At 39.9% G+C, this 144,179-nt stretch overlaps 6 protein-coding genes across 11 annotated transcripts in view; 2 read left to right on the top strand and 4 right to left on the bottom strand.

Annotated features, from left to right (window-relative positions):
* Positions 1-5,996, top strand: part of AQP11 (aquaporin 11) — a 13,778-nt gene extending 7,782 nt beyond the window's left edge. Inside the window, exon 3 of the mRNA XM_026097962.2 lies at positions 4,574-5,996. Coding sequence (XP_025953747.2) covers positions 4,574-4,626 — 53 coding nt within the window. The 3' untranslated portion in view covers positions 4,627-5,996. The remainder of the gene's footprint in view (positions 1-4,573) is intronic.
* A 2,633-nt stretch (positions 5,997-8,629) lies between these two features.
* On the bottom strand, positions 8,630-20,773 carry CLNS1A (chloride nucleotide-sensitive channel 1A). 2 transcript variants are annotated; one of them, XM_026097937.2, is made up of 7 exons: positions 20,552-20,773; positions 18,107-18,243; positions 15,549-15,659; positions 14,151-14,261; positions 13,496-13,669; positions 11,877-11,958; positions 8,630-9,237 (listed from the first exon to the last, which is right to left on the bottom strand). In XM_026097937.2, exons 1-6 carry the CDS (start codon positions 20,668-20,670, stop codon positions 11,891-11,893), a joined length of 720 nt encoding a protein of 239 aa, XP_025953722.2. In that variant the 5' UTR covers positions 20,671-20,773; the 3' UTR covers positions 8,630-9,237; positions 11,877-11,890. The 2 variants fall into 2 exon arrangements, with proteins under 2 accessions (XP_025953722.2, XP_025953724.2); XM_026097939.2 differs by having other exon boundaries at positions 15,549-15,656.
* A 3,314-nt stretch (positions 20,774-24,087) lies between these two features.
* Positions 24,088-87,277, bottom strand: RSF1 (remodeling and spacing factor 1). Its single transcript, XM_026097955.2, has 16 exons — positions 86,947-87,277; positions 64,625-64,716; positions 60,476-60,568; positions 59,598-59,803; positions 57,487-57,641; positions 52,646-54,372; positions 50,743-50,940; positions 49,857-49,961; positions 48,102-48,181; positions 43,157-43,211; positions 41,837-41,946; positions 39,698-39,765; positions 38,358-38,565; positions 36,471-36,694; positions 33,842-34,033; positions 24,088-32,013 (listed from the first exon to the last, which is right to left on the bottom strand). The coding sequence occupies exons 1-16, from the start codon at positions 87,140-87,142 to the stop codon at positions 31,436-31,438; spliced, it is 4,287 nt and encodes a 1,428-aa protein (XP_025953740.2). The 5' UTR covers positions 87,143-87,277; the 3' UTR covers positions 24,088-31,435.
* Positions 87,278-87,487: 210 nt separating this feature from the next.
* Positions 87,488-97,879, top strand: AAMDC (adipogenesis associated Mth938 domain containing). 5 transcript variants are annotated; one of them, XM_064505201.1, is made up of 5 exons: positions 87,508-87,603; positions 88,099-88,163; positions 91,645-91,795; positions 93,827-93,922; positions 94,686-97,879. In XM_064505201.1, the coding sequence occupies exons 3-5, from the start codon at positions 91,664-91,666 to the stop codon at positions 94,824-94,826; spliced, it is 369 nt and encodes a 122-aa protein (XP_064361271.1). In that variant the 5' UTR covers positions 87,508-87,603; positions 88,099-88,163; positions 91,645-91,663; the 3' UTR covers positions 94,827-97,879. The 5 variants fall into 5 exon arrangements, with proteins under 5 accessions (XP_025953718.1, XP_064361271.1, XP_064361272.1 ...); XM_064505202.1 differs by lacking the exon at positions 87,508-87,603 and adding an exon at positions 87,636-87,941 and having other exon boundaries at positions 88,147-88,163; XM_026097932.2 differs by lacking the exon at positions 87,508-87,603 and adding an exon at positions 87,638-87,940.
* A 2,092-nt stretch (positions 97,880-99,971) lies between these two features.
* Positions 99,972-135,695, bottom strand: INTS4 (integrator complex subunit 4). The gene is made up of 23 exons (XM_026097941.2): positions 135,534-135,695; positions 135,000-135,194; positions 132,048-132,165; positions 131,043-131,149; positions 130,286-130,471; positions 128,310-128,360; positions 127,578-127,666; positions 127,189-127,309; positions 126,622-126,693; positions 125,399-125,573; positions 122,265-122,470; positions 119,579-119,721; positions 118,716-118,831; positions 116,521-116,654; positions 115,624-115,781; positions 112,583-112,676; positions 110,539-110,619; positions 108,294-108,424; positions 107,173-107,232; positions 105,082-105,241; positions 104,626-104,769; positions 103,798-103,918; positions 99,972-101,706 (listed from the first exon to the last, which is right to left on the bottom strand). The coding sequence occupies exons 1-23, from the start codon at positions 135,585-135,587 to the stop codon at positions 101,513-101,515; spliced, it is 2,910 nt and encodes a 969-aa protein (XP_025953726.2). The 5' UTR covers positions 135,588-135,695; the 3' UTR covers positions 99,972-101,512.
* A 684-nt stretch (positions 135,696-136,379) lies between these two features.
* On the bottom strand, positions 136,380-141,320 carry KCTD14 (potassium channel tetramerization domain containing 14). Its single transcript, XM_026097930.2, has 2 exons — positions 140,889-141,320; positions 136,380-138,209 (listed from the first exon to the last, which is right to left on the bottom strand). The coding sequence occupies exons 1-2, from the start codon at positions 140,946-140,948 to the stop codon at positions 137,538-137,540; spliced, it is 732 nt and encodes a 243-aa protein (XP_025953715.1). The 5' UTR covers positions 140,949-141,320; the 3' UTR covers positions 136,380-137,537.
* Positions 141,321-144,179: the final 2,859 nt, after the last annotated feature.

Below are 144,179 nucleotides of genomic sequence, written 5' to 3'. Positions count from 1 at the left end.
CTCGGTCTGTTCAGATGGAAATGCTTCATGTAATACTGTTGACTGTTTATAGTTACTCCTACTTATCTTAAGCCTTGTGTTTTGAGGACACACAAAAGGGACAGTCAACCAATCCTGAGTTCTTTAATGACTGTTAATCCTACTAGAAGATGCAACAGTAGTACAGGAAGCAAGGTGAGCTGTGAAACGCATATAGAAAACATCCCAGAGGGCTCCAGTTATAACTAATAACTTCTTTGCCTTCTCTGAGTGCATGTCTGTGCATGTTCCAGGTGTAGTGACTGTCAGTAAGTCAAAATGGAGGAAACTATTTTATTTAATCTAACTAAAATTAACTTTAATATAGTTTTCTTAAATTGCGCATCCAAACAGGATGCCTGAACAATTGAGTAAGCTTGCACTGTTCCATTTAGCAGCTAGTGAAATGCTTTAAGCAAGGTTGACGAGATCACCTGTGTCCTAATAGGACATGATATGATACTTCTCAGAATTCAAGTTTAGATTTCTGATATATTAACTTATTACCACCTGATATCCATTTGGAGATTATCTGGCTTGTAAATACCTGGGGTTTGATATTTGGCATAAAGAAATAGGAGGAATGCTGAAACACCTTGTTCTATGTATTTAGCAAGGTTCACTCAGAACTCTTTTGCAGAAGACCTTCAGGTGACTGAGGCTTTGGTAAGAAAAACAGCAGCTGTTGAGTCAGTTGGAAATGTGACTTGAATTCAGAATGTGGTTAGGGAGTAATGTTACATTTCTATGAAACATAAACAGTGGGTTTATCTTTAGTTAATATATAGAAAATACATACAGGATACCTTGAATGCTGTTTATAATTTACTAGGGAAATGGTTTCCAGACAAAGTAGTTGTAAACATGTAAATACTCAGGACACTTCACTTTCTGAGTGGTGTTACTACTGTAGCCAAACACTTTGTTACAGATGCTAGGTCTGTGGATCACCTGAAGGGCAGAATTGTTTATTGTAATATGAATATTTCATTACAAAACAAGGAATTTCATGAATGCATGTACCTCATCTTGTAAACCAAAGAGTAGTAAACAAATGTAAGGGATCTGAGGGGGAAATACAGAGAAGATACATTTGAAAATTGAATTGATGAATTCAGCAGTGCAGATCTACAAATCTAACACCAAGTGACATTTTTTCTAACACTTTTTGGAAATTAGAACATAATAGGAGTAAAGTTTTTTTTCTTCCAAAATTGGACCTAATGATGACGTATTTAGGAAATGGACCTATTATAGTAACAAGACTCTGATGAAAAGATCCTCTATAAAAAGAACCTCATAAAAGTAAATGATGAGGGAAGGGATATTTTAAATGCAGTTTTTAAAATTACTTTCAGAATTCATCTGCCAGTACAAATATTGTTTCAGGCTTCCTAGAAACAGAGTCATAATGAGACATTTAAGCATCCAGGACAAAATGTTAATTTGATGTCTCACTTCTCCCAGCATCAGCATCTTGGATGGTTAATTACGTTGTTCTTATTTTGAGAAATTCTTTTAGGAGACATTAGGTTTTTTGTGATTTGCTATAATATGCATATGCAGAAACAGGGACTAGCATACTACGAAACTCCATATTGCCTATGCAAAGTGTAATGTGGTCTCATTTATAGCCATATCAAATACCCATGAGGACACACAGACTGAGAACATTCTGCATATAATGGATGTCCTGATCTAGCCATGAAACAATGCTTAACCCTCTGTCTAAAACAATTTTCTTAGAAAAGGCAATGAGAACAAGAAGGAGATTGATAGTCACCTTCACAAGAGGAAAAAAATAGAAGTTTTCTTCTGGATAAGCAAATCTGCTGGTGTTTTATGGTCTTTCATGAAGATAATATTGGAACTGTAGTTAACGAACTCATTTTTCAAAATGGTTTTACTCAAGTTTCAGTGAAGGTGATTCTACAGTAGCATCAAAATGGCTAATTACCCTAGTAAATATAGATGTTAGCAAGTGTTTATGGCTTAGCACAGACAGGCCAAACTTCTGAGCTGAGAACATAGAAGCAGTAAGTACCAAAGAGATAATAACAAAGTTTCTATTTCAGTGTAACTTATTGTGAGTTTATGTGAAGGATCCCTGACAAAGGAATTCATGTCAATTGTCCAGGCAGTGAATGCACCAGGACCAATTACACCATTAATAATGATAGTGACTGAGCTAATACTTCTGCTTCACACCAAGGAGATGACAGCTATGGATAGAAGAGCTGGTGACAAAATGCTAGACATGAGGGCAATAAAACACAACTCTCTTTCCTAGACAAGTGCCAGCCTATCATCCTGCTAGGTTACTATCAGAGGAGAATCAATGCCTATTTCTGTAGATCAGTTTTACCAGAAAGACTGCTACTGTTCCTCAGAAGAAAACCATTTTTCACCATCAAAATAAAAAATAAATGCCACAAAAGTTACTCAGCGGTAGAAGTAAATAGAGGAGGTAGGTAAGAGAGAAGGCTACTTTCACCCTTCTGTTCAGAAGGGAAGGTGTTCAGAGGTTTTCATCAAGTTCAGTACGCTTATGCATGGAACTTGGGGAAGAAACAAGAACTGCAAGTCCATGTGCAGTGATGTGATCAGAATCAGGGAGACTTGGTGGGAAAGTATGCACACCTAGAGCATGTTCATAGGTAGGGAAAGGGGAGGAGGGGCTGTGCTCTGTGTTAAGAACTTCCTTGGCCATGGAGAACTGCAGTAACCAGTGTTGTGCCTGTTTAAGAGTCTCTGGATCTAGATCAGAGGGATGGTGTTATTGGGGATGTTTTGATGGGGGTCTGTTACAGGCCCTCTCACCAACCATAGGTAGCAAATGAGGTTTTCAACAAGCAACTAGCCAGTCTCCCGCCTCCAGACTGTGGTCCTCTTGGGCCTTTTCAGCTATGCAGACATCATTTGGGAGAGTAAAATATTGATGTGCCTGCAATCCAGGAAGTTCCTAGGACACTATCAGCAGCAAAGTCTAATGCAGATACTAGAAGGGCCACCCAGTGGTAATGCTGTACTTGACCTGCTCACAAACAGGGAAGAATTGGTGGTGAATACGGCTGTTTGGGTCGCTGTCCTCACAAGAGTTCAGGGTCCAGAAGAAGGCTGGGAAGGTAAACAACAGAGCTGTTTGGACTTTGGATTTAAGAGAACAAAATTCTGTTTACTTAGGGAATTGCGAGGCAGAATTCTCTGGGAAGCTGCCACAAAGGGGAAAGGTGTCCAGGAAAGCTGATTGATTATTTTTTTTAAGAAAGCTAATTGAGAGCTCAGCAACAATCTGGTGTGCAGTTAAACTGGGAATTTTGACAGGAGGCATTTCCCACTTGGCTAGACAAGGAGCTCCTCTGTGAACAAAGGAGAGCATGTAAGAAGTGGAAACAAGGACAGGCAGTAGAGTATAAAAGCGTTACTCAGATACTTAGGAACAAAATCAGGAAGGCCAAACCAAGCTGGAACTAAAACTAGGGACGTACAGGGTAGCAAGAAGGGGATCCTACAAATGTCCTAGTGGCAAAGAAAAAAAAAATGTTCAGAGAGAATTTGTTCCATTGATGCATGGGGGAGAAAACCTACTGATGGATGACATGGAAGAGGCTGAGAGGTACTCAATGTCTTTTTTGGCCTTGGTCTTCCCCCAAAAAGTTTGGTCCCAACCCTCTACATAAAACAGTAAGTTTGCGGAATGAGAAAGGCAGTCAGTAGTGAAGGAACAACAGGTTAGGAACTACACAGAGAAACTGGATGAACACAAATCCATTGGGTCAACTGGGTTTTACCTAAAAATGCTGAAGGAGTTGGCTGATGTGATTGCGAGACTATTGTCCATCATTTATAAAAAGTTATGACAGTTGGAAGAGCTCACTGACAACTGGAAGCACGCTAACATTGTGCCTGTCTCTTAACTTTATCAACATATTCTCCATTGTCAATATCAAGGACAATCTCTAGGCTTCATCAGCTTTCCCCAGCCCTTGTGTTATAAAACCTATAGTTAGAGGACATTTTTCAGCTTCAAAATAAATCCTAAACTGGAACTATCCTCAAAAAAACCCCACTGCCCTGTACCTGTTTGCAATACCTTATAACTGCAGTTATTAAAACAGACATTGCTAGTGAATTCAGGCTTATCCTAATTGCTGAGAAATCAAGGTTCAGTTGGTTGGTCTGTCATTTACATGCCCTGTCACAAAGGGAGGAGGCCATATATGGCAAGAGGAAGGTGCCCAGTGAATTCATATGGTCAAAGTTTTCCATCCTTGACTTATACACATCAGAAGCAAAACAAACATTCAGAGAACTAAATTATCAACACTTATGGACATTTGCAAGGTCTGTTGAAGCTTTGTTTGCAAGAAATTATGTTTGTGTTTGCAAAAAGTACTGACCGTCTCCAATCTTTTCTACAGCAAATTTCATTTTTCTGCAGTTCCTAGTGTATGTTAAACTCTCAAATATTTTAACATGTTTATTTGTAATACCAGTACTGTGTCCTTCTCAAATATATTTACATAAAGGTCTTTTTTGTATTTTGTCTTTTCAGGTACAATACTTGTCGCTTTTGTATGGGGTGAAATCCTTCCTCGGATATCTTGAGACCAAATTCTGAACTCCAGCAATACTACATTTAAAAAAAACACTTAATTACATTGCAGCCACCTGTGGAAAGGAAGCTTTCAGAAAACTGCTGACATTAATTTCTACATTACCTTCCAGTGTGTTTTTAGATTTTATGTTTTGAAGTGCATGACTTAAAACTTTGTATTGAAACTCTTATTTTGTAATACCATATTGGGATATTGAGAGTATTTGCCAACGTTTTCAGTTAAGCCATATGAATGTGAAGAAAAGGACTGTTAAATATTGAAACTTTGTCACTTTAGCCATAAGTGCCACTTGCTACAAATGCATATAAAATTAGAGAAGTACAGTCTTTTCAGGTTTGATTTTATTGGTTTCTTCCCATAGACAGCACCTGCAAAAAAGGAGCTGAAGATTTCATTCTTTTAGTGACTTCAACATATGGCACTTCTGAGAGGAAGAAAGGCTGCACTACTCACTAGAAGAATCTTCACAGCTCTATTCTAGAGGTACCCTACCAAAAAAAAAATTGTAGGACCAATATTGTTTTAATAATACTCATTACAGGTAAGTAAGTCCTCTCTTCCTTTTGGGAAGACTGCCCCATCCCGTCTCACTATAGTCAACTGAATGTTTATCTTAGCTGGGAAGAGTGTTAATAAAGTACTGATAAAATTCTACAGAAACCCAAGTCAAAGTGCATTCTATGGAACACAATCTTATGCTGACTACTGCTGCCTTTTCAGGAATAGATTAGAAAGTATATAGGGATGAACAATTCTGAACTTGATTTATCCTTGATTTTACACAGTAAGTCTTACCAGATATTTTTCTTGAACTAAATGAATTTACTGAAGTAAGAGAAAAGAGCTAAAAACATAGGAAAGCTGAATACCCACTCAAACTGGCATGAACATGGTCTTTATAGCCTTGGTTGAGGTGAAGAGCACGGCTAGCTACCAGTCCCCTGAAGTTCTGTTTGCAGCATGACTTTTCTTTTTCTGGCTCCTGTATGATTGTTATATAGGTGACATTATGCCAAAATAGAATTTTCAAATTTTAAGATTAAATTTAGTTTTTCACTTCATAGTTACTAGGTTTGAAAGGAGATACGGTTAACAAGTTCTATAAAAATCTCAGTAGTAGAGCCCTCTACTCATTACATAAGTCATCTCAGTACCAAACTAGTATTTTACAGCTTTGTTTACCTTGCAAACCATAATTTAAGAGGGGAGAGAACTGGACAAGGTTTTTTTGCACAGTAAAATACTGAATCAAATCTTAAAGCAGCTACTGTTCTTAGTTATCTTTTTTGAAAGAGTTTGAGAAGTAAATGATTTCATGTAATTTCTTGTTTGTTTCAATAAAATCTTTTCTTGGTTTAATTTTTTGACCTATGTTTAGAATACACTGCAAAATGAAATCAACTGTTTGGACATACTGTTCATGCAACAGTCTTAGTCCACAGTCCTGTATTCAGTCATTAAGAAAAAAAGCACCCCCCTCCCCAAACACACACACAAATTAGCCTGCTAATACACAAAAAGCTACTGCTGGATTTATCGTTAAGCAGCATTTTGGTACTATGGTGATTAGGCATACTATAAGAGGTCAGATGTGACTTCTGTATGTCTGTATTGTTTATTTTGGCATAGCATACAGTTTAAAAGAAACCTAAATCAGGTATAAAGCTGGGGGATTAACAAGTAGCTTCTGTATTTACAGCCACTTGAAGTAGAATTGTTAAGAACTAGACAAGCCTGAAATCAACTGAATTAAGGCAAAACAAAAGCAAAAAAGAAACAAGTGGTAAAAAGAATGAAAAAATAAAGCTATGTGAAGAATTGAATTTAACTACTGTATTGATAGTATAGATAATATTTTAAACTTAAAATACGTAAGTAAAGTTTGCTTATGAAAATTTTTGGCAGAAAACTTACAAGTGGTCTACACATAAAGTTTTAAAGATAAATCTTGTAAACTCCCAAAAGACACTAGTTCTCAACATTTCCTTCAGAGCTCATCCAGAGCTGTTTCTTCCCAACTGAAATTAATATTAATCTGTCGATTTAACAGGGAGCATCATAAAATAACTGCACTTGGAGCTCTGTATCAATACAAGACAAGATACTCTTTCTTGTGGAGCTTGCTATTGCTTGGACATAGTGTCAGTACTTCAGTTCTTCTGTAAGTTAACTCTGCCTGTCTGCCAGGATATCTAACAGTTGATTTTTAATATGAAAAACAATAGAAATGCCACATTTCAGGAACAAAGACTTATGCAAAAATCAAAACAGTCTGTTTTAAGCATGAATTGCTATTTCGAGTTTCATGAAATTTCTTTCCTGAACTACAGTACTGGTAGTGTTTTAGTACTGCTTAGCTATCCCAAATCTCACCATCTCAAGATTCTCTAAATGGCAGTTCAGAAGTTAAAGCTTCGCTCTGTACCCTCCCTTCTAACTCTCTATCCCTACCTTAAAAATATATATATATATATATATATGTATTTATATAAATATGTACACATATGAAACAATGAGAGCAGTAAAGCAGTAATGATGGGAAAATACAAGTAAAGCCTACATGGTACCTCCTTTTTAACTCAATCCCAGAAAGATTTAATGTAAGAGCCACATGGATGTTGGTTTAGGTCTTAGTCAAACATTTCTCTTCTCTGCAATTCCCAATAAACAGCTGTTCCGCTTCATTGCTTTAGCCCATTTAGCTCATTTCTGGGAGGCTCAGCAAGGAAACAAGTAAATAACAGAAAGGCCATTTACTGTGGTTAATTTTACAGAACTTTAATCTCCCTTCCAGCTCAAAGCAGAACACTAGTGAGACAGTAACTGGTATTTCTGCAGCTTCTGCCTATCTTGCATGCTTCTGTCACCAAAAGACTGAGTATACCGAGTTGTCTGTAACAGTCAGTAAATGCTATTGACTTTAAAGTTCTGCTAGTCCACACTGGTTCTACGAAATCATGACTGTTAGTTTTTTTTCCCCAGCCAACATTCGTTATCTACACTCCGGTAGTCTACAGCACTGAGTTGCTCACTGACAGAAGCTTAAAGTATTTAATTCATTCATTGTTGTAATATACTGCAAAGTATTACCATTTGCCCAACATTTTTATATAAAAGACTAGGAGTAACTGTAGAAAAGGGAAACCTGACCAAGTTTTTATTGTTGGTATAACAGAAATCTTCTGCCATCATCCCTGCTTTTCCAGTCTGCACACAGGCCATGCAACACAAGAATTTAATATTCATAATTCCCAAGTATTAGCTTACGTTCTTTTGCATATTGTTTACAGTAGACAGAGATGAGCTCTGAATTTCAGAGCTGACTAAAAGCTTCTTGTAGGATGTCTTGTTGCATAACATGCCAAATAAATTATTCAGCAATGTCAATAGTTCACAGTACTGTTAAATCATCACTTAATTTGACTGACACATTTCCAATGAATAGTAAAGAGCAGCTATAATTAATATATGCCACATACATCAAAACCAAGCCATATCCCAAAGTACTAGGCAGGACAGAACCACTCAATACTGTTCCAAGAGTGTAGGACTGTTAAAGAAAACTGTTCACATACCAGCATAATCATGTTGGAAAACTTTGACAAGTTGACTTCAGAGCCAATGATAGTGGAGGTTTAATATCAGACTTTCATTTGAATATTTGGGAAAATTTCAAATCTGCTATTGTTGCCCCACGGCAAAAACATCAGCAAGCACAGGAACATGAAACAAGCAAAAGGGAGGTCCAGTGGGACTAAGCTCTCTTAGCTTCCTACATTTGGGATATGTGACAGTAAGACTAATTCTGTCTTACAGAGGCACTGTGCAAATATTCTGCCTGTTTACTCTCACATCTGGTTAAATTTATATATAAAGAAAAGTCCAGCAAAGCCATTTTCATCAAAAAGAGCACCATAACTCAAAGAAGGTCTGTTCAGAGTTTCCAGCAGCCAGCAGCTTGCTGAAGTAAATGACTGAGAACTGCAACAGAGTTGGATTGAGAGATACAAAAATCTTAGTTTATTTAACAATGTTGTTAACATTTAATACAAAGACACAAAGCATTCTCATATTCAGGACTTTACAGATTTTATTCTGTCTTCTCTACCACCCTAACTCTGTTCCCAAAGAAGTGACAGGGAATAGCACTGAACAGGTAGTCAGTCAGTTGCTTGAGGGGCTTTAAATTTAACTTTGCTTGTAATCCTTGGCCAAGCTTATTTCCTTTTAGTGAAGCTTTGTAACATTCCTATTTCCATTCTGCTCCACTGACTCAATGAACAGGTACAAAAATATGGAAAATTCTAGGACAGTCTAGAATTCCGTTCTACTTTCAATTTTATTTCTGAAGTCCTAGAATTCCTAAAAAGGCTTCTTTGAAATGAGCCATGATTAGCCCCATTCAAGTGTTAGAGATGCAAGAGGTTTTATTGTGTTTTTTTTCTTTAATAAACCCATAGTGGTCACAAATGTCAAACCCTGTTTTAAACATCTATAAAAGCATTTATAGACCTAGATGTCTAAGCATAGGTCATTAAAAGAAAGGTTAACTCCCGATAGTCACTGCAACGTCTTATTCTGGAAGTGCCACAAGAAGAATCTGAAAGATACAAGACACCAGGTTTACATAACGGGCAATAAAACATAAGATTACTAATCTTCACAAAGTAGCAGCTACCTGCTCTTCACAGTCACACAGGACAGCGGTTTACTTTAAACTCACTAGGAAGTTAATTTTCAGAAGGGTTGAGCATCTTTGCTGTTCACAGCAGACTGGAATTTAGGTCAGCTAAGGACAGCGTGCATCTACAATCAACAGTTGTATGCCTGTGCCCTGGAAGACTCTATCACATCCCCCGCAACATGGACATATTGGTTAGTTCAAAACACAATTACTGGAACCGCGTGATGCAGTAGACAAAACACTGCTTATTACAAGACTAATAGAAATGTCACACATCAAATGTCAGCAAGTCTTCCAGGAGCTTCATCAAGCAACTGTCAGATTTCATTTGGGTAATGAGCAGTAACATGCAGTGTGAGTTGCTTGAGAGACAGAGCAGCACACTGCTCTCTAAAGGATCACCAACAAGATGTTCTTGCAAATTCTGTTTTTCTGCAGTTCAGAAAGTTAAAAGGACTGAGCTGCTCCTGAGAATACTGAGAAGATCACTGTATGCTCCCGCTCTGCCCTGCTCTTGGAATGTAGACCCAAGCTGCCTTTACATTCGTTTGCAGGATGATTAGCACAGACCTCAAAAAGCTGTCCTTCTCATACTGCATCTTCAATTGATTATCCTAGATTTTTGAATGTACTTAAATTATATCAATACAATGAGGCTGGTGGTTGATTGGAAAAGGCCTGTGCCACACACAGCTCTTGACCATGTCATTCTAAGCCCTGACACTGCGCATGCAGGTCACTCTATCCACCGTGACAGGGATCAGCTCCTTAGCTATGATCAGTAACAGCTTAGAATCGGGCAGCCTTATCTACTTGACTCTTACAGCATTAATTTCTCACAACCACCTGCTACACCATGTAAAGCATGGAATAAGGAGCAGGAAGAATTCCACTGACTACACAGAGCATACTGCCTGCTTTGCTAGAAAATCAATCAGCACCACTTCCACAAGCATTTTCAGATGCCTTAGAGTTCTGCTACCAGCCAGTAACTCTCCTTAATCCTTCTCATATTTAAGGGACAAGAAACATTCAAGTTTGAATTGACAACAGACAGATTTTTTTTTTTTTTAAGCACGAACATCTTGGAGACAGAGCTGTCAGAGCCAAGCTTTCTGTTCACTAACTGAAAGTCACCCCTTTAGAGCTAAAGAGTCTCCCTTACATTTTGAAGTGCATCATTTATCAAATAAGATAACTGTAAAGTGGTAGGACAACTAATAGCTTGACTTTATTGGAACAGCTCATGTCCACACCGCAGGGTCTTCCAACAGGAAGGGAAGGCCACTGAAAGTTCACAGCTGTAAAGAGTGACCGAAGAAAAGTCTGGAGTTCTCACACCAAAGAATACATACAGATCCAGGACCAATGACAGCTGTTCAGATCTATTAGCAAACGGATATTCAGAGACTTTCAGAAATGCAGGAGTATTGAGGTCAGCAACAAATAAAAATAAGCCATGGAGAAGGAGGAAAGCAGATAAGCACCACCACTCCCTAACAGCCCTTCTCGGTGACTGCAGCCTCTTTCTCAGCAACACTACAGTCTCTAATGAACTACTTCTGATCCACTTCCACTAATTTTCTTCAGCCTCTTTCCTATCTGTGTCTTTTCTTCCTCCGCCCCTTTCCTTTTTTTCCTCCCACAAGTCTTCTGCTGTCTTCCCCCAAACTTTTGCTCCAGCATTTATAGTGGGATGGTTCGGTGCTCACTCATTAAGGCAAGAGCTGGTATTCTCACTTCCAAGTGAGCCAGAACAGGGGCAGCATGCCACCGCTTGAGCGGTGCATGTAAACTGCTACCACTCACAGACGCTGCTCAAGCAGAGCTGAAATTAGAGCTCCGCTGGGCCTGTACGTCTCCCCAAAAGCAGTCCCGGAGTAAGCTGTTCTTCCTCTCCCACCCAGTACAGGGTAGGAAACATTGGCACGTCTTGTAATGCCACTGAGAGTGGAAAAGCAGTAAAGGCGATGGTAGGCAAGAGGGCACACTGGCATAACCGTGTAAACAGAAGTTCTCTGTAAGCTGTGCACTTTTAGCAACAACCCCATCCAAGAAGCTTGGTAGCTTTACCAGGAACCGTTCCTGCTCCACTTACAGTGAAAGAAGAGACGGACGTGCGATGCTGTGAAGTTTTCTGCCCCCTTGAAAGGTCTGAGAAATCTTGCACACTGAGGGCAAAATAATGGATACTAAGGACAGTAACTTCCCAGCAATGGCTCCAGTATTCATACATCAGCATCCAAGAACCTTTCTGAGATCAGATGATTCTTAATCCACTAAATCTACTAAATGGCCGATCTGTCTTCCAGACAAGCATGTACAGGCAGGTTACCCAAACAGGGTGACAGTTAAAGCTGATACCTAATTTTGAACAGCTACATGACAGTTCATGGAACAAAACAACTATCTTTTCCTTCTCTAAATCACCATTACCCTTATATCTCAAGATACTTCCTGTAGGCAGTCTGGGATCATTTACATTAAACAAATTAGAGAGAAGAAAGGCTCTGCAAGACTGAAAAGCATTGGTGTCTGAACACAGAAGAACTTACAGCAGCATACGTCCTCAGTGATCAACTTCTGCATCTTCAAATTGCCCTGCAACTGCTGGTGCTATGTCCACCTCCATCCCATCTGGAAAGGAAAAAAAACCAGCCAATGCTATAAAATACTGCAGCACTCACAAGCAGATGGGATTATCACACAAAAGACAGAGAGTGCCCTCTGTTGGTGAGAGATTATCAAAGCAGAAAATACCTTTGCTGAACTTCAGAAGTGCCCTAAGAAAACACTGATGCGCTCTGAAGTTGTGTTTTTGTTCCAGCTGTATTAATTGGTCACTTAAAGATGTTGCCTCTTCCTACAAACTTTGTCACACCCTATCCTATTAAAAGATTTAAATACCAGATTTAAAATACTTGTTTTGGTAATTTAAGATTTTGTGTAACTAATGACATGAGTCATTTTTATGGCCTTAGACTCAAATAGAAACAGATTGGATCCTGTTCTGAAACCACTCTCATTAATCATCAGGTTGAAAAAAAGAATGAATCTCCTCAGCTACAATGTCAAAAAATAACAGGAATTCTGAAACTGAGCAGCCCCTCTGGATATTAATAGGCTTAGCAAATCAGGAAGCAGGACCATAGGAAGTAAGATCAGAAAGGCTAATAAAATCACTGAAAATGACTCCAAGACATGTGATATACTTACTGTTCAATTTATTTTAAATTTTCAAAATTTGGGGGTTCAGAAACCAGACAAAAACTTTTAAATGAAGGACATTCCACAAATATGAGTATATCATCTAAAGACATCTTTATATTACATAATTTACAAAGTTGTAGAACAAAGAGAAACTAAACAAGTGACTAAAGCAATTAAAGATTTTAAAAGACCCATCCAAATGCATCAGTAATGGATTAATTTTATTATGACTATTCTAGGCAAGCTGATAGTTAGAAAACCACAAGAGCTATTTCATTTTCCATCACTAATCCTTTAAAAATGTGAGCCCATAGTAAAACATTGAGTTTTACATCATAAAAGGAAGCAGTATCACTGAACTACTTCTCTGTCCTTTTTCCAAGTAATGTATTGCTCGGGTGAAAACAGCATGCAAAAAGGACAAAATCTGAGAGATTTTTCCATCAAAAAGAAATCTTATTCCTTAAATACATGTTTAAACAACTAATAGTATTCAGAGACTAAGACCTTGAAAAAGCCCACTTTTAAAAAGAGTGGAATTGTTTGTATTTGTTCCAGTATATTTCCAAGATTCTGAACTCACACTGATTTTGAACAGAATTATTAGCCTATACTATAGGATACTTTAAAAGAAACACAACTGTTGCCTGTTTAGAGTGAGAAATTGCTTCCTAAGCCCAGTGTCGACATACCACCATTTAGGAAACTCTATCAGTAAAAATCAGCACTTCTTAACACAGTGGTCCTCAATCCATGACCTGCAGCAACATGCTGCCTATAGGACCACAGACATTTTTATATCCTCTAATTGTGAACAAAGATAAAACTGCCACTGACACATACAGCGTGGTATGGTATTACCCATAGCATGATGCTGGCTCAGTACCAGTACTTACAGACTAGCCAAACTGGAAAAAAACCACTGCTTTAATGTATTCTTTAGTGGGCGAAAAGCATATCTTACCTTCAAACTCCCTTACTGAGTCTTCTGTTCGCACTCCAGCCATGTTGTACTGACTGCTCACAGACTGGGCTAACATGCCTTCTAATCTCTCCAAAGTGGCCTGACCTTCTGCAGTTAAATGTGACAATCCTTCTTCGTAAGTGTAAAAGCTCGGGATGTCACCTTGTCCTAGTTCTGCAAAAGCAATTTTATGTTCATCAGGTATAAATTTAGGAGCCCGGATCGAGCAAGGGTGGGGAGAATATGACAAAAACTAGACAAATTGTGCCGAGATCAGCGCGCACACACAGCTACTGAGAAAGGTTATGCTTATGTCAACAACATAACACAGTAGTTGCATGAATTGACTGAGCCATAGCATGGGCACTGAACTCATAAAAACACATTCTCAGGAAACAAGAAAGATACTAATGCCTTGGGGCTTTTGAAAATGAGAACAATAGATTTTGCCACAGTTAAATTACAGGTTTTCTGCTTATTTCTGAGTTTTATACGGTGCTTTTTTGCTATAATGTTTAGGCAGTATCAGTAATAAACAAGGAACTTCTTAACATACATACGATACAGACAGAACCATTCTCATACAAAAACTATAAGAGAAGTTCCAGGTATCCCGGTGCTGACAGATATTTGAAAAGAAACAAACATTACTAACCATGCGCCTCAACATCATACTCCTCCCCTTCATAATCATTGTCTGAATCTTCATCTTCTGGATCTGGATGCAGAGCTTGGCACTCACACATTGCTGAAAACATGGCTTCCACTGTACAAACGCAACAGAATTATCTTCTCAGCAAGTGGCCAAAGATGATGCTGACAGTTAACCTGCAGTGCTCTAGTAGGCCAGCATGAACCGCAAGAGAAGGGAAGTGTTGTTTAAGGTGCATTATGTCTCAGCTGGGAGGCCAGTAACCCACAGCACTGCCCACTAGCTGAGACCAGAGGTGGACTCGCAGGAGCCACGTTTGTGCATCTGGGCTCCTATCTCAGCTGGAAAATGGCAGCTTAGCTAAGATGTTGTTAGGAGCAACTTTTGCCATATCTTAATGGTTTCTGCATGGGTCCAAAATCAAGAAGCCAGTGCTACTCTCATCTTAGGGCCAAGCACAGCTTTATGGTTAGGAAGCTTAAGAAAAGAGCTAATGATTTGTAACTGGCACACCCTGGTCACGCATGGATATGACCAGATACTGAGGATCTGCCTTGAAAACACATGGATGCTAGAAGTGACATTTCCTGAAATACACTAGGGCAGCCAGGAGTTGCAGACATGGAGAAAAAAAGCCTGCCTTGTTTCTCCATCAACACCTTATAACAAAAAAGCCAAGAAATCCGTGACTGAGATATCAGAGAGAACGAGAACGTTCCCTTACCAAAACCACCACAGAATTCTTATTTGATAACATCACCCAACAAGCCAACAGCCATGCTAAAATCGAATCAGGTTTCCTAGATCCAGCCTGGTGCTTTATCCTTTAAACAGTACCTTTTCGCTATTCCACTGATGATAAAAGGGAGACAGAGCTATCTATGGACAATCCAATCTGTGGTTATCCACTGGAGGATTCCTTGCAGCATCTAATACAGACGATTCCTAATACTTAGATCTAACAGTAAGCTCCGTAACAGTTTGGACATGACTGCTTTCCAGTGGTACAGCATCTGGACATTGGCACGTTCCTAATGAAATTATCACTGACTCAAATATCACTGAATTTGTCATTAAAAATGTTTACCATGTAAGTTCCCCAAAAATTTAGATAGATTACATTATCTATGTTATGTATTTATACTTAAAAATTTTATATATACAGCACTAGAATTTTCATGGAGTGGCTGCTCAACATGTTCCAGCTTAAACCAAGATAAAATTGTTTGCTTCATTTTTCGCAGACAGAAATCAAGTAATTAGCCAAGGACACTAAGGATCACATCATTTACATCTCTGTATCCGAGTGTCTTCCATATATAGCAAGCAACATTAACATTTCAGTCAAGCACTGAAGTTTTATTTGGGAAAAGATAAAATATGAGTTCCCTCTTCACTTACAGGCTGATTTGTCACTAGGTACAAATCTGAATTCTGCAATTGGTTCAATATCGTCGTCACTGTCCTCCTCCTCCTCCCCTTCAGCCATGGGTGCTTCTTTTGTGTCATCTTCTTTAAGAAATGGAAAGATTTAAAAGAAGCATGTTTATTTTGTCCAAAAAAAAAAAAAATCTAGTTTATCCTTTCAAATCAAAAACCTGCACATAACCTGTGAGAGTATTCTGTAATAGGACTTAAGTCCCATAAACACACATAAAACAGAAACGCCTTTATCGATAGCCCCCCTTTTAGGAACATTGTGCTATCTTGGAACACTGCAGCCCTCTAATCCTTTTTCCCAGTTTACATTTGAGGTTGAGAAAGGCCCAAACAAACCAGCTCGCACCCACACTGTGATCAGCACCCTTCCACACTGTGTGCAGCATGCACCCTCCCTGCCTGCACTTACAATGCACACAAAGCTTTGGGGATCTAGGTTACTATAACATTTGCTACTCACGCACATCAGAAAACTGCTGGATTCTTGTTAAAAACAGCTGTGCTTAAAACAGTGTATTTCATAACCATTATCAGTTACCTGCACGGCGATAAAACTAATTTCCTTTAATACGGGTAAATTTTATGGATTCTTGACACTGCTGTCATGAAACCAACTAACTCCCAGTTTGCCTTTCACAGAGGTCTGTGGCATTTATGGAAGATCTATACTCAATTTCTCATTTTCCTAGCCAGCGAGCAAGATGGTAGAAGTATAAAGTACACTCAGAGCCAAAGGCAGCTGTGGGCAGAAAAGTACGTCCTGACTTCTGTGAATTACATACTTGAATAACTAAGCAACAATGAGACATTTTATTTGCTGTAGACAGAAAAACATGAAGAAGATGGCAATGATTCATCATTTTGTGGCTGGGGACGCTGGGCTGACAGCTTCAAAAGCACATAATTGCTTTCCACAGAAAAACAGAAATACAGGAAGGCTATTCCACAGAGAGCGGCTTTTATCAGATACAAAACTGGCAACACCACCAAGGACATTAAAAAGCCAAGAAGCTGCCAGCCAGCTGCCTCCAAAAATAAAACGTCCAAGGAAGCGACCCAGTCCTTGCTCAACTGACATCAGCAGGCACAGCTTGCTATTGCTAAGTCCAGCTCTGTTTTCAATGAAGACAACCTCTGACTGCCTCTCTTCACAAAAAGAAGACAGATTAAAAAAGGGGGAGAGTAAGGCATACACACACATCTACACACACTAAGCATAACAAAAACTTTGAGAGGGAGAACAAGATGTACCCTACCCAACTAAGAAATCACTCCTGCAGCCACAGAAGTTATGAGCTCTGGATTTAATATTATTCAGCAGATAAAACACGCTATTTGCAGGCCAGGCATAGATTTGAAAACTAAATGTTCACGTTTCCCTAGCAGTAGAAGATTTACTGTAGTCAGAACTTATACCAAAAATTAGTCCACGAAGGATTTATAGGCAAGAGAGGGAAAAATCTGTCACACAGGAAATGTTCCATATTTCTAAACAGTAGTAACAAAATGAATTAAAAGCAGTAGAGAACAGCCTTCCTCAGACTAGACTCAACTTACTTCAGAATAGATGCAATTAAAGGAAAGCAAGGAAAAAGAACTAAGAGATGCATGTATGTGTTTTGGTATTATCTTTAATAACAGACTGTCTGGGAATATTAGTAATATATGACAGAGAAACAAATAATGGTAAGTGTTAATAGACCAAAAATGTCTCTGCCTCCCCAAATTCCTGTCAAAACTTTCAGTATATAACTATCTAAACAAAAATTAAATGCATGATTTTAACCTTTAACTACAATGACTAATAGGTATTAGGGAGAAAGGATATCTGTTAAGACTTAACTCATTACTCTTTAGTTGAGTTGGCAGAGCTTAGGACGCACTTACTTGAATTAAAAGGTCTACTAAAAGAAAAAATTTTGATACATCAAAACCAAAAAACCCTCAAGCAAACAATGAAATAAAAAGCTTTCTTTCTCTAGGTCATGAAGAAATAAGACTGATTAAAAGGTTAATTTTGGGGGAAATCTTTAAAGATTCATTACGCCTGGTAACATGAGCCACTGTCATATTTTTTTAAAATAAGCTGTAGGAGAAATTAGAAAGCTTCCAGGCTAATATGAAACAGCAGGCAAAAAATCCAAAAAAGGTAGCAATATTAACGGAAATCCAAAAAAGCAAGAATGATACGTAAGCATTGGAATCATAGGCAGGCAGGTGAACAAAATTGTTTAAAATAAGTACAGGAGAGCAGGGAACTGAAGTTGAGTGGCTCCAGCAGTACAAAATTGCATGCTGAGATGCAGAATGGTACAGAAGTGACTATAAGCTGGGCTAAAGCTATGTTTCTAAAGTAATCATCCTCCATGGAAATGAGAAAGAGAAAACACAAGATATTATTTAAATGAACCACATCATTTTCAAAAACACAACCTATTCCCTTATATAACTGATAGTTTGAAGAAGAAATCACAACCCTCAGGACTGCACAGAAACAGTAAGCAACATTTGAGGCATACCTTCAAATTTAGCATTCACCATGACGTAGAGATGTTCCCATGGGTAGGCATTCAGGTCCCTGGAGACAGCGTGTAAACTTATAGTGGGATAATCCAAGGAGAACCCAAGTCCAGAGTTATCCAGCCAAGACAGGCGACTAAAAAGGGGAAGAAAGAGACAAGTTAGAGACTAACAAAGGAACCAGAGGCACATGGCTTATACCTTTAAAAAAGCAAATCAACCCAAACAAAAAGAGTAATTCTTCACAAGGGGAGAAGGCACTTAACCCACTCTCTACTGAGAGTGATCCTGGAACTGCCTTAACAGCACCTTGCCACAGCACAGCTTATATTTAGAGGTAACAGAACCCTTTTCATATGGAACGTGAATCTGAGCACCCTAAACAAATGCCAGCTTTATTACATTTGCAGTAAAGACTGATTTTTTTCTCCCTACCTCTTTATTTTCTATGCCCTGTAGATACATATCACCTCAAAGACAACAGCAGAGGCTCCAGGGTGTAATTTATAACTCAAACTGTCAAATATTCTGTGTTTTTTCAAGATCAAGAGTACACTAGAGAAGGAAGATCACCATCACGATTTCTGCAGGGTTATAACTCTGATGCTAGTACAACCTCTACAAATGAGCTGTATGTGGGAAAAAAACTAGTTTGTGATCAGCAGAACAAAGCTGTGGTTTTATCTAATGCCCTATGTGCTATAACCTCCCATTCTCCATGTTTTCACTCTCATCCCTAACCACAACTCAAGACAGCACAAGTTGGGCCCAGCCCAGAGCTACGCAGCTGCCAGTGGGCTGCTACCTCCTACATATCAGAGAAATCGCGGTCTTTCAAGCAGCTGACAAATCAAAGAAATAGTTTTGGGTGGTCTGTGGCCAGTGAGGTCACATGTCGAACAGAAATACCGAGGGGCAGAAGTTGAGACCTCTGCCACTCTTGAGAGTCAATAGGTAGCTCAAAAGTCTTTGTCGGGCGACAAAAATCGGAGTGGTCACAGAAGAGTCCTCACCTCAAGAAACCAGGTTAAATACAAGAGCTGGCGAAGCAGGAGGGAGGAATTTCTTTCCTAACCTTTATCGGCCAGTTTTCAGCATTTACAGCTGTTAATGTAGAGTCAGTGCTCAGATCCAAAGCCTCACCGCGCTCCAGGGCGCCCAGTTCTCCCACAGGATGGGGCTCCTGCCTACGATAGCTCTTCCTGTCCGCTACCAGTAAGCAACTCTGGTAAAAGCTTTCTAACATGCTAGAAACATTCTGGGAGAAAGCTGGCAGGCTTGCGCGAGCCTCATACAATGACCTATTGAAAGAAAAATACGAGGAAACTCAATGTCATACATATTGGATGCATACGCTGTGCAAACACAAGCCCTTGTATCTGCAACCAAACAGCTAAACAAAACAGTAATTGAAATTCTGGTCAGTGTCCGCTACAAGAGGAATATGACAGTTGAGTACTAGTTCAGGTGGTTCTCTCACATAATATCACCAATTTTAAGGAAGTTTGAACATCTAAATGTTTTAAAAGGCAATACACTCATCAGTGCACATCTTAGACCACCTGGTTCTTCCAAAGACACTCTTCCATTGCAAAACAATATTATATTTAGAGTGCTTTTCCCCGATTAAAAAAAAGACATATTGCCTTAATCAACAAACTGTCCTCTATAACTGTACACTGCAAGGACAATTTAAAAGAAATTATAAGGAGCTTATATATAACGTCTGCTCTTCCAGAACGACCTAACCGGTTTCTGCCCAGTACGAACACACAACGTCCACGGGAATCACGCGACACGACAGGTCTCGCGGAACCGCAGAAACACCGCTGCCTCGTCCTTGCCGCTGCCTGAGCAGCAGAGGTGCCGCCTCCTTAACGCGCTGCCCGGCCGGACTCACGCTTTAAGACACCCCCACCCCCAGGGACAGGTGCCCCACGGGCCCCTCAGGGAGCCCCCCCCAGCTACCTCAGGGGAGACCCCCAACACAGAGGCCCCCCCGAAGGGCAGGACCTTAGAGCAGACACCCCACCCCCCAGTTCCCTCAGGGGAGACCCCCCCAATACAGAGACACCCCCCCCAACGGCAGGCCACTCCAGGCAGACCCCAAATCCCCCCCCCATAAGGAAGGATCGCTCCCCCTCCCGCATAACCCCCCCCAGGGAGACCCCTTTCCCCAAGTCCCTTTAGGGGAAACCCCACACACAGCCCCCCCCCCTCACGGAGACCCCTACACACAGAGGCCCCCCCCTAGGGCAGACCCCCATCCCCCCCATAAGGCAGACACCCCCCCAGGCCCCTCAGGGGAGACCCCCCGACGGGGGAGGCCCCTCACACAGTCCCCCCCCCCCGCCTTGCAGGGCCACCCCGAAGCGCAGGCGGCCTTGGGGGTGGGGGGGAAGCGAGGGCCGTTTTCCTCCGCCGGGCGGCGGCCTGCCCCGCACCTCTCGGCGATGTACAGCGTGCCGGCGCCCAGGCCGCGCCCCGCCAGCACCGCCTCCGTGTCGGGCTGCTGGTGGCGGACGCCCTCGGCCGGCGGCGGGAACCGCTTCATGAAGCTCATGGCACCGCGCGGCCCGGCCTAGGGCGCCGCCGCCGCCGCCGCCTCCTCGCCGCCCGCACGGCCCGCCGGAAGCGGAACACGCCGCTCCGCCCCCTCCGCGGGGCAGCGAGACGAGCGCACGCCAGCCGCTCTAGGCGCCGCTCTGTGGTAAGGGAGGCGGTGGGAGGGGGGGTCACGTGCTCGCGCCGCAGCCGCCATGTTGCAGCTGGCGCCGCCAAGCTGCGACAGGAAAAACAGGGGGGAAAAAATCAGTCATCGGCGCTTGTGGGCGCCGATAGTGATCTGCCCTTCTCTGCATGATAAGTGAGGGGAAAGAAAAAGGCACAGAAACAGCGATTGCGAACAGGTGATCCGGCATTTTGGGGTCATTCCATCACAGCGGCGCCTTTCTCCATAATGCAATCCTGCCTCCGCGCAGAAAAGCAAGGGGTTTCGCCCCAAAATACCCAGTTCCATGCGGCCTGGGCTGAGGCCCTGCCTGTCTTCAGCGCGCTGACCAGGGCTGTTTCCAGAGCGTCGATGTCCTGCAGATTTGGCGTTTCCACCATCTAGAAAACACCAGCATGGGCAAGCGCTGGAGCGACGACGGATGCGGGCGGGGGATGCGGCGAAGGCAGCGGCAGCCTGGGACGAGCCGTTAGCAGCACAGCGCTTGGGCCCGTAGACCTGTGCATGATGGGATAAAGCTAAGGGACAAAACAAATCCAGCAGCTTTTCGAAAACTGTTATTTGGTGCCATAAAGTGAACCTCAAGTGGGTGGTCAGCACCCAACTCCTGGACCCCAACACACAGAGAAGAAAAAGGGGCACAGGTACCTAGATTGTTTATCTTTTTTTAAAATGAAACTTAGTATGAGAAGTATTCTTTACTAATTTTTTAGTGTAAAATCCCTTTTCCCTGAGGTGGGACCAGGAGCCAGGCGCTGCTGAGGGATCTCTACCGTGAGTCACCACCAGTTGCCTGGGTGAAGTGGTGGCAGTCAAGGGTGGCAGGTAGGGATTACACCAGTACAGGGTTACTAAATAAACCACAGCATTCAGTCTGCACCGGTGAAACATGTCTCCTATCAGAGGACTCTCCTGATGACCATCAGTGAGGCAGCACTACTGCAGACTTCCCTCTGACCAGACAAACTTTTTGAGGTTGACCAGTGCTTACACATTAGCAGGGCAGCAACAGACTCGTGAAGAGCTACGCAGTTGCTAGCTTGCTGTCAGTGTTTTTGATCTTCTCTTTCAGCAGCTTAAATTCACTCCTAAGGAGTTGATTTACCTACCACTTGGCAAACTCAGTTTCTTATCAACAGGAGCAGATTATTAACAGAATTGTCTCCCGATTTTTCTTTCTCTGGACTTTCCTAATTATAGTCAGGTATCAAAGAGCTAAAGAAACACATTCTGGAACAAGAAAACGTTTGAAGGAGCAAGAGTAACAAGAACTTACATAGTTCTATTAGGCTGAGCTTTTTAAAATACTTTGTTCAGCCAATCCTATCCATTCTAATTAAGGAACAGTTATTATTCATGCAAATAACCACCTTGACAGAAAGCAACTTGCACAATGAAGTGGTATTCAAACGTTGTTAGGATAGCTCAAAACACTGACAGAGGCAATAAGAGATGAGGAAACTGAAGTTTCTCAGCCAACTTCAGGTTTGCCATGGCCAGACGATACAGAAATGCCCCTCCGATGGAAAAGAAATGCTGTGATTCATCCACGAATACAGGTCAGATTACAGCAACTGGTAGGATGAGGTGCAAATACATGAAAATGCCCATTCATCACACACAGAGGTTATAAAAACAACATTCCTGGCCCTGTCCAGCCCCTATGATCTGATATGGACAGCCCTCAGCACCTCTGTGTCTGACTGGAAATCGTGTGACAAATCCGTTAGATTATTTTAACCCAAAACTTCTGAATTATTAAAGCTGAATTAAGCTGCTGCAGTGGATCAATATAGAGTTCATTCTTCCTTCTGCACACAAATGCTATTTTTTCTCGTGTCACAGACCACTCTTCTAAAAGGAGAAAAGAGGAAGGATGGCTTAGGACCAAGATGGGAAGTTTCTTTTGAGGTCTGGAGCCTTAAGAGAGGAGAAGAAATCCATGTCTTCTTTTTTTACAAGCTATAGATACTTCATACCCAAATATCTATAACAGAAGTAAACACACAAACCTGTCCTTACCAAAATAAGCAGTGAAATAGCCAAAGTTGACTTTTTAATTCATTACCCCACCTTGGAGAGCAGAGCGAGCAGGCAGACATTTCCAGTCGCCCATAGATTCACAAAAGAAACAGGATGGAGCTCTTATTTGGAAGCTCATTTCATAAGCTTTAAAAAGCAAACCAGGATCCATCCCCAGCACTAGTGTCTGAACATTAGATGGTCATCTGAGACTTAGCCCAGGCTGCATTTTGAACCAATGGAGAGAAGCAGGTACCTTCAAAGGTTAATTAAGTGTCACCTCGAGACAGAACGTAGGTGCCATGTGAGGGTGCCTGTTTCTCTCCACTGGTGACACCACATTGCATGATGTGTGGTGGCCAGCTCAGACATGTAGTATGAGGTGACATGAATCACACCCATAGCTCTTTAAAAATGCAAGTGTAAAATTGTGGCATTGAGTTTGGAGCAAGAGGATGGACTTCACAGCAGTATCTCATCAACACAGGAATGCGCAGTAGTTTGACTTCAGTTCATATAACACTTGGCAGTGTCCATTGCCATAGTCAGATATCTGAACACTTACATTTTAGTGTTTCTCTGCAGGTTTGTATTTAGTGGCTTTTCAGCTCTCTGCCCAAATAAAGGAACCTCGGTCCTCTTTCATCAGTACCACGGGGAAACCTCACAGACGTGTGCTTGAAAAGCGTAGCTGGGTACACTCTTGGCTGCATGCTAAAAGTATGATTGATGCAAGCAAAACTGGTAACAGGGGGATTTTCTTCCTAGCAGTAAGAATTCACAGTTGTAGTTGGCAATTACGCAACTCCAGCAGCAAGTGAAATGGATCTTGTCACCTAAGTCAAGCACTGAACCCTGTTCACGCTACTGGTTTTCAAGTGACTGCAACATCACTATGCAATTCTACATAAAAATGATGCAGAAGATGAAACGTACAAAGAAAAATCATCACAAGTGCAAAAATTGGTCCTCCAGGTCTCCCGCATTGTCAGCTACAGCTGCTCAAAGAAAAAAACTCCATCAGTTGAACTGTCATAACAAAAATCGACACAAAACAGGAGTTATTCATTCCTGTGCCAGGCAGCATCACTTTGAAAGGCTGGAATGAAACGCAGCAGCCATTACTCAGTGCTTATTTTAAAGTCAAAAACAAATTCCTCCTGGAGGTGCATGGATGATGATCATCAAAAAGCAAACATTTCTTCAATACACATTATACTTTGTACATCAAGTTATTTCAATTTTTTTTATTATGACAATTTACATGTCATATTTATATGAAAGAAATGACAGTAGATATTATAACAAAAACATTATGAAAGAAAAGTTACACAATTAGGCCTACAAGCTATAAAATGGCTTCAGGCCCAGCTTATACACAAAGAGATCTGACCAGACTGTAGTGAGAGACAACGCTGAACAATTCATTAACAAAAATATTGGCACCAGCCTTAACATTTTTTTTTTTTACTTCATTTACAAGGAATACAGTATTTAAACAATTGTGTACTGCAAATCTAAAAACATTAGCTGTTATTAAACTGCAGTTAACCCTTTGAGCACTGAGGCCACCATGACTTCCATTTTAAAAAGTTTTAATGCATCATGTTTTACATGCATGTGATATTACTTGTGGGGAAAAAGAGACAGTGAAAGCACCACCCAATTTATGTGCAACAAGAATAACACTTCCAGTTTTTTCAACATATTTTCCCCCCTCCCACACACAGTGTGTGTCCCTCAGTCCTTTCCCTTTGATATCGCAGCAAGTCATGACTGAAAAGAGATTTAAAAATCAAGGTTCAGGACTCAAGAAATGCAAGGGTTAAACTCTACAAAGAGCTAAGCTTTCGGAACGTCACTGCCTTAACTCTCTAGAGAAAGAAAACAAAAATGAGGCCAACTGTGAACTAGACCATTTTTAAGGAACTCAGGGTTTCTTTGCAAACATAGAAACAGCACACAGGAGTAAGACAAAACTGTATTTCATGTAAGCAGATCTTAAATTTTAAGAGACCTATCTGGCAGTTTTGATCTACTTCTCACAGAATATTGGAGGATAACCATTCTGCTAGCAAGTGACCTGCTCTATCTTAATTGGGACAGTGAAAATACCTGCTGTTCACATCTACTATACAGGGTTTGTGCCTATTTGAGAACCATCATGCACACCAAGAACAGTGACATTAAACTTGAATCAGTCAAATACCATCTCATGGCTGCTACAGATCTATTCTTAAGGAGGACTGTGAAACACAGGTAGAAACTAGCAACCGCATTGACATTTAAAACAAAGTATTTTAATGTAAGTTAGGGGGAGGAGTACCATTTTAATGAATATAGCATAGGAATACGATACTGTACAATAATTTAGAGTCCATATAATGAGTATGAAATGGAAAACTAAACAAGGCATACAGCTTTATGATTTGATTTCCTTTTCTACCACTAACTTAAGTAGCAGATTAGTATCTAGTAAGGACCTTGTATTGCTCTAACAGACAAATGGTGCATCGGTAACTAGGCCTATTGTATGTTTTCGTAGAAGAATTTTATCCCCTTAAAGTCATTCAAGTCAAGTTCTGACAGACTAATCTAAGTATCACTAATCAGTTTAGCTGTGTGGATCATCGTAAGAGGAACGAACAACAAAGCAAACTGCGCGGACTCCAACAGACGTCCCCAAAGGCAAACTTTGTTATAATACTCTATGGACTGAACTTTCTCCACACCCATATTGCGCTGATGGGACATTACAAATCCCCTCAAGGAAAGAGAGCTCGGATAGATTTTCCTGCGGCTACAAAGATCGGGATGAGAAAAGTAGGGTATCAGGATGATTCTCTTAATTTAATACCTTCCATTTGAAATACAGTCTTTAAAGGGCAAGTCAGAAGTTCTTTTATAAGACCTGTCTTGCAAGTTGCATGGGTTTGCATACACATTTTTCCGTTCCACTTCCCTCCACCCATTCCCCATCTCCTGCTGTTATGTGAATTTAAACAGCAGGAGAAACCGACTCTGTCTGCACCTGGGGAACCAGTGAGACTGACTATACACAAAGTGCTGCAAAGTGCACAAAGTAAACCAACTGAAAGGGCCAAGCAACTCCTACCCTTCAGTTCTTGTTAGTAACCTTTGGGGTTATACGTAGCAATAGCAGATATATTTGCAGACACATGTGCCTTCGTTAAGCACGTGTCCTCTCTAACTGCTCTATTTTCCCCTCTCCTGCTTATCAAGCTCAGGTGTGGGGTACCAGCATTTACAAAATGATAGTCAAAAACCCAAGTTGTAGGACTTAACTTTCTTTTAATTGCAGTTATAACTGGAGCCTTTACACCACATATTCAATTATAAAAACTTATCTACTTTAGAGTGTTCTGTTCTTTCCCCCAGAAGCTGTACACAATCTTTTTAAGCGTCACGCTACGCAATATACATCTTTTGCAATATACAAAATAAGTTAAATTACTCTGAAGCTTTGGGACAATTCATTCCCAAGCACACTTGCTTTTGCTGCTTGGAATTATCTCAGTTAGTTATACCTAATCTAAAATAAGAGCTTGGTAAGTGATGTACGTTTTCAGAAGTGACCAGTAATCTTCAATACCTCAACTGTTGGGGGTCTAACTTCAGGAATAACTTTCAACTGGCAAATATTTCTGAAGTCAGAGCTCTCTACTACGTCTCCGATTGAGTATCCAACGCTAAGGCATCAAAAAATCAGTCATTTAGAATTTTTCTTACATCAATATATACTAGAAAAAAACCCAGTTGTTTCTGTTGAATTTTTTATTTTCTGTCTTCCAACATTTTAAGAGAAATATTACATACCCCGACTGTTATGGAAGGGGTGGGATAAAAGTAAGATTGCCAGGAAAAGCAGGCTTGATCCTGCAAATCATTATTTGAAACAATAGGCCTAAATGCTTCCACAGAAACTTTAAACATCTAAGGAATGGCAGAACTGTGCTCTTTCACATGAATTGCTGGAGTTTCCTCCACCCGAATACAATACAATTTGCTTCAGAAATTTATTGCTTGCTTGAAGATAGTTGTGGTTTGTTTTTTTTTTTTTTTTGTATTTTTTATATATATATATATTTAAGGATTTTATATACCCAGTGAACTGGAAGCATTCTTCAAATGTAAATAACAGATCTAGGGTGCACACTGCACATAATATCCGTAATACAAGCCTATGAATAGTAGTCACTGCACATGTACCAAAACCAATTTTCAAGGCTTAAACTACCATTTTGAAATAGGTGATATAAATATCTTGATTAGACCAGTTTTGGGAGCTAGCATGACTGCTATAATTTAACTTACTGTGTACAAAGTGAATTAAAAAAAGCAGGTGCCATGAAAATTACTTGCTTGTTTACTTTTCATAAAAGTTTGTGAAAATACGTAATTTGAAAAAATTATTTGAAAACTTTAGACCAGGCCTTCCTATTGAAGAGCACTGAAAACCAAGTTATAAGCGCCTGAAAACAGAGGTATATAATGGACACCCTGACAATGCACTATTAAAATTATTACACAGTTGCAGCATCTGGATACCAATATAGTTCAAATGATAAATATTAAGATAAAACAACTGTACCACTACCATACAATTTTTCTTTCGTGAACATACATATTTACCTTGAGGTTCTTTGAGTAAGGTCTCTCACAAAGAGTTCAGACATAGCAGTTAGGAAACAGAAGTGAACAGAAAACAAGTCAAACTAAGTCATCAGCTCCCACTATACAAAGAGTAACTGAGACGCTTTAATCCAAACATATCTTGAGGGTGACATACCTCATAAACAGTTTAGAAAACAGCATCTCTGTTTCTCTTAAGTGCTGTTAGAATAGAGCGTCTTTTCATTAAAAAAAAATGTAATTTAACATGTACAAACTCAAACTATCAGATGTTCAGAGTTGATTGTTCAGCACTGATCTTCCTACAAGACTTCAATACTAAGGGGATCTTTTTTTTGGTAGTTTGGTGGTGTTGTTTTCTGTTTGAAAATCACAAATATGCTCAGGTTTAGAAGACTCAATACCTAGAAGACAGCAACTGCAGTGAAATTTTGAGTTCTTAATTCTACCACCCATAAATGCACTAAAATGCTTAATGCACAACGTTTATTCATTACAGAGTGGACCGACTGTGCACTTTATGAGGCTGATATGCACGAGCTGACACACAAAAAAAGCCCATTCCCCCACTCCATTTATAGCTTCTTCCCCTCTCCAATACTAAAACTGCACTTTAAAATCATTTCACTTTCTTCCCAACCAATTGTACTCTGAAGAGTGTTCAGTTAAAAAAGAAAAAAAAAAACTTTTAGTGACAACCTGTATGGAATAAACAAGAGTTTGTTTAATAAATGCTTTATATGTTCAGCCAATAGCTGCTTTTTCTTTTACTGTTAAATTCATCACGTTAAAAAATCCCTGGCCAGTTTTATTCTGTTTCTCGTATGGTTTGAACATTTTCTTGTTAGTCTAAAGCGACACGTGAAGATCAGGACTGAAAGGTATTTCACTTCTGATCTCATGAGGAAAAGAGAAGAGCGCAACCTGCTAAAGACACCAAAATACCTGGAGGACATTTCCACTGTGGAATCACATATACATTGATAACAACAGCATGAACCCTGTATGGCACAGTCAGCTGGCCTCATGTCAGAAAACAGCATCTTTCCAAATGAGATATTGTACATTTTCCACCAAGCAGGAAGTCTTCAAAATGGGAGAAGATGCAAGTTTGAAAATGTAAGACTTTCTGGGAAATTTTTTGCAATTTTCGCTTGCATAAAATTCCCACCGATCTAAGCTGGAACTCTGGACCCGAGGGGATGAAGCCGTGCCAGGTATCCAATACGACTTCTCAAACACTGGAGAGTAAGTTTTTAAAAGTGACCTACAGAAAGTAAAACTTTGTAACAATCTTTCTTTCCACATTCAGAAAACCTGACACTCCTGTTGTAGGCTACAATGCTCCAATTCTGCCTTCTGATCTTTTCTGCTTTTACTTCACTCCCTAACTCAGTACTCAGTTGTTTTTCCTGGCTGGTATATTCAGTATTTTAACTCCTTTGCATTTTCCTACATTTACAATTACTTGTCCACTAAGTACTTATCATTTGGAGTTGACTCTACAAGCAAGAGCATTTGCTACGGCACTGATCAGACACTAAAAGGCTCCATCAGGCAGCAAAGAAGCTTATGGCACTGCCAAAACGAATGAGAAATCACTGGTTGTACAGTGTTGCTGCACGTGAACTCGACAGTTTGCACTGCAAATATTAAAAATGCTCAGCAATTATTAACATTGAAAAGTGGAAGCCATATGTTCTTGCTTGTTTTAAAACACAAGTATATTAGAAATGTAGAAGCACTACATTTATGCATCACCTAGGCAAAGAAAAACACTAGAGTAGCTTAAAATGCTACATATGCTTTTCAGAACACATTCTAAACTTCTGTGGCTTTTCACTACCCTGTTTAGTATCCGGTTATGAAAACTGTTAATAGTTAACATTGATAAGGTGGAAAAATAATCTGCAATGGAATTAAATTCTCATTTAGAGAGTGATTTCTCTCTTTTTTTTTAATCACCAACTTGCCTAGCATAGCAAATAATGAATGAGTTCTATCTTTTTGCAGCTCTGATGATTCTAGTTTTATAGCAGGATATATGGGCTGCTAGAATCCAGATAAGTAGGAGTTACGGAGTGGTTCTGACAGAACTCACGGAGAGAGAGGTGGGGAAACAAAAACAAGACTTTCAAGGCCAGAAGGTAGGTATTTTTGGATCTAGGTTTTCTACAGAGGTATTTAGTAAAGGCCTAATGCCAGTTTCATTACAAGAAAACAGAAGTGCTTAATGACTGACTAGTAAATACAGTATAATGGTAGGGAGTCAGGTGGGGCAGGAAAGGAGAACTCACTCCTTGGTGGCAGCAGCAGTTTTGGTGCATCCATTGCCGGCAACGGACATAAACACCAGTCAAAAAATCCAAATCTCAGAGCAAAAGGATTAATAGACGTGACCTTTTCGGATTTCAGTGTTTGGCAGGTTTGTTTTAGTTGTCTGTGTGCTACAACATATACAAATGCTACAGCCTGCATCTTAATTCAGAATAAAGAGAAAACTGAATGGTAACCAAAACAAATTTCAGCTTTGCTCTCTTATGTGCTTCACGTGGTTTTTTTCTTTTGTAGTCTCCATTTTTTGAACAAAAGCACATAACGCTTCATGCCCACTCAAAAGTTGATGAGATGTCTTGGAGTCATGCGTTTTCTCTCAGAAATACTGCCTTCTTGAAATCTGTTGGTCACATGACAATTACTAAAATGTATTTTAAGAAAGTTCTAATGGCCAAAGGCCAACACTACATTCAAAACCTGCTAATACATCCAGGCAGATAAGTAAAATCAAAACAAAAACACACACAAACTCCAAACAGAAAACCTCCAAAAGGAAAACTGTTCCATTTGTTTACTTCAATTTGAAGTAGATATTAAGGACATGAATGGACCAGTCACGGTTTATTTGAAAATCCCTCAAATCATTTGATGCGTTGTAATTCTGTGGTCAATGCAGTATGTACAAACATGTATCATTCAAAATACTCCAACAGATGGTTAAACGCACGTGGCCAGGCAGCTGCTGCAGGGTTCTGTTGTCTGTAAAAGCTTGCAGCACTTCACGATGCCATCCAATTTACAGACTAACTTCGCATCAACACGTCCTCCCACTAGACACTGTGTATTAAAGACCATCTGATGAACTATGCATGAGACAGCTTTATAAATTCATTGCTAGCATGTTTCAACTGTCAAAAAGTTCATTACAGTACACTTTACTGTACAAACACTTTAAAGGATGTTTATTAGGAAAGTCTGCAAGTCATAATGGATAGTAGAGTTCTTGTTTATGGTACCTTCTTGGCCTCTTTATTAACTGTGTTTACCTCCAGTATTAAAAATCAAACTGCTTCCATGAAGGTGATTACTAAAATGAGCTATGGTATGTTAACCTACAACTCACAAGATGCGACAGTACAGACATTAACTTTTAAACTGTCTGTTAAGTTGTAATCTAAGTTGTGAACATTTAAATATAATATATATCTCATATGAAAAAGCTAAAGCACAAGTGCTTCTGTACCCCCCACCCCATGAGCCAAACCCACCCCAGTTCCGGTTTGGGCCCTGACCGATTTGGAATGCTTTCTTAGGCCACCCATTTCCACAAATTTGTATGCACTCAGGAAATATAAAGTCAAAAATATACAAATCTCTTGTTGTTATAAGGTTTTTGTGAGTGAAATTACCCAGGACCATGGACTTGGAAGGAAAGGGGGGGGGGGGTAGAAGAGGGAATTTACAGCAATTCATCTTCAAAGTTCAAAACTGGTCACTTCACAGAAAGACTGCAGGACTGGTGAAATTCTTGCTTCTAAAAAGTGATACTGTAGTGGAGAATTTTCTAGGAAAAATAAAACAGCTTTTAATAACTGGCCCGCTGGTATGAGCTACCGTGGAATAAATTAGCACAAAAATGGAAGTCTTATAACTGTTCACTGTTACAGACGTAATCAACAAGGTCAGTCACTCTCAAAAGTTCATCTTCATCTTCCTCTGGCCCTACTGCTTCCTGCCCACTCCCTGTGCCGTTGGGTGCCAGGCTGGCAGTGGCTGTGCTGTCCTTAGGGGCTTGGGTCTTCTCACTTGGTTTGCCAATCAAGTTCTCAATGGTTTTACCTGGGCTCTGTCCATTGGTGGAAGGCAGGTCCACCAGGCTGTAGTCCAAAGGGCTCTCTACTTTCCCTACGTTGTCAAAGTCATCTTCATCATCGCTTTCTATCCGGTAGCAGGGCTTCTTGGTGTTGTCTTGAGGAGCCTGTGGGGCTGGCAGCTTATTTGCAGGAGCGGGGTTTTCTGCGTCATCATTAGCATTTTCGCAGTTATCTTCATCATCGGTTTCAATTCGATTCAGCCGTTTGCGGACAGGCCTCCCTTCGTCTTCTTCATCCTCTCCTTCTTCTCCTTCAGAGTATTCATCTGTACTTCGCCTATGTTTTCGAATCAGTCGCTTTGACTCCTTTGTGGATTCGTCGTCTTCAGAGTTCTTAGATGTGTAGCTTTCTGGAATAAGCAGCAGACTTAAAGCCATTAGCAAATCTGAGAGCAAGCAAAACATTTACACTTGTTCTTTCTAAAAGCCATTTCTTTCAAAACACACACTTCAGTCTCCTTCCTCAGTTCCCCAACCCTAGACAGGTATTCTACAACCATGTCAAAAAGCTTGCGTTCTTTTTACTTTTCAGAGAAACTGAACTAGCAAAGACCAAGAATTTGGCATTCTGTTTCCAATCTGAGGAATACCAGAGGCTTCAGAGGCAGGTGAATTTCCCCATATACAGGATGACGACATGCCAAGAATAACAGAGCTCTATCGCTAATCTCACAGCAGCTACTTTACACCATTCCAGGAACTCAGGGCCCAACTGATGGCCGTACTATCTTCAAAGAAAAGGAAAGAAAAGGAAAAAAAAGCCTTCATTCAAAGCACATGAACGCTGCCTAAATATCACCTGATGGTTGCTGTCCTTTAAGGGGAGGTGTCTCTCTTTCCTGCGAAGTGGAGTACCGTCTACACACTGACAGCCTTCACACCAACCCTTAATAGGGTAGGTGAGGAACGACAGACAGAAAATCAAATGGCCAACACCATTTGCACTCCTCTTGCTTTTTCCACTGGAAATGCATATGAATTGTATGTAAAAGATATTAATGTAGGTTCAAGTTGCTAGAGGCTCTGCCAGAATTCCAGTATTTTCACCATAATTATATTTCCAGTAACATTGTTACATACTTTGTATCACCTTAGAGCTGTGGGAAACTGCTGGAATGGTACTTAATGGTACTGATTTTAGTATGCAAAGAGCCAGTACCAAAAATGCCTAAGGAAATGGGACAAATTTCATGTAGAAAAGACACTGTTGGTCAGGCATTGTTTAAAGTTAGAAATGCAGGCAGCAAAGACCTCAGTCACTACGTAGCAGATTTTTAGCAGAGATAGTGTAAACATCCTACTTCTGAGAAGGGACTGTGAATTAAAGGGTAAGATCAAGTTTTCAAGATATTATAAGGCTGCATTACATACTTAGGTCTCTTCATCTAAGAGGATCCTTTAACATTCTGACAACTCAAACCACCACTTCCAAAACTTATCAACAAATCAGAGATACTCAGCTTGTCAAGAATGGCTGATTTTCTGAGGAAGCCGGCCATCCATTGCAGTAACGCTCTGTACCTCTGAAAGTCATTCCTAAGGTGTCTCATAAGCTGGGTGCCCAGAGTGCAAAGCACCCAAAGTCAGTGGTTGCTTTTGAAAAAGCTAATTTTACATCAAAATACAGCAGTCACACTCTGTCTATGACTGACATTACTCAGAGCAGGCTTACTCTGTGATACATAGCAACTATATACCTGTACTTAGCACAGCACCTTAAAACAGGAGATGGAATGAGTCTTAATAAATACAGAGGAACACAGGGTGGCAAAACTACCAGCAGAAATACAACAAGGGCGCCAGAATTAATATTCTTTTCTTTTACAAAAGAGAAAAGAGAAAGAACTATGGGACAAGGCCTTGTGACCTCTTAACAGCAAAGCGACAACATAATCCCATTAATTACAATTTTGGAATCTCAGACATAATCTTCCTCCCAGACATAGTAAATTCAGACTGGAAAGTCTGTATTAGGGATAACAAAGACTTTGAGAAGTAACTGTAACAGTGCATCATTAGGTATCAGTGGATTGTTTCAGAAGGAAAGTTTGTGAAAAACATTAAGGAACTCTAGAAAGAAGTTTCTCTCTGTGGATCTCTGAACTATACAAACATTTCTCTCTTTAGGCTAACGCTCAAATTTGCCAGCTCCTGCACATGGTGGACTGTTTATTTTACCTTCACTGTCTGAAGTGGAAAGCCTGCGTTTATGCACTCGTCTTAACTCCTTTCCATATCGGACACTTTTCTGCGAGCCATCGCTTTCTGAATCTTCCTTATAATTAACTTGTCTCTTCTGATTCCGTCTTGATCTTCTCCTCCTAGTTTCCAGGTAATCATCATCACTGTAATCTGTGTAATCAGCACTTTCTGCATAGAAGAAAACAGCCACGTGCATTATTCCATTAAAATGAAACTGCACAATTTAGGTAAGCTTTAGACCAGCACCAAAAAAAAAAAAACAAAAAAAACAAAAAAACCCCAAGCACTCTTTAAATACAGGAGAGTCTCAGCAATCATCTCAGTACCTTGACCTGTCCCAGGCTCATGCATCAGTTCCCTCATTTGCTGCCAGCTTAGAATTGCCTGCTTTTAAAATCTTCTCAAACCTCTCTTTCTCCCTCCAACTCCTCCAGAACAGGTTTCCTTTCTGTGTTATTGTTCTCTCACCTCCACTGGTGTCAAAGATGTCTCCTTTACAGTTCCTGCCAGCTGGAACAACCTCACTGAATCCAAGTTGATGACCTCCACATGTGACCACTTTCACTGGCAAGTACTTTCTTCCCATTATTTCAATTTAAATAAATTCTACTCTATTCAAACAGTTTTGACAATAGCTACATAAAAAAATACTGATTTTGAAACATTACATCATTAACAACAAAGTCAGCTTCACTGGTTCCTAAGTTTGCTCAAAGCAGAAACTTTATAGAAGAAACTTACCATCATTCACTGTTCTCCCTGCACCAGCCTAGAACAGCTAGTGTCTTTAAGAATTAAACTTACTTACATTTTCAATAGTTGAAAATAGCTACGAATCAACTTTAGCTGCTTTTTCATTGAGCTGTGCCAAAACAACTCTCCCAAGCTCACAGTACAACTTTACTAAACACGTCACATATTGTTCTTTTACGTTAACTGATTTACATGAATCACAGATCAAAGTGGCATCCTCTTTACCTCCTAAAATATTAAAGAAAGAATCATAGCAAGTCAATAAGAACAGCCACCTTCAGAAGGAAACTCCATCTTTGGAAACTGAAAACAAAGCCACTCACAGGATGTGTTCTTTCTTTAGCCCAAAATTAGGTTAGGCAGGGTCCTGAGGGACAATAGAAGGGGTGAAGAAAGAAACACAGAGTTAGGACTATAGCTTAGCTATATAAGGAATGATACTGGAGTCAGCTAGGCAAGGCTCTACAAACATCATTTTGCCATGAAAATAAGAAAAAAAATTGCGTTCAGTATTTCCTTTCTGCTTTTCTTCAAGCGGGATGTCTCTGATGGTATGGTATGGGGTTCTGGTTTTGTCACAGATACAGAAAACAAATGAAGCTGCTTTTATGCATTACAGAGTAGATGAGCAATCTCTTTAGACCTCTAGTTCTTAGTCTTCATTAATTACAGCTTACAACTAGTGTAGTGATACATTCAGGACAGGGAGACAGCAACTATTGTAAATGCATATACCTATCTTTATCTGTCCAAGCATTAACACTCCTTTTGGAAACCATTACTTCAGAGTAACCTATTCCAACATGTTTTTCATGTATATTCCAGAAAGACAGGTAAAAACACTTGAAAGGTAACACACCCTGGACAGCAAGTTAACACTCTACTGTACCTAGTACCTTAAATTCACAGCAAGTGCTTAGGATATTTGGCACTTTATAGGACTGGATCTCAAATGAAGGGAAAACACAGAGGATAGTCTTCATAAAAAGATGCGAATCATTAAAAGCTACATAAGGAAAAAAATCGCTTTTTCATAAGGAAAAAAATCCCTCTTTTTTAGTTCAAGCAGGTTCTAGTGCTCGTCTTTGGATATGTATTATTTTCATACTTTAAACCGTACAAACAGAAAACAAACGGGTTGAAGGACACGTAGAATAAAGTGAATTATAAGATGCTCCTATGATGCAAGAGTCTTTAGTTACTAAAGACCAAAAAAGATAACTCTGGGAGAGATTCAAGGTGTCAGTTATAAAGTTGCCTTCAAGCCTACCAGACAACACAGAATGCCATACAACAGTTCACTGCAGCTGAAGGAATTATTCTTCCATACAAAGTGAGGGAAAATGTTTCTTTCAGAAGAAGCTTTTTCAAAGGTATTCGGAAGGTCAAGTAGATATAAGTAGTATATTTTCACCTCCATCCTTACCCTTCCCTGAAATCACGTTCAAAACAGGAAGGCATGGGATACCTGAAACTGTCCACAAAGGTGCCCTTTTGAATCATAACACTGAGCATACATTTAAGTACATATTTACTTAAAATGCCAAGAACCTAGTACTCAGTACCAGTTTCCTTCATAATATTCACAGCAGAACACTCTGAGAAGAGAGAATTTTGAACACCACAATACCATATAAGGGAAACGAGTACCAAACAGTGTATTTTTCCCTTATTAGCCCCAATGACAAACAACTATTAATTTGCTTTACAGACAGGAAGCAAAGATGACCTACAACTCAACCAAAGCTACCAAACAAGTCACTGTTAAAGTCATGACAGGAAACCGAGAGTTTCACTCTTCCTCTCTCTAGTGCAGAGTATTTAATAAGTTTAGAAGACTTAATACACTCACCAGACTCTCTGCTTGAATTTTCCTCAGAATCTTCCTCTTCATCATCTTCAGAATATCTTTTCTTGACTGTTTTCCTTCGTAACCGCCTACTTTGCCTCATGGGCCTGGAGAGATGTCGCCGGGATATGCGGGCACAGAACTCCGAATCGCTGTCTTCATTTGATGGTGGGTCATCTTCACTTTCATCCAGATTTTCCTCTGATATAACAAACTCATCCTGTGATCTGTTCAAAGGGAAATCATACATGTAATATGATGACAGTATGTGCAAATAATATATGCAAAGCAGGCATTGGCTTTCACAATAATGCACAAATCTTGCCATAATATTGAGGCATAACAAATATCTGGAGAACAAGCTGCCATCACTGACATTAAATTTCAGTTGTATGCTTAGGAGGTACCTTTAGAGCACATGACATTACACAGCAGATCAGAACAGATCAGAACATGACATACACAGCAGATGAATGTAAATGCTACATCCCATTGAGGGTACAGGTTACATTTATATAGCAAAATTCTACAGTGTTCACATAGTGCACTTTAACATAACATCTGCAGAGCAGTAACTCAGGATGAGCATGACGTGTCAAGAAAAAACATGTTCTGGCTGACATGACTTCCCCTTCACCAGCCAAGCACTATTCTACACAATCTCTGAGAATTAGAATACTATGTCTCAATATACAGCTGCTGCTCTTATGATCAACATGTACCTCACAAACTTATGTTATCAGCTTATAAAACTCCCATTATTTCAAAAGCAAACCAGTGCTTTTTAAAACACAGCTGAGCACAGAAGGTACACAGTCACTTAGATCTGGCTGCCAGCTGAATGTGAATTCCAGTGTAAGATCCAGCAGGCATTTAGCAGAGAACTGAGTTGAAAATGCATGGATACACTTTAACAGATCAATGCACTATTAATTCTGTGAGATTTCTGCAAACTACATTTATTGATAGAAAATTTCCAGCTCATTTAGCTCAACTATTCAGGGTGCCACTTCAAAGTCCTCAGCATAGTCACATGTGAAAAATGAAGCTCAAGAGATTTTGCCTATTACAAGACATGTTCTGCAGGCTATCCATACACTTCGTAGATCAGCTCAGTGACTGGTGTAAGCTTTAACAGTTGATGGTAAAGAAACCAGAGCTCATGCTCCATTATATTTCTTTATTGTAGCATAAAGGAGGACTAAAATTATTACTACTTTTTTTAACATTAGGAATTCCCCAGACTGAAAGATGACAAATCCCAGGGAAAGAGTTTCCATTAGCCAGTGCAATGTTCATTCAGAGTTTAAAGCTTCACATGTCATGTATTTGTTTTCTGCAGTATAAACGGCCTCTTTGGGTGTTTTCTGAGACTTAGAAAGCAAAAGTCAAGAACTGATTTCACAACCTACATGTGAAGCTTTGTATACTCTAAAAGGAGAAATGTTACTTTTCCAATTTCTATATGGAAATCAGGCCTAACAAAAATCCCACAGAATTGCTGTAGTTTCAAAATGAAACAGTAAGCCTCATTTTAGCTATATGTTTGTTAGAGATTTCTGCTAGAATGTTACATTGGTTTGAGCACATTTGGCTCCTTCTCTAACATAACTGTGTATAGAATCCCACAGTATGGCCTCAAATACACCAGTAAAATTTCCAGAACAAGTTTTACCTAGAACAGAGGTTGGAAGATTTCAGTGCATAGATTTACAGTGCAGATTTCCCAGTATAATTGTGTTCCTCTAGGGTACAATGATGTTCCAGTACTGGACACATGCTCCTATGACAGTTTTAGGGGCACTGCAGAATTGCAGAAACCTGCAGCTGTCATTGACTCAAACCTGTAGCCACGAGTGACTTGTGGTGGAAGCTCAACTGCAGACCTACCCATCACTGATCTTGAATTCATCTTCACTCTCTTCTTCATCCAGATTACTATCGCTATCCAGATCATTTAGTCGCCGTCGTTTCTTGCGACGTGCTGCAGCAGCCCTTTGTGGTCGCTTATTTTCTTTCCTTTCTTCCTCTAGGATTGTGGAAATGTCTTTCCCACGGTGACCCGTGATATTAGACATGTCTTTGCCTCTGCCAATGCCTATATTCAGAGACAGAAAGGAGGAAAAAAAAAGTTAATTTTTTTTTATTCAACTTTATACATATCTTTCCTCCAGGCCTATAATTTCAGCCTCCTGTTAAGCATGAAGATTTTTTGTCATGCAAGACTTTGTCTGGAGTCTTGTTCCTAAAATGCACAGTTCACTTGGCAATACTGAGATCAATGTAAAAGATCGTAGGCAGGTGTCAGTATTCTGATACTGAACCCCAACCTGCATCATGCCCAAAGTTAGTACCTTTTGAGGGGTGCGAATATCAGAAAATACATCTTTGCTTCATAATGTTTAGTACCCTTCTTAGAAGACAAAGTGTTTTAAGTTGCTGTTTGATCAGTGAGCAGAGTTTCTGAAGAGACAATTTTACTGTTTTGAGATCTGATGATACGATTCTTGCATTAAGACACCTACAGCCATAACAAGTGATTTTTAGGCTGTCTGTATACATCCACCGAGTTTCTGAAAACAGGTGTCTTTATGGAGATGCCAAAAGCCACACAATTGAGGGATTAAAAGTTTCATGGGAATTTTCTCCATGCTGATTAAGGTGATGCAGAAGAAAAAAATCCCTCTAACATTTCTCAGATATTTTTGAAGATCTCTCTTTTCTTCCCATGTGTTGCCTTAGCAGACAACAAGGAACATGATTTCATTTTATTCAAAACTCAGAAGTGGTTACATATCTGAATTAACATTGTCAAGGAGGCTGGCTTTGTGGACCAAATTTTCCGAGGGTCCAATTGTGGACCAATTTGTGAACCTGATTTCTAGATGTGACAAATGTCAGTAGCAGCACCTGCCACTGCAATCTCAAATTCATAACTTAGGGAATGAATTTTAACATTTTTCTTGTAATGCTTATTCATTGCATTCATATATCAAAACATACGCAAGCTAAATTTAACTATGAAGATCAAATACTTTTTGGTGTCGTTAACCTGGAATGAGCATTACCAAGGGAAATTATTTAGTTTGGGTCTGAAAGTACAGTATTAAAAACTAACCTGTGCAGTTTAGAAGAGAGGATTACATTTGTTGCCTTTGGTATCAAAAAAAATTTGGTCTTAGTATTCTTATCACCATTGCAATGAAAAACAAATAATATCAGAAACATACCTCCTCCATCAGCCTCCTTGATATCATCTTCAATTGCCTCATCAATTGCCTCATCGAATTCATCAAACCTAAAAGTAACATGTCATTTACTACTTTGAAGAGAACCTTAATTAAATTATATTATGAAAACATAACTCAGAAGCTAAAATTGCTTTAAGAAATCAGACTGCACGGATAATGTGCTGGGTATGAGGTAAAATAGTAATTTTTTGAAAAGGTGTGTTTATTATTTCTACTTGTTAGTAGAATATTTATCACTGCCTGGCCATCTTACCATTGATTTATATAAAAAACCACTTAATTTTACAGAACATACTACTGAATTTAACACTATATAATTTGAAAACTCTTAGGAGGATTTCAGCAGCATTTCTGATGCAAAATATTTATTGGCCTATTTTTTCCATACCTTTTATTTAGATAACATATGCACTATTGATTTGCAAAACAGCCTTTTTGAAAAGCACCTATTAAAGTATAATTATTCAAACTGTTTATGTTTGCCTTGAAAATTTATTTCAGATGGTTCATTTCTTTTCTTTAAAGCTCTCAGTAATTACTCACTGATTACTCTCAGTAATTGTTATGGATTTGCAACATTCTAAGCTGAACAGATAAAATATACCCTACTGAAGAGCAGAACTTTTCAGTTTTTCATTATTAAATATAAATATGCTAATAATGTTACGTAACTAAATAGGAAAAACAAAAGCAAAATATTCAGATATGCTTCTCCTGCAGCAGCTTTTATAAAACTGTATAAATCTCTGCACACCAGGTAATTCACTGAAAAGGAAGAGCAGACAGAGGAGAAAGGATCCATCCCTTTTACACAGAAAGAACTTCTGTAGTTTGCTTCTTCAGTGATGAATTCAAAGGACTGTTACATGATTTAACAAATAGATACCTTGAGATACTGGATACAAAAAGTAGAAATGTTAACAACTGTGTAGGAAAGGCATTTTACTTAGATGCTTTTCTTCATTTCATTTGCTATTTTTTATATAAAAATGATTAGCAATTGGACAACAATCTCACTGAAGATTCGGCTTTTCATTCACTAAAGAAAGAAAGATTCCAGTTATGTTTATCTTGGTCCTCCACTGTAACCTCTACCAGGACAAGGAAAAAAAATAGGTCTAATAGTAGTCTGTATTCCACTAGTAACCACAAAACACTTTCTTCTTTAAAAAATAAGGTGATTTCTGGTCTCTCTATATACCCTAAGAACAACTGCATGTCAGCTTTCAGGCAGCTTTACAGTAAGGTAAGTAACTCTGAAATTATTCCATCAACAAGATTTGATCCAAATTACTCAAACACCATTTTCCATCCGCACCATTAACACATTTTCTTTGAAATATGAGAAATCACTTTATGCTTTCAAACCACTGCTAACAAATATTCTGAAATCAAGCATGAGCTGACAACTGCTTGTCCGTTACGTGTAAAGGAACATAACTTCTGCTGCTGCTGCTTTATTCAGTGACGCAGAGTTCTGCTAACTTGTTCATCAGTGGACTAAAGAGATGACTGAGATGATAAAAAGGGATGACGCATCTGCAGAGAACCAGCATGCTATGCAATGCAGATTTATCTCCAAGGGGAATAAGACTTTTAGCATTTATTTTCCCCCACTGAAGGAAAGCATGCAAATTCTCATTGACACTAGGAGGACTTCACTGTGCACATATGAATTTGAACTGACACACCGACAGCGTACACACATAAGATATTCACTAACTCAAAGTTATGTGTATCATGCAGTCTAAGAGAAATTCTGTCATTTTGTATCATAAGATTTGAGTTTCAAAAGCAGCATTTCATTAAATATTATTTCCAAAAAAATAATTACTGCCTTTGCACAATGTGTGTTCCACTGAAGTAATGCCAGATACCCTACAGGCAAGAATGTTTTCTCATGGTCAGATGCTCCCTGACCTGTCATGAACATAATAACAAATCTATATAATCTTGCCTTTGACATAATGTTCCTTAAAGAAATATTTAATTTCCAAAACCAGAAATGACATTTTCTTTAGTATGACTTTTGCTATTAATTTAAAAAGTTATTAAAAATCAACAATTAAGCAAGGTCAGATTGAGTTTCCTGAGCAGCTATTTAAACAAGCTGCCTACCTATAACTTATGCACTTCCGAGTTCTGGTAGACCTCCTTTCGAGCAGCTTTGATTTTGGCTTTTTGGAATCTTTCTTCTTTTCTTCCTGACCTTCTGGTATTTCTGGCTCCTACTCACATAAGAAAGAAATGTCAGAGAGCTTTATCTCCTCTCCCTCCAGATTTATCAGGACTGAATTCATACTAACCCGTGTTCATATGAAATAGATAGCTTGTATGTCCAACATAGCACATATCAAGTTCCAGTATAATGACTCATTACAGTGCATAGTTCACACAAACACTTGCATCTTTTACCATTTTTGTTATCAGAGAGAGAAAGTTTGCTTTACTACAGAAAGTTAGAGTGGAAAGTCTATCTTTAAAACAAAAACAACAAATTTCATTTTAAACTTTCCTGCAAGAACAGATTTTGGATCTGTTCGTCTTGGATGAAGGCATCTGGCTAAGGCTAAGAAAATCACTTTAGAATGTATTTAAGTAGCGAGAAAAAGACATTTGCTGCAAGAGTAAAAATTTTTTTCTCCTCTTCTGTAAAAAAGAAACCACACAAAAACATCTGTTAATAACACACTCTAGATGTTACAGTTCTTCACCAAATCTAGCTCTAATACAAACAAACATTTATTAGAGGCTAAGGTAAAAATAGGTTTCTATCATGCTCTGACGATTTGCTCAAACACAGATGACTATGCAGTAGGCACCTAAGGTAGGTGAACTGAATCCCACTCTTACAATCTACAGCACGGCAGAGCGCTCTGCTCAAAACCAAGCGTAAGCACTGGAGGGATGATGGTTCTGAGATCCTTCAAACGACGGAGGACTCTGCGTGGCACCAGTTGGTGCTCGCATACAAGCTGAAGCCCCCTTGGTTTCCACAGTAAATTCATGCTCAGTCTAAAGTGAAGGCCCTGGAATCATTTCTGATCTGCATATATGTTTTTCTTTCTGAAGTGTACTTCTGATGACTCTAACACACCATGGAGAAACTCCTTCCTTGAGGAGTCTAGAAATTAATCTTCTGAAAGTTACATATGCTAAACAAACACAATTAGCATTAATACTGTAATAATAAGAAAGAAATCCAGCCAACAATGAAATAATAATTTAAAAAATTAACCAGAAAATCATCTAAGCAAACGATTATACCAGAATCCTTATTAGGTGAAATTTTGTACAAACAATGTTGATAGATCTCCCCTCTTAAAAACAATGCCAAAATCTTACATTAACATCCTTCTTGATAATCTAACATGCAAATACTACAACTAAAAGGTTTAAGAAATGAAAGAATAATACAATATAGACATACTAACTTACTTGAGGTGGAATGATGTTCTCAATACTGATACCCACATACACCAGTCGTTCTTTTCTTTAGGAGAGAAAAAAGAAAGTAAGCTTACAGAAAGACTGCAGAGATATAAAATAAGGCTGTAATCAGCACTGTTTAAGGCTCTTACTACAGTTAGACAGAGGCATTTCAAGAGGATGCTACAAATGCAAAGTTGCTTTAGTTGGAATTATAAGCTAAATCTCATAGGGTTACATTTTCCTACACATATGATGTAAGTGATTTTGCCAAGAGTTCTGACAAACAACGATGTTTGATTGAGTATTTGACATGGAAATGATTAAACTTGGGTTTAAAAAGCAATTTAAAAATATTAATGCTGTGAGAGAGATTATGCTATCAAATCCATAGATAAAATCCAAAGATAAAATAGGAATTGAAAATCATATTGAACTGGAAAAATTATCACAAAAAAGGACGTAATTCAAAAAGGCCAAATGCAAGATTCTAGGCTTAGGCAGGAACAATCAACTCCAGAAACACCAAGTTGGAAATAACTGGTGACATCATTTTCTGGAAAAAGAGAACATCTGAACAAAGAACAATAAAGTCAAGCTGTTGCAGAGACAACTTTATCATTACCCAGGGATGTACGAACAGGAGAATAGCCAATGGGACCACTGAAGGAAGCCTTCCCTGGTAGTCAGCACTAGTCATACCTAGCTGGAGTACTTGGTGCCATCTAGGCATACTTCAAGAAAGTCATGAACCAGCTGAAGAGTTCAGAGAAAGCCACCAGGCCTGACTGAACAGGAATGCAGCAGACATGCCCCATTGAAAAAGGCTGAAAAAACAGGGCTGACTGGTCTAGAGAAGACCAAAGACAGCAATGATAAAAGTATTCAAATAAAGGAAAGACCATTGTAAAGGAGTAGTAAAACTACCCACTGTGGGCAAGGAGGGCAACAAAATTAAATCAAAGTAAGTAAAATCCAGTTTAGACAATAGTGGCAAGCCTAATATGCCTCAATACCAGCATCCAGTGTCATCTGGATTGCCCTTGATTGCAATTCTGCCTCTGTGCTGCTCCAGGACAAAAGTCTTCTGCAGGTCTTGTCACATCTGTCAGGCCTAAGTGGAGATGTCTCAGATATCCTAGCACCTCTCAAATACACTAGGTGCTGATCTAGGCTACTGAAGTGAGCCTTCAGCAAAACAGTCTAGCAGTAAGAATAGCCATATGGACAAGACTAAGGTTGGGAACTGATGCTGTCATCAGTGTAGGTCCCTGCAAACCTTTTCTATGAAAGTAAGAGATCATTTAATTAAATGAAGATATCAAAGAAAGTTGGCAACATTTACCGGGCTCCGCAAGGACTTTATAAGTAAGCCACATCTCTAAAGAGGCTTTTTTGAACAACGGTGTTTTAGAACAAACATGCTGACGAACAAGCCTGTATGGGGGCAAGGTATGAACTTCCATGATCCAGTAAAGCATCAGTACAGTTGAAATGAAATCATGCAAGATCCAGTGAGAACCTCTTCTGGTTTTTGAGCTAAAGATTCTCAGTAGTTAAACAGCTGACCAGAACCGGACTTCTGAAGTTACCGTGAGTAATCGTACGAGCACGTATCCAAGGACACGAGTCGCAGCTGGATGCGCTAGGTACACAAATCATCTAGACCTGTACACAAAATACCTGAAGTGCATATTAATTTTAGATATGTCTAGCTCTTGTGCATTATTTTATGGAAATAGTTACAGGCACCAACCACCACCTAAAAGTGTGGTTTCTACTATTTTCCTATATTTATAAAAAAGGAAAACTTGAAGTAGACTTATGATCAGCTTTCTGAACTACACGTTTATCAAAATAACCTTCTAAAGAGCTGTCTATTGAAACAAAACGGCATATTTTTTCCTTAAATAACATAAATAAGGTTTCTAAAGTAACACTGACAGACAGTAAAAATGGATTTTAAGTTGTTTTACAGCCAAACAAGACCATGAGCTGTGACAATTCTGTAGCATTATGTCTAAACTGAAATTTTTGGCTTTGTATTAAAGTGCTGTTTTTGTCTCCTAAAGTCAGCTCTTCAAACTGACAGATCAAAAGAAAGCATCTCTGTCCTCCAGAGAGCTACCAGATTGGTTGGATGAGGGAAGAATTTTGTCATATACTCTGCAGAGTCATTACGCTCTTCAAAATTAATTGAAATATCTTAATGCAAGGAATGCAACTGCTAAAATCAGAACAGAACAAGTCAAAGTGTAAACATCTTAGCATTCAGCAGGTTTCCTGGATTGACAGTCTTCTCCATTTCTTACTTCTTACAATGCAAAACATCAAGTGACAGGAGAGATGAGAAAACTTCAATTGTTTTTAAACATGATCAGTGAGGCTTTCAAGTTCTGCTTTACTTCTGCCTGACTTTGGAATACACACTATTTAAGAAATTAGCAAATAAAACAAATCAATCCTACTAAAGTCTTAAAACCAGATGCAAAGATGAAATACCAAATGCATTTCTTATTAGAGCATAACACGCAAGCTCAAAATTTTAACCAAGAGGTCTCAAACTGCAAGATGCAGATAAGCACTGACTAGTTATAAACTCTTCCTAGAAGAGCCCAGAAAACATTTTCTTTCATGTACGTAGTTGCAATATTCGCTATAGGGAAGCAATGAAAGAGTGAATGAAAGTAAGTACTCCACTTGATTTGGCCTGGGAGAAATGGAGAAGTAGTCCCAAGAGGGATTTTCTATCAAGAAGTCTGAGAGTCTCTAACATGAATTAAAAAAGGCATCCATAAAAGCTTTAGCATCCATTCCTTCTAGCTGGTGACAGGACATGATTATAGAAGTTAGTATGCAAGTGAGAAACCTGAAATTCTGCAAGATGTTGCAGTAACATCTTAAATTCATGAACAGCAGAAGCAAAATAAAGGTATGATTTTGCAATACTCAGATCTATATTTTTATCAGAGTCATAACAACTACCATGAAATCGGAAGTTTTCATTAAAGAACATTTGTGACATGACACTTCGGGGATGCCTAAAAATAGAGCTGAACAGCTGCATCAATTTCAGTCTGAACTTTGAAAGATATCAGTTAAATGCTAGAGAATAATCAAAAGCAAGAGCTCAGTAGTATCACTGGTTCAAAAGCATGATAATAACACTGGTTCAAAGAATCAGTTAAGCATGCTCCTGGTAAGATACTTGGTTTTTTTCCTCTTTGCCAAAAAGACGGGCAATCCCCAGAGGTACTGCGATTTTACAGAAACATTACATGAATATATTTCTATGCCCCAAATAACTTATTTTAATTTATACACTGAGCTGTAATAAGAACAACTTTATATTCTTTTCTAATATTATAATTCTTGCTTTCTTCAGTCTTTTTACCTTATAATTTACTAAAATATACCATTATTAGGTTGAAAGAGAGTTCAACATTCAATTATTGTAAAAAAAATTCATGATACAAATCAAGCTCTTTTCTCTCTTTTTAAAGACTTAAAAAAAAAAAAGCAGTCTTATGAGGTACAATACAAAACATCAGGTTAATTTGGTATAAGAATCAGATTGCAAAAGTGTTGTTAAAACATCTGTTTCAAACACTGAAAACAGCTATGATATGAATTGTATGCTCTTCTGCAATGATTAGCAAACCGTATATTTACGCAATACTACTGACTTCAAAAAAGCAGGACAGACTGGAAAAAATAGCATTTCTTGCAATGTTTGCCACCAGAGTATTTACCAAAATAGGTCCAAAAACATTGTTCACTAGTAATGAGACTTCCCAGCACGAAACAGAGCAGCCGGTTCCTCTGTGTCCCATACTTCTGCACAGATTGAGGCCGTGTGTAAACTGAGCTCCCTCATGAAATAGCTAGTTGTTTCACTCCCAAAGCTACAAATTCACTGGAATTGGCAGGCCAAGAATAGTTTTGCCACAGTGTGATCTAGATCCACTTTGAGCAGAATTACATGACATAATGTCAGAAACAGTTGGCACCTGATCCATCCTACCACTTCCACTGCTGCTACAGTAACGAAGAGGAGATTTTAAAGGAAGCTGCAAACAGATGTGGCTTGTGCTTCGCTTCAGAATCACAATATTCCATCATTCCTTCACCGATATTACTGCATGTGCTATAAACATACACCTGCTGTATTCTCAACTGCTTTTTCTAAAATGGTTTCACCTGGTATCGCGTTCTGAATTTTGCCTTTAAGATACAATCATGAAAAGCTTAATAACGCACATAGATGTTATATTTTGCAAAGAACTCAATACACATCCTAAAAGCTGCAAATCAAGCAGACTGTGTTTCATGACCCTCGTTTTCAGGTCTGAAAACTGCAGAAAGGAGTTCCAAATGATAAGAAAGTTGTCTGTAAACACACCAGACTGGTTTACATTGAGCCCTTGATAATGGCAAGAGAGGACACACAATTTCTTTGCAAGCTGCAGTTCAGCTGACCCACTGCACTACTGCAATTGCGTAATCTTGTAAAGCAGACAAAGTTTAACAGAATCTAAAGCAACAAGATTTATAAACCTTATTAATCTAGTCAACCTTTGCAACAAAGTCAGGACTTACAGCGTGCTTACTGTAGGAAGTTTACACACATCTGACAGAGCATTGCTAATGCACGCAGCTGAACCAGTGCTGAAAACCATTTAATTACAGGTACAGGAAAGCCAAAATTGTGTTCAGGCTCCATGACAAAAGCTTAATACAAATGCATTTCCTTATCTTTTGCAATTACTGGACTCTTTCTCCTCTCTTGTAAGCTCCACCATCATCGCACCAACAGTAACCTCTCTAATAAGTGGGAAATCGAAGCCGTTTTTACCAATTCCCAGTCTCACCGATACTTTCCTCCCCAGTCCTCAGTTCTTTTAACGCTTGTTCAGGTGTTGCCACCCCTGCAAACACAGCCAAGCAGTAGTACCTGCGTTCTGCACGCTCCTTCTTTTTTAAGACAACATCCAGATCTTGTAATTGTTCTTCTAGTTTCTCACAGAGCAATTTCTAAGGGAATAAACAAAATATTAGTTTCTCTCATAACCAACTATTTTCATTTAATATTCAGGCACTTTATTCACTATTTTTATACTTATCACACTAATGTCTGGAAAATGAATCCCTTGTTACACTGGAGGAGCCTCTTTTAGTAGTATGGCTTACAACAAAGACTGTCTTCCTAAAAAGTGTGCATGAACTGCTATAGAAATATATCTTCCCAGTAACTAGCATCTACTGTAGGAAGCAATGTGCCTAAAGCAAACATTAAAGATGTTTAGAATAAACGTACTTCTAAATTAGTACCAAATTTTCATTACATTTACAAATTACCCTCAGAGAAACCTGGGGATTTCACAGACATAGATACTACACATACACAAAGTTAAGCGTGTACACACACAGTGACATTTGTGTTTGGCACTTACCTTAACCTTTAAAAAGCACATGAAAAGGCACATGTGCACCACAGTAAAAAGCAGAAAGGCACTTCAGCATCATTTTCCTACCATTTTCCTTCAAATCTTATTACACCAATTAATACTCAAGGGGCCATATGTAAAAACACTTTTTTACACACCAATCACCTGCCTTTTTATGTGTTTCTGCCTCCCTCCTCATACTATCCCCAAGGATTTTTTTCGTACTTTTAGAAATTTAGTAATCTTTAGTATGATAAATAACAAGTAGCACTAAAGCAAAGAGATGCTCTAACTGTAAATTGCAATACCAAATTATGTATGGAAAACATCCTTAAGCATTCAAGACCATGACTACTTAAATAAAATGCTTCTCAGAAGACAACTAAAAATTGAAGCATGATATGGCTGTATTGTGCAATGTCTCATCTGGCTAGTTTTCTGCAGGGTAGGAGCCCTTTTGGCAAAGAATGTTTCTAAAAACAAGGATGGGGTTTGAGATCAGACAGTTTATTCTGAAAATGTGCCTACATGGTTCCCCCATTAATTTAACAAGAACAGCATCAAACACACTCTGACTCATCCTTCCAAGCATCCACATTGCAAAACTTGCTATTTCAGTAGATGTATTTTAAATGAAACTGGACATACACACTACCTGTTTTTTTCCTGCAGCAGCTTCTAACCTTAAAAGAAGTGCTCATATTTGTCTATTATTTGACAGGGATAACAATGATTTTCTCAGCAGAGTCTAACTATACCACGAGATTCATCAGAAACAGCAGCTTTCCCTAACCAGGTTTTGAGCAAATGTCTGAAGAACAACTGAAACTTCAAAAACATCTGCTTGCTTTGGCCACTGATCCATCCCTCACTGCCTACTGCTTCTCCCTCCAGGATGACAATGTGATTTCTCCTTAGGGAAAAATTAAGATATTATATTTTTAATACAACTTGCTTGAAGTAATTTAACAAAAGATGGAAGAAAGCAAGTTGTGCTGGAGATTTTCATCTACACACCAGCAACATGCAGCCATTTATCACTTAGAGTAGAAAGGAAGGAAAAGGAATACTCCCTTATAAAACTCAGTTTTACTAAAGGCCAAGGGGGAAGATCGGCATCCCTACAATCCATCATGCAGTACTATTTAACAAGGGGAAAAAAATAAATAAATGAAGGAAATAACTTGTTAATCTCCCAACAAATCTCCATAACCACAAGCAAAGCTAAAAAGGAGAAAACTGAAGTCAAATAGGAACCATACATGCTGGCAAGGTGGGCAGAACCATTCTCCATCAGGGATTATCATCAAAGGGGGGCGAAGGCAGGCTGTATGGTATCCACTGTCACACGAGTCGCACAACAAAATCTGCAGAAACAAAATGAAACATGAGTATCTTTTGGCATGTATTACGTGTAATGAGTTCCAGAACTGGTTTCCCAGCCAGCACAGAAGCACTTCAATAAATACCCTGGACTGTGCCAAAACCAAGAAATCCTGTATCACTCATCTCTAGATGTTCCTGGAGCCGGGAGGTATTTTTCATGGGGAAGTTAAAGTTGAAAACTGACACATAAATTCCAGATTTCCTCTTATGATGTGTTCCTAGGCACGTAGCAGTACTGGACTGCTTAGATTGTGCCCATACTGTGGAACTAGGTAATGCTTTCTACATCTTGAACCAAACCACATCTGGACAAAATGTGATACGAATGGTTTTGCCTGTGCACTCATGTCCCCATGAAGGAAAGCTGGCCATATGGGCCAGGAGGGAACCACAGCATTCTTTAGCAGCTTCCCCAGTCTGGATTATTCAATGACAGGACTGTAGAGATAAACCTACAGACTCCTAGGCGTATACAGAACTGGGAAACTACTAAATTCACACGTGGGCAAAACTCTAGATACCCCTTTCCATTAAAAATGAGTAACAAAGTGGACATGAGCTTTGTGAATAGCCAGTGAAGTATGTAGTCCTCTACTACACAAGTTTAACTATGGCCTTGTAATAAATATCATGTAAAACCTAAATGGTATTCTCCTACACACAAAACTCCAACCCCCTAAAAGAATGATGTACCTTCAGATATGCTTCTATTCCACCCTTTACTGCCAAAACAGTCAGTAGAGGCTTTCCCCCCAAACCTACCAGCTCAGGGTGATTGGGAAGGCCACACTTCTTGCATGGCTCATCATCATCGGCAGGTGCAGCTTCTTCTTCCTCCTCCTCTTCTTCCTCCTCTTCCTCATCTGAGTTTTTTTCACTCTCTGACTCCTCACTTTCTTCATTACTTGAGTATTTCCACCTGCCACGTGTTCGAGTACCCGTCCACCGAACTTTGCTTCTCTGTGAGACATGCCATTTCAAAGATAAAACACAGAAAAACCTTACATTGCATCCTCCCAAGTCTTTAAAATACCTAACTTTCTCTATAGTGAAGTGATTCATTTCAATCAGCCCAGCTGCAAATTTACAGCAACACAGCACAGCAAAATGGGCACAATTTTTTGAAACTAAATCAGTGTACCTTGTAAGTGAATAACTTATGTTCAGGTCTTCTTTCACATTTATAATTTTAAGTTATTTTTCTTAAAACTGACTCAGCTGATATTTCTTTTTGCTAATCAAAGGGATATATTATAGCCATCTTATTTAAACAATTATATGTCTTACCATGCATTTATTTGGATTTTCCACCCTTTCGTTTTACAAAACAGAAGATGACATCTCTTACTCACTAGATGATGGTGGTACATTTTACTAGTGGTTTGCTTAAAATATATTTTGTGTGAAAAACAGAATTCAATTAAAATTCCAAAAAATACTTTGCATTAGTTAAAACTACTTGCTGCATCTGGGACATTTTAAATTTAAAACAATATACTAAACAAGAGAAACTTTTTCTGGAATTAATTGATCTGTTTCTCATAGACATCATTCTTTCATAAATATTTTTTTTCTGCAGAGATTGAAAAAGGAAAATAACTTTTCTAGCTTTTTCAACTCACTTTTTTTTTTAAAAAAAACAACTTTGACTGAAATGCCCATTGACCTGAACTAGCTGAAAAAAAATAAAAAGAAGAAAATGTTCTATTTTTCCTGCAGGAAGGACACATACCAAAGGAATGTTTGTCAAATCAGTACATTTTTGTTTCAGGTGCTTAACATTAATTTCCAGCTCTTTAGTGATTTGACTTTTTACTAAACTTTAGCAGCAAATGCACTTCAGTTACTTGAGTGTGTTAAATTAAGTTTAGGCTTCATAATATAATATCAAACACATTTTCAGAACACAGTTTCGTAAAAGAAAACAAATATAAAATATCCAATTAAAGACTTAAAGATTTTTTTCCAACCTGCTGAAATGACAGAAGTGACTTGTTTCAAACATCTTCCATACACTTAAAAATACCAACTCTTTATTCTGTTTTTCCTTTCTGCTCCATACTCAGAACAATATGAAGGACAGATGAATAAAAGGGGTTTATAATTACACAGATTTAAAAGCATGCTATACACATACACATTTGATTTCCTTTATCTCATAAACTCAGTATTATTTTTACCTGGAATACTTTTAAGATCTGTGCCCCATAAGCAAAAGTTTATTGGGGAGAAAGAAAAAAGAAAGAAAAAAAAAAAAAAAAAAAAAAAAAGACATCCTCATCCAAAGTAAAACATATATCCCATGTATGTGAAAAGCTATTTACATCAAAAATCCACCACAAAGATAACTTTATTACTCTTCACTGTTTTCTGGGTCCTTTTTGCATATTATCTTCCTCAGACTGACCAACCAGACACCAGTTTGATTTGGTCAAGTAAGCTTAAAACTAAGTTAAATGAAAGATTTTATAAACTGGTAAATCAACAGATATTAGCACTTTCTTAGGGTGAGGTTTTAGACTAATCCACAAATTGGATCGCAAAAGCTACTTTCTTGAAAAAGTTGACCGCATGAACATTATCCTCAATATTCTTAGGCAAGCATATTTTCTCCTTACAGATAAACTGTCTTAATCTGTAATCCCAGGTAGTAAAACAGTATTACCTTAACTTTAGAATTTGACTCCTTCTCCTGTTTTTTTGCATCATCTTTTCGTTCTTGTTTTTGTGCTGCTGCAGGTTTCTCCTCCTCCTCTTCAGCTCGCTTTTTGTCTGGTTTCTGATCCCGAGTCTCCACAACTTTTGGAGTAGGCTTAGATATTCTCGGAGATCGCCTTAACGTGCGACCGACACCGAGCTCTTCCGGTGGCGTTTCTGCCTTTCTCTTCCTACTGGAGATCCTAATTGTTAACTTAATTCCTTCTTTCTGTCTTTCAGAAGTTATTTCTTTATTATCTGTTGCACAACTTTCTTCTTCAGAAACTAGCTTATATTTAAATTTGCTTTTAGGTACTGGAGATTCCTTTTTACTCTCCGAGGAGTCCTCTAGATTAGAAGCATGGGCATCGTCTAATCTATCTGGTTCTGTCTTAGCAACCTCAGACTCTTCCTCTTGTTTTTCAGGGTCTGATTTTTCTTCTACTCTGCTTTCTTCAGGGATTATACTTTTAGTATCAGAGTGCTCCTCTTCTAAAATGGAACTCTCTAATGTAACAGGAGAAGTAGATGAAGGGGGTGTCTCTGCAGCTTCTGGAGAAGCAGGTTTCTCCTCAGACTCACCTTTACTTTTCAAACTCTCCTCATCAGCTAGTGCAAGCTTGGGCAGTTCCTTAGGAGTAGATGCATTTGGGGACTTTTCTAAATGTTCATTGGGCGGCGATCGCCTCTCCTTTTTGATTTTCACTGCTAGTTTCTCTTCAGTTTTTTTGGCACAGTCTTCAGAGTTTGAAGACTCTTCCACTACCATTTCAGTAGTTATGTTGTCGAGGGACTCTTTTTCCACAGGACTAGATTCCTCTTTTAAAGGCACTTTCTGATTAGAAACCTCAGAGACCACAGTCCCTACCTCTTTGACCACAGTTACTGAATTTTTCTCTACCTCACATGCTTTCATAATTTTACTAACAGAGTTTAAGGAGTCTGACACCTTCTCCCCACTTTTACCATTTTTCTCCTTTAATGAGCTGCTGTCTTCTTTTGTGGTAGGAGAGTGTTCTGATTTATTATTTTGTATGACACTTGGGGTTATTTTTTCACTGCTAACCTCTCCATTTACTAGCACTTTCCCATCAGGACATAAAGCAGTAATTGTAGGGACTCTCTTAAAAGTTTCTTCTTCTGGTTTCCCCTCTTCCTTCAAGACATCCTTTGTTGGAGTTACACATTTGCATAGGGAACCCTTTACTGGGCTGTCATAGTCATCTGTCAGCTTGATCTCTCGCTTTTTAAGTGGTATTTTTGCCTGCTGATCATTTTTAAGTTTTTCACTTTCTTCCACAGATTTCTCCACAATTTCTTGGGGAGTTTTGACATTAACGCAAAAGTCTAATCTCTCCGGCTCATGAACTGCTATTTTGTCAGTACAACTTTTTACTTCTTTTAAGTCTTTTGGTTCTACTTTGTTTTCTTTCACCTCTACTTTAACAGGTTTGACATTTTCTTTAAAGGAGTCACTTTCTTCTTTGACTGTTTGCTTTTCCTCATTGTATTCTGAAGGTTTCTCTAATTTTACTATTACTGGCAATTTTATAATTTCTTTTTCTTCCACTCTCTCAATTTTCACCATGTTTTCCATATTTTCGTCATCTTTGACCACAGGAAGAGGAAGGTTCTCCAATTCTTTTGACTGTTCCTCCACCACCTCTTTTTCTTCTTTAATTTTTAATTGATTTTCTGTTGACAGAGAAACACAGCTATGAAACAACCAGAGTACTTAAAGGATAAGAGATCCTCAATCTAGACAAATGTATATCAAAACCCCCCGAACTCATCAACTTTTCCCCCCACCCCAAATGAATCTTCTGCCATGGGATTATTAAGAGTTAGGCCTGTATAATGACATTATTAGACAGGTAGGCTGTCAATTTTTAAGCTATAAATCAAAATCAGTTTAATTATATACTGAGATAAACCTAAATTTCACAGCAGCTATCGGAAGAATTCCAGATTCATCATTTTTTATGCAGACACCTCAACAACATCTTCAGCTGTATCACAATACTTTCAGGGAACAGATACGTAAAACCTAAGCAGAGAATGCATGAAACACCAACTTAAAAAAGAAGTCTCACTTGAATTTCTGAATTATTTCACTAGCCAGAATATGTTATAAGATCCCACGTACTTCAAGTGACATACCACACACGAATCAATCTCCTCTTTGTTGACATTGTTATTTCAGGAAATATCTAACTATTTTATTTTAGGAATTCAGAGAAAGCTGAATATATTCAACATTATGTTTTATGACAACATTCACCCAGATTCTCCGTTTCTGGGAAACGGCTGCATCTCCTGTGTACTATCAAAATGCAAATCATATACAATATTCTACATTCACTTCATTTGCAGTTTCAAAAACAAGCATAGTAAATAGCAGCATGTACCAGAAAAACTTGCAGAATCTGAAGTATTAGATGATGCCTAGTTTGCTTAGTCAATTTTAGATCATTAAGGCTTAAGGTACAGTTCTAGCACTCAGGAAAAAAAAATTTATTACTATGTACCTCAGCCTATTATTTATCATTACTGCAGCCTCTTAATATCCTCAGATTTTTTTTTAATCTCTTTTTTTGAGTAAGCTAAAGATAAAACTCATGACCAAAAAAACCCCAAATATAATAGCATTACATATATCATAAAAGCATCTGGCAGAAGTTACAACTGTGCCACAACTCCAAACAAAAGGATGGGTTTTTTCCTCTACGAAACCCCTCGCCCTCCACACCACTGTAATTCTTTTCCAAGATAAGAGCTTCCCAAAGTGGTGAGAAATTATAGAGGGGAAAGTACCTGACAGCTAATTTAATTACATTTAAAGAAAACAAGCATACTGGAAAAGAAAGATAGTGTGGTGAGGAAGAATTCATGCATTTTAGAACACTTTCAAACACAAAGCTTGTACCCAAACCTCTAACATCAAGGATCATCAAAACTCTGGAATTCTTCTACACTAAAATGCAACAGTTGTTCTAAGATCTACCTTTTTAAACTTCCTAAACAGCTCATAAAGCGTTTCACGTATACGAAGTCACTCAGTTGATGCACAAGTTGTTGTAACACTATTTGAGTCAAGCAGGCTAGTAAAAAAACCTAAGCATTGGTTTAGTTTACATTATTTTTTATGGACTAATTTAATGCTATTTTGGAAGGGGCCAAAGCAAATGGATGTCAGTTCTTCCAGTATGTTTTCACAGCACCTTTGAAGACCTTCATTTTCCCAGAATTTCTGAGCACAATCCTTGGACTAGGAGGAAAAAATACTAAAGCTTCTCAACTCAAATGGTCTAAACAGTGCTCTGTAAATACAATGATTGCATTTCAATCGCTGCACAGAAATTATTTACTATGCACATTGGACTAGCGTCTAGGACTGAGTTTTGCATCAATACACAGCCTAATGTAAGTAGTGACTCAAGTCATGGCTTGATGGCTGAGCGTGCTGTAGGATTTGGGGACTTATCACGCAGGAGACAGTCATTAAAATGTTTTCAAATGGCTCCTCTTGAACCAATTCAAGTAAAACAGTATTTGAAGTGAAGATCTAAACTAGGTGATTCATTAAGCTGTCCTGACCAATTTTTAGTGAGACAAAGGTAAGATCACTACTTAGAATTGACTCTGCGGTATCTGCAACCATGCAGACTATGTTGTCACCTGTTTACAGTATCAGATACTGTAAATGTCTTGGACTGACAGATGATGCTACTGATGTTTGTTGCCATTTACTGTAATTTCTACAGTTAGTCTTTCAGCGCTTCCACAACAACTCAAGTTATTTAGCTAAATGCTTTATTCATTTATTCTGTTCTACACTGTTTGCTGTTAAGAGTAAAACAGCAAGTCTTCCTCTAAGACTCAGAACCAAGACAGGCTCTGCCTAAATCCATATATCCAATTAACTTAAACAGATCTGAAGAAACTCAAACTAACACACTGGAAACCTTAAATCTTGTTTTTGACTGAGAAAAGTCTTTTTGTGTTTCAACAAAATGTTAGTACTGGGTAGTATCTGGAGTAAAATTACTAAGGGTAACAAGCTTTTAGCTTTTCCTAACCTAACAAGAAAAAGCAGATTCTTTAACATGAACTATTTCAGGCTAACTGATATTTAGTAAAACAAATGCACAAACTAACAGGATATCAAATATGTGCAATGACATGATAATAAGGAAGGAAAAAAGGTTCTTTGCTGTGAAGAACAATAAAGTGGAGGCAGCTAAGATCCACCTCATGTCTAAAATATTTTAAATTGTCTTAACTTAAGCTCATGTCTTCTTAAAAAATCGTATTGATTGTGAAACATCTGAGGGAACAACCTATATTTTTTCATTCAAACTCAAAAAACAAAAATAAACAACACACCCAATACTGTACTGATATCAATCATGGCATTGCACAAACAGATTTTTTTTGGTTTTGAAATTTTAATATTGCTAGAACAGGGCAACAATTGGGCAACAGTTCAATGTGCCACAGAAAATGTACAATAGCAAGTATTTACAGTATTATACAAGATGTACAGCAAAAATAAAATTACTAAGAAAACAATTTATACACACAAGTCTCTTTTTATAAATAAACTATTGAGCCTAAATATGCACTAAAAAGTTCATTAATATTAGCTATTTAGCATTTCAAAGTATTCAACATTTACTTGATTTACTTTGAACAGAAACATGTACTTAAAAAAAAGTCCTATTCTAACACAGTCACTTTTAGGAAGCCGAGAATTCTGACACTGCCACAGAACAACATTTAAAATTTGAAAAAAAGAAGCTAGAAAACCTTGTGGAGATGCTTCTTCACCCTTTTTGGTATCTTCGTCTTCAATGCTTGGGCTTTCACGCGATGAATTCTCCTGCTGATTGTTGTTTTTCAGCAGGGCAGGATCTATTTGTGCTTTCAAGAGCTCAAGGGTCTCAGCGAGCTCATTTCGGTTTCTGGATGACAGAAGAAAAAACATATTGTCTGATAAGCCACTTACTCACTCACCCCAAAGGGATTCATTAGAAATAAACAAACACCATCTGCTTAAATGGATGCTGCCCTAAAAACCATGCCTACAAGAGTAGTGAAATGCCTGTCCTATCAAAGTGGCTGCAATTTGTACTACTTTCCAATATATCCTTACTAAAATAAAATTACCTTTCTGAGGGACCTTAACCATGCTAACTCTCAAGTCCTGTTGGTCAGGATCCAAGCTGCTACTGTTTATTATTCTTTTATTTGTTACTCTGTTACCAGTCCTCACTGGTTTTACCTTGCTGTTTCATGTTTCTCTCAATGGAAGACCTTGTAGTTTATTGCCCATGCACCAAAAGGGCAATGCTATCATTTAAGTGAAATTTTCAAAAGTAATTAAATCAAATACCTTTAGACATAGCCATCCTAAACGTATTTAGTAAACAATACAAAGATGTCTAGAAAAATCCAGCTACTTGAGTTATGATAGTGAGAAAAAGCTCATGCCTCTCTATACATGAGTCTCAGTACACTGAACTGCTTATTTAAACTGAACATCTAATTAGAAAAAACAGAGCCTTAATGCACTATTTGAGATCTGATTAACAGATTCATTATTTTCTTAACAGACTAGTAGAATAAGGCTCTCATGTTACTCTTTTTCAAAAGTCAATATTCAGCAAGGTGTTTTGTCCAAGTCCACAGAAAATGGGAGCCTGGAAGTGTAACTACTCCGACATGCAGATTCTCGTGGTTTTAAAACCACATCAAGTTTTAGAATCCGTTACTGTGTTTTTCTGCTGTGAACGCAGAGCATCAGAACTTTCTCAGCAGAAGCCCGATCCCCTCTACTTTTGGCATTGCACTCTGGCATCTGTAACACGAGTGAGACAAGATACACAGTTCAGCTCTTGGTTGACTTGGTTAGATGCATTTACTTTATTCACCCACAACAGCTGTCTAAATTTCCCCAGTGGTAATGCTTATCATTTTTTAACCCACTGATAGTGGTTTCAGCCACTTTGTATGACATCCCTGGTTATTAAAGTTATAGATATATAAATAAGCTGCAGACAAAAACTAAAATTTACAAACAGAGAAACTAAAAAAATAGAGACATTATCTGACTTTTTTCTAGATCCATTTCTACATCTCTATTTACTTTTTATTCAGAGTTGATACTGATGAGTCCAGTTTAAAATGCACTTGGAACTAATTTTAAATAGAGATAAACCAAAAATGGATCATCTGGTAGATGTGAAACAGATTTCAAACTGATTATTTTCCATTAAGAAAGATTCCATATATACTTTGCATAGATAGTAAAGTGAAAAACAAGATATGCAGAGCAAGAATGACAAAGAACATAACTCTGAGGCTAAAATATCATTGAAAGACTATCGGACCAAACTGCAGCAGGCAACTGAGACACAAGGGCACTGTCACGTACCTATGTCAGTCTGCATCAACATCATGCACCCCATGTTCAGGAATCTATGAGCTGATTTCTATTCTGGCAGGTTTTTAGTACCTGCCTACATGGACTGTAAACAATTTTGCAGTTTCATGAGGTTAAAACTGCAATGTAATTCTCATAAGAACAAACTGTCCACTGATGATTGTCAAGTAACATGGACCAACTGTCCTCAAGAGATTCTTCTGTTGATAATCTTTCCATATACACATTGTAGCTTGACAGAGCAGAAAACAAATTATACACTGGCTATTACCCACAAGTCAGTGAGCTATTTATTCCCGTAATTAAAACCATCCATGTTCTTTCACTAACACATACACCTGAACACAGAAGACAACATCATCAGGAATCCTACTCTGTGAAAAACGAAGACTGACTTAAATAAGCTTCCGAACGCCAGTCATGAATAGTCATCTTAAAACAAATAAAAACTACAAACTAAGAAAAAAAGGAATACCTAACAATGCACTTCCAGGTGGATCCATCCTGATCATCCTGTTCTTCTATGTACATCCTGACATTATGCTCTTGATCCAGCTGATACCAATACATTAGGCCATCCTTGTCTCGACCAATGGGCTGAAGACGCATTGCATCAGCATCCTCCTCATTAATAATATTCTTAAACTTTAGATTGTCATCAAACTGACATTCACAGAGATACTGAAAAAATCAGAAAGTTGGAAGACTGTCAAAACATCAAAGTCTAAACAGAATTAATAACATCAGCTCATTTCCTTTTTAGTGTAACTTGAAACTTCTTTTTAAACCTCTCTTTAGGGATCTGCAAGTTCACTACGGCTACTCTTATTTTCAGGTTATGTTGTTTTTAAATCAGAGATAACCTTTAGATTTTTATTACTGGCCAGTTTAGAAAGGCTTTATTATTATTATTATTACTTATTTTTACATAACACAAGTGATCTCATTCTACAATAAAATACATATAGAATACATATTAAGTTGAAACCAACCCTGCCAGGTTTCTCAAGAATCAGAAAGATAAAGTCCCATCTTTGCCTCTGGACTTCAGATGAGCACATTTAATTGCAAGCTAATAAACATTTTAATAAGTGTGCTCCACAGACAAATAGCTACTGACATAAAATAATAACGACAAAGATAATTTTGTATGAAGTCTTATATTCACTTTGGGCCTATCCTGCTAGAATGAATATCATGCCTGTTACAAGATCAACTCCACATTTAGTGTACCCGGCTATGGGTTCAATCAAGCTAAATCTGCAAGATTTTTAAGTGAATGAGAAAGCTAATCTGCAAGATATTTAAGTGAGGGAGAAAAAGTCATTTAAAAACTATTTGATGAAAGTATACCTTCAGAATTCCCAATTTGCATTCAACACTCATTTCTAGGTATCCTTTTTTTTCCATCTCCCAAGCCCATGTGCTGTTGAATTCTTGGCATATCTGTCACAAACAAAATATTAAGAGAACTAGGGTTAGTGGATAAAAATAACTTTAAAGGTTTATATATTAATAGAAGCTTACTGCAATAATGATTTTACATGATCTCTTAGAGTATTGCAAGTCCAAAAGCCTCATACAAAAATAAAAAGTAAAACCAGGAAAGGTCAGTGAGCGCTGGCAAATCTCCACTGACACATGGAAGAGTATCATCAAGGCCCTGATCACCACCACCTTCTCTAGACCTCTTAAATGAGGTAGCACAACCCTGAACTGGGGAGTTATGAGACCAACTTCTGTTCTTCTCTTCCTGTGTAAAATCTTCCATTTTTCTGTTTCTGAGTGGTCTATTTAGAATACAAATACCCTTGAGCAGACATGATTTCTTACTACATGTCTTTGCAGCACTTATCATATAAGCTGCCAGGCTTTCTTGGGGCCTCTAAGCCCTACAACCACACTGCAAATAAATGGAACTCAGTCACTCCACGCTGTAAATTACTATTCTTCAGAAAATGCTAAACATCTTGGTCCCCAGACATTTGATAAATATTTTAAAATATTGTGAGAATAGCCAACTTAAGTTTACTAGAAGTAAATAAATAAACCGCCACCAATGTGGGGGAAAAAAAATAAAACAGAAAGCAAAAAGAGCATCAATAGAGAACAGACAGAATCAGTGAGAACTCCAATAAATAACAGTGTAGAAATAATTTCCTCTCCTCCCTGCACAAGTCCGACATGCTTAAGACAACTCTCATGAACAGTCATAAGCAAAAACACAACGGCTGCTTATCAAGTCAAGACACACTAGTGGGCTCTCCAAAGGGTGAGGCTATTCTAGTGGAAATATCCACTAAAAGGAGGCAAAAGTTAGTCACAAATACATCTCGAGTTGAGAGTATTTTGAATTGCCACTGTTAATTCACAACTGTCCAAATTAGCACGCAAGGTACTGCTGCATTTCAGTCTGCAAGGAACCCAAATCCTGCTGAATGTACTCAGTGAATCATAGCAATGCAGCCTCCCCACTACTGGGCTCCTGTTAAATAAAAGATAGTCTCTAAGCCTGTAAATCACATCTAAAAGCAGATTTCCCTGGAAACAGCACGAGAAATAACCCTATATTTCACCTACCAGAAGTTCAGATCAGCTGATTTGTATCATAAAACTCTGTGGGCTACATCCAAGAGGTGGCCCCATCTCTGCTCTCTCACCATCGCTATGCTGCCCCTTGTACTGACACCAGCTTTTAAGTGACCCAAGGGTAAGCTAGTTAAGGGAGCTAAAATATGAGAAAACTATTTCTTTTTCCTTTGGGAAGTTAGTGTTTCTGCTGGCTTTTGTCCCTACACTGGCTCACTCTGGGGTCAGATGAGCATCACTGCTAGGACAAGGTAAAGGTTCAGGACTGCACACAAAAGGGAAACTCTGGACCACACTTTTTGGCCTCAGCCTGCAATTGGGTTGGCTCAGCCCCACCAGAAATCATACTTTAAACTACTACCTAGGGAGTAGGTAGACTTCTCCGACACAAAGCCAAAACTCACAGTAAGGGAGACACCTGTTCATCACTAACAAAACCAGGTTATTCTGCTTTCTCTCCTTCCTCACTTTCAACATTACAAACATTATCCCTGGGAAACTGTATATCAAAACCCTTGGTAAGGGCCTGTGCCATTCACTGCTCATTACTTATTAAGTATGAAAGCAATAATGAGAAGTTGCATACGCTCTGGAAACGTATGATTGTCAAAGCAACAACTCAGAGACATAAGAGCTGTTGAAACATCTGCTCAAACTGAAATGACTACATTTTGACAACTAAAAACCAGATGATTATGCTTTTTCCTGACAACTATTGTCACAGCCCTAAAATAAAGATCTTATTTCAGCAGAGCCTGAATCAAGGTTAGTCTCTACCCTCACAGAAGGGACATTTTAAACCACTCGAAAACCTGCTGCTTGAAGGAACAGCTGGTTTCTGCACACTCAAGAGTGGTCAGTACCTTCCCACCCTGTAAAAAGATATCATCCGTATCTCTCTAAAATATTTCTAAAGCAGCTATGATGGCATCAGATGCTATTATCACGCTCCAAATGTTCCCTGTAAACAAGGAAAACAGGAAGGTGAAAGACACAGCAGAGGAGTCTGCTCGGGTGGGACTACGGACACCTTAATTCTAACAGTCGGGGCAGAAAAGACAGCGTGCTCAGAAAGTGCCCCCTTCAGAGGTGAAGGATCCAGCTGGACCAGTGCAGAGAAGTCTTATCTGTACAAAAATGCAAAATACGATTGACAAAAGTCAAGTGAAGCATTTTGTCAGGAGATGGTGCAGCCTGAATGAATTCAACTACATGTTTCTCAAGAATGGCTAAGCTGGACAGTTCCTTTTAGTTCACATTTACAGAACAAACCATTGGGTTTTTTGGTTTTGGGGTTTTTTTTTTTTTTTTTTTTAATCGCAGTCATACTTGACCACGTGGACTCTGCACAGAGGAGGAAAGTCAGGTTCCAGAGCCCTATAAGCCATCTCCTTCCCCAAAAGGCTGGTGCATACGCTACTGAACCAGCTCCAACAGTTCATCAGGAGAACAGGGAAAGGAAAGAACTCAACCGCCATGCTAGCTTCCTATCACAAAATATATTAATCTGCCAAAATACCAGCCACAGCTTAGCGACAGCATTTTATGCCTGCCCTTTATAAGCATGGCAGTCAGATAAAACATAAGGTTCAGAAAGCTGGCATGTAACAAAACATATTAGCAAGACATATATATTTATGTGCATGTGTGTGTATATATACACTTTTAGGAGTGTATATGTTTGAATGTCCTCCTGTTAAAAAACATTTCCTCTCCCAAATAGGAAAAGAAAATGGTCACATCTAGAATGTGTCACTCAAACTTTAGCAACAGCAATGCACCAGTGGTTTCCAATAGAGGAAAAACAGGTCAACGCTGCCTTTCAGAGTATGTCCAATAATACTACCGACATCTATTAAGAATACTCTCAAAGGTTCCACAACTTCTCAGTTCTCCCTGTGTTTTGTGGCATTTCCCAATACTCTTTGTTGTTTTTCTAAACAACTTAGATCCCTCTGAAATGGGGACAACATTAGCATACCTCTCTAATTAATTATATTCAGACTCCTTTGTTCTCAAAGATTCCTTTGAACTACTGGCTAGAATAAGTTTCCAGGTAGCTTTGGAGGCTGGTAAATGAAGTAGAATTTATTACTGCTTATTTAGTCTTAATGGGGGTGGGTGGGAGGGTTTCCTTATCATTTTCCTGTCCTTTCAATGCCTGCCGAAGGAAGATTTTCCAGACTGCTCCCTCATGAACTTGTTTCCTCCCTCTGCTTTCTGCTTATCACACATCTGCTTCAACAGGGTATCTAAGTTCACTAGCCAGAGTTGGGATTTCTCATCTTGCTGCAAAGGCTTTGGGGTATATTAAGGAATTTAGCACAATTCAATAACCAGTCAGAATCAAAATACCAATATAAAATTATCTCTGCCAGTAAAGCAATGGGATGCTGCATTTTTACATTTTAAGTAATTGCATATTCATCTTAGTTGTACAGTTCTGAGCATGCCAATATAAATCACTGCAATACTTTCATTTATCATTAACACACCAGAAGAGAATTCCTGTATGGTTAGTCCCTGTAGGAATACTAACCAAATCATATTCAAACAATCGATACACAAATGCACAGTTACTATGTAAATCTCTCCGCTCAATTTAGCTTGTTAGCGAGCTAACAAATCTGCTTTTATGTTTAAAGCTTTAAGTCCCCCCCAAAGTATGTTACTACTGAGAATGAAGGTACATGCTCTTTTACATGCAGAAGATACTGCCTGCTTCCAGAGATTTTTGTACAAGGCTAGGTAGACTAAAAGTTAAGCCGGGCTCTTATGCAACCAAAGTCTGGGCATGCACATCAACGCTGGCCACAACACAGCCCAAGGCTCGCTACAGTTCATACCAGGCATTGCTGACACAACAGCTCATCACAACCAGATTCCAGCATTGCAGAATAATATGTATTGTACCTTGATCAAATATTTTTCCCATCTGTCTGCTGTGACAGACTTCCCAATCTTTCTCATCAGTTTCAAGTGAAGCTCCACCAATTCTTTTGGAACTGCAGTATTGAGAGGGAGAGAGAAAAAAAGAAAAAAGAAGTTATAAAGACCATTGTAAACACACTCCAATGCTAAAGACCGGTAACTTTGAAATGCTGTAACAAATAGAGAAATTTTAATAAAATATAACAACTTAATATCAGCACAAGAACAATTCCATAACTAGAAGCAAAGGAAAATCAGATTAGTTACATGGGTCTTCTAGTTTAGATTTACAACCTTGCCCATCCTGTACCCTCCCTTAAATTCAAGCAAGTACACCTCAGTAATAAATACATAAAAATCCCAGCAGCATGAAAATAACAACTGCACAGGAACGATGTCACTTAGACCCCTATAGAAAAAACACTTAGTTTAGTGAGAGCAGCACACCTTCAGCTGTCTCTGAAAATCCAAAAGGCATCCTGTGTACCATGCCTGGAATATCTCCAAATCCAAGCTATTTTTGGCTGCATGCATACTATGAGTGCAATGTTCTAGAAACTTTGTCCTCCTGAATACAATTTTATCCATTTTTTTTCTCCTTTATAATGGAGGGACAGATTTGAAGGGCGAGCGAGGGAGGCTCAAACTCCCGCTGAGTGCAACCGCATCAGCACACCACGGAGTTGATGTTTTCCAGCCAAATTATATTTGCAGCTTATTACACGCCCCTCAGTTACAACTTCATCTCATCTTATCTCACATCTGTGATTTATAAATCAATCTGGCACCACCAAGTGGCAAACCTGTGCAACATCAAATCTGTACGCGGTGGAGCATTCCGACTTTTAAAACATGTAACTGGAAATTATTACTGCAGCCACCCGAGCCCAGCGAAGTGAGCCTTCTGCATTATTTTCTCCGTAGCTCAGTTAAATCCTTCACACTTGTAATTTGTTGTGGAAAACTCAAAGAAATGAATTTTTTAAAAAAATATTTTTATTTATGTACTGTTTGTACAAAATTTTATTTTCAAAGCATTTTCATTACTCTATGTGCAAACACTTAAATAAAATCAAAGAACCAAAAATTTTATGATTTTTTTTTTTGCTGTTCTGGTAGTATTACTTCACATATGATAAACAGCTGGGACACCAAAAAACTTTTTTCTAAATTAGTCATTACAGAGATACTATTTCTTCTGCTCTATACAAGATTTGAGTTTTGGTGTGATTTTCTTTTCTCTTTCTTTTTTTTTTTTTTTTTTGAATATTTAATTTGATTTCACCTAACTTGAGAGGTGTCTTTCAGTCAAATGCCCTTATATTCACGTGAACATAATGTGTTTTTAAAATCTGTTTGGTGAAGAAAACATTAGTTTTGTTTCATAAGCAGATTATCACTGCTGTTTTGCGGCCAGCAATCTAATACACAAACACAGTCCTGTGTTAAACACACGAAGTACCAGCCTGGTACCCCAAAACAGATCTACTTTAAATGTAGATAATTCTCAAGCAACTCAAAATCATCCTGTCTGTTTGCCTTTTTTCCCTATTTTTATTCTTTACCATTCTTTTTGCATATTGAAGAAACCTAAGACATCTCCTCCTTGGTATTCTTCAAAGTTAGCGCATGTCACAAATTTAAATCACCAGGTATCTTAAAAGGAACAAGACCACAAGTCTTAATCCTGCTAGGTGCTGAGCACTTGCAACGAATGAAATTAAGCACAAAGCACTTTACACACATGAACAATTCCATTAAAGTCAATTCACAATTAAACTTCAGCTTGTGTTTGTGTTATGTGGAACCGAGCCAGAGTATTCAGAAACTTAATGGATCAAAGCTTTTGTTCTGCGTTTTTTTTTTAATCAGATCACATTTTGTATGGGTGCATATTCACAGGAATTCTATTTTAAAGAAGCATGGATGATTTGTTTAGAAGAATCAAATTCACAGTCGCTCTGAAAAATCCTTGTCAGAGCGTTAATCTTGGAAGAGATGGAGAACGTTAACAATCCAAGAACTGGAAAGTCAACTTTGCACATCCTTGGTCAACATTTAGCCTGATTTCTATTAGTACCTACTGAAATCTCCCCCCTCCTCTCTTTTTTTGGGTCAATTCCAACATTTCAGGTCTTGCAGTTCTAGCAGCTTGAAGATGTACTGATGCAGTGACTTTTACAAAGAAGCTTCACAAAATACTTCAAAACCCCTCTCCATTTATTTACTACCTTCTCAAGATGTTTTTCATGTACCATAACTATTAATGACCAGGTATCTAGGCTAGCTTGTCATTTCTCTACAAAGTGCTTCAAGGAATTGCACGACACTGGATTGCAGACCATCTTCGTTGTTCTAGGGAATGAGATGGGAGTTGTTACAGAAAAGAAAACCAAAGACCACTTTGCAGGCAGAAGATACAGAGTGCGTGAAGTGCAGGCTGACCAACTAGGGTGCCTAAATAAGAGCAGGAACAGAAGCCTGTGAAACTGAGACAATAAATTTTGAGCCAAAATAACTGTAAATAATGTATGCATCACACAAAACAGTATACACCTGACTTACAGAAAAATATCAGCTTAGGGAGGAGATGGTAGGAAGGCTAAAGAGTGGTGGGAAACCCATCCTTTCCTCAAACATTCATCTGGCAAGGAGTGGAAGTGCACTAGTAAACTAAGCTACATTTCAGTAATCCAAATTCAATGCACTATTGAGACAACTTTTAATTAACTTACTTTTGTCTACAATGTAGAGAGAATTCTTGACAAAAGTTTGTTGAAGAGAGAAACCAATAAGGATCATTTTTGCAACGTTTCTATAACCCTACTTACATAGCATAAGACACAATCAGTATTTTTTTTTAATTACAACAATAAAATATCATCTCCTCTGCACTATTCAAGTGGGATCTGCAACACACATTTCAGAGGCTCATACAATAAACTAATAATATAATAATTTTGCTTATTCTTAAGTTTTGCATGATGGAAGGAACAAAAAATAGTCTTGCTTACATAATATTGCACTGGACGTGGTCCCAGGCAACCTGCTCTAGTGGACCCTGCTTAAGCAGGGGGGTTGAACCAGGTGAACTTGAGAGGTCCCTTCCAACCCCAGCGATTCTGTGATTTTGTGATAATAGCCATTCTTCGCAAGGCTTTGGCCAAAAGAGTGTGACAAAACATATACCAAACAACTAATCTGAATGACATCTCAAAACTTTCATATTACTTTCAAGAGAAAACAAAGCCTTATAGTAGCTCTCTAAAATCATGGGACACAGCTCAACAGAATACACTTAAGGGGCACTGAAAACCCTGGGCTCTGTGCACAGGGCTAATAAGAATGGGAAAACAGTTATTTTAGAAGAAGAAATCCCTGTTTTAAGGAATAATTAAACCATGGTGCTATTGCTAGGTATTCAAGAAATATAGAATATCCATAGGAAGAAGCCATGAGTCACAGAGGAGTCACTGCACATATAGTTATGGGGCTTTTGGTGGAGTTTGGCCAATTTTGTTGCCCTGCGTATCCCTGGAGGGCAAATGCTTTGACTACTGTATTGTATCTACTCTGGCATTTCAGGGAATATTCCATACATCAGTGGCACATTTCTAATAGCTTTGAGAAGGATAGAAAATTGGAATGGAAGAGAAAAAGTAGGAACATATGGAAACCCCATCTTCTGGTTAGAAAAGCTGTAACTTCAACCACCTGCACAACTGTGGATCAAAGACCTGGTTGCAGGTACCCATTAACATGTTCCCATATAACCACAATTTCATCTCTACTTATCTTCCCAGCAAAACTTAACACACTTGTAGCTGAGCACACTCCTAAACAGAACCTAAAGAAATAGAGGAGGAAAACAGAAAATGCAGATGATGCACAAAGGTCTGGAGGGAAGACGGGGGGAGTTTGTTGTCATGGAGCAGTTTCAGAGAAGATCGGGAGCACTGGACGTGGAGGGGATGATCAGAATCACGGCGTACACAGAGCATCTGGGATTGGAAGAGGAGTGCAAAGACTGTATCGCCTTTCCCCCCCTCCAAGGAGGAAGGGAAAAACACACTAAACCCCTGGCATTGTGGCAACTAGGGGGAAGGGAATGAGAAGCAACATTCTGGGATGCAAAGACTGCTGGCAGCTTTCATGCTTCATGAGCACAAACAGGTCTTCCCAGTTTCACTAGTAAAACCTTTTTCCACGCTAACTTGTTTTGGCAAGCGAAAAACAAAGCGACTCATTAAGATATACAGAGCAAATATTTTTGTTAACCAGTTGCCCTTTTTGTCCTTCTCCCTTGATGAAAATTACATCTTCATACCGTGACTTCGCTGTCCAAAAAAACCACGCTACACAGGCAGAGAGCTGAAATCATTGGGATCATTAATAAACTCCCTCAGACTCCTGTCTGTAGTCCTAAGAACAGGTTGAGACAGCAAAAGCCTTCTTTCTAGATTAATTTTAACCAAAGATCAGCTGCTGATTTAGCTCATTAAAAGTCAAGTGGAACATTTGGAAAGAGGAAGGGGACAGAACCGCTTTCAGTGGTGGCACTGGTTTATGCCAACATAAATATTCCTCTCTAGGAACTACATCACTCATTTATCACCTCAACTTTTGGGAGGAGGAAAATGGGGGATCCCTATAATTGAGATGAGATAGATAGATAGATAGATAGATAAATTCCCTATAACTGGAGGGTACGTTAGACACCAAACCTCCAGTATGAACCAGACAAGAATTTATAGTGAACTTCTGAAAAATACCTGAAGTGCTAAAAAACCCACCCATATACATGCAACATCATTTCCAAACACAAAAAAAGCAGCAGTTCCTGTTTCAAAGAACAATTTAAATATCACATCATCTAGCTGAGTCACTTTGTTATCATCCTACCCCCAAGTCATATGGCCATAAAAAAAAGACTGTGCAGGAAATGGGGAAAAAAAAAATGTAACGACTCTGCTTCCCAAGTGAACATAAAAGAGCAATCAGACGAGCTGTGATTAAACTGAAGAACCAAACAGAAAGAACAAGTCACCAAGTTACATTTTTAAATCCTGTTCCTAGAAAGATCTTGGCAGGCATAAAAAGCAAACCACGCTCGCATTTAAATGGCATTGTTATCCTAGCAGAGTCCTTTGAAATCTTGATGTTCTGTGGCTGGATCATTTTCATATAAATATTTAGGCACCTTTATATCTTTTATCTTTGCAAATACCTATTACAAAACACTCAACTTGCCTAGACTATTCAGAACACTTTCCATTCTAACATTATTATTCAATAAAGACTTATATTTTCATCCTGTTGACTCCCCCTTCCATTCACGTGCTGAGACCCCAGGACAGCACCTCTTTCACTGCCACTTGCAGACAAATTGCAACCCAGGTGAGTAGTGCTTTGAACTGGGATTGAAAAGTTCTACCTTTTCCCCCTAATTCTGTTATTAACAGAATTAATCACCAGCCTACGAGATCTTGCTATCAGAGTTGCATCTGACTTCACTCCATCAGTCCTAGCTGCAGCCAGTATGTAGCCTTAAAACTCAACTCTATGTTTAGCTATGAGATTTCTTCAAATATTTACAATCTATGACCCACTTGTCTAATTTGTTATTAAGCACACTTCCTTCCCATCTATTTTTACTCTGTCTTCTCCCACTGCCCACAAATCAACCTTCTGATGATGTTTGTGTCCGCTGATGCCCACACTACTGTCAATCACGTTCTCACCATACCTAAAGCTGATAGCAAGAAATCCATATGTGTTGTCATCAGCATAACTCTGTAAGCTGGAGCTCCAGAAAAAGACTCAGCATTCACCAAATCATAGCTGGAACTACCACCAGAGACCATACCAGTCTAAACAAAATCCCTACACAGAAGTTCAGCTGTCTTTCAGTAGCCCTTTAGCAGCTAAAAGATGGTCTGATTTTTCACAAGTCCCCTTTGCTTCATTCTCTGGCTATTAAGTTCCTAGCAACTTTTTAAGCTCATATATTAAAGCTTCAGTAGAAATGATAAGAAAAAGCAAGACTGATATATAAATAAATTTAAGATTTAGGAAGGAAAGCATGTTGTACCGTTCAAGGAACAAACTGGAGAAAAAGAAAAATGACACTGAGAACAATGTAGGAAAAAAATAGCATATGATCTATTTTAGAAATTGGAAATAACCCAGGAGAGGAAAGATAGCAAATAAAAGCCCAGTCTACAATTTCAAAAAATGTACTGAATACAAAGTGGGCACAAGTCCACAAACTGTAGATATATGAATGGCCAGTGAGAAAAATAGGTCCGTGGCAACAACGTGCAAACAAGTACATTGCACTGAAAGGCAGGTACCAAAAGTAATTATTAAAAATTGTAACAAATTGCCATTGTTCACCCTTAGGTCACTTTCAGTAACCATATGACGCATTTCAGCTATTTAAAGTCAAGACCACTTGACTTGCTGATACTTCATGTACACGCAACCACTTGACTCACTGAAACTACTGGGACCACAGCCTATAAAAGAGACGACAGGGCAGCACAGGTATTTTTCATTCTAGACAACTCCAGGATTCTCTTGCTTGTTGAGGCATTTCAGTCTCCAACATAACAGTAATAATCCAAAACTATTCGCCTATGACACAAAATCCTCATGTCCCTGTTTAGAACTGAATTACGTCATTGTAGTTCCCAGCTAAGCAGCAACTGTGATAGTGGTGAGAAGAAGACCATGTCCATGCAAACTAGCTATGTAAGAGCTGCTCATGCTACCTTTTTGCTCAAGTCTAAAATTAGCAAACTAAGGCTAGCTAAGTAAAATGAGAATTTACATCCCAGACCTCCTTCTGGACTAAGGCACCTGCTGGCCTGTAAAGTAGTGGAAGACTCACTCACATTTGTCAAGAAGGACGTAGGAGAAAGAAGTTGAGATGGCAACGTTTACTGTTTGATCTAAGTAGTTGCACAATTATTCGAGATGTGGTAAAACTGAATTCAGTGCCCTCCTTCAGTCTTGGGAAGTTCAAAATTACACCTCCCTCTCCTATGAGGGTGACCCAGCTTCAAGGCAAACAGCTAGGCAGAGAAGGAATTACGCTTCATGAAGCTATGCTACTGCACAGAAAGAAATGCGAGGTTCAGGGGGGCAGAGAGAGGACAAGAAAAGAGAATGTGACTTTCCCCTAGAGAAGGAGCCTGAGTTTTTAGTCCCTCCTCCTAGATCCCAAATTTCTTAGATGTTTTGCCATTAAAATCTAGGAAAGGGGAGCAGCATAGCAGTAGGATTCATCTGAACAAATGTTAGTATTAGCTTCTGAGCTTGTTCTCTATAATCCATCTACAGCCCATGGAGAGAAACAAGCACTTCTAGGGAAGAGCCTGCTCATACTAAAGTAGACATCTAAAATCGGTCAGATGAACCGCACTCAATACATTTGGTGAGATTAATCCTGTTGCAGAGCGTCTTGCAAGTTTTTGTGACGAAAACCAACGTATATTAGGTCTTGGGGTGCAGGAGCGTTACCAGGTACTGGGTGGTGTGTGTCTCATGCTTAAATGCAGTCACCTAAACTCCTATGTCCCACTTTAGACACAGAACTACAATTGTAAATCTGGCCTTAATTCTTAAAATTTATCAGTGCACAAACATCTCTGGCAGACAAAAAACAATTCTCCAAGCATGGCAACGTTTAACTTTGAGAGAAAGCGTATGTATCTTATTTTATTAAACTAAATTATAGTATCCTCAGTGCAGTGAAATAAAGGGAAATCAAGATTCAACATATGAACACAGAATTGCATAAATCAGTAGTTAAAAAGGCTTAGAGCCCTCTTTATTCATGCAACAAATATAAGAAGCTTCCCTTAATGTGTTCTATTAGACGGTAAGTTGGATGTGAGCTCTTTTATAGTTCATTACTTGAAACAAGGACAAATATAAAGGCATTTTTTTCTTACTCTGTTTAGTTATTAGAAATACCATTCTGGTGTCAATTTTGTAAGAGGTCTTAGGTACTGACTGGCAGCTTTATCTGTCATTAATGGAAGACGACGGATGTTGATTACACTACAAAATCATTTTATCCCACTTCTCTCTGATTTGAATAAATAGATGATATTAGGAAATTCAGAGCAGGCTGAATAAAAAACACTTCTCTAAAACTTACCTAATTTTATCTTCCATTTATATAATAACTTTATAGAACAATATTAACAGGTGAATTGTTTCTTGGCAATTTCTATGCAACTGTCAACTACTGCACCCAGATTTTCTTGAAAAGCTAGTCCTCCAGACTTCCAATACAAAAATTATTTTTAGTTTTAAAATCAGTTAGTCCATTACTGTTCCCTAAAAAGAAGTACAAAAAAATACCCATGCTATAAAGATTTACATTTTATATTTTGCAAAAGATTCAATAGTAACTTACTCATACAGAAAAATCAAGTACTACTGAGTAAGCATCAAATACTTTACAATCAGTGGCTTTATGTCTATTATGATACGAGATTATTATTATTATTAAGAAGATCCACGTAAGCAAACTTTGAAGATGAAGGCAACGCAAGTCATTCTACAATTCAGAACATATTTGACTGTCAGCTGGAAGTAATGGCATGTTTGTTCTGCTCTAAGGTTATGTCAGTTCATTAACTTATCAGCATGGATAATGGCAGTTCAAGTATAAACTTTAAAATATTAAGAACTACTAGAGATTCAGAAAAAAGATGTATAGTATTTCAGAGATTCAGGCAAATTAGTCATAAAAGCAACATCTGTAGCAGTTTATGAATACTTCTGTGAAAGGAGGCAGTCATGCAATTGGAAAGTAATTCTACAGACAAATTCATGACCACAATCCTAAAATTTCACAAATTAATCCCATTAACACAGAATTTGAGGCTTTTTTTAAATGGCTTTACAAAGAGTAGCAACTTTTTCTCCATTGCTTAAGAAATCCAGGGAGCAAGTGAGAACAGAAATTTAAGAAACAAAACTATCCAAGACGATTTATTGACTATGTGCTATTAGTAAATAAGAAAATCTTTGTGTAGTTTTTGATTGACTTTCTTAAAAAGCAAACTACTTGCACCATTATGTGAACTGATATTTGAACAGCAATACAAAGTGAGAACTCACAGAAGTTTCATGCCTTGAAATATGTGGCTCTGAAGTAAAAACTTCTATAGCAGACTCCTGTTTTGACCTGTTAACACTGCTAAAATATCTACTCCAGTTAATGTAATTCTTTAATTGCAAAAAACGGTTATAACTTTGGAGCTATTGCAGCTTTACATGGGTAGCCAAGACTATTAGCTTTGGGCACGATATTATATACTGTCTGTTTAGGAAGACCCAAAGCCACAGACTAGTTTGCCAGATTTGAAGCGCCGACAACGCTGTTACCCTCTCCGTTCCCCAGGCTCAGTTGCTGCCAACCTCCTTTCACACAACATAATATGAGCAAGAAAGGAGGATGGTAAGAGCCTGAAGGAATACTGAATTTCTAGCTACCATGTGCATATTGCCAGTACTCAAGACTAGTGCTGGAGATGCAACCCGCCAACACAAACAAGCATGGGTAGATGCTATCAGAAATGGAGAACAGCAGGACTGCTTGTGTTGCAGAGAGAAGAAAAATGCCACAACATAACATATACCAGAACCATTCCCTTGAACCTCCTTCCCAAAAAATACAAAGTATCTTAAAAATCTTTTGGCATCAGCAGATCCTTCCCTAGTTGTAGGGTCAGCATTGGGAACATAAAAATAAACCCAATACTTTGATTTGGGCAGTGACCACCATCTGCTGTGCACCACAGTGCACTTAGGAAATTAGCTACCCCCAGATTATCTTTAAATCCTCTGTTTAAGTTAGAGACTGGTTTAATTGGGAAGCAAGAAACTTCGTGCTGCTGTTTTGTTTTTATGTTTACTACAACTCAATATTTGTTATCTAGATCTTGTTGAGCTCTGGCCTCAGGAATACTTTGCAGCAATCAATTGTAATTATGCATCACGTGAAAAACGCATTTGAATTACTTATAAATTTCATTTCATACCATTTTCTGGTTTTTATAACAGAAGAAGAACACACCTCTAAGAGCCTTGTTTTGTATAATTTTAAAACTCTTCTCTGAAGTTAGTAGTATACATCTTTTCAAACCTTCTTCGTGTGGACACTTTCATACAATCCTAGTCTACTGATCTATCTGCAGTATCTTTCATATTTTTTCAGCCACAGCTGAGCACCAAAAATCAAGATGAAAGCAAACAAGCAACCTACAAATCTCCCAAATTTTACATGTGATTCTCAGCCCATCCTTCGTACTACTTAGGATTTTGTTGGCCTTTTAAATTCCAGCTCCATGTTGACTGGCGCTCTTTCCTCTGACTTACCACATTGGTACCTAGAATCTCTTCTGAGTTAACAGCTGATTTTAAATATTGTGGGATGTATAAATCATAGACATTTTCCCCTCTAATGCATACTTATTTATAAATCTCAGTTTTATTCACAGTGTTGTTACCCTTTCACAATACTTTTATCTACAGCAGTGTTTTCTGCTAGTGTAGGTCATCTACTTTTCAACCCCAAAACTTAAAAAAAACAACCTTTCCTGTTTTTCTTTTTTGGCAAATAAAGACTAAATGCCCATGCCACGTAAAAATTGAGGCATTCTGCTTTCCTTAAACTGACAAAAATTCTCTTATTTCTAGTCTGTTCCCTGTCCTAATCGGTTTGAGGTTTATGACGATGCTTTGCCTCTCACCTCATGACCACTGAGGACGCTGACTCACGTTCAGTGGTTGACCTACCTAGAAGGGTTGAGAGTCACAGTTCCTCGATGTTCCTCTAGCGCTCTGCCAGGGAGGGTTACTGCTCAGAGCAGGGGTGGATGAACAGAAAGCAAATCCACTCCTCAACCTGCAATCCACAGCACAAACGCAGACCACCAGCAATTTCAGTTTGCATTAATAAGTTGTGCTGTAAACTACAATGGCTAAAAACATGATCTATATCTCACCTGATTCCTCCCGCCACAAAAGAATAGCATTAAAGAAAGGGCTAGGGATGATAATTACTGCTTTGGTTATACCAGATAAAGTTGTTGTGGATCATAATCAACCCCTTCATCAGTGACCTCTTTGAAAGATTTTTTGCATATATAAATAAGCATTCGGGTCTAGCACGATCCACACGTCTATACTTTAAAAGAATTCAAAGAAAATAGGATATTTTCCTTTGGAGAATAAGTATCTCAAGTAACTATCAGAATTATGAAAGTACAATTTCATAAAGTGTATTAAATACAGATGTAAAAACTACTTGCTTTTAATTCCCCAGATCTTTATTAGACTCTTTAAAATGTACTAGTCACTCTTTTTTTCCTACTTCTGCACTCTGGTATGAGTTTGTGTATTTTTACTAGCTGTATTTCTAAACTCCCTCAGAACTCTGAATGAGCATCGGAGCCTGACAATTAAGAATGCTTTCAAATTATTAGCATGTTCCACTTCAGTTTAATCGTATTTCATCTTTATTGCCAGAAAGAGAGCATAACTAGAATGAAGATATCACAAACTAGCCTAGTAGCGACACCTTATGCAAAGTTAAGTCCTCAGCAGCGTCGTTCCTTTAATTATTGTATATAAAGCCAGTGATCTTAGGCACCCGTGGCTTCCAGATTTTACTTTTTGTATAAAGAATCCTCTTTGCCCATTTGCTCTCTAAATCCACCTCAGACTTCTTAGTTTCCTTCTTTCTATTGCCAGCTATAATTATGCCTACTCCTGGACTGCACCCGGGGTAAGATTTCTGCATTTTGAACAGCTTCTGCTTGGCACAAAAACTTGGACATTTAGGCCTTACATAGCCCTCTGCCATCCTATTCCCGTTTGTCAGGCATTCTGAGGCCATTACCAGCTTTGTAAGCAGCATCTATGCCAAAGTCAGCATTTTTATTCTTTGACTTGTGACTAGTCCTTTTTGTCTCCCTTCTTATAAAGGTCACCTCTTCCAAAAGTTGTATCAATTTTTCTTACCGTGTATTTCCCACTGCTACCCTTTTTAACCTCCTACCTATTACACACAATACTGCTTGTTACAGGATACTTAAATTCTCATTTCAAGGGATAGTTTTGCCACTTATTGGAAGCATCTTTTGCAAAGCAATTGCCACCTTATGCCAGCTAAAGCCAGTTCCTTTTCAACAACTACATCCACGCAATATGCCTTTTTTTCAAATAAATGCACAGCATTCCAGGCAGACATTCAGAAGTGCAACATGCTGCCACGCAATTCCCTACCTTAGATGCTTTCCTGCAGTACATTGTTGATAAACACCAGATTAAACACAGTATCACAAGCTCTGGGGTCAAACAAAAATTTCCACACTTCTTCTATCATCCACTAATTAATCTGTCTTTTATGGACCATCACAGCTTGCTCTCAGGGGCGAACCGCTATAACCCTGATAGTTGTTCATACTAAAAGGCAATGAACACGCACTGGCACTTGTGCTACTAGATAGCTGTGGATGACTTGGGAAACAGCCAGGGCAGCACCAGAGGGACAAACAGAGAGGAGGAAATCAAGTGATTACTTACACACAAGCTTTGTTTAAACAGCTTTGCTTGGCATACTGCTACTTCAGGACTTTGCCAACTAAAACTGGCTGTTCGGATTGGAAAAAGGTATAGTTTAAGACACCCAAGAAGCAGCACAACTTCCAGATGATAACTACTATTTTCCTGGAGGGTGGGAAGGATTTGCAAGGCACTGGGGGCGTGGGGAGAAACTTGACTTGCTTACCTGTTCTTCAAACATCAATTGAGCCTGCGAGTTCAAAGGTAAGCAGCACTTTTCTCCAAGGTACTACAAGATTTAACCAACCATAATGAAAAGAAATGTAATACTAAAGGAGAGCTGCTGAAATACTGGTATATTTAAAAAACAGGCCTTGCCCTGCTTTGGGAAATTGTTTGTTCTCCCCTGACCACTACAGGCATCAACAGGGTCACAATTTCTACTGCAGCTCTGAGAAACCTTCCACCCCTTTAGCCTTAAGAGTTTCATTTAGTTCTTGGGGAAGAGAAATAACTGTCAGAGTTATGCAGAACGGGGGCAAACTGCATATATGAGAGACATATGAATTCTACAGGCTACTGAGAAATACTTGCTGATGCCAAAGCATTTGCCATCTTTGTAAAACAAGTGAGGTAAAGAAGAGTTCACTGATTTATTTTTGCAGGGAGCGGAAAAGAGAAAGTGGAGTGAAAGAGGGTGGAAAGAACAGCGTTATGAACAGAGAGAGACCTTGCTAAATCTCACAACCAGGATGAACTATGGTCTTTGCACAAGGCTAGGAGGAAAAAAAGATAAACACGCCTTTGTACAAGTTTTATTAGTAATTCCATACAATGCTTTTAACATTTGGAAACGAGTTGTACACAGAAGATTTTATTGACCTCCACAGCCAAAACTGTCGGTAGGTTATTCCACCCCGCCTTCTGGGCCCGAGCAGGGAGGCATTAGCAGCGCCGACAGCGCGCGGGAAGGTGCTGCTCACTGCTGCTCCCGCCGTGGGCAGCCTGGCAGCTTCCCGGCCACAGGATGGATGATCGCTGCAGTCCTGGTGCACGGGCTGTCTGGATCAAGGGATACTGCTGGACTGCACTGAAGCTCACTCCCAGCCACGGTTTCTCCCAAAGGAGCACAGCAAAAAACAAGCGCTGCAGTAGATATCATGGAGGACACGCTCGTTCTGTTTTCCAGACTGCGGCAGATCTGCTTGAAGTGTGAATATATCCATTTACTCTGAGTGCCATGAACTTGGAGGAAAGAAGCGGTTCTGTTACTTGGGTGTAGTATGGCCCAGGGAGAGATGGTGAAGTCAAAATGGCTACTGCAGAAATCCAGTAATTTCTACAAACTGCCAGACAACTGGCTTTGAGGTAGCAGTGCACACAGCCACAACATGCTTCAGCAAAACTACACAGTCATCCTCTTCCCATCGTCTGCACCTTCTTGCCAGCTCACTCCTTCTGTAGCCCCTGTCCCCTCCTCTCCTTCCTTCACACCATGCAGGGGAAGTCTTCCTCGCCTCCTTGTCTTCTGTCTCCAGCAGGGTATTACCAACTCCCTACATAGGTTCTCTTTCTCCAAAGACCTGCCAGGCATTCACTGACCAAGAAATGTGGTCTACCAGCTACTGAAGAGCAGAAAAACATGACAAATAGTTGTCCTTTTTTAATCTTCGTATCAACAATACTACTAACTTTCTGGGAGTTCCCATGGGATTCTCAGTTTAGTAGAGATCACAAAAAAGCTAATCCAAATGTCAGCGTAGCAATGGGCTCAGAAATATAAATACCAGGCAGGAGGCAATAATAATTGCACATGTCTATCTGCTCACTGTTCTTACATCAGACAATATTCACCTGAAGTAATCCCAAATATGAGAGAGAGTTCCAGTCAAAGAAGCAGTAGAAGAAATGGGAAGCCCCTGAACTGCAAACTGCTGGACGCAGGGAAAATATTCTGAGAAATTCTGCTTTTGTAGGCACCTAAACTTGGCCAGCGTCAAGGACAAAATACAGCACTGATGGATTGTTGATTTGATCCAGGACTGTTCTTCTGTTACCGTCAAAACACGTGCCCTGCAGCTATTTGCCTGGAGCCACCCACAACTGGGGGACAAACAGCATCTAACTATTGAGCATACAACATGTACCAAAACACAGTACTCCCTGCCTTAAATTCTATATTCCTGAAGATCAGGATGAAGTTAATTGCAGCTGAGATTCCTGTAGCAACTCAGATATTTAGTAATACTCAGTATTTTCAGACTGGGAAGAATCTTACTGAAGCTTAAGTTTTCCAGTGCGGATGCTATTTTGAGCATGCCAAAAAGGATGAGGCAACAAGCTGGACAAAACATAACTCCTAACTTGCATGTAACGGTGTCATGACACAACTCACTCTGTTTTATATAAAATTCTCTCTTACAGATATACCATAGTGGAAGAAGCCCCATGTGCTGTACTAAGAACCACCTTACACCGGCAGGAATAAGCTCCACCTGCATTCCTCAATCTCTTGCACATCTGTCCTGAAATAAGCCTTACAATTCAGTGCCTTGCAAGTAATATCAGCTTTCCAGAAGTTTTTCCTCCTGTTCTGGCACCTGTTAGAAACCTGGATGGTACTGAAGATATCCCAACAAAGTGAGCTGGAATTCGACACAGTCTCCCCTATCAAAAATTTACTGCCATTCCTCATTGCAGTCATACAGTCAAGCAGAACCTGCATAATCCCTAATAAGGCTGAGTTTCAGGGTTCTTTTTTTTGTTTGTTTTGCTTTTGGGAGGATGGGGGGGTGAGGGGTGAGTATATTCTGCCAGAGCTTATCTGTGACAGGAGAAGTGCATCCCGAGCCCCCTTTCTTCCATTTGGCACAGCATTTTGTGATCTGTTTCACTTGGGCAGCAGTACTGGAAAGACAAACTAGAACTGCTCATCTCCCCAGAAGACAGGGAAACCCATGACTTACATATAAGATCATAAGACGACGCAGAGTCTAGTTAGTACCAGGGATGGCGTTCAGTAAGAACCTGCAAAGAACTGAAATTACTAAGAGACCTGATTGAATGCTGTCTGTCCCTGGTTTACATATCGCTATCCAGGCTTAAACACTGGAGCACAGGCAGGTCAACTGACATGCCAACACAACATACGGAATAACACGAAGACTCAACATGGAGGGACCGACAAAATCAGAACAGTTAAAACAGGGATACACATCCATACTCTATGAGATAATTAATCCCAAGATAAATTTATTTCATTTCTTAAATGAGTAACAGAACAGTGTATATGAATTAGGCATGTTGATCCTAAGTCTAATTAATAATTGAAGTGTAGACAAGAGGAGTTTATTCTCCATTAGAGAACTGCTTGCCATAAGGTCCTGCCAAGAATGATTACTCCTGCTACTTACCTCCTCAGAATTTAACCCTGTTAGGCTGTCTGACCATTTTATAAGCAGTAGGAGTCCACCTTCAACAAACTGGTAAACTTGATGGCTAGAAACATGGAGTTACATAAGTTTAAGCAAGCTAGAGATGTAGAACTTCCATCATGTTTAAAAACAAAGTAATAAGAAGAGAAGTGACACACCATATTCAGAAGTCTACTACACATTTGTCTGCAATTACACAAATCTCAACTTTAAAGTATAAATATCTGCATTCTCCAGTATTTTTATTGCTGTCTTTAAGTTAAAAATACTGTATTTTACTGACAGGTTGATTCAGAGCTTTGACAAAGATATTCTGAAATTTGGTTGCGTCGCTAAGTACAACAGGACAGCAAGAATCTACTTATAGTCTGCCTATATTCAAATAAGTTCTCTCTGCATTTAGGTAATAATCTAACTGATTTAGCATGAAAATTTCTTACTCGTACAGGAAAGGCTGTGAAATGATATAAGCACCGAGACCTGCGAAGTGGACAGAAAGCGCTACCTCTGACTAGCTGATATGGCTTTACGGCAAAAGTAAGTTTACAACAGAGATACATTCATACATTTAATACTTGCTTGATGAAGAAGATTCAATATTATATAATATGTGAATAAACTCCGCCCATCCAGCATTATAAACTCTATTGACATACAATGTTGGTATTTATTCATTTATATGAGGACAGTATATGAATCTATCTTTATGCCTCAAAACCCATTAACAATGTATCTCAACCGCAGTAGTAATTATTAAATGCTAGTCAAAACGGTGTGTTTGACAGTATTTTCATAACACATTTATTTCCTACTTTTAGTATTAACCAACTTACTGTCAACATTGCAGATTGTAATGCATCATGACTTTTGCTTAAAAATTGCATTGAACCTAGTAACTTCTGATTGCCAGTATACAAAAACACTCAAACATTCAACGCTAGAAAAATCTCATCCAACTGAAAACTCCGCTTTACTATCCTCTTCATTAAAAACATACCTAAGGTCAAGTTTGAAAGTCTGTCAAACTCCTTGTCATTAGACCTTGTTGTCTTTTCGTTGCTGCATTAAACAGCTACGGAGCTTCAGTACGTTTCTCCCTTGTGACTATCCAACATCTGCTAGAGTCAACCTTAGCAGTTAATTTCTACACGGAGAATGCCAAGAAGCCTTAAGTTTAGTGCTGTAAAGCTTTCCAGGGTTACTGACATGACAATAAAAACCTGACAGATAACCCCTGAAACAAATGACTTCAGCATCCAAATTCCTTTGAAAAGGGAAAAGATGTTAAGCATGTAGAAGATTCAGAAAAAGAAAGCAGCTTACTAACTAACAAGCTGCTTGTGAAGCATGGTAGCTCCAAAGAATAGGGTTTTTTTCTTTTTAAGTTCTATAATGTAGAAAAAAAAAATAAAGAAAAAGCTACAAATGGATTGCACAGGTGTTCCACAATCTACCTGCCTCTAACCTCAGTTCTCATTAAAGACAGAAAGGGGCAAGGTGAAGAGATTTACAAAAATGGGCCTCCTATGAAGCATCTGCACCTAATCACACATTTCTTTACACCACTTAAAACTGAGCCAACAGGCTACGAGTGCTTTTATTATCAAACTCCAAACAAAACACATCCCTGCAGTAATTAAGAGACAAACTTCAAGGCTGGGTCAATCTGTCAAGATGACTGTCAAGAGTCAGAGGAGATAGGGAGGTTCAAGCTCTGGTGAGAATACAGCAGAATCCCTCAGATCTACACACTTCCCATCCTCACGGGCACTTTTAGCGCAAGCATTACTTGGAGGGGGGAAGATGCAAGGTCACTACTTTGCCAAAAGAACAGGCAAAGCGTGCATATGTATTACCATTTCAATCAAAGACAAATCTAACCCCTTACTGCGACGAAAAGCCTGCAGAATTGATGAACTGACACAGTCTGACATACTTCAGAACACGCCATTCACCTCGGAGAGAAGTTCTCCCATTCACATGCTGGGGAACCTGGCAAACCAGCAAGTGTTTAGTGTAGTCATGTGTAAAATTAGATCTCTGTTGTGCAAGCTAACGTTCTACTAATATTTTCATTGACAAGAGACCAAGTGCTTAATTAACATTTATACCGATTCTCGAGCTATTTACAAACACAAAGGAGGTGGCAATTTGATATCTTGGTTCCTTAAACACAGCCCTAAATATAGATCTAGCTTTTGCTCCCCTCCATCACATACATTTAAACATTTAAATGCGCAACTGTTTTTCTGTTACAAGTAAAGTCTTAATAAAATAATCCAGCACATGTCTGTCAGAACAAGGAGAACAAGTGTGATGATTTGTTCCAATTTGCACAGTTTTGCCACTGGAAGGAAGCAGATGCAATAGAGATAAGGTACTGCAGCACACTGTAGGATGAGCTGTACTCTTACCTTAGTTTTGCATCTAAAAGTACAGTAATACCAGGGTTAATGATGTTTTTTAATGATTTCTCCAAGCCCTTATTATAAGTCCCAGTTAAAATCATATATTGGGTTGCTTTTTAATAAATCCTAAGAGAAACAATTTACATTTTGAGGCACATCAGCTAACAAATTTTAAGAACTACTAACAATACTGCAACCTAAATAGACTCTCAACTTTCCTCTTTTCAAAAGTAGTTTAAGACTGCCGGAGTTGCAGTCCAAGTCACCATATTTTGCACAAAGCAAGGATAACCCTTCTTAGAGGCAAGATTATTATTCATAGCAATAAAGAAAATTATTCACCAGATGATGATGGGTCTCATTACTTTGTTTAAATAGTTGCAGCTTTCGAATGAGCCACCAGCAGGAAAAGTTAAGCTATTTTATTGCACAGTCTTCCTAAAAAGCAGACTATTTCTATGGCTACCAGTTTATCCCACTATTCTCTGTGAGGCCATTCAATAATGACTGGTGAAATCAACACCGCACACTCACGGTTTGCTATTCAACCACATTATCCACCAAATATCAAAGCGCTCCTTGCAGATTGGTCTGCCAGCATTAAAGCAAGACCATACACCTCTGTACCTGCAGTTAAAACATCTAACCCAATATTAAAACAGACTGATAACGATATAAAAAGTCAAACTATTAAGGAAAACTATTAATACTTGAATACCGTTTACTATCTCTCTTGAAATTCTCAAGCAGCAGCAGTAATATGGTGAAGCATAACTGCTGTCTGAGCATTAATGAAACCTAAAAACCCTCTAAGAAATATTTGATAGCTTCCCAGCTGTCAATGACTGTTCGGCATCCATTCAGCATCCCCTTCTGCAAGGGAAAGTTATTATACCTTGCTTCCTTAAGAATGAACAAGCTCTTTGTTCTGATTATTAACAGGAAAAATAAAACTGTTATACAACTACTGAACAACATTTAAACTTGAGCCACAGTTCTCTTTGAGGTGCCTAGTGTAATGGAAATTAAGTTTTGCTGATATCCTCCAAAAGTAATTTTTCAAACAAGAAACTATAGGCCAAGTTTAAAAGAAAATTTATGAAGCCACTGACCATCAAAACTGTATTGATGCTAATCAACATAAATCCCAAATTATTGATTTCCTTCCTTGATTGCAAAATGAACCTGGAGAGAAGTTCTAAAGAGACATCTGACAGTTTCGAATTAAAACTTGGTTCGGATTCTAATAAGTTCATAAAAAAAAAAACTTCAAAATTTTGTAGCAGTGCGCTTAGATTTTGTTATATATCACTGTTAATGCAACTCCAAATGTCAAGGAGTGCTAGTATCCAAAGCAAAACTGACACGTACATAACAAACCCAAACCTCTTTTGCTATCCAAGTAAAACTACAGACAGTTGGCAAACAGAAGTTTAGAAAAAAAGAATTACTTCAGTTTTCGCTCAACCTGTTTAACAAATATACAGATTATATCCTTAAAAAAAAAAAATCAGGGGACTAATTTAAATAATTTCATACAGAGAAATCAAGTCATTACAATAGTTTTTCCAAAAGCACAAAATACACTAGATGATGAGAGCTAACAGCACCCCAAAGCAAGCTCAAAGAGTAGGTTTTACCAAGCATAAAAAAGAAAAATAAATACACCACTATCACACAAATCACAAGGCTTCAAGAATCACCTAAATCTTAGTTTTTCACCTCCACACATTCTTTTCTAAGAGACAAGGAAATGCAAGGGAATACACTTTCTAATTGTAACAAATACATGCAACACCTCAAGCAGGTTAGAGATTGTGCTTTCAGAAGCTAGAAATTTGGGGCCTGTTCTAAAGCAATGAGCAGAACCTGGTTCCCCTCCCTCGCCCTTCATAATAAGGCAAAAAATACAGAGAAGTTTTTTTAAAAAATAAGAAGCATTACAGCAATCCGTAACACAAACTCCATAATGCAAGTCAATTGAAAGCTTTTTAGAAAGAGCTGCGCAGCATGGTTCTATTGATAACTTTAATTGCATGACTGGGAGATTATCAAAAGATTGGAAGATTTTTAAACAAATGCACAAGTTTCACATACTTAAAACACAGGTCACTATCTTGCCTTTTAACTTTAATTTATTCTGCAATTCACCCGGAAAAATTTCTCTTACATACTCATTTACATTCAGAGACGCACACTCAGCATTAGTTTTCTTTACAGACGTTATTTTAAAAGGAGTATTTTCATTAAAAACTCAAATCCTTTAAGAGTACATTTGTGGCTTTTATTCATAAGTTTTGTGACAGTTTAACAAAACACTGCCTTTTCTAACGAGCCCTTTACATAACATAAGAGGTAGAGGAGTCCTGCAGAGTTGAAAATACACACATATATTCAAGAAAGTTAATGCTGTTTTTAGAAGTCAACAGATCTCAGACAGTCCCTTTTGCATTAATTAGACACTAAACAACGTAACAAGACAGTAAGTTTAATTAATCTTATGTCATTGTATTTTAGCAGCAGCTTAGTGTGAACTCTGAGATAGGATGTTTGCACTTTGCAGAAAGCAACTTCCTTTATAAGAGGAAGGGCCTACATCCCGATTTATCAAGAGCTCCACGCACAGGATAGGTTTGATAGGGGAAGGGGGTATTTGCGCACGTATTTAGGGGAAAGCAAGGGCTGCTGGACCAAAAGCAGCCCAGAGCTGGGATTCTCCAGCAGCAGGAAGTTTCTATGGGGCCTGACGAGCATGCGCCGTGAGCTCCGCGGTCTCCCTATGTGGCAAGAGTGCAGAGGCAACAACCAAACCAATAATAGAGACAGAGACCAAGAGCAACAAGCACCTTCCCCTCTGTATCCCTACAGCCGCCTCCACACAGCCCTCCCCCAGGCCGCTCTCTTGCCCAGGCCCTCCCACATCCATGGCACAGAGCAGAAATGAGAGAGTCTGGCAACCAAATCGTCGCTGCTCCTGAAGCGAGAGGAGAGGAGAAGCAGCTCGAAAGAAAACAGTGGAGTGGACATAACCCATCCCTCGGCCTCACAGGGCCCTCTCGCAGCTCAGGTGGTGGTGGGGAAGGAGCAGGCAATGAGCTTATCTCCCCCCCCACCCCAACTACCAGAGGGGGTGGAGAGGAGAGGGATGGAGGCTACACACAATGGATGTCTGTGTTTGTGGGGAGGAGATTTCCTACAATAGCAGCAGTGGGGAGGGCGCAGGCTTTCCCTTTCTCTGCTCCCCAAACCTCACCCCACATACACAGAGAGGGGGGGAAATGAAAGAGGATCAGGACAGTGCCCCCCCCCTCCTGGTTTGAGGAGGGGAGCAGAGAGGGACACACACACATGTGGGGGGTGGAGGAGGGGGGACAGCAGAGCACCCCCCCAAGCCGGGGGAGGGGTGGCAGTGGAGAAGACTCGCTGCCAGGGTGAGCCCGAACAAAAAACAGCCCTTTAAGCTCATCTTTCTGCAGAAACCCCACCCGTGCACGGGGTGCGACCCCGGGGGGGTCACAGCGACGCTGGGGGGGGACATGTGAGAGGAGGGGGTGACCCCCCCTTACCCGGGGGGGGAAGGCACCTCCCCGGCCCTTCCCCCCCAACAAGAGCTGCTCCCCCCAAAAACAAGGGTGGGTTTGGGGGGCCGGGGGGGAGGGAGGACACGGCGGGGGGCTCCCCTCCCCCGCCGGAGCTGCACTCCGGGAATCCCAGGCCCCTCCTCTCCCTCGGCGCGCTCCACCCCCCGGGGGCTGGGAGGAGGCGGGGGGGGGAAGAGCCCCGGCCCCCCCCCGCTCCCCCCGCGGCCCCCCCCGCCGCCGGGAGGGGGGGGGAGGGAGATGGCGGGGGGGAGAAAGGTATCCGGGCCGCTCACCCTGGTCTCCGGGCTCCTGCGGCGGCTGCAGGACGCGCTCCAGCTCGGGGAAGGGCAGCTCGGGTAGGTCCAGCAAGGCCCCGTAGCGCTCGAGGAAGGAGCAGACGACGGCGAAGTTGGGCCACGAGCCCGGGCAACACGGGCCGGAGGGAGGAGGGGGAGGCGGAGATGGAGCCGGAGGAGCCGCCGCCGCCATCTTGGACCTGAGGATGGAGAAGGAGCTGGGGAGGGGGGAGGAGAGGGAGAGAGGGAGGGGGGCGCTGGCGAGCCGCGCTCGGAGACCCGGGGCCGCGGCACCACTATCCCACAATGCACCGGCGAGAGGGCGGGGGGAGGGAGGCGGCAGCTAGAGCGGCGCGAGCCGACTCCGCCGCGTCTCCTGTGACACGGGAATGAAAACAAGGCGGGGAGCGGGGGGGCCGGCGGAGGGGCGGGGCGCTCCGTGACGGGGGCGGGCCGAACGCCGGCGCGGCCAATCAGAGCGGCGGCGAGGGGTGCCGACCGCCGGCTCTGTGTGACTTCCCCGCGGCGGGGGCGGGGCCGGGGGCGGGGCCGACAGGTAGCGCTGGCCAATTAGGGCGCAGCGGGCCCGCGCTCCCCTCTCGCGGGGAGCGGCAGAGGTTGCGCCCGGCGGGGCAGGGGTCGCGCGGGCTGGCGGTGAGTGGGGGCGCGCGGGGGCAGGCGCGTAACGGTCGTAACGGATCACCTCAGGGAGAGGGCGAGGAGGCGCCCGCCGCGGACAGGCCGCGGGCCGAAAAGGGGAGTGAGGCTCTTCTCCCGGCCCGTGCGACGGGCCCCGAGCGGGACGGTGCCACTCCGGGAAGCGGAGGGGAGGCGGCCTCGGCGAGGCGAGCGCTGGGCCTGCCGCGGCGCTGCCGCCTGGGGCGCTCCGTTGCGCTACCTGCCTCGCTGGAGAGCAAGCGGCGGGGACGAGGCCGTCGCTCAACTGCGTATTTCAGTCGGATTTCAAGAACTCGCTTGTGCCGTCCTCCTCGTAAATTCAGGCTCCTACCTTCCCCTGCCTCGCTCCTCTGTGTTCACTGCTGTTCCCCCTCCTCCCTGCCCTGCTTCACGCGGATCTTTGTCCTTTACTCCCGTCCTCCTTCCCTCCGTCTCGTTTTCTCACTGCTTTTCTGCACCTTCCTCCCTTAGGAGAGGAACACCCTCTGTCACCTCACCCAGTAACTTGCCTTCCCTAAGCTACGCAGCAAAATTGGGTTAGTGAGTTTCTGAAAAATATCTTTCTGGTTTTTACAACTTAGATTCATCCCCTCCCTACCCCATTCATTTGAACCTACTCCGTCCTCATTATGTTTTTACTGCCAGTTTTAAAATCACTTGAATTTGTTTTTCTAACTTATGTATCTTTCTAAAATTACATTGAATGCCAGGAAGTTGCATGCTATCACTTATTCACCCTGCTCACAGTCAGTTTTGGAGAATGATATCCTTTCGATATGTTATAGGAATTGCGCTGCCAGAACTTTGTATGCTGATTTATTCTTTGGATAGTGTTGATTTTATGAAACATTCTTTCTTTCTATGCTATCTTAATACCATTTTCTGTGATGTGTTACTCCCATTCCTCTTTTGTTATTCAAGTTGCTGCTGATGGACACTACTCTGAAGCAAGGTTAACTTCATGGAAGTTAGACACGCTGGAAAGCTTAAAATCCACCCTGTTGCCTACCTATGCTTAAATGTCAAGTTTCATTGGCTTAATTTTCAGCCTTCTGCTATCTTTTGTTCTGCCATCTTTAGCCACTACTTCATTTCTTTCTTTCAGTATAGTGTCTTCCTATAAATTTTGTGTTGCTTCCTTGTAGGCTGTCCAGTTTCTTGTATTCCCATTGTTTTTAAGCTATCATAGCTTTGCTTATAGATTCCTCAGCCATTTCTCCTCATCATCACTTTGTGTTTGAACTACTGCAGTTCACAGAAATTGCCAGTTTAGATCATGTTTGTGAGTCTTATAGTTCACTGTCTCTTTTGATCTTGACTGATACTGTACCTTTCAGCAAATGCAACAGTGAAGAATTAAAGAATAACTCATTTGTTGGAGAAATATTTTTCTAATCCTTGCTGGTTAGTGATTGGACCATGCCCTGCATCAGGAATGTCCAAAGTCTCCTTTAAAAAGTTAATTCTTATTCACTTCCATTTAAGATATCCTCATTAATTCCAATAACCAGTTGACCTTACTGATATTCTCTGGCAGTATTATAGGATTATTATTATTATTTTTTTTTTTAGATTATAAACATTTATTGGCTTTGAATTTTGTCTCTTAGTTTCAGCTAATTCCTTATTTTGATGTGGTTGGAAAAAGATATTATGGAGTCCCTAGCTTACATTTGCTGTCCTTTTTGTAATTTGTTCTTCTCTTTTGATTGCATAGTCCCAAACTTTTAATACTGTTTTGACTAGGAAATCCTAATAATAGTAATAATTCATAATAATAATAATTCCTAATTATTTTATTGTTCATTCCCTTCTATCTAACCTCCAGTTCTTCTAACTCCAGAATTCTGCTGTCTCCTCACAAGACTAGAGCAGGCAAAAATTATTTTCTTTCTTTGGAGCCAACTTCTGGGCAGTTGGTTCTGCCTTTGCTCTTTGGTTGACAGGTAATCTCCATTCTGTTGGGACTAGTGCTAGTTCTTCTACTGCAATCTCACTTCAGCAGACCTCTTCAGGGAAAAAAAGCACTTAGGAACATTCGTATGAACCCAGTGCATTGTGGATCTGTAGTGAAGGAATCCAGAACATACGAATCTGGACAAATTGCACTCACTCGCGGCTGCTTGGCAGGGCATGCACATCACGGACTTCAGAAAGGGGCAAGCAAGAAAGTTGCCCCTTTATTCTGTGGAAGTAGAAGTTCTGGCAGTCTCATTCCTTTGCTGCATCCAAAGGAATTCTGTTTTTACTTCATGCAACATTTGAAGCAGGATACTGACATTCATTCCTTGCAATCAGAGAAGAACATATCCTATCTGGCCATACGTCAGGCCAGAACGTTCCTGTAAGGCAGGAAGGGAGGTTACAGTTCTTCTAGGAGGATTGGAAGCCTGTTTATCCAAAGGTTGCTCTTTTGAGAGGGCTCTTTCTTTAATCAGTAACACCAGGGTCCCTGAGATTGATTTTCCTGGTGAATTTGAACAATTCAAAACAAAAACAAAAAAAGAGAGAGAATCTAGATATTTGGAAGGATCTACCACTAAGGTTTGTTGGAACAGCAATGAACCAGCCTTTTTTTTTTCTGTGTTGATTTCAGACCATCCTTTTTTTTTCTCTGCCCTTCTCCTGAACTGGAAGGGCAGAGAGGCCATTACCCTGGAAAACTGTCAATTGACTGTCATGCTAGTCTAAATCATTTCTAAAGTATCAGTGTGTGACTAATATGTTGCAGTCTAGTGCCAGCATCATACCAGAGATCAGATTGCAATGATTTGAAGTACTGTAAAGAGCACAGGTATTTTCATGGTACTGTCAAGTAGGCATTGTCTCTTTCCACTGATGCACAGCTATGATTGTGATAGCAGATCTAAAAATGACTGTGCCTAATACCAAAAAGCAGGGTTAGTCTATATGCAGCACTAATAAGGCCTCAGCTGGAGCACTTTCTCTAGTTTTAGGCAAAAGACATCAAAGAAAGATGCAGCCAGTTGTTGGCTTTCAGGGAGAAACAGAGGAAATAAGCAGAGATTCAGAAAACATGACTGATAGAAAGGCTGAAGAGAACTGAAGTTTATCTAATCTAAAAGAAAGAAAAAAAGACTAAGAATGGATATGATAAGTGTTCAGGTAAATGAAAGATGGTGGAAACAATGAAGATTAAGCTGTTGTCATTGTCTGCAATAGAAAGAATTAAAAATAATGTTTTTAAAGTGAAACAATGAAGATTAAGCGTAGACTTTAGAAAAGACATTATTTGGGTGCATATCTGTTCCAAGAAATTACCTAGGGAGACTTGATGTCTACAGGGAATGACTAGTTATAGTTGATTCTGCCTCGGGAAAGAAGGCCTGACCCTCTTAGGTCTCTAGTCTTGTCTGCTATGGCAGTATGGCAATGCTGTTGTTTTGTTGATGCCTTTTCTGTTCAATGTTGCCTTTATCGAGAAACGCTTACAAATGAAAAATCCATTAGAGTCCTTTTTCGGCACGTAGCTATCTTCTTGTTTTCACCTCAGTCTTTCTTGAGCTTTGAATTAAAGCTAGCAAAGCAATAATGTGTTTGGGATTTTTTTTAACCTCATTCACCATCTCAAATTAATGAACGTGTATCTACATACTGAAATGGTTTAGATAGCCATATAACCAGTGTATGTCTCAGATATTTTAGGAATATGTTCTCATCATTATGGTTCATCACATTTATGGAAAAGATTAAAAGCCAGATATGGAAAGATATTTGGGGACCTGATTCCTGCTGACTGCTTTAAAAATTGGGCACCTGATGTTTCTACAGATATAGCAAGTAAAGTGATTAGTCCAAGATCCTACACAAAATCTTGAGGAGGACTGTTAATTAAACAAATCTGCTGATCCTCAATTCAATTCTGTTGTCACAAAATCATGTAGATAATGTCTGTAATAGCTTTTCCTTCCAAGCTCCTTGGGACGATAACTTTTTTTTTTTAATTATGTGCTACGTATGTTAGCCTGATGTTATATATTAAATATCCTTTTCCAGACCTTGATTCAACTCTGTGATGTCTTCCCCTGAAATTGCTTCCCTTTCATGGGGTCAGATGAAAGTGAAAGGCTGTTCTACAACATATAAGGACTGCAAAGTATGGCCGGGAGGAAGCCGAACCTGGGATTGGCGAGAAACCGGGACTAATGTAAGTTTGCAGTTTACTTTTCACCTTCCATTTTAAATGGGACTGTGAGAATGGTCCATAGAACGGTTATTACGGTTCCAACCAGATATTCAGCAGGCTGCCTGTTGCTTCTTTCCAACCATTAGACTTTTCCTGGGAAGAAATGGAGAATATCTGTCTAAGAAGTAAATGTGCAAAGAGATCAGAGGGCTGCAGACACACTACTTCGTATGGGTGACAGGGAGTAGCAGCTATTGCCACCGGTCCTCACAGACAGCTGCACAGGTTGGACCACTATCATATGTACCTTAGAGCCCTCAAACAGCATTCCCTGTTTGATTAAGAAAGCAATTGTAATAAGATGCTGGTAGCAACCTTTTTCAGACTGAAGATGTGCCTACAGGAAGAAAAGTTGTCTTGAGGGGGATAGGAATGAATTGATGGGAAGTCAGAAGAATTCCACAGTGACTGAGCATGCATACGGGTTAGGTTCCATCACTGTCCTTGAGGGGTGAAGTCCCTCATACTTACTACAGACAAAGAACATGGAGGCAGTGTCATAGACATTGGTTTCTTCATGGAAAGCTCACAGTCTGGCTAAGCACACAGTGTCTTGTCTATATAGCCATACTCTAAGTGCTTGTCCCCACGGTTTTTGTATTCGGTAAACTTTATGTGTACATGCTGTCATAACTGTGTAAAACTACTTATTGATGTTCCAGATTTAGAAGCATCTCTGTTGGTACTAGGAAATGCATGTTGATAATTCTTCACATAATCAGGCTTGCAGTTGGATAGCTGTATTGATTAAAAAATATGTACAGTTTATAAGCAAAGGTTGAAGTGAAAAAGGCCTACATACTCATCAGGTCTTAGAATTTGCAGCTGTATCCACACAGGCCCTTCCAGAGCTCTGTTGAATTCATTTTGACACAACTGAAGGGCAGAACCTTGGGTTTTAGAACTTCATATATAATTTTCTGGTGAAATTTTTAAGCTGTCAGAGTGCAATTTATATGTGTCTATAGTGCAGAGAGAAAGATAGTGCTTTCATGCAAAGATATCTATACTTCGCAAAGAGAAAGATAGTTGTATATGTAACCTTTTTAACAGTATCTTGTTATATGTAAGAATAGCCTAATTATGAAAAGTGGAACTCTTTGGCAGTCTGAAGGAGGGGGTGCTTTTTTCATTTATTTGACAAGAGAAGCTCAAATTTTAACAATATTGTTCTCTGGGTTTATATGCCCATACGCCTAGAGAAGCAGAACAGATATAATAGTGGAAGAAAGGCAGGTTTTCTGGCGTCCTTTTTACATCATCAAGAAGCAAACACCATCTATTTAGGTTTTCCATTATATAGGCCACTTTTAAAGCTCCTGCTTTAGGTCAGTTTTATCCCTCTTACACCCAATTGTTAAGTTGATGTTTTGACCTTAATTAATCCAAGGAATGTAGTATTTTCTGAAAGAGCAAGAAGGATAAGGAATCCAGATTTATGAGCATCTCCATAAAAATAACTTTCTTTAGAAGTCCATAATTACCTACCTAAAGCAAAAAACTTAGTCTCAGTCCACTTAAAGAATGTACAAATCCTGTAAGAGAGACGGAGGGGGGGAAAGATAGTTTATAGACTTTAACACAAAAAAGAAAAAAAACGGTTGCAAACTGAAGAGGGGCCAAACTTTAGCCAAAAGTTGTACAATATCTTACTTCTAGCCATATTGAGATACACAAAAAGTGAAGTGGGGGGAGGGGAGAGTTAGTTTAACATAATAATATTTTATGTAAACATTAGTGTATTTATGGGTTCAATTGATTAACTATCATTCTTCATCTGCATATAACCATATATACCTTTTGAAATTACCAATATTGTGTGTGTGTTGTGGGTGTGTGCGCACACACCCGCACAGGAAAGAGGGTTGTTTTACATTTTGGTTTAGCTAATTTATTCTGTTAAGCTATATACTGTTTCAAAACATAAAGCTGAATCTTTCCTGGTTTATGCTGTCAGTACCAAGACTAATATTTTCTCCTCCTGACACTTAGCATTCTCCAGGAGTGCAGCCAGCTGACCTTGAAGAAGTTGTCAAGAAGGGCGTTAAAACTGTAGTGATTGGTCGTGGCATGAGTGAGGCTTTGCAGGTAGTTTTTTGTTCTCTGATAAACATAAACTGGAACTGTTGTCTTTTTGTTGTCTGGTATATGGAGGGGGGTGGGAAGAGATCAACTGGGATGCTCTTCTAAGACAGAAAAAAATTCAGAATGCTGAAATAGCATATCCGAGCTCCTGCCAGCAGTGACTGCCTTTGTGAAAGTAACCTCATTTGAGCTCCTCATGTGTTAGTATCAATGGTGAACAATAAACAGGTTTATATTCTGCTACAGGAGCAAAATTTAAAGGAGGAGAAATTTTTACAATGCCATTAACACTCCTTCCCCCAAATAGATTATTAACTAGCTCTCTAGCCTCTTGTAAATACTTTTGTTAATGAGGCATTTTTGTTACTAATGTTGGCAGTGTCATTTCAGCAGATAAACTAGCTGCAGAAAGCTCAGAAGTGGTGATCTTCCCTTCATAGGAAGCAATTCTGTACCTTTTGGTGATCTGAATAACACCTTATTTATATTCAATATTTGTTGGTCAAATTCTATTTCTTGCCTTAGAAATGGCCATATATAAAACTACTAAGGAGAAATGAGAGGTGTGTATATACAATTGCTTCATTGAACCAAAAGATTGGTCTCAATCTTAAAAATTTCTTAGCATATTACCAGTTTGGTTACTATCAATATCTTTAGGGCCTCTGCTAATATATGTTTTTAGTAACTATTTTTCTTCAAGCTGTATGGTATATGGGGAAAAGATTCTAATACTTGCTCTTCCCTTTTCCTTTCTTCTTCTCAGGTACCACCATCTACTGTGGAGTATCTTAAGAAAAATGGTATTGATGTGTTGGTCTTACAAACAGAGAAGGCTGTAGAGGAGTACAATGCACTGGCTGCTCGAGGTGTCAAAGTGGGAGGAGTCTTCCATTCCACATGTTGAAACATTAGTTAATACAGCCTTCCCTGACCTCAGCCAAAACAAGGATATACCTTCTGCCTGGATCAGATTACAGTAAACAGAGTGGACTTGTGTGCAAAGTGCCAAGGCATTAATGTAGGCTGAAAATCTCAAATGCAAGGATAATTTAGCACTTCAGGATTGAAACAAATTGAGTGCTCACAAACGGAGTTTATTAATGACAGAAAATCGTTTAGTTGCAGAATATAGCCATATACTCCTGAATTTGACCTGATCCTCCTCTGAAGATTGCTCATATTCTGGTTACATAATTTTTCACCTGTTTGCTAAATTAAAGTTTAGATTGTGAATATTTCCCCTGGGAAATAAACCACAACTACCTTGTTAAGTATTGGAACATAGCTATTAGATATTTGGTGAGTACAATGAAATGGTACATATGAAGTGGTGATAAGCACTATTAAATAAAGCGTTATTCTGTCCTTAGTCATCACATAAATAAGCTTTAAAAAGCCCCAATTCTGCCTCCTATTGGCGACTTTGTTCAGGACATTAACTGTGCAGATCTGTTTCTTTGTGATGAATCAAGAATATTGCGTAACTTGGCACTTTTAAATTTTACATTGAACCTGAAAAAGGAAAAAAGCTTACATGCTATAAACATAAAATTTGGGCTGTAAGGAATTTTCCCATTAATCGTGAATATTGAGGTGTAGAATGCATTTCAATTCAAAAGTCTCTAGCTTTTTAAAATGAACAGACAGATCAATTAGTTTGCAATATAAAATGTCAGCCCGTAGGAAATTAGTCTGAATTAAATTGCTGCTATTATGATGCTGCTAGCAAGCTGGGAATGGCTGTTGGAATACTTAATCATCAGGTAATGATGATCAGTTAAACATTGTGCCGACAAGTATATTATTACAGTGAAGATTTTAGAAGTTTCTCATGTTCTTACTGTTGCTCCTCTTCTTACTGTTTCTCCTGCTTGGTGGGCTTCTATTAATACGACCAGTTGTAAGTTACTTATTATAGATTTCTTTTCACCAGGCTCACGAGATTTTGATCAAGTCTGTGCATATTAGCAAAAGTGCAGAGAGAACATTACTAAAAGCCCTGAGGCTCTTAGAGCTATCCAAAGTAGTAGTGGAGAGGCTTGCATTAGTGTGAGAACTGAATGACTTTCCCAAGAACCAAGAATAACCTTTTACAAAATGACGTGTTCTTTTTCTGTTTGGTTGTTCTATTAAGCTTTGAAAACCTTTTATTTCATAAAATACAATGTAGTGTAAAAGCAAAGGGAAAGTGAGTACTTAGCATTATGGAGTTTTTATCTTACAATCTCTTAATTACAGTAACATTTTGTAATAGTGTGGCTACATTTAAGGCAAAATCTTATCTAAAACAGCAAGAACTGCATTTGTGTTCACTGACACAGCTGTAAATGCTATGACATTGTTCTGAATAGTTTGCATTGTATGAAGTAGAAGGTGAACCACCGATCCCAAAGACCACAGTTTTCTCAAGAGAATGCCGGTAGAGCAAGTTCTTACCAATCTGCACAGAGTTTGAAGACTTTATTTTGCATTAAGGCATTATCTTGCAGTGGCGTAGGGTTTGACTCTTTCAGTCACCATCGTATAGTTGCATTATTTCTTGAACTTTTGAAGCTTAAGGAAGCTTTAAGTAGGAGGATGCTTGGTAAGGCTTCTGCTAAGAGAATAATTCCAGCTGCTTAAGCACCACACATGCATATTATGCTGCTCTGAGAAGTTAAACAAACACCTTATCTGTCATCTTCCCCCCCCCCCTTTTTTTTTTCTGTCGCCATGTTAATGTGGCACTGAAATCACTTTCTGGAGGAAGCCACATTCAGCAAAACTGCTAGGCATGCATCTTATATTTGAGAAAAATATCATGGTCTGTATTTGTATTTGAGAGAAATACAGTGTAGCTGGTTCCAAACAGCATGAAAGGAGCTAAGCCTTCTTAGCTCTGCCAGGTGACTTGTAGAGGTGCACCTTACGCTGTTTTATGCTGTAGCCTTTTAATTGTTCCTGTATCCCCCTAGTTGCCAAATAAAAGAATATTCCACTTCTAAAATGGGGAGGTGCAGAGTGCAAGGAAATGGATTTTTCTCTCTAAGGGTAAACTGCATCCTGCTACCATCAGTACAGAAGTTCAGTGTCAACAAGAAGATAATGTGCTGTAAGTCTTTTCCATCCCTATTTTCTATTATCGCGCTTGTCACAGTTTCCTGAGTCAGCTTTGTCAATTCCCACAAAAGAGCCTGCTCCGATCATTGAAAGCCAGATTTCCTTCTCAGTGGCTGAAGCTGCCTCGCTACATGGTTGAATCAGCTGGGACTGATTCATCAAAAGCGGTATCTTTATTAAATTGCTGTTTTCAGCTCAAGTCATAAATATTTTTTTTTTAAATTAAGGTCTCCAAGACCAAATCATGGGAATGCACTTTATAGGGCAGGCATACAGCACTTCTCTGCCTCCCACCATGAAAACCATCTCCCAGTAGGCCATGATCTCCCACCCTGACAAACTCATTAAAATAAAGCCACTTCTGGGCTCGGTGCCAAGAAGATTCCAGCCCAGCTGTTCCTGCCGCTGAGCAGTTCAGTCCCGGGCGCTTATCTTTGTGAAGCAGCATGCATGATCTGGCAGCAAGAAGAGGCAGGCCCTAGAAGCCTCAACTGAATGCAACATGACCAGCATTTTTAAGGAACATTACACATCATCTATGCAAAGCCTGGCATCTATATGCCTTCAAACTTTATTTTAAAGTCTCACCAATATTGCAGAATCAAACTGTAAAGTGCAGATCCAAAGGAAACCCACGTGTGTGAGAGCGCTCAAGATGAGGCTTATGGTCCTCACTGAAATGCACACAATGTTCATTTTTCTTCCAAATAACTTTCTGGTTTGCATCTCTTGCAGTGAGTGTACCTGCCTACTTAATTTTTCTATACCTCTAAAAATAAAATATGTTGAAGCCATGCCATACTTGAATTAATGTCTTCAAGTTTGTTCCAAATAAATTCATTCACTGTTTTAACTGTTCTTGACAGTTGCATTATTTAGTTTCAGAGTTCTAAGAACTGGCTCGGTTAATTTGAAGCAGTCTGATTATGAATTTGAAATTAAAAGCATATAGGGATAGGATTTTTCCCCCCTTACAGATGCCATGTGTAAAGCTGAAAAGTTAAACAAAACACTTTCAAACCATTAAGCTATATCCCTGTGAACTTTTATAACCGTTCAGTCTTTTTTCTCTCTGTGCCAGATTTTTTGGGGGAGGTAAAAGGCACAGGCATTAGAGATTGAACACTGTTATAGTTTTAAGCAGGTTAGTTGCCCTTGCTTCTAGATTGCTTAGCCTCACTGTAGCAACTACATTTCCACTCTTAGAAAAGATCTGGCAGAACCAAAGCTGCCAGTATTTGGAAGATGGTGATCTGAAGTCCTATGATCCTCCTTCAGTAGAGATGAAAAATTCTGAATTACATCTTTGTATAAACTCCAGAATTTCTGAGAGCAGAAAAACCTAAATGTCTCAAACCTAGATGGGGGCAGGGGGGGAAATAGCAACATATAGACTTAAGATAAAACCTTACATTACTTACCTTTTTACAAATTACCTTTCAGATTTCCTGTATGTTAAAATGTGATGTGAAAATAAATTCAAAGAAATCAGAGATCAAAAAAAAAAAACACCCAAACCCCTCAGAAGTATACCTGCACATATTCAATAAAAAGAGATGGTAGAAAACAAGAGAGTAATAGCAAACTAAAATCTGAGCTGAAGTGAGGAGAACAAGGCAGAAAGAGCTGCTGCAACATCACGTATAACGGATGTTTACAAGTCTGCTTATCTACATAGCAGGAAAAACAAGGGCAAATTTGAATCTTGGAAGGAGTACAACAGAAGAAACAGCATTCAGCACTGAATTTTAAAAGCATCATCAAGTGTTACAGAACACTTTCTTCAGTTTGGCCAAAATGACAATGAATTAGTCATCTGCTTTAATAAGCGAGACATAAGGAAAAAAGGAAAGCCTGTGACCTCTGAGAGTCAAATTAGGACCAGATTAAGAGGAGAAGTCAACTATCAAATACCCCTATTACAAGACTAGAAACATTCTTATTGGCTTTAAATTTTCAAGGGGTTTGAGGCACCTGAAATTACAGATTAAGAACTCTTCTATATCCCTTCGGTATTTGATTTTCAGTTGGTAACAATACAGGAGGGTGATCTTTGCCTTGTATGTAATATGAAAGGAGTTCAAACACAGAGATAGCAGAATAGCAGAAATATGTCCTAGTGCTCAGAAGAAAAAACAAAAGGCCAAGATTTTAATATTGTAAATGAAAAAGCATCCAGAATGGAGTAGCAGATTGGTCACCTGTGGCCTGGAACTGAGTAATAATTCATAATTCAAAAACTGCTAACCACAGGACAGCCAAACTACCTTGAAGAAAGGCAGAGTTTATGCCAGCCAGCTGGTTAACGCTCAGTGTTTATCTGCAGGAGAGGGAATAGCGTGAAAGCTTCATCGTGCTGCCCATCGATATTGCTCTGCGCTGACGCAGAAGGGCCGCATTCAGCACTGAACAGGTGTTCCCTCTCCAAGGATCAGGCTAAGCCCCTGCTCTCTGCTCTGCCTACCACAGCATCAGTTGCTGCTTCGAGCATACGGACACCATTTTAATTAGAGGTCTTCATCGGGATGACAAACTGCACAAATACTGGTGAAGTGTAAAACTGAGGGAGGGGAAGGGGGGAACAAAACAACCTGTAACCAGATAGCTCAACTCCTCAAGCATCTGCCCAGGACACAGCTTCATAATCAGAGATGTACATCCACCTGTGTCCCCTGGGAAGGCAAGTGAGGATGCCAGAGAGAAGTCAGATGGTAACAGCTCAGCTGTGCAGGAGGTTTTCAAACCAGTGCCCTAAAGCTGAAATACAAAATACAGTTTGTAAAAGTAGGGATGCTTAATTCATGAATACCTAAAACAACTGAATGGTTACAGAGTTAGCCTTTGGACCACCACACGTCAGTGTTAAAAAAGAAATTAAAAAAAAAAAATCTCTCGTTAGCACACACCCGCAGAGGTATACATGTTCACGCTTACAGTAACAAGAAACAGGTTAGAAGGAGTTTTCCAATTTTATTGTAGGAAAGCATATAAGGTCTTTTGCATAATTATTTAAACTAGTCTTTGTACAACTGGAAGGTATTTCTTCACTACTTTGTTTACCTGCTACAAATACACCTTTTTTTTTTTTTTTTTTTTTTTTGCAATTAATTTAATAAAACACAGGTAACATTTGGCTGCTGTACTAGGAAGTTTCACACTTCAAGCGCTCCTGGAAAATCCTATCAAAGGACTGCTAAGAACCACAGGAGGTTCCTTAGTCTTTTGAAGCATAGTCTCGCACATGGCAGTGATTAACAGACACCTTTCAAGAGGAAGGCCAGAAGCATCACATTTCTAGCAGGTACGAGCCCTCCGGGAACAGAAAACAGTGTGAGAAGGGGCCGCAGGACCAGTTATTTTGGTCCTCAACTGCAGATCTGCAAACTGCGCCCATCCTGTTGGGAAAGGGCTTCCTACCCCTCTTAGCTCACCTGCTTAGGGAAACAATGACAAGTTGACGTACCGCTGCTTAATTGAGAGTGTGTTCAGCTACCTCAAGCAGATCAGAAAGGTTTTGACTGCCAAAACTGTTGGGGAAACAAAAAACTAAACAGACTTTCTAACCTCAGCATGATCGGTCCAGGAAAAAGATCAACATACAGAAACAGATTCTGTAAAACTTAATGGAACAAAGTTAGTATTTTTTCAACCTGCGCTATTCAGTCACATTGTTCCTAAAGGCATACAAAATATGCAACTGGAAAGGGGGGTTACAATTCAAAGATAAAGATGTAAGACTCCATTTTAGGGGGGGCAAAAAAAAGTAATAGTGTTGCATTGCTACTACTCAGTTAAACTCCATGTCCTGCTAACTGAAGTTTTGCTGTGTGAGCCAACATGTTCCTCCTCTCCCAGCCCCACAACATTAACAATTACACCCTCCCCAAAACTGCTAACTTCAATACAGCCATACAGTAAAGTAGCTCAGGATTTAGCCTATGGTAATTGGCAATTTCACTTGGACCTGCAGTTCCTACAGAAGGACAATAGCGCTTTGGAAAAACTTCCTGCTAAGGACTTAGGTACCAATGCACAAATACAAATTTCAGACATTCAAAAAAAAACCCTTAACTTCATTTCAGAGTATTGTAAAATAACAGGGATTTAAGTCTCTAAGAATTTACACAGTAAACACCTCGGGCAAGAAACCTAAAGGCCTTGAAGAGAAACTTTTCATAGGTGAGGACTGCAGTATTTGGCCCAATGAAATAGTTACTGGAATGCTGACTGAGAATTGCCCTGATTTTGTTGATTCAGTATAGAAATATCTGCATTTCCTCGAAACTGTTCTTTACTAACTGAATAACTCCCATGTTGATCCATCTGCTTCGTAACAGAGAAGACCATTTGTCCTTCAGTAGCTGTATTTTTATATTTTAGCTTTTTTTGTGCAAGTGTAACGCTGTGTTGGTTTGGTTCACTATCTTTGAACATAAATTGTTTTCATGTAACCCAACAACCACACAAATAGGTGTCTTTCAGTGACAGACTTCACCGTCTGGCAGGTTTGGGCATTATATAAACTTTGACGGGTTTGCTGAATGGTATGGTTCCCTCTATGCCGTTTTCGGATTGCGGGAGAGCCTCCATGCTGTCGCTCCAGGTGGATTTGGGAATTTTAGCAGATGCCTTGCTCCTATTGGAATTGTAGGCCAGCAGTAACCTCACTTCAATCTGACACGGCTCTGAAGACAAAAAAAGAATCACTCAAACACGATGGTCATCACACAGTGAACAAGCAATACTGAATGAAAGAATTTGTGAGAGTTCAAAATTGGTCAAGATTTTAGCTCATTTATTCTGGGTTAAGTACAGAGCCATTCTAGGTTTACAAGATCAGAATCCAAAAATGTCTTGAAAAATTGTTTTTAATTAAATTCGAAACTTTAATTTTGTCACTATATTCAGTACAGTAGAGTTAGGCACCATTCTTCTTTTTTTTTTTCTCCCCTCTTAATCACAGCTTAAAAAGAGAATCCTATGATAAACCTAAAACTAGAAAACTTCAAAAATAATTGTCAAAAGATAGCAGGCCTAGTTCCCTAAATTTATGGCAAGATCGAGTAAAAACTAGATGGAGCCTGGCCAAGACTCTCAACACAGAAGGTTACTTTAAGATTCTCTTCTGTTGGAGGCCTTCACACTGCAAGACAGCCTTTTTCCTTGTTTTTCCATCTCAGCACTTAGGCAGGTATTCCTAATACTGTCCATGAGGTACATAAAGTGATTTTATTTTGTTCTTCTCCCAGTGGTCATAACAAAAACAAGCTTTTGCCCTACATAATATGACTTTGAGCGGAATATTGAACAATATCCTTGTCAAAATTTTCCCTCCTAGACTGAAGAACATGATTCCTTTAGGTTTTCCTTACAGACTACATTACCAAAACCTCTTGTTCTCAGTGCATTCCTCTAGGCTCTTTCCAGTTTGTCTACACAATTTTTAAGATGTGGTGCCCAAAACTGCAGTACTCCAGCTGAAACATCAGAAGCACCAAACAGAGCACAATAAATCATCTTTTTCCACAGTTATACTACAGCTCAGCTAACATCTCCCTGAGTAGGATCCAGCTTTTAGTCATGCTGTCAATTCTTCTTTAACTTGTAGCTTGCTGTCACCTCTATTCGTTCTACTACACATCCATCACTTGTTCCACATTTTATGTCTGGACTGTCTCCTTGCTATGCACACACTCCTTACTGGTCGTCAATGAGTAATCTTCGTGAACTAAGACAATTTCTCCACTGCTAATAACACTTTGAATTCTGATTCCATTCTTTCAGCCACTGCCAGCTTGGTATCATCACTGCATTTTATATGCTTAAGTTCCAATGTCAAAGTTTAATTAATTAAAATGATGACTAGGGGAGACACCAAAACAGAATCTCTTGGGACCATACTGAAAATGCCCTTCCAGCAAAGACTGCAGAACGAGAAATAAGAACTTGATTCTGCTCCCTCTGGCACAGAAGCAACCTTTAAATCCAGATACTTCCAGCCTTAGAAACAATACCATTTTTTCTTCTCCAACACAAACCAGAGCAAGAGGGATGAATGAATGCACTGTGGAAGTGCTGTAGAAAAATGACTAAGTGAAAAAGAACATTGCATTAAAAAAGAAAGAAAAATGTTGGTTAAAAAATAAACCACCGAATCCTATTAACCAGAAATTAAACTGCATAGGAGAGGGAAAAAAAAAAAAACCCTGCATTTGAATAAACACAAAGGGATTAAAAGAAGACAGGAGAAAGGGAGCTGTGAAAAAACATCCTTTGCTTTTGTTGTTTGAAATCCCACAAGCCAATTACCGAAGCACTTTCATATGAGGGAAGTGTGAATGCCAACTACAATTGAACATGAATGTCGGAGTCACATATTTCATCAGAGATAAAAGGTGGGTTTTTTAGGGCATAAAAGGGTGAAACTTTAATCAGCAGTGAAATTATACTGTTGAGTACACACAGTTCCAAAGGTTCTCTGCCGTGCTCAAATACCTGTCAGAACTAAAACAATGAATTACAATGAATCAGTTTACCGTGACTCCTTACGTTTAAATGAGGATGCAGGCCTGCCTACTACAACTAATCTCGCTCTGCGCTAAAACGGGTGACCTCACTTTAAATATGCGCTCTCTCATTTAAAGGCTCCACGTGCCAGGAAAACTGCGTGTGGATGTGTACATCTTTTGTGCAAAAGACCGGGACCAAGCAAGATACTTTCCCACCTTAGAAAAGTGCAGCAACACAAACACATTATATTTTATCATTAACTTTACCTGTCCAGGCTGTGTGCGAGAGGTAAACCTGAGTTATCAGTCTGTGCCTCCCGGGACCAGGATTTCGGAAGTCAGCTGGTTTAGGATGGATTAACTGTGCTTGTCCATCTGGATACAATACCTATATGAAAAAAAAAAAAAAAAGGAACAAGTGCATGACAGCTGCGCTGGGGATCTGTATGACGTGCACTGTTGTTTTGTTTCGCTTTTTGCCCAAATTCAGAAGGCAGGAAGGTGGACTTTATCTTGCAGCCAGGAGTCCAGTTGCTCTAGATTTAATGGCCACATACCCGCCATACAGAACCACAGCACATGGGAAAAAGTACATGGACATCAGCTTCTTCCTCTGCACTAATTTCTTTGTTATGCAGTGAACTTGCATATTTTACTTATCATCATACTACACCCACCTTTTTAGCTACAATTTAAATAAGTGGTTCAGCAGCAGAAAGAAAGGTAAGTTTTAAATATAGAGAGCCAAGCGCCTATGTATTTCTGTGTGCTTCAGAACAGCTGCTTTTGCTCCCCTTCTTCCCACTACAGAAGCCTACATAAGCTGGATTTTCACCACTGTTTGTTTGTGCTTGTGTTCATAACGTGTGAGTGCATTTGGTAGCATGTGTGTAGCACAAATAGCATCACAGTGCTCAAATCAAACTCTCGGGGCCTGTATGTAAGTCAGTGCAGTGCGCTGTATACAAGCCAGTGTCTGAATGTGTATGTTAAAAAACAGAAATCCAACGTTGTTACTAACAAAGTACCGACATTCTTATGCAAGTTCCCCCTAGAATACAATCTTGTTTGCATTTATGTCAGGTGACTCCTTACCTGAACTTTAACAGTTCCCTGGGGATCCTGTACATGTTCCAGAGTTGCATCAACATCCAGCGCCACTACCAAGCCTGACGTAAACCTCAGAGGGTTATCAGATTCACCGGTAGGCTCAATGATAGTTGCAGTAGCTCTGTGGAGCTATTAGGGACAAAGTGGTTTGCAAAAGTGAGTGGGAGAGGGAAAAAAAGAAAAACAAAGAAAGAAAAGACAATCATTACCATTCTTAACAGAGAAAATACTGTGAATCAGCTTTGGATAATTTTAGATACAGCCAGGAAGTCAGGAATTACTAAATCTGTATTTTTAGCAACAGTCCTGGAGATGCTAGGTATCTAGTTCAAAGAAATCAAAGAAAGATCACCAAGCTGAAACATAAAAGCCTTGTGGTCCTATTGGTTTCTAAAACAGTTTGTAAGAACCTTACATTTTAATTTTTTGTGTTACACTGACCTGCTCTGGAAGAGGAAGGTGGAGGAAGGTACTTTGTCGTAGTGTTGTTTGAAGGATCTTGACCACTTCCGAAGGCTTGGAGGTCACAAGTCTGGGCATTAAGTCTAGCAATTTATCGACAAAACTGCCTTGCATATGTGGGAGCTCAGAGATGAAACATCTATGAGTGTTAAGAATATATTAATGAAAATCAAATGCTTATCTCCACATTTTTCAAGTCTTGTGATTTTCAGTCAAGCTACTTAATCTTTATATTTAGTTATAACGATAGAATTAGATATAGAGGGGCTTTGTGAAGCAGGCAGTCTTCAATTCCAGTTTCAAATCTGGCAAAAAAGAATAAGTATTCTTTTTTTTTTTACCATTCTGTTACTGTCAGTTCTGCATGTAGATTCCCCTTCTGATGCACGTACCTCTCCTACACAAGATCAGATTATTCTGGCTACTTATGTTGAGACCATACCAACTCACTTGCGCTTAACCTCTTGCCAAGTCTAGCAAGACAATTTTGTAAGCCTAATAAACACTCACTTGTGCACTTTAGTGGGAAAAAAATGCACTATTTCTATAGGTGAACAACCTCTTAAACAGCAGGCTCTCCCCCCTGCTTCTCAAGTGCAGAGTTGTGCAGTCCATCTCCACCTGCGTTGTTAGTCTTTAAAGCCCAGATAGGAATGCTGGACATGCCCAAAAATCAGCTTCAAGTTCCAGAGCCCTAGAGATGTGATTTTTTCAGTGCTCTGCAGGAGCTCATAACCCATAACTCTATCACCAGCTCACGGCTTGGCAAAGGTGGGGGAAAAAAAGAACCCTTCCCCTTTGTGCATGCAAAGAGGGTTAAGCAAGAATATGCATCTTTGTGTTCCTCTGAAAGCCACTAAGTAGATAGCAAATTTCACTTATTCTGTCATGGAACGCAACTAAAAGCTGGCACGCTGAGGCTGCACAACCCAGCCAGGCATTTTACGTGTTCAGGTATTTATAGGTGACCTTACAGCTAAGACCTACCATCATCCAGATTCCCCTCTGTGGAATCCACCACTGCCCACAGCGGTTACACTTCTCTTAAGTGATAACTTTTGTTGATCCTGAAACTTAGCATCAGGAAAAGATAGAAAAGGAAGTGAACAGTTCTATTCATTAGCCACCAAATGAGCTTATCATTAGGGAGCGGGTATATTGGGATCCCTTTTCTCATCCTTTGAACAGCCACAACTGGCAAGCATATGGACAACAAATAAATGGGAATTTAATCAAGAACTGGAGATGGAATTCTGCTCAGTCAACTCTGGATATCTATCTCTGAGCTAGCTGTCTGGTTTCAAGTCCACCCAAAAAACTCCCGCGTCACTAACCAGACCTATTTTAGGCATCTAGACTAGGATAAGATGAAAGAAGCACCTCTCTCTTCCCAGTAAGTGAGAGCCCAAGTGTCTATTTTGTAAGCAGTGGTCTATAATGCAAATGTTTACAACTGGGCGAGATGATTCCCACCCTGAGCACGCAGATGGCTCATTCACCCTCTATTTCCAATTAAAAAAATTGGGGAGGAGGAAGGGAAAAATGCCTTTTCCGTCATACCTCTGTGACAGCTCTTCCACTGATTCCAGGTTTAGAAAAGAGTCTACTTCTTGTTTTATCACTGTCTTATGATAGCAGGCCCTGATGTAGGACAGCAACAGGGAGAGGGAGATGGGAAGAGACAGAAAATGTGTGGAATATTCCCTGATGATAATGAGCCTTAATGGTTTCAGGTAATCTGAGGGCAATCCTCACGCACGTTCAAAAGTTGTGAAGTGAATGACAGATAACAAGTGCTCTGCATATATTTGACAACTGCTTCAACTACTGAAAAATCCAACACAAACACTGAACAGCAAGATCTAAAAGGGCCTTCAGTATCGCATTGCTGCTCTTAGTATCCTGTGAAGAGGTGGAGAGACTTCATTTTTGAATTACATACTTCTGAAAATCAAGTTTGGCACATCCTAGACCAGGCTACATATAGAAGAATCATCATTTGCTTTTAAGAACATTTTACATCAGCTAAGGTTTTAAAGCAGAAAGTGAAAAAGCAACAGAATTTCTCACCTCTGAAAAGAATCTACTTCCTGTAACAATTTTTCACACATCCCAAAAAGGGGTTCAGCTCTGTAATGAAGATAACATTCATTTTTTTTTTATTATTTTCCAATAAAGAAAGCTGGCTCTATACCCATAAGCATTTAGGTATTTTGGAATCCAGTTCAAGCTTACAGAAACTACCAGATCTTAAAGACAACATGAGGCCAGAAGGGCATTCCCCACAAGAAAAAAAAAATAAACCAAACACAGTAAGAAAGGAAGCATTCCCATCTTCTTTCCCCCCTCCCCCCAAAATACTTTGCATTTGCACAAGGCACTGACAAAGTTCCCGAAGTCACTGTGAGAAAATATTAACTTTCCACTATAAATCAGGAGGTTAAGAAGCAAATATATTATTGACCTCTAAGGGAACACAGTAAATTGATGGCAAATGAACTCAACAGCCTCCCAGAAACAAAACAAACAAAAAAACCCAAAAAACAAACTAGGATAAAGCACCTTGCTCTAACACTGCCAAATAAAGTTCTAATCCTGCAACCATTCAAAACTGCATGTAACTTTATTCACGTGAGCAGCCAAAATGAACCACGTACAGCCTCTCATGTGATCTAAGTTATCCATATGTATGAGCATTTTATGTCCGAGTCACCCAAACATGAGTTGCAGAACATCAGTAAAAAAGACAACTCTTATGATGCAAAAAGCTCAGCAACTAACTTATATTTAACAAAGTAAATACAGCTACCAAATTCTTCAATACATATGACTTTTTACTCATTTAAATAGGCCCCAAATTTCAACTCTAAGACACTCTACAGTGTTTTTACTTTTTTATGTTTTCTTATGCTCCCAACTGAGAAAAACTTAACCCCCGAAACATGTTTTCCTATTAATTTTATCATCTAATTTGATTAGGTATATAGTGACAAAGTATTAAAGACAAAAGAAGTTGTCTCTTCATTCAAAATCTGCTTGACAAATGGTTACTGGCATGCCATGATGTTTTACGCATCTGAGTTACCCTGGGCATTTTTTTTATTAAAGAAAAAAAAGACGCTTTAGGAAACTAAGTTTAGAGTTAACCCTAAGAAGATCCACATCCTTCTCTTTCACCAGGTCATCCTTACCCTCTGGTAGTACGCGCAGTCACTATAAGCTGTAACGCCTTCGCTTGCAGCCTCATGTGATGGATAATGACCACTTGTCTACTTTCCACTCCGCTGTACATGAACTCCATTTTATAAGTTTCTTCCAGGATCTGTCAGACACCACAGGGGAAACAAGCCATCAGACTCTGTTAAATTGTTGCATGAACATGATCACAAGATTCAGTATTCCCCCCCAGGAAACATTAACTCACAAGTCCTATTCTTTTGATGAAACTATTCATGGCATAAGGTGATAGCTAATATTAAAAGTTATTTTGAATAAAGAAACAATTCATGAAACTTTGCCTGAAATCAAGCATTCCCCTCTTTGACAGCCTACCTTACAATGCTGCATTTTAAATTTTGAGGGGTAAAATGCTCACCAGCTCCCCTGTTGGCTGCTCTGACATACAGAATATAAGCAGCACAACACAGCAGTCCCACTGGCCCTGCTCAGTTTTATATTTTAGAGCTAGATCTGTCATAATTCTCTCAGAAACAACTTCACACTCACGAACACTTCACATAGTCCCCATCTCCAGCTGCAGTATCACAAGATAAGCATCATTCTAGGTTACTTTAGACACATGGTTAAAAGCTTAGACAGCACATTGCAATTTTGGTTATTACAGTATTGCATCTGTAGAATAGATGGGCTTAAGTAGGCACGAGAGTACTCAGATTAGTGTAATTGGCTTCTCTGCAATCACGCTGAACCCAAGAACGGGTAAGTTATTAAACAGGAAAGATTCCTGCACCTTGCACTGATGGGAAGTGATCTACATCCACAATCACAACAGACAGCAGCTTCCCAGGGGGTTCGCATGCTGCTGAGAAGGGCACCCAAGAAAGACAGTTCAATTAGAGAAGATTTAAAAAGCTGACAGGCTTTTGTTTGTACTGGTCCCTGCGGACAGTTGTCAACAGCACACAGGGTATTAAGAGGCAGCTATTGCTGTGTATCATTACATTTTAATTAACTGGAGACTCAAAATGTCAATATTGCTTCCCAGCAGATACATGGACTTGCCTTTACCCTAGGTTTGCTTCCAGATTTTTTAATAGCTTTCTTTCTCCTAAGGTTCCGCTTTGCTTTTTCCAGGATCTAATCATTTATACCAAACAAAATCACAGAAAAATTCAGGTTGGAAGGGACCTCCAGTGGTTACAACAACTGGTTACAACATTCACTGCCCTCCCCTTATCCACAGCACCAGTCACCTCATCATAGGAAGCAATGAGGTTGTTCAGGCATGACTTGCCCTTGGTAAATCCATTTTGGCTGCTGCCAATCACTTAGAAACGGCTCCTCAGAGGATTTAATCCATGACCTTCTCAGGGCTGAGGTTTGGCCAACCAGCCTGTAGTTCTCTAGATCTTCTTCTCGCCCTTCTGGAAGATGGGTGTGATGTTTGCCTTTTTCCAGTCATCGTGAACCTCCCCCAGCTGCCACGAGCTTTTGAAGATGAGAGAGCAGCCCCACAACGACAACCGGTTCCTTCAGCACCCTCAGAGGCCTCCCACCTCACCTCATGGACTTCGGTACGTCTAATGGGCTTCAGTGACCCTTAACTGTCGTCTTCTACTGTGAGTACAGCTCGACTCAAACAGACTTTCCTAGAAGGCTGAGGTTGCATCAGCAACTCTTGTAGACTCTTACCCAAAGTAAGTCACAGGCAGAAACTGCCAGGCTTTCATGTCTGCCCCATCTCTAATCTGATCTGAAAAAGACAGCCTCTGCCTTCAAGCTGAACTCCAGATTTAACAACATCTTTTTGAACTCTGTGTCAGTACTATACAAACATTGTAAAATGGTGTCTACATTTGGCTTTTAAATTGTTACTGTAATAGACTGTAGTTTAGTTGCAATATATTTTATGTATTTTATATCTGTCACAATATATAACTGCAAGTATTGCAATTTAATGCACAAAATCTACTGCACACATTTGAATGACATTCTCAGAGACAGTAAAACCTGGGCAGATTTGATGATACACACTACACCCATGAAGAAAACTGACTTAGAACAAGTCTCAGGCTTGACTAGCGCAAAGAACAAATCTGGCTCAGGTTTCTTCTGTGGGTTTCCCCCCACTTTGAGAAAACAGGATTTATTTGGACAGACTAGTGTAGTAGAAATCAGAAGCACATTGTTGCGTGCTAAGGAAGGGCTTTTATCTGAGGACTTGCCTCCACGGAGGCTCAGCATTTTCAACCTCACCTGTTTGGCGGCAGCAGATGCCAACGCGTTCTGTTTCAAGTACAGAGGAGCGGCCACATTCCACAGTTTCTCCTGCAAGGCCTACAAAAGAAAACCATGAGGTATGATAAATATTTAGTTTACTCTAAAACAAGTTATAACCCTGTGCTAGATGGCGTTGGGAACAGCGCATGTGCTCTGTCTCTTGGCTGAATGATGCCAAGCAGTTGTTTGGGGAAGCAGGCCAAAAGTTTCGTTTGTGCTTCTAAACACAGCATGGGAAACCAGGGCCCCAAAAATATAATTTTTTGATTTAAATACCAAGACGCCTATATAATTATAAAATATAAAACATAAGTTGAGAATAATATTTTAATCGAACTATGAATTAGAGACTTGCTGAGCTGCAAATGCTTCAGTATCTTTTATGGAGAGCTTTATGAAGAATGCAATCTGCGTATTAGAAAAACAATAACCCACTGCTTTATCACCTCTTTGAGGCTAAGATCAGGACATTCTCAGATTACAGATAAAAAGCGGAAATGATAGCAACTGGCCCCCAGAAGGACACCCACGCAGTGGTATTTCAGAGCATTCCTGGGGACAGTTTCACCCCTTCAGAAGGTCCTGGAGTTGCTAACTACTGCATAAAACAGAGCTACTGATATTTGCACTTAAAAAAAAAAATTGCTTTTTGATTTATGTCAAAAAGTGTCAGGAAGTTTGCCTGCATAATGTATACCACTGCCTCCTTTTTGAAGTTGTTTGCCCTTAGGTACAGCTACACACAAAGCTGATTGGAGCCACAGCTCAAGAACATACACCCTATATCCTTTACCTAAACTGGTTCCCAGAATCCCAGCTAACTACCGCTGAAATTACACTACATGTAGCGCCTTGAAAGGTCTGCAACCTCTTGAAGCTAAAGAGGCTGAGAAATAAGGTACCTTTTTCCCCCCAGTTTCTAACCTGTTGGGAAAAAAAATAGGTGAAAAGAAATCTACTGAAAAGGCCAGCTCTGACATTAAGTTTCTCTCTGCCATATCAGAATTTCTAGTTGCACAATATTTCAAGTTACTTTTCGTTTCATCCACGCTATTCACCCTTCCACATCACTGATGTACCTACCAACTGTCCAGCAGCTCAAGCAAAGAATGACTTGTGCAGCATTGTTAACGTTTACCCACTTCTTCCAAACGGAGCACACATCTTTGCCAGAAATACAAAATATCGCGTCCTTTTACCTAACGTACACTGGTTCACCCCAGTCAACGCCTGGAGGAAAGCCAAAAAAAGCCTAATCCAAATGCTAGTCTTCTGCATGGATAGCACGTTCTGCTTTGGCAAAACTTGCAGATTTAGCTATTATTGTTCTGAGCTGTAACACCACTCATCTAAAATATCCTCTTTGGGCTGTAAATGTATTCCAAGGATTTGAGGGCTGCTGTAAGATATTCCAACTGGCAACTACACATTTAGCAAAGAAACTGAAATACACTCCTGGTTTTACATAACAAAGCTTTTGTTGGGCACCCTCTGGAAACTGGTTTGCGAATTCTTGCTTTGCATATATATAGGTCACCTTCAAACACCCAAAGAATACCAGCAAACTAACTTGAATACTATTGCCAGTTTATATTTTGAGAAGTAAAGCGAGAAGTTTGAGTTCCAGTTTACAGCAAGAAGCTGACTTTGAAAATAGTTGCTGCTATTTTGTCAAAATAACCAGTTCACCTGTTAATATAAAACAGACAGAACTTTTCAACACTGTAGAAGATTTCTGTCAGAAAACAGATTAACAAACTCTGCACTGGTAAGATGCACGCCAACCAACACAAGCTCTATATACAAAAGCAGACATCTGCAATGGTGTACTCCTTTGCAAAGTTACTGCATAAATAATTTGCCGCGGAAGGAAAGCAGGAACATCAGAGCAACCCTAGGGAACCTGCAGTATCATATAAATCAGTTTTCAGCATGAACATCAAAACAGGAAAAGTGCACCGCTGTAATGTGCTGCGGGCGTTTCAGACCAACAGGCCAAGAAACCCAGATGAAATCCAACCTTGATGAGGAGCAGCTGACACTGAAGGTAAGTCGCAGTGAAGTCTGCCATCCCTGCCAATTCTGACTGCAGTTCTCCAAGCCTCTGAAGATCACTGAAGCAAGGGGAAAAAAAGAAAAAATGTTGAGACGGGCAGTGCAAAATGTTAATCTGAATGCACTCAGAGCACAGCAACCACAATGCTGAACCAGCCAGCTCCTCCTGCAACCTTCTTTCTGCTTATCCTTACAAAAAGCACCAGAAATCATATAAAACAATGCACCGCAAAACAATTTGTACCTTGGGACTTCGCGGCATCTCTCTTGCTCCTGGAGGCTGACATGAGCACAGCAATGGAAGCAGCAAGTCTGTCAACCCACATTACTCTGCAGCCCTACGGGAACCATACAGCATAGTGGTTCCAGATTTCACTTAAGACACGCCATATTTCTACAGCAGCTAAAGGCCCACTTGTGTTACACTGCTGGGAAATCTAACTACTCATGTTCGCTAGGAAAGATCATTTGGAACGTGCTGGGCTCATGCAACAAGGCGCATCTGAAATAAAGCTGCATTTTTAAAACAAGCTCCTTTAAGTCTAGTGTATTGATATGGTCACAACGGGCTGCTGTGTGGTATAGTTATTCTATGTAAAGCATACAGCTACAGAAGTAGCTTTTATCCTACAGAAAAAAGACAGTCAATGGAACCCATAAACCTTAATGTCACTGACCATTGAGGACTAAAACAAATTAAAAATTTGTATTAAGATAACTTATTTTCACTTCTGTAATAAAAATAGGCTGGATAAGGTGGATTCAACTCATCTTTGTTCTTATCTGCATTTTGCCTTGCTCCAGAAGCCTACAACAACTATTTCCATGTTTCCTACTATTATTAAAAAAAAATTAAAAAATAAAATAAAATGAATGTTTTTTCTTCAGATGACCGTTCTCTTATTTCGGCTGTGACACTCCCGTATTTATGATGCAATTCTAAAACTTAGGCTCTGCCAAACCTGAAGTTTGCTGACAGCCGAGACACTCAAAGAATCCATGAGACCGTCTGTGAGCTCTGCAGTCAAGGAAAGTCTTTCCCAAGCAGAGGGGCTGAGCCTTGCTCAAACGCAACAACAGCAGAGCCAGCCTGAGCCTTACATAGCGACTAAACTCTGTCCTTTCCAGGAGAGCAGAGAGGAACACACTCCTTGGTGCTTAATTCCCAAGTCACACTTAACGTACCACAACACGCTATTGGGCAACGGGATGTCATCTCTCAGCTAATAACCAGATATTCCATTTTCCAGCTTCTATAGCTCACAATTCCCCTAATTCTATTTCCAGACAAATATATAAGAGACTTCAACATGCCTGCAAGACAAAGGAAGGTCCTGTTGTATAGATGGAGAAACTAAACCACAAAGACTAATTAACTTTAAAGCCTCTCTTACAACTTCAGCTGGAGAGCCTAGGGGTACAGTATCAGTCTTGAGCTTGGTTAGAAATATAAGTCACAAGTAGACACCAACTCCAAGAGGTCTGCACTGCTTCCCCCAATGATAATAATGACAAAGGAGGAAGGAGCTACATCCCACTGGGAAATCCACTGCTGCAGATTTCTTCGATCCCTCTCCTCTTAGCAACCAAACTGTCAGTGCCGCAAGCTCTTGACCTCTGCAAAATAACCTCTAACATTTTTTTTTGTTTTGTTCTTAAATCCTCCTCTTCTCTTACGGGTAGAAAATAGCAGTTGGTTTAATATGGTTCCTGGGCAGTGATTCCAGCAGGAAAAAACAAAACAAAACTAACACACCACCAAAAACCATACAAATTATTTCCATCAAGTCCTTTACTGCATGTAAGCAACGCATGTGGCCATCTATATTATGCTCTCAGACATAATTCCTATGCTCAAAACGGGAAACATTCACGGCCTGTGAGGCTTCCAGAGTTTCATTGCACCTATAAGACTTCGGAAGTTCCGCCAAGAGATGGTCTAAAACGTTTAGTTCTGTTTAAAACGTTTAATGTCCTAAGTGTTTTGAGACAATCTTTTAGACTGTGTATAATAGCTTCTAAACAGCCGAGAACAAGCCATTTGCTCTTCACAGGGAGGTTTTGAGTGAGGAGCATGTTGTTTGTTCTCTACTGCAGGTGGGTCTAAAGGTAATCCACAGCTGCACAGAAAAAGCAGATTTCTGTGAGAGAAAAAAAAAAAAAAAAGCTTTTTGGAATTCTTTATTCACATTTTGGATCCAAAAACTGCATTTCAGACTCTTTTTCTGGCTCTTAAACTACGGCTTTTTTTCTACAAACCAGACAAACCACACTGAAAGGATCCTTTTTTAAGTGTTTTGTTTGTGTAAATCGGTCCACAGATGAAATGGAAAAGGCAACACAAAACGCACATTCAGAAGCCACACTGTACATCCTTATCAACAGCAGACAGCAGTGCAAAATAATATTGTCTATTCTGGGAAAATCTCTCTATGAATTTCATGCTGATGAAGAATGCCAGAGTCCTTTATAAGTGGGACTGGTGACAAGAACCCAACAAAGCCACAGAAGTGGGTCCTCTCCCACCGAATGAAAGGCCACGGGACCTGAAAATTAGAAGAGCAAAGGGGACAACCTCTCTCTCCCCCTGCAAAAAAGGCATGTGCATTACAAATAATACAATCAAAAAGAGGGATTCATACAGGGACAAAGAACTAATAATGACACACAAAGCTCTCATCCCAAAAAACTGAAAGCATGTTTAACCACAAGTGAACAGTCCAAGAAGAGCACCCTTACCCGACTAAGCTCTGAAAAGATATTCCCCTGAAATGCACGCTGATCTTTTGGTGTAGTAGACCCAGAGCTGAGACCCCTGGTTTTGTTTTAAACAGGTCATGATTCTGTTTTTAGTCACAATACTGTCACAATCTCTATCAGGACGTTCAGACTAAGCGCTCAACAGCAAAGTAAAATACTCATTTTCAGAATCAATGCAGCTACTTCAAAGAAATTGGAAATTTTAATCCATCTTCAAATAAAGTCTTTTGCAGTTTGCAGCCTTACCGAATGGTAAATTCCAGCAGCTCCTGTACGCCCTGCGGGTCGAGGTGCTGAAGGTTGTAAACCCTCTCCAGGCTCTGATGCAAGAACTGCTGGGAAGGATCCTCGTTTGGTGTAATACTGGGAGAGACAGGGGAGGACACCAGCTTTCTACCTGGCAACTAAGCAAAAAGAAACACATGCACACAAGAGAGGAGAGTTTAACACAAGCAAAAAACATTCCAAAATGCTGCCTCGCTAGTCAGGAGCAAGAATATTACCAACTGAGAGCTCCAATTTATTTCTCAGATTCAAAATTTTTATCAAGGCTTTCATGTCTCCATCTTTGTTAATTAACACTCTCCATTTTTATAATCCCTCTCTGGACAGAGATCTTCAGTTAAATATCAGCATCCCTTTCAGAGAAACATCTTCCTAATCTATAAACTAGGAGATGGGGAACCACACAAAGTGCAGCTGATTTTATGAGATGTAATAAGGCTTAGGACTAATATCAGCACCACCTATACTTCCATGCAGGAAAAGCGCACTTCAAAGTGGCAGGGAACACATCTTACCTGTGATTAAACCATGTAGGTAGGACCTAAGTCAAATATTAGCAAGATTTGCCTAGGCTAAACTCCTGTTTCCCAAACTGCCAGGAAGCTCCCAGGAGTCCTGCCCTCCAGTACTCCTTCCTAACCAGCAAACTATTCTCACTTGAGAGCAGCAACAGTATTACGCTCCTCAAAACATTACAAACTCCATATTCTAACAATTTAATATTTGGCTCTTCTTACTTAATGTACGATTCAATATTCACCCCCTTGGTGGTTGGGGGAAAAAACCTTTTAGACTCAAAACGTTACAGTATTCGCAGCAACGCAGTGGTGAAGCACAAACCAAGGTGGTTCAACTTACTCTTAACGGAGGGACCAGATGAGAGAGACTGTCGCGAAGGTAGGCGTAATGTCTGAATGTATGGTCAGAAAACAGCGCAGGCATTGTCGGGCAACTTTTAGCAGCATTAAAAATCAGAACCAGAACAGCAATGTCTATTGAAATAGATTGTTAAAGAAAAATAAACAACAGAAAGAGCTACTTGGGGATGGCAAGCTAAAACAACAACTCAACAACCCTTTCTTTGCTGGAAATTGCTTAGGAGGTTTTTTTTTTCTTTACAACAGGAGAGTGCTGAGCAAAAACCAAAGAGGCAGCTGTATGAGCAGATGAAAATGAAGTACAAAGTGTAAACATTACAGAATGGGCCATATTGGAGAAAGGATGTTACTGCCAACACGGGATTGCTCACAGGCAACACAAAGGACGGGAGCCAGGGAGAATATATGCAGAATGGGTCTGGTAGGTGGAGTTCACTCTTCCCCATCTCGGAGCTTACTCTCTGCTTACCTGTCTAGTATCCAAATATGAAACAGTAAAGTAAATATTTATCTCATCTCTGAGTCCTTGAAAACTGTTGCATCTCCTATGGTGCAAAAACCCTAAAAAACCCATCTCTCTTACACAAACTTAAACTGATTCAAGGGATCAAACACTGGAAGAGGATTCTGGAATAGAATAGAAAAATCATTTTCACAGTCCAAGAGCCAGAAATACAAAAGGCAGCAAAATGAGCCAAAAGCTGAGGCATTCACCTGCAACAGGGTAACCCCAAGCATAAGATCTCTAATGGGAGAGAGTAATGGGACTCCAGTGTAAAGCTTAGGATGGTCAGGGTGCTTGCTTACATGGGGAAGTAGGTTCAGACCCTCTCTCAAGCACGGAAGGGACCCAAACCCACATTTCCTATTTCATGAAAGTCTGCTGTAGTTATGGGCTGCCAAGTATAAAGGAAGCAGCTTGACAAACCAATTCCCCCTCTTCAACCAAAATCCTTTTCAAATTTGCAGCTGAAGCTATTAGCTAATTTGATTCAAACTTGCTAACCACTTTCAATCAATCAAAACTATACTTTCAGTTAATAATTTATTCGCTTAAAAAGAAGAAAAAAAGAAAAGAAAAAAAAAAAAAAAGAACACACCACCATCCAGCTCTACTTTGCAGTTTCTGGCTCCCAGACCTGTCTTCACAGAACACATCTCCACAGGATTTGGTACTCAGCTATCTCCAGAACATCCTATCAAATAATATTCTCTGGTTCAGAGTAAGAAGATCCATTTAGCTAAACAACAGTCCTTTTCCCCCAATGTTCCTTCAATCCTCAACTCGGAGCACAAATTTACTCAAATTATTGCTTAACTGTCATGTTAGGGATAAATCCTTCTCTCCACTCGATTCTAGCCCTTTTCAATTCTCATAAGGTATTTGACTTGCCTAGAAGTTCTGGCTGATGGCCTCCGAATGGTGAGATAAATAAGGACCATGCTTCACAGAAGAGAGTTGTTCCAGTCTAACATCTCTCAGTACACATCATAAGTGAAATTATGTTCTGCAATTCCATAGAACGGAAGTGAGAAGAATGAACAATAGAAAAATGGTATTCCACATCTCAAAGGCATCTTCTATTGTTAAGGATGATGTTATAACGATAACAGTTTGCATTCTAAAGCATCAGAAGTGCTAACATTAATATAACAATTTCTGATTTTGAATTTTTTCAGAAAGATGATAAATTTATAGCACTATAGGGATTTAGCCACTGCTGCACTGAAAGACAATAGCATTCTATACACTACACAACAGTGAAGGCAGGGGAAGCTTTACATTAAAAAAAAAAACCCTCAGGGAAAACCATTCTTCTTATTTAAAGGTTAAAAAATCTTTAAGATTAGTGCAAACTAGACAAATGTTTTCACAGCAAAGGACACATCTGCAAGACCTAAACCTTGACAAATTGCTTGATAACTAGATTATTCATTATAGCGGGGAAAAAAGGCTAATTATACCCCATAGGGATTTATGAAGATTGTCTAGATAAGTTATTCCACCACTTACTGTTATTCAGTATATTATTCAGTAAGTTGCAAAGGGATTCATAAATAGCTGCAGGATTGTCTACTGTAGTTCAAAATAGCATAACAAATGTGAGCAATTAGGAAAAAAATGAATAAGTCTTTTAGAGTCAAAAAGAACAACTGATTTCATTGGAAAGATACAGGCTGGGTCATCCATGTCCGGTTCTGGAGTGTCAAAGAAAGGGTGTGTGCTCAGTAGCTCCGGGACTAATGGAAGCACCAAAGTTGGATGCCTACTTCCCAAGAACTTTAAGCATCTGAAAATACACAGATTGACATATTTCTTAGTAAGCGTGTATGCTGCAGAACACAACATTTTAAAGCACTATTATTCTACATTATAGCAAAAAAACAAACAAAAAACCACAAATACACCCTCTCCAAAAGCAATGTAAGGGTATACTGGAAGAAAAAGCAGACTAAAATAAGTGCTTCCAATAATAACCCAGAATTCTACCTCAAAACATGTGTTGTAGCATCATTTCCCTTGTTGCTTCCATTAAGCTACCAAAAAATCCACAACTTCTAGTTATTTTTGCTCAGACAGGCAAAGTCCCTCCAAGAACACAACGCCACGTAGCCAATCTACTTTTTGCGACTGATATAATCAGCTGCTGGTAAACATTACTATCTAATGTAGCATCCAAGTAAGTACAAAGCATTATTTGCATTGAAGAGATGAGTTTTTAGATTAATTCAACCCTCAATTTCTTCTGGAAACTCTGGGAACATTTTGAAGTGACTGCTTTCGACAGAGGGCTATTTCCAAGAATGGCCATCAGTGCTGGATTTCCAGTACGAGTATTGGCGTATGTCAGGCATGAATATGAAGAATGCTTAGTACGACTGCTATTTCAAACATTTACAGAACAACAGGATGTTACAACCTGTAGTATCTGTAACCTCTTTAGCTAGTTAAATATTAGTCTAATTATTCACTTACTAAAAAGGATAGGAAAATATAGGAAAACAAGCAGACACACAAGGACACTAAACACACTTACTTCCATATGGATTCTCTGTCTGTGGGATACTTGGTCAGGTTTTTCAGCAGCTCCACCAGTGCAAGATGGATGCCTTCTTTAGTTGAGACATTGGTGCAACACAAGAGCTCATGAAGTGCTTCCCGAATGTCCCTTGAAGAATCCTAAAAATCCAACCCAAACACCTTTGAGTGCTGAGAGAGAGAAGATACACATGCATACATGTATATTTTAATTTTCCTCTTCCTTGGATGAATTAGTACTAGAGGCATCAAAAAAACAGTGCACATTTCTAGTTGATCCTAGCTCTGCACCGATGAACGGTCAGACCAGGCAACTGCTGCAAGGTCTACTGCCTTTGAACTCAGCCAAGATGTCTTATTTACACGTGTGCTTCATTTACTGAAACGAATGGAAACTCTTTCACTATTTACCTTCTCAAACAGAGTGAGAGTCACTATTCAGTTTGAGTGATGCTGCTCCATTAGGCACAGACACTGACAAAAAATGTAAAGGTGCTGGGTAATTCCTAGATGACCAGCAAAACAATCCTGTTTCATCCTCCTTGGAAGCAGCCTACTGTTATTGAGCATCTGAAGCTCAATTCCACAAGCCTTTAACTATTGCCAGTCTTCAAAGAGTTTGCACAAGCGTTGAAGACATAACAAACTAGATTAACAGTGATAGTCCACAGAATAGAAAGAACTCAACCTAGTGACTGGTTTACAGAGGTATATTAAAAATATAATAAAAAGAAAAACCACACTCTTACAAGTTCAGTCGTTTACTTCATTACGATAATATGAAATCCTTGGTGTGCCACTTCTAAAGTCACATTTTACTCATCTTATTTATCAGGCAGGAAGATACTGTACAGCAGAGCTTATGCTCTTCAAGCAGAATTTTCAGAAGTGCTGTGGCTGAACTCCAGCTTAAATAATTACTTATTTACTTAAATAATTACTTCAGCCAAAAAATACCTTGCAGTTTCATATATATGTATTATACTTCCTTGTTATCAGCATTTGTGTGGCATGGCTGGATAGACTGTGAAAATTTGACAGCATACAAGAAGTGGATGAATTTCAGTGGTGGATTCATTTTATTTATAACTTGCTAAGTATCAACAGCACATTCATCACTGTCTTGCACAAAAGAAGAAAGAGCAGTCCTCTTGTAAAGGCTCTTAAATGACAGCCAGCACATACAAATGATCAAAGGAGGAATGCACTGCTCAGCCCTTCCTCATGTTGGTGGTGGAAGGGAACACAGGGACAGACATGCTACAACTGAAAAAGAATATGTACTCTAAGACTGGAAAGAAATGACCACGGAAATGCTACATTCTGGCTGAGCCGCAAGGATCACAGGAGGGGCAGTATGGAGACAAGAGAGGCAAAAAAAGAGAGAGATAGATAGGAGAACAAGTCAACAGAAGATCAGATGAAGAACCATGTGAAAAAACAGAATACAGAGCTTCAGCCTTGTGAGAAGAGCAAGGAGCAGCTGATAGAATTATTCAGATAAAGTCAAAGCAGAAGCTACAACCCCCCAACTTTTCCATATCTGCACCTAAAAACAATTTAGAAACTAAAGTTAATGCTATTTTTCCAAATCCCTTATTTTGGTACTCGAGCATGGATTTTGCTGCTGAAACAGAAAGTAAGCACCTTTCAGAATCAGACAAACCCAACAAAAATGTGAATCATTCTCACACTTCAGCTGTCAAAACATACAAGATAAATCATCACAGAAGCATAAGACAGAATCCTAAGTTTTTCCAGTCTAACTAGTAAATGTTTATACCTTAACGCACAGATGTCCAGCTTGAACAAATATAAATCAGGTACACAAAAGTCTTAGGCACCTGAAACTAGCTGCTGTGCTTGCAAATTCAGATCATATTCCATAGCGTTTGTTAGGCTGATAAAATGGGGTAGTTTGTTTGCTCCTTCCTGGAGCCACTGTTACACAGGATCAAACAAACAGCAAGGTAAAAGACAGAAATAGCAGATTTACAGCACAAAGAGAGGCTGGGAAACTCTCCAAAAGATGCAAAGACTTGTTTACCACATACAGCAGAACTGAAGAAAAAAAAAAAGCCAAGCCTCAAAGGCTTTAGCTCAATTAGTAAATAAAATAGGCATGAAGGGAAGCAGTACGACATAGCACTGTTCATACAGCTGAACTCTCTTCGCCTCCCCAAAACAAGGCAGCCTGGTCCACGATATCCCCCGAATCCTGGTTGAGCACCACCTGGGAGAGCACTGTTTGGGAAAAGCCAAAACTATCCTGCAGAGGGTACAGGCAAACAGTCAGAAGAGTGATCTCCAGCCCACGCCTTTATTCTGTTTGGTTAGAAAAGGTGTAGCCGAGGTGACTGAACAAAGAAAACCTGAAGAAAATTAAGCTGTATTCAACACAAAGTAATGCAGAGTGCTGGACCAGACAAAAGAGACAGGAGGAAACAGCCATTATGCAATAAACAGTGATCAAGACTGTTTTTATCTAATTTTCATCTATTTAAAAAATATTCTGTTTTACTAGAGATTACAAGCTACGGGACATTAGGAACATTTGGGTGTGCTCAAATAAAAAAAAAAAGTGGACAGTTTCAGCTGAAAGGATGGGCCTGATTAGCATTATGTAATTCTAACACCTCAAAAGAAAGCAGGAATGCAATTTTTTCCCCCAAAGCAGCTCTTACCTCCAAGACAGCCAACACAGTGTCCAGCTGGTCTTCCCGCAGCGTGATGTTGTTGGAAATTTTTCTCATTGTGTGTATGGACTGCAATCTCACCTCCTCAATTTCATCGTTAAACATGTCTACTAAAAAATCAAGGCACTTCTCCGCAAAAGAAGGAGAAGACTGAGCCAGCATACAGAGGGCCTCCACCGCAGCAATCCGAACCTCTATTAGAAGGGAGGGAGAGAATCAATCGTTAGTATTGTGTAAAGGGCAGACTACTCAGCGGCCACAACTCATAATATTCAAGGGCTGAGCTTAGGATAGGAGCTGCTAAGAAAACCCTGAAGACAAAGCAGACTAAAGCAGGATCTGATGCCACTTAAGTCTTCAAGGCAAGTCTTCAAATCAAAAGCCTCACCTCCAGTACAGCACATGTTACTGTTATAAACGTATCTAGATGGACTTTCAGGTGAAAACAGGTCTCTTACCCACCCATAAATATTATGCCTTTCATAGCACGTTTTGCAAGTGCAGCTATAACCCTGATATCTTAAGCAAACTAATTTAAGTAATTAAACTCTACTTGCTTTATTCTTCCTGACATTTTAATTGCTCAGAGCATTCTTTGCATTTTTAACTTGCTGTGTAGCACTTTATGAATTGCTGAAAAGCCCCAGAGTGGCAGTATTTCAGCAGTAAACAGAATGAACTTCATCTCTTTCATGACTTTGGATTCCTCAAAAAAAAAGGAAAAACATGCCACCTAATTATTAAAACGATGCATAATTTAAGGAAGAAAAGATCAAAGGTGTCCAGAACGTATTTATGCTGTAAAACATTGCAGGAATCTGAAGAATATTCAAATACAACAAGCTTAAGGGGAGAGGAGATTTTCTTCCCTACAGCCGTCCACACTAGCTTCCGTAATATTTGTGTGCTGGGATCATTCATGTGCCAGCATCATAAAAATAAGAATTTGATGTCTTGCAAACATTGTTTTAAGCATATTTCTATTTCTAAGCATTTTTCACCCAAATTGGCTCCTCTTGAAAATATTTACTTAAACTTGTATTTTGCTTTTAGGCCTATTGTTCTTGAAGAACAATATTCGATTCCCGATGATTCTGATTAAGTAGAAAAATGCAACACAGCAAGACCCCTGCTTATTCAGTAACAAAGCTTTTGCCACATCTACTAGTCCCTGTGGTCATTAAGACCAAGGTATTAAAGAGGAAAAACAAATAAACAACAAAAATAAACATTTCACCAACACTGCTTTCAGAAGCTGACACATTAATTTAGATCAAAGTTACAACATTCCACATAAGAGATTATGCAGTGCTGGGAGTGAGGAAGAAGATGGCTCAGCAGTATTTAAAAATGCTGCAGTGGAGGGAGATATCTCTACATTATTCAAAGATCTGTGTAGACGCCACATTTATCCGTTTTATTGACATTCCACAATGGCACCATACTGCTAGAGTACTTATAGCACAGCAAACCGGAGAATGCGGTTCACAGATTAACAGACTTGTTCCAGTGAATAATTTTTATCGTTAAGTCAGAAAGAACCAAAGTTGCACTTTCAAGCTTCAGGGTGAGTTTAGCTATGAGGAAGACATGCTTTGATTTGCAGGAGTCACAGAACAATAAGCCAATTTTTACAGTGCAATTAAAAGAGGTATTTCAGTTATAGTGTTTTTATACTTTCTAACTTAGCATCACCCTTCCAGTAACATTGAAAACAAATTCAGGAATAACATTTAGAGCTCAAGGTTGTCATGATTCTACACAAATACTAGCTGTTCTCAATAGCCCCACGGAACACAAGTCTTCAATTAACCCATAGGAAAGTTGGGCTAGAAAGCCTAAAACACAGATTTTCCTGAGGCCATCAACATAGTCAATGCTACGGCCAAATGTGGAGCTCAAAAATGCCTGTATTACACTTTTACATTCAGAACTTACCTGGGCTCAAAAAAACTAGACCCAATATTATATGTTGGAAAAAGACAACTAAGGCCTCCAAGTCAATCATAGCAAGACCACAAGACACCAGTATAATAGCACTATGTTAACAGATATACGTGATCCTAGGATGTACATATTTCCATTGAAGAAAAAGAATTATTGATAACATTGCTAAAGACAAAAGCAAGACCTCACCAGAACTCTATGCATTTGAAATCATACAAATCCATCCACCAGTTTTCAAGACTAATGTATTCTAACTTGCCAAGGGGGGAACTTTTATACCAACAGAGATTTAAAAAGGCTTAGCTTGTTTAGCCCCTTGCAAAATTAAAGCTGTCTATGTATTTATTAGGGGAGCTAGTCCCAGGGAGAAGCAACACCTATTTAATCTGAAATCTCCCACTGACTGAGAACAAATAGGCATAAATCAACCATGGAAAATTTGGGCTGGAAATTAGAAGAAAACTTCTGTTCATTGAAGCTGTCAGACCCTGAAACACTTTGAAAAATATTTTCTTTCTTTTTGTCCCCACTAGTTCTGGCTTTTGTTAGGATGGAAGTTGCTATGTTTATGAAAGAAATTATTACTGGACTCCATGGACACAGGTTCCTTGTAGTCTTATGTTTTAAACAGTATGAAGTTGTATGAATATATCTCAGCAAATCTGATTTTCCTTCCTCCAGAGAAAATACCAATTTCAAACAACAGTAGCTAATGTTTCCAATTTAGGACCACATCCAACTGTTGAATTCAAGTCAATTAAAAAAAACAAAAAAACAAAACAAAACAAAAAAAAACTTCCCAGGGGGTTTCTGAACATGAGCAACCACTCCTTTTCCCAGATAATTTATTCAAACTTTACTGTTTATAGGAAGTTATTTGTATCTGGCTACTCAATGAAGCGCTTTGATCCAAAATACTGTACAACGTAATAACATCTTTGAAATAACTCCCCCCCCCAAATCAAATCAAATAAAAATAAATAAATAAATAAATAAATAAATAAAGATCACAACGTAGCCAACCACCCCGAAATCCACAATTTGATAAACAAACACCCCTTCCCTCAAAACGCACAGATTTGCCAACTGGTCTGTTTATGGAAAAAAAAAAAAAAAGACATACTAACCAGCACATATACCCTTCTTCAGTCACTGCGTAGTAAGTTAACACTTACCATACATCTCATCTTCCAGGCCATGAACAAAGGCCCCACAAGCTCCTGATTCGATCAGGTTTACAGCGCCTGTGTCGATCTCTTCTTTGGGAGCATCGTCTCCCCATTTTCTGCCACTCGAGAACTCCCCAGAGCTGTAGAGTTCTTTGGCCCGTTCATGTGCAGTGCGCTTCCTCTGTGCAAACAAGTTTTTCAGTTATGACCATGGCATACTTTAAAGATGACCGAACAATATATTAAGTGGCTTTTCCCAGATTCAAACCCAGAGCTAGCTAGAGGTTTAGAGACACTGACAGAAGAGAGACATGCAAATGCTGAGAAAAGCAAATACTACCCTCCCCTTCTCTGAAAGTTTCTAATCACCAAAAATTCTTTGTACTTTTAATGTTGGGAAAGGATGGCAATTAATATATTTTAATTAACATATCCTTAGACATCATAAAAATAGCCAAACTGGGTCAGAGCAAAGGCCCCTCTAGTTAAGTATCCCACAACTGATCTGCAAAATCAGATGTGACCACTTTGCAGTTAAACTTGTTAAAATGCAATTATACACCTCAATGACTGTCCATACTATATAGAGTTAGCAGTATGTAAATCGAAATGTGGTATTCATTCAGCACACTTGCTAATGCATCTTCTTTCCTCCACCCTGTAAAGAAAGCTGTGCAGCACTTCAGTTGAAGGTCCCTAAAATATTTCACATAGTAGCTCACAAAAAACTAGCAGCTCTAGCTTCATCGTTATTTTGTAGATGGAGAAACCAAACTTAATACCTTGAGAGAGTCACTTACGGAATTTTACGGAAAAGTTTTGCTCATAGAGCTCAGGCGTCCCACTCTCTAGCTACCCATGTCTCTTGAAACGTCTACTAGTGAGATCTTGCAGGACATTGCCAACAGCTTCCTCCCAGAACTAGAATGCAATCTTTCCATCCACAATAAGTAAAGCTTTTAGCCAAAAGGCTGTCAGGAAAACAAAGAAATGTTCCTCTCATCTGCGAAACCTGAATAGCCAAGACCTGCTTATTGCATGCTCAGCTAATGAAATCTAAAACTAGCAATTCCTTCATTGACTTTAGCAGAAAATCCGTCATCATCAATTAACTCCCGGTAGCCCTGAGGCAAGCTAAACAAACACACTCGACATATTAACATACCTGTTGTGTGATTTTAGCGCACTACACACACTAAAAAAAAAAAACAAACCAAACATTTACATACCCTCAGATCTGACATGAGCTTCTTGTCAAGGGTCTGCTCTAAGAAATGGGAGCTAACTTGTTGCATAGAACCCTAAAGAAAAAAAGAAGAAACTGGATTATTCTAAATTACACCATACATTTCTTGATATATCCCACCACAGGGCCCAAGCATTTCCATTCATTCTAATAGCTTTATATAATGCTCACCACTACTGTACTTCAGAGTCTAAAAGAGTTTACTTAAGATAGTCAGCACGTCTTATCTTCCTACTGAGGTTTATGTGGTCTTTCTTTAGTATGCTGGCTTACACATGCTGTGCTTGAAAAGCAGGTGGAGGAAACTATTAAAAGTACTTTTTTTGTTGGATACCCAACCCTCTACCCAAAAAGAATCACTGCAGAATTCAGCTGAGAACCTATTTTTTAAAAACAACTCCACCTCTCACATTTTTTCCTTCCCTGAATTTTGGTAGAAATTGATCTAAACAGGTCTTAAATTTCCTCCTGTTTCTTTTCAAACATATGCAAAAGAAGGGTAACATAGCATGAACTATTCTCAGATACAGAGGAAGAGAATGCCACTTACCAGTAATTTAGCAGCTTGTACTCTAACAACCCAGGAACCATCACTAACCATGTGACAAATTTTTCCAAACGCATCATCCACCAGGCGAATTTCTTCATTAGAAGAAGGAATCGGGACAATGCTAATATAGAGAAACATGAATCAATTTGCTGATCTGATGCTATCCAGCATGGCAGAAAGCAAGAAACAACTATGCTGAACGCCTAGGGACATGCAATAAACTTCAGGAACCAAAATTTCATCTAGCTCAATGCATTCTCATCGGGTATCAGCATTTTGTACACATCAGCTTTCTAAGAGCTACTCCTGAGACTTATCAACACAAAACTTCTGGGATCAGGATTATTACTTTGCCACAACTTTGAATCACTTTTCTATAAAGCACATACCTTTCAGGGTACAGTTGACTGAGGACCCAGATTAGCTGAACTGCAGCACTACGCACTTGCTCATAGTCATCTGCCAGCAGTTTGCAAGCCTGAAAAGGAGATTTCCAGTCAAATATACCTGAAACATCTCCAGCAGAGCCACCATTCATCTCCCATAATGGATTTCTGATCCTTACCATAAATCAGGTAGGACAGATTATAAATCAAGATGAGCTTGGTCTCCCTTCCTACTCCCCAGTATGTTCAAGTTTGATCAGATAGACCAGTCCCAGTGAAGTCAGCTAGGCACATGTAAAAGAAGTCCAGAATTGCCTTCCTACGTAGGAAGCATGCAGTGTGAACCTATACTAGAACTGATTTGATACAGGCTTCAGCCCTGCAACCTCGCCAACATAACAAAAGCAGACTTCTTCAACGAACAAGCATTTACTCTTTGATGAGACTGCAAGATGATGGCCATAATTATCTAATGCCTTGCCTTTTCTCCAACCATCTCCCCCAGTAAAGAACATATTCCAATCAAAGTATATGTGTTAGTGCATTTGAGCAAAACAAGATGCAAAACAGATTATTTTCACTACCATAGGGTAACAAAGAATATAGCCAAACTGCACACGAAGTACCCCATCTCCATTCAGTGACCTCAGTCTTTCCAAGCACGTGTCACAAAAATATAAAAAGCAATATAGGCAAGCAAGTACAAAATGAATAGAAATGAGTACAAAGTTTTACCTGACAGTAAATAGTCTGCTGTAATTTTAATCCTCTTTCATGAAGCTGAAGCTATAGGAAAAAGAAAAAAAAGTTTAAAGCGACATAGTTTAATATAGTTTTAAAGGACACAGACTTAGTTTTCATCGCTGTTTTTTTCCTGCTATTTGAGTAACACTAGTTGCCTGCATTTCTTGTTCGCTGCTATAATTAAACCTTTTCATGATCTTGGCCATGACAAGTATAATCTTCACTTAGGTATAAACTTAAACTTCAAAACCACTTCACTTTGATTGCTCAGGAAAATAAGATAACACTGTGCATTCTCCCAAGATTCATACAACTTCTTAGTATTTCAACCACAATTGAAAGAAATACAGAAACCTTAAAAATAATTGATTTACTAACAGTGTCCTAAAAAACCAAAATCTTCTTAGAGAAAGCCACCAATGAGCCTTCCTATTAAAGGAAATGCAGACTATTCAGTCAGCATACATATACTGGTAAACTAATGTACACAACTTATTCCACATTTGTTACAATATCCACTTTTAGAAGACAGAAATATAAGAGCAGATGTGGGGCAGGGAGCTGAAGTTTTCTGCAAAAAGGCTTACAGAGTCCAAATTCTCACAACAGAACTTGTTTATTATTGCCTCCAAAAATCCAGACTTTTTTTTCTCCTAACTCATGAAATATAGACCAAAATTAGGTGTTGCCAATAAACTTCCATGGCCTGTAAACCTTTTCAGTTGCTGAACCAGAGAGTAGCAAAAACTGTCCTACTAAACACAGTTTGTTTCCATCTGGAATAAGGTAATGTCAAATCTGACATACAACCAAATGGATAATATCTGCTTGAACACAGTCAACAAGGAGACAGTGCTTTTCTGTATCAATTTCTTCAAATTACCAATGAATGGTAATTTGAATCATGCTAATGAGAGAGTTTAAGAAAAAAATTAAACATCGTAGCAAGGCAAATCCTGATCAGGAATCCTAGGAGTGGTTAGGGATACTGAATTCATTTGGAATACTTTTCTGCTTCAAACAATAGAAATACACCAAAATTTCCACTGTAATTGTAAATTTAAGGTCATAAATCTTGCTATGGATATAGTTGAAAGTCATCATAAGAGTCATCCAAACAGGTTTCAAAAAAAACTTGTACCTCAAAAGAAAAAAAAAAAAGAAAATGGAATGAAAACGAAGGCTGAGCGTAACCTCCAGCAGAGGGAGATCCCAGACAGATGAAAGTGAAATCTGATCCCCTCAAATACATCCTGCCTTTCTTTGAAGTTTAATAACATTAATCCAAATGCTCTTGCTCACCATTAGGTTATATGGGACAGCGACAGGGTAATTTCTGTAACACACATACTCACAGGCAACTCATATCAAGCAAAATTCTCAGGTGCATGATCTCTGTCAGCACTTCTGCAAAGCTAAAAGCTTCTATAGGGTCACCACCTTCTACCCCCCATGAAAACCAGTTACCCTCATGAAGAGTTACAGAATAGCAATAAACATGACCATGTGGCAAAACAGAAACATTGTTTAAAATAAATAAATAAAATTTCTTTTTGGATTTATCACATGAATTTCCTGTCATAAGCAGCTTTTTATTGTGTCTTAGTAGTAGTAGTGGCTTATTGCAATTGTAACTAGACCAATGGCTGAAACAAGATATACAGACTTCTCACTACAGCAAAGAACTTGCACACGCTCCAAAAAGTCAATAAATGAAAAAACTTTTTCAGCTATAGCCATAATAGGTATTGTTACCAATCACTAAAACACCTAATGAGATCTCAGTTGTTATTCTCACATTTCAAGTCCTATCTTATTTTTTCAGGTAATTTTGACACATTAAGTGGACTTTTACTAAGATAATTAAATAATTTCTAATCTAAATCTCTTCAAATCAGTTTTCAGTCTCTTACCAGCTTCCTGGTATAACCCCACACAATTCATTTCATTATGCAAGCAACATTTACCATAGCTTTGATAGCTGCAGTCCTAACACGAGGGTCCTGGTCATTAAAGTGATCCCCTATTATCTTCTGGACATCTTTGGCAGACTGGCTTTCAACTTCTTTTGCAACACCTTTTTCCACTGGTCCAAGACAGCCAATTAACTGAAGACACTTATTTCTTACACCATGGGAAGAATCTGTCAGATGCTATGGAATGGAAGAGATTAAGAGATACAACTGTATTTTTTATCGTTCTTTTACCCCCTCAAAGCAAATAACGATATTAAGACTACTAGGAGTTAAAAATGTTAACATTGTTACAATTTGTTGAAAAATATTTTAAACATTGACTTGTAATTTTTCCTGTAGCAGTGATGGAATTTTAATTAGAAATAAACTATAGACACATTAGCTTAAACATTTTTAATTGCTTTTTTTCCTCAAGAGGAGGCTTTCTGTTTATAAAAGAAGCTATTTATCAAGCAATATTTTTAGCTGGGCATCTAAATATCATCTACAAAACACAGAAATGCTTATATAGCATCTAGAGAAAGAGACAATAACTGAGAGAACTCAGAGACTTCTCTCAAACACAGCTGTCATTTACCGACTCCTTAACTGGACTCAACGTGCTCATATCTCATGCAGTTTCAGGTTGCTCTTATCTTAAATACACTTGGAGCTCTCTCCCAACACAGATTCAATCCAAATTCAACAAGATGTAAGAACAGAGCCTTGCCACTCAGAAGCGTTTACATCCTCGGGAAGGCTGCGTTACCTTGCAGGCTACCTCCACCAGTCTCATTCTGACAGATGGATTCTCTGTAAGCTTTGTGCCGATCACCAACAGGGTGTCCAGCAGCTGAGCAAGGACTTGGTGAGACTCTGCAAAACAAAACGGTGAAAGGCTGCATAGCTCCAGAGCCCACAGATACCTCACAAGACAAAGAACCACAGAATCATTCAGGTTGGAAAGTCCTCCCCGAAGTCTTCTCTTCTCCAGACCAAACAAGCCCGGTTCCCTCAGATGTGCCTCGCACATCACGTACTCCAACCCCTGACCACCTTGGTGATGCTCTGCTGAACTCACTCAACCTTATCAACATCTCTCCTGTACTGTGAAGCCTGAAACTGGTTACGGTATCTCAGATGTGGTCTAAGCAGCGCTGAGTAAAGGGGAATAATCACTTCCCTGTTAATACAGCCCAGTATGCAGTACGCCTGCACTGCTGACTCACCTTTAGCCTCCTGTTAACCTGGACTACCACTAAATTACATTAAAATAAAATTAAACTGCAGCAAGTAAAGTACATAACTGTAAATATAACATAAAAAATAAAACCAGACTTTTCACAAAGGCATACACAGGACAACTTATGCTTTACTGTCTATTCCAAATAACAAACGATAATAGATGAATGCCTGCTTGCATTAGTTCTCATGGGCTGGCCTGCAACATCACAAAAATATTCCACTTCAAGCAAGAGTGTCCTTTACAACAGAATACTACAGAAACAATGCCTCTCACCTTGAGATGTAAAAGAACAGTGTCCCCCCCCTAGAACAAAGGTATATACAGTACACAGCTCTGAGGAAAATTTTTCTTATCCCCAGAACATGGTATTTTCTGCCACTGTTCACAAAAGTAGCAAAAATGTACTCTGAGCAATAATTTCCAATTATATACTTCAGATGCGTGTATCCATAAGAGCCTTGACCTAGATACTTAAAGTCTACATGATTCTGCCTTGATCTTGAACATGATTTGAAACGTGCGACTTACTCTCATTTTGCAGTGTGTTAATGGCATCATCCATAATGCAGTCTGGGGAAAATCCTGCAGTCTTCGATAACAAACCCAGCAAGGAAGCAATCTTCAACCTTACAGAGGCATCATTCTCCTGGGATGAAAGCAACAACAGTCATCGCCATTCATTCTTCATTTGAAGAGCATAAAAGACTACACACAGGTAGGATCCATATGCAATTCAACAGATGGGATTGGATTTTCCTGTCAGTCTGCTTCCTCCCCTATACTTCCACAACTCCCCTCATAGAAAATTAACCATATCAGAATGTTTCTGTGGCAGCTTCCAGGACATATCAAAATAATTAATTTTACTAATATCAGCATTCCTCAAAACTATTTTCATTTTGTTTAAAAATTGATATTTAAAATAATTAGGTTTTCAAGATGCCAGGAAATTGACTGTTGTCAATGTTAATTTCTTCCATCTTTTCATTAAAAACTTGCAAAGGAGTTTAGAAGGTGAACAGAGACTGACAGTCTCTTGACCTTTGCTAAGCATCATGGTCTGGGGGCTAAGGGAAATGACTGTTTTCTTTAACAGTGGGGAGGAATCATGTGAATCTGACAACAAAAAAGAAAGAAGCCTAACACAGCAAGCTAAAAAGTAAAAGAAACATATGTTAGCAGCATCCATCTGCTCATTAAAGCAAAAAAAAATTATATATATAAAACTGGTGATAATTTTACAAATAAGCTTCACAAATTGGCATTCATTTCAAATTCATTTAAAAATTTAAAGTATTTCAAGGAGTTATGAATTTGAGCACTCAAGATTCATGCACACAACAGCACTTCTGGTCATATCTGAAGGCTCTTTCTTTCATCCTAATGCCAAGGATATCTAATATAGGGTAAAAAGGCAAAAAGAAGTTTGGATTCTATACTTAGGTCTGAGCAAGCAATTCTGCAACCTGGAACACATAGTTGCAGCGATATACAATTACAAATATTACATCTTTCAGCAGCAATCAAGAGAGACTTCAGCATCATACTCTCCAGTGACAAATACTATACCAGTGGGGGAAAAAAAATCTTTCTAAACCTAGCTGAGAACCATTTTCATTTTTCAGGGCCTAAATTAAGTGCTTTAACAACAGTCACTGCAGCTGGGCTACTTACATCAGTGAAGGAAGCAATATGTGTCTACACACACTACTCTTGTTCTTTTAATAAAAGGACAACCCTCCCCATGATACAGATGAAATCACCAACCTCAAAAAGGATGCTTATAGAGGCACTTTTAAGAGTTTTATGAATAAAACCTGCAATTTTATCATTAGCAAGTTTGAACAGCCTGCCCCACAAAAGGGCATTTTACCCCTCCTTCTCCTGGTTCTTGAGAAGGAAATTGGAGAAATTGATCCTATTAATCTAGGTGTCTGATTGCTGTCTCCAAGAACAAAACACCAGTAAGTGAAGAGCCTCTAATACCTGGTCCTGGCCATACTCAGGAGTCAGGAAGAGACTTTCAGGATCATCTCAGGCTACTGCTTGAGGACATACTGTCTTTGACAGCAATATTAGCTTATAGCACTCTGTCCCTCCCCTTTCTCCCCCTCATTACAACATGCCATCCACTCAGCTACGTTGATTCAACTGCTAGCAGGGCCATCAGAACATATGAGGTGAAAAATGGGGAAAAAAAAGTCATTTTATTTCTCTGATCCATTTCAGAGGACAGTTCCCAAACAGCCCGGTTAACCTACCATAATATAAAGGAATATAATGAACGAGCCGGAGGCTGCAGTATCACCTTAAACAAAATACGGACACTACAAACAGTGTATCATCATACAACTTCCACTACAGTTAGCGTTTTCAGCACTAGGTTTTTGAAAGAAAGACCAGTTTAAGTGCTGGTTTTCTAGAGAAACTAGAAAATGAGTTCTTCAGAAAATGTTTACCTTAAGCAAAATAATGGCAGCTATAGGACTGCAACAATTTTTTTTTAATCTGACTTCTGTCCACAGACTGTAGACTTGAAAATCTCACCTTATCTGTAAACTTAAGAGTCTTCCTTCTGACATAGGTTACAACACAAACTTTGACAGCATTATTTGATCAGGAACCACAGTTTTATGTATAGAAAGCTATGGAACTACAGCAAGTTAGGTTAAATTGTACATTCTTGAAGCTTCCAAAAAAAAATTCAAGATAAATACACAGAAAGCTGTAGAACAGTCTCAACATGCAACCCAAAGCAGGTAAAGTATAGAAAAAAAATAAAATGTAGCTTAGAGCTTTAGTGTCAATTCAAAGTAGAGTAGATTTAAATGTAAAAAAAGAAGACAGAAGTAGTACAAGGACATTTAGGGGGAGGCTTTCAGTCTGCAATGCAGCTTTGTTACCTACAATGAAGTTTTGATTTAGTAAGTGAAGGACCAGTGTCTACCTACTATGAAGCATACACTACTTCCCCTATCTAGTTGTTATTTTGCTGTTAATGATGAAAAGCCAGTAAGTTTTTCAAAAGTATCACGTTAAAACTGTTCTGTCCGCAGCATAAGCAATAGCTAAAAGGTTTCTCCATTGTTAGAAGAAATTAAGAGCAAGGTAAGGAAAAGTTAGTCAGAAACAAGGATAGAGCTGGGCCAGATTTGGACAGCTTGGTGCTCTGGACAATTTCTCAAGATCTCTTCTGTCCTCTTCAATTTAATTTCAACTGTACGGACAATATAGTCCACATTCCTGTCACCTGACTCTTGAAATCATTGGCAAAGCCACCAAGTGACACAAACAGCAATAATCATCTGGGGAAAGGGCTAGTCACTCACTCTTCTCACACAGGGCTTCCAACGGCCCAAGCGAGACCAGAGTTAGCGACCCAGAAGCCAACGGCTCCTTACTCCGCAGCCAGCCCCATCCTTCCAGATAAGCAGATCAGAAAAGGACTCCAGAAACACACTCGGCTCCCAGCTTCGCTACCTTGTAATAATGCTCCAGCAGGATCCTGACAACCCCTTCCACGCTCTCCACTTCCACGGGCTTCCTGGCAAACTGCAGCAGGTACTGCAAGGCATCTGCTGGCGAGGTGGCTTTGCACAGGTCGACGTGGAGCGCTGCCGACTTGCTGGGCTTCGTCAGCCGCAGCTTCTTGGCGGAGAGGTCCTCGTGCTGCTGCTGCAGGCGGGGCACAGAGACACGGTTCAACGACACGCAGCAGCTCCAAATTTGCTCCTTCCCGGAGCAAACGCTGTCCTACTGCCGAGGCAGCCTGAGGCAGCTCCTGCCCCCACTCCGGCACCGAGGTGACCCCCTCCCCCTCCCCAGGGCAACGACCCCTGCCCTCCATCCCAACCGCGGGGAAGCCCGGCGGGAGGCTCCCCCGGGCTAGGCCTCAGGACGCCAGCGGCCGTCCCGGCAACCCCCCGTCTCGCCCGCCGGGGCCGCCCCTCGCGAGGCAGCTCTGGGGCTCCCCCCGCCGCCGCTGCCGAGCCCCGCCGGGCCCCGCTGCAGTACCTGGACCACTTTGGTGAACTCCTCATACACCCGCTTCTTCAGGTGCGCCGCCATGCCGCCCACGACCGCCCGGCCCGCCGCGGCCACCGTACGCGCCGCGGCCACCGTACGCGCCGCGCCCGCCTCTCTCCCCGCCCTCCGCGGCCACCGTACGCGCCGCCTCCGCCTCCCCGGCCTGGAAAAGAAACCACCGAGTTGCCCGACGTGACGCGGCAAGAGAGCGTCCTCGCTGCCAGGGCTGGAGGTCGCGCTCTATGGTCAGGCAGCAGGGGCGCGGGGGGAAGCTCCCCGTTGCCATGGGAACCGCGGGGGGGGGCTCCTCGTTGCCATGGGAGCGGCGGCGCCGGGAGGCGGCTGGGCCCCACATGGCGGCCTGCGGGCCGTGGCCCCATAAACTCCCTCCCCTCGCTTTTTCCCCCCAAAATACCAGCCCTATGGGGCAGTGGGAGCCAGGCGCTGCTCCTGCTGCGGTCCATGGTGGATGTCGAAAAATGCTAAAAATGGTTTGGTCTATTCGAGGACCTGCTCAGTCTTTCCAGGCTCAGCACAACCATTTTAACCAGGCCTCATAAATCACATTTTCTGAACCTCTCTGCCTTTTCAGACACTGGTTGTGTCAGTTCTTACCAAAATCCTAAGCGTGAGAGGTCTCAGAGGCACCGAGGCCGGTGGCATCGCTTCTGACTTCCACCGCTGGGAAATCCACGCTGGCATGAGCACATCTTAAGCCAGACATAATTGGGAGTGATTCAAATCCAATAGCTTAACGATAAAACCATGGGGGGTTGGGTTTTGGGGGGGGGGGGGAAAGATGTCAGTAAATAAAGCATTTCTGTGCCATTCAAAGAGCTTTTAAAGTCCATTTATTTAACAACCCGGAGATTATTGCTTTCAACTAGAAGAAATCCATGTTTTGAGAAGAAAAGGAAATACAACCATAATCTAGACCAGCCATAATGATTTTCAGATACCCCCAGAGTGATGAAATACAAGCTAACAGCCATCTCCAGTACAAAAATAAACTTTGGAAGATTAAGGTTTTTAAAACGTGACGTAGCACCCAATCCAGTGTCCTGCAAGGCCAAAGCGCCACTGAGGCCCTGGGGTTTTGCTTCAGTAGCGCTTCATTCCAGTCAAATCACTGTGAGCTTTCCTTATTCTTGCAGAAGCTTATATTTTAAAAAATAAAAGAATAATAATAGATGTCACAAGGGAAAGATCTAATAGTGTGGCATGAGAAAGGAGTGGGTGTCCTTAGATTATAGACTTGGATTAGTAACAGTATTTTTACCTTGTGTTGATCCTGCACAATAGTGAGGGTTCTTTGTCTTTACTTCAGAATAAATAATAAATAACAGTAATAAATACATTGGCTAGAGAATGGGCTATCTGCTGGAGGAACAAGAGGAGAGAGCGGGATGTTGAAATCCTTTTTAACCTAGGATCTGGTATGGAAAAGGATGAGAGCCAGAGCTTTTGCCTTTTTGTTAAAGATCCCAATTTAAGCTGGCATAAATTAATGCACTTTTGGGGAACTTCATGTGACTTTTTCACCAGAAAAGATCATGCCTGGCGATATATGAGGAGCAGTGAAGTATTAATCACAGAGCCTGGCTCTCTGAACTTTTCTAATAGTCAACAACACAGGAAAGAGAATAAAATTCATCCTTTTCCTGATACCTGGATTGCCTCTGCAGGGCCTGTTACTTCTCAGTATAGGCAGTAAAAGTGATCGAAAGGTGCGAAAGGAATAAGCATTTTGGAAAAGGTCATACCACATATCTAAACACGTATCTTTTAAAATGTACAGTTATCTTCTAAATACCTAACAAAATGGTGGCTCATAAATGCTGTTTAATTTGGCAAGAAACATCAAAGAGAACCTTTCACTGGCCCATCCATTTCTTCCTGTCTTTTCAGTAGTCCATGGCTTAGTCTCCACATCCCAAGTCAGTTTGTTTGAACAACTGCTTTTCTCCATTCCCCGTCAATGGTGGCACTTCGCTACCACCAGGTGAACAGGAATTTGTAGAAGTAGTCATAGGATTTGAAGCGAAACCCTTTTTCTGCAACATGGGGCTGAAAGGATATTTTGTACCCTTTGGCTTCGACATCCATTTGAATGCAGTCCAGCAGATCAGAAATGCTTGGTGTTGCCTTCCAGGGGCCAAATTTCACCACGGATTTTTTATCCATGTCCAAGCTGTTCAAGGCATCCTGGCACCTGGCAGCGTCCTCCTCAGTTCTGACAACGCACACGATGACGCTGGACCGGCGGGACGCGACCGCTTCCGCCCTCGCGATGCGGATCATCAGTTCGATGTTCTCGCTGTAATTGGGCACACGGGCCAGAAATTGCTTCCTCGCCACTAGTTCCCCGAAGATCTGAGGGGAGTCTTCCAGCTGCTTGATGAGAGGTTCAATGTCGTAGAACAACGCCTCCCTGTACACATCCTGGATGCACTGCGTGGGCACTTGGTTACTACGCAGATACTCCAGGATGTATTTGAAATAGGTCCCTGGCCTGTCAATGAAGAACCTGCCTTCTGAGTCAGTCCTCAGTTTGGGCTGGCCAGTAAACATCTCTGCAAGCTTGGAGCCAGGGTGTTTCTTTAAGGTGCTCAGCGTTGTTGTGTACATCTCCCCACCAACATTTAACTCCACTATTGGTGACAACTGCAAGTATCAAAAAGGGACAAAAATAACACATATTACCTGTCTCAAGCAGTCAGCATGGAAGGATCAGGGGAAAGGGAAAAATCATAACTGCAGCTGGAAATTGGAATGGCAGTGTGGACTGCCATGACATGAGTCCCCATCCCTTGGTTGACAGATGGGAATATTCAGCCATCTGCTACAGGCCATTTATTGCTAAAAGCAGAAGCATCATAACCAGAATAGCAGATGTTTGGATGTTTCTAAATGGATTAGTCTTCATCACATCTTCAGGATGTGGGAAAGTCATTTTGCCAGTGGGGAAGAGGGACAAGAAGTAACTTGCTTAGGGAGATTGTCAGTAACAGACTGAAGGATTCAGTGTGGATCTCCTAAGTCCACACAAGTGGGACCAAGTGGTCCCACAAGTGGTCCTGCTGGACCACTCTCCTTTCCGAGTGGTCTGAGTTCTCACTCTCCTGATGCTTCAGTGCAGAGGGAAAAGGACAGAGTTCAAAGGTGTGCAACTCTACGCTTTTCACGTGAATTAATGTTTTCTCTTCAAAGTCAGAACTAAAGCTCTTTGAAACTTTAGAAACGTGCAAGATTGGCTTTCGCCTTTCTGGGGGATTAGCTATAAACACAGAACTAAGACACCAAAATCCAGCGTCTGTGGTCAGGCACAGCAGCTTCTTATTAAGCTTAAAAATGTGTGATAGCTTCAGATAGAAAATAAAATAATTTGTGCAGCTGAAATGAATTTAAGAAGAAAGAATGTAAAGCCTCCAGTTTGGATTTGTTTGTGGGCGACACTGTGCATTTAAAGCTAGTGCTATTAGAAAAATATCAGAGGGGCCTGAATGCCCAGAAAGGCTGGACCTGGTGTCGCTTGTGATGACCTTCCTGACTCTTCGGTGCTGAAGAAGTTTAACAGCCTCCCTTTGCACTCAGCCAGTTTTTATAGTACTCAGTACAACAAATGAAGAGGGAAGGAATGAGGCAGTTATTTCGCCTCACACCGTCACGGCTGTAATGCGAGTCACATGCCCGGCTAGGACCACACCTGCCATTGGGAAGGCATGAGTCAATAAACAACCCTTTTTCCAGGAGCTCACTCGCTTTCTTGGATTCGGTCATGCAAGGATCTGCTTCAGTGCTGCTAGTCACATGCGTAAAGTGAAGCGTGTACTTAAGTGCTTAGCTGGATCCAGCTCACGGTGCCTTACAGGTACAGAGCCGTGAGATGACGTGAGCTGCTCTAACAGCTCACGCCAACAAAAAGGGGAAGCTCCTGCTGCCCTCTCCCCTTTCCATCCTTGTACCACCTACATGCTTCTGTCGCTCACCTCGTGCCAGCTCTGGCTCTGGCTCTGCTTCATTTCTATGAGCTGAACTGGCTCATGGAGGATTTAACAAGCACCAGAGCTGGCAAAATGAGGGGGCTAGCAACAGACAAGCCAGAGCAGAGGAGGGAGACTTTCCCTTTTAAAGAGCTGCAAGCTATCAGGTTTAGCAAGAGTGAGCCCATAGACTGGACAAGCCAGGGGAACAACAGAAATTTCAGTCCAAAGACCCAGCTGGAATATTACTTTGCGATAACTTCAGTGTAAGCGGCTCCATCTCAAGAGCAGTCACGTACACCAGAGCCAGGGGAGCATGAAATGATCCTATCTGAGAGCACCTCATGATTTCCACCCACAAAAGAACACAGCCCAAAGCTGCTTCTATAGTAAAACCTCTCAGTTAGGAAATTTGCCGTTAGTCCAAGTGGTAACAAGCAGCTCAGCTTTACCCCTTAGCAGAGGTCACTTGACAGGAGTATCTCATGCTGCTGAGCCTTTACTCCTTTTCCAGACAGCAGGTCGAACGTTTCACAACGCTTGTTATTCTTACCAAAAGAAAACTTATTCGTCACTAATACAGAAGCCCTACTAATGTGATGTTCAGTCAGATCTTGACTTATATTTTTGGTTTGGGATCAACGTGATTCCCAGGTGATGGGGATTACTGGGACTAGCTGATTCCTAGCTCTGCAATTAGCTGGTGATACATGGGAAATAATCCCACCTATCTGTGCCCCAGGTGAAAGATGGAGGGGTCTGACTTTTATACGTGGGAGAGAGGCTGTACAGCCAAAACAGAGAAGGCAAATCAGTTATTAACAGACTGAGGGGAGAGGAGAGGAAAAGAAAAAACATCATCTGATCTCATCCCTAATTTCTGCCTGAGAGTATTCTCCTTGTGTTGTGACTCTCACTAGTTTTCCTTATTCTTCTTGTGTTGTGATTCTCACTAATTTTTCTTTAGAAAACCTAGTGCTCCCAGCTGATGATTCTGCAAATCTAAAGCTCAGGGTCACTTTTATGTCATTAGAAACTCTAAGAACTGTTAAAACAAAACCAAAAGTCTTTTATTTGAGGATGTGACAAATTTAAGTTAGCATCAAACTAATTCTGCCTCTTGTCAAAGGAGGAAAAAGAACCAGCTAGGTTATTTGCTGTTGCCAGATCTTGTATCCTAACGAGAGACGTGGCCCTTCTGTGAACCAACTGGTGCAAAGAGGACTGAGTCAGGCACAGCTTTTTACCTAGATTCTCCCTCTTGGTCACATATCTGGCAGGCCCTAGTGTCTTTGAAATAGCAGGCGAGGGGAAAAAGCACTATAATGTAGCCCCGTGCCCCCACCCATGCTTCACTCACCGTTTGCAGGCTGCTGGTGACCTGCTTCCCCAGGGGCTTGTGCTCCGAGGAAATGCTCATCTCCCCCGAGCCGCAGCGCGAAGGCAGGGAGGCAGCGGCTCCGCGGTCCGGGTTGCTGCCGGGTGGCTCCTACCTATGCTCCGGTCCTCTGTTGCTTGGTTTCTCTTCGCTCTCTCAGGTTTTCTCCAAGCTCCCAGCCCTGCCGCTGCCCCAGAAGCTCCAGCTGGCTCTAGACACAGCCCGGTTACAGGTTACAGGTATAAGGAGAGGGGAGGGAACAGCAGGAAAGCGGAAGTATTTGCTCATTCTGGCAGTCAGCAAGGTGCAGGGTGGACTCGGGCTGGCTGCCCAGCACAATCCTCCTGTAATAATATCTGTGCAGTGACTAAAAGGCAGATAATCCTTTGCAAAGGAGGCCCGCTGCCCAGAGCACCTCAGAGGAGCCCTGCAACGTCTCTGCCTTGCGAACCAGCTGTACTGAAACCAGTAAATGTTTCCTGAGCCCTTTGGCCTCTTCGCACTGCTGTTTTAAAGATGCAGTACACAGTTTATCGAAACCGTCTCGCTGATACCATTTATCATATCCATCAAAGTCGGATCAGGGTGCCTGGTAACTCTCCAAGGTGGTATTATTTTGATAGTCGCCAGTACAATCTCCAGGCATTGATTAACTTGTGCAGGATAAATAAAATGAAACCTGAGCCTAAACCATTATTTTTAATAGGTCAGAGATACCTGGTTGGTATCTTTCCATTGCATTGTTTTCTAATATTCTGCATTCACCAAGGATCAAGGGTGGAAAGCACCACAGATTCAGTGGCAGTGGGACTGTTTCTCACCTGTCTGGAAACACGTAGCATTGTAAAACTCACCAGGAAGAGTTAGAAGTCACCTGAATTCAGATACATGCCAAAATCCTGCAGAGTTTCTTGTTCTAGGTGCTTTTGAGTGCACCATTGCTTACAAATTGTCCTAAGCTTACTCACCATGTGTGTGTCTTCGTTTCATTGTGGTAGCAACCTTGTTGTGGGCATGATTGTCCAACAGTGTAAGTCAAAGTTTGTAAAGAGAGACAATGTCTTTTATTAGATCAACTGATACAGATAAAAACGTCCGGGTGGTTTTCCAGTCTTATCAGTTGGGCTAATAAAAGTTTATTACCTCCTTCACCAAGCTTGCCGCACGCTCCTTCATGTTGCAGGCTTCTTCCTGATGCTAACGACCAAAGGGAAAACCTTGGACAAAGATGGCACTTCATTAAAATCTTCCTGGGTGAGATTTTAGTGGTGAGAAGTGACAGCATGGTATATATAGAAACCTTATGTGCAAAATCTCTCTGTGTTGTGTTCATGCTTTGCTGGTTTTGCATCCTCCAAAGTTTTTGCTGGATTTACATCCTCCCAGAACAGAGCATTGGTCTGAACAGAAGCTCAAGACACAGAGCAAAAAGTATTTTAATTTGCACTGATTCAATCACTTGGGAATAAAACCAGTCCTCACCCAAGGTTCCAGCTGGTCCCAGATTCTTCTCTATGCTTTGTGCAGTCGGATGAACCTCTCATTGACCCTGACTTACACCTTGCCTCCACTGCTCTAAAACCATCCTGAGAGATCCTCACTAATAACCTGTGTCTTAGTTATCACTCTTGCTCTAAATAGAAGGGCTTGGATTTTCCCTTTGCCAGACCAGAAGAATTACTAGTGCTGGATGCAATGGAACATGAGGTCTGCTTGGAAGTTCAGGTTTTGTGACTTGTAAATGCCTATTGGAAAGCAGCTGAGAAGGTCTGAATTTTCTGGGTCATTGATTCCTGCATATCCTGATCCTTGGGCTGGCTCACATAGGTCCTTCAGAAATGTCCTGGATACAACTGACAAAGATGGAGTCCATGTTTGCTCTACACAGTACGTTTTTGAAGGTAGGGTTAGTAACCTTTGCTTTTGTAGCTGCAGAACTGAATAAATGGGCAGACTGTCACCTCTTTGCTCTCATGAACTTTTCACTAGGGAATGGTGGATAGCCATAGGAGATGTTAGTTTGTGCAAAAGTTCATCCGTAAGGTTTCCCAAAGCCAGAATCAAGGATGCTTGGGAACAAACCATCGATGCCACAGTGCAGATCCTTACAACCTCAGCAAAAGGAATAATTGCTAGCAGACATCAAAAGCGTGCTGTTTTCTGCAACGAGGCTAACCACACATCGTCCTTCTGTTTGATTAACATACTGCTCTGGTTTCTGTACTCTCTTACTCCTTTTTTATATCTCAGACACTTTTGCTGGCTTATTATGGGACAAAGAATCAGCCCTAAAGTTTGTGAAGTATTTTGAGATATCTGGCTGAAAGTTACCATGTATGTGAAAAATCTGATTGTTATTATCTGTGCTTCTTTCTGGGACTTTTTAATCCTACCAACTGCATGGCTTGCTTTAAGATGGCATTTTCAGTCTTGCTATGCAAATTACTCCCACTTGGAATTTTTTTTTCCTTTTTGGTAAGGATTTGATTTAAACTGACAAATTCTTCTAATCTCAAAAAGGGCTTTAGGAAAAAATTCTCACAGCCAAAACCATTGACATGTGGCTACCTACCAGTGGGGATTTGGTGCCTTTCTTTGGAGCTGGTCACACCAGAGGTGACATCCTGGATTACTGGAACCACACATCTGACCTGTTTGGTGTCACAGTTGCAGAAGGTTTTGCAGTGCAAGCATCTGACTTTGGATCAAAGCCCTCTGTGCCTGCGCTAAGTGGAAACAGTTGCTCTTGCAGTTCATCACTCCTCCTTTTACCCCACGGTCAAAGCAATGCTGAGGAAGTCAGTGGGTGGGGGAGCAAGCCATGAAAGACAAAAGTGGAATCAGGATTTTGGAGAGGGCTGGAAGAGGCAGATCTGACAAAGCTCTCTGCAGCCCATGCTGATGGTAACAACTAGCCTAGACTGGTCTGAATTTCATTCTTCCCTTGGGAAGGAAATCAAAAGCCAAGACCATGAAAGTCCCCATAGCCTTGGGCGACCAGGGTCCCACAATCAGCAGCTCCATTGTAGCTGCTGCTCCACACCCCTAGAGAGGCCTTGGCCACCATTGACAGTTTCGGGGAGGTTAGCTGGGTTTCTCCCATCGGAGAATGGATCTTGCTCTGCATTAGGCTAGAATTTCTACCCAGCATCTCTGCTGGGCTTCATGTTTGTCACCACTTGGCCTGGCTGCCTGCAATACTTCATCCTTTTAAAGCTACATCTGATGAGCTGAGAGTCTTTTCAGGATCCACCTGTTGAGAAGAAAAGGAGA

Source organism: Dromaius novaehollandiae, chromosome 1 (assembly GCF_036370855.1).
Source record: "Dromaius novaehollandiae isolate bDroNov1 chromosome 1, bDroNov1.hap1, whole genome shotgun sequence".
In the NCBI taxonomy this organism is placed as follows: domain Eukaryota; kingdom Metazoa; phylum Chordata; class Aves; order Casuariiformes; family Dromaiidae; genus Dromaius; species Dromaius novaehollandiae.
The sequence above is the reverse complement of the archived record's forward strand: the minus strand, read 5'-3'. Positions and strand labels throughout refer to the sequence as shown.

What these genes read in the sequence shown, in the direction of transcription:
- AAMDC (XM_026097933.2), top strand. Translation starts at nt 91,664, where the DNA reads ATGTCTTCCCCTGAAATTGCTTCCCTTTCATGGGGTCAGATGAAAGTG. An exon ending in GGCGAGAAACCGGGACTAAT is followed by an intron (nt 91,796 to 93,826) that starts GTAAGTTTGCAG and finishes CCTGACACTTAG; the next exon opens with CATTCTCCAGGAGTGCAGCC. An exon ending in GCATGAGTGAGGCTTTGCAG is followed by an intron (nt 93,923 to 94,685) that starts GTAGTTTTTTGT and finishes TCTTCTTCTCAG; the next exon opens with GTACCACCATCTACTGTGGA.
- KCTD14 (XM_026097930.2), bottom strand. Translation starts at nt 140,948, where the DNA reads ATGAGCATTTCCTCGGAGCACAAGCCCCTGGGGAAGCAGGTCACCAGC. An exon ending in TCACCAGCAGCCTGCAAACG is followed by an intron (nt 138,210 to 140,888) that starts GTGAGTGAAGCA and finishes TGATACTTGCAG; the next exon opens with TTGTCACCAATAGTGGAGTT.
- INTS4 (XM_026097941.2), bottom strand. Translation starts at nt 135,587, where the DNA reads ATGGCGGCGCACCTGAAGAAGCGGGTGTATGAGGAGTTCACCAAAGTG. An exon ending in GGACATGGATGACCCAGCCT is followed by an intron (nt 116,655 to 118,715) that starts GTATCTTTCCAA and finishes CTATTTCAATAG; the next exon opens with ACATTGCTGTTCTGGTTCTG. An exon ending in GTCAGCTGCTCCTCATCAAG is followed by an intron (nt 110,620 to 112,582) that starts GTTGGATTTCAT and finishes TTTCTTTTGTAG; the next exon opens with GCCTTGCAGGAGAAACTGTG.
- RSF1 (XM_026097955.2), bottom strand. Translation starts at nt 87,142, where the DNA reads ATGGCGGCGGCGGCTCCTCCGGCTCCATCTCCGCCTCCCCCTCCTCCC. An exon ending in GGGAAAAATATTTGATCAAG is followed by an intron (nt 60,569 to 64,624) that starts GTACAATACATA and finishes TGTTTGTGACAG; the next exon opens with ATATGCCAAGAATTCAACAG. An exon ending in TTCCCAATCACCCTGAGCTG is followed by an intron (nt 49,962 to 50,742) that starts GTAGGTTTGGGG and finishes TTGTTTCTGCAG; the next exon opens with ATTTTGTTGTGCGACTCGTG.
- CLNS1A (XM_026097937.2), bottom strand. Translation starts at nt 20,670, where the DNA reads ATGAGCTTCATGAAGCGGTTCCCGCCGCCGGCCGAGGGCGTCCGCCAC. An exon ending in GGTGAATGCTAAATTTGAAG is followed by an intron (nt 15,660 to 18,106) that starts GTATGCCTCAAA and finishes CATTTCTTAAAG; the next exon opens with AAGATGACACAAAAGAAGCA. An exon ending in GTATGATGTTGAGGCGCATG is followed by an intron (nt 13,670 to 14,150) that starts GTTAGTAATGTT and finishes TTGCTTTTGCAG; the next exon opens with AACTAGGACAAGGTGACATC.